Source organism: Anas acuta, chromosome 29 (genome assembly GCF_963932015.1).
Source record: "Anas acuta chromosome 29, bAnaAcu1.1, whole genome shotgun sequence".
Taxonomy (NCBI): domain Eukaryota; kingdom Metazoa; phylum Chordata; class Aves; order Anseriformes; family Anatidae; genus Anas; species Anas acuta.
In genome coordinates this window covers 1,785,409-1,899,801 of record NC_089007.1, presented here as the reverse complement: position 1 = coordinate 1,899,801, position 114,393 = coordinate 1,785,409, and the positions used below count along the sequence as shown (strand labels likewise).

At 55.7% G+C, this 114,393-nt stretch overlaps 5 protein-coding genes and 2 long non-coding RNA genes across 21 annotated transcripts; 3 read left to right on the top strand and 4 right to left on the bottom strand.

Moving 5' to 3' along the window:
• Positions 1-3,349: 3,349 nt before the first annotated feature.
• Positions 3,350-6,879, bottom strand: LOC137845987 (uncharacterized). Of its 3 annotated transcripts, none has more exons than XR_011090356.1 (3): positions 6,195-6,839; positions 4,596-6,043; positions 3,350-4,301 (listed from the first exon to the last, which is right to left on the bottom strand). It is a non-coding gene; the product is annotated as an uncharacterized lncRNA (long non-coding RNA). The 3 variants fall into 3 exon arrangements; XR_011090355.1 differs by having other exon boundaries at positions 3,350-4,739; positions 5,496-6,043; positions 6,195-6,836; XR_011090354.1 differs by having other exon boundaries at positions 3,350-6,043; positions 6,195-6,879.
• A 3,912-nt stretch (positions 6,880-10,791) lies between these two features.
• On the top strand, positions 10,792-13,048 carry LOC137846045 (uncharacterized). Its single transcript, XR_011090363.1, has 3 exons — positions 10,792-11,650; positions 11,756-11,871; positions 12,754-13,048. It is a non-coding gene; the product is annotated as an uncharacterized lncRNA (long non-coding RNA).
• A 4,207-nt stretch (positions 13,049-17,255) lies between these two features.
• Positions 17,256-40,943, bottom strand: GLI1 (GLI family zinc finger 1). Of its 6 annotated transcripts, none has more exons than XM_068663504.1 (12): positions 40,727-40,943; positions 25,011-25,177; positions 24,738-24,833; positions 24,065-24,260; positions 23,644-23,806; positions 23,448-23,549; positions 23,181-23,321; positions 22,405-22,554; positions 21,746-21,910; positions 20,987-21,235; positions 20,527-20,806; positions 17,256-20,260 (listed from the first exon to the last, which is right to left on the bottom strand). In XM_068663504.1, exons 2-12 carry the CDS (start codon positions 25,105-25,107, stop codon positions 17,988-17,990), a joined length of 3,912 nt encoding a protein of 1,303 aa, XP_068519605.1. In that variant the 5' UTR covers positions 25,108-25,177; positions 40,727-40,943; the 3' UTR covers positions 17,256-17,987. The 6 variants fall into 6 exon arrangements, with proteins under 6 accessions (XP_068519605.1, XP_068519604.1, XP_068519606.1 ...); XM_068663503.1 differs by lacking the exon at positions 40,727-40,943 and adding an exon at positions 35,836-35,979; XM_068663505.1 differs by lacking the exon at positions 40,727-40,943 and adding an exon at positions 35,836-35,979 and having other exon boundaries at positions 23,448-23,546.
• Positions 40,944-41,934: 991 nt separating this feature from the next.
• On the bottom strand, positions 41,935-44,561 carry LOC137846005 (inhibin beta E chain-like). Its single transcript, XM_068663576.1, has 2 exons — positions 44,186-44,561; positions 41,935-43,468 (listed from the first exon to the last, which is right to left on the bottom strand). Exons 1-2 carry the CDS (start codon positions 44,472-44,474, stop codon positions 42,708-42,710), a joined length of 1,050 nt encoding a protein of 349 aa, XP_068519677.1. The 5' UTR covers positions 44,475-44,561; the 3' UTR covers positions 41,935-42,707.
• A 6,584-nt stretch (positions 44,562-51,145) lies between these two features.
• LOC137846004 (inhibin beta C chain-like) lies at positions 51,146-54,517 on the bottom strand. The gene is made up of 2 exons (XM_068663575.1): positions 53,908-54,517; positions 51,146-52,493 (listed from the first exon to the last, which is right to left on the bottom strand). Exons 1-2 carry the CDS (start codon positions 54,251-54,253, stop codon positions 51,751-51,753), a joined length of 1,089 nt encoding a protein of 362 aa, XP_068519676.1. The 5' UTR covers positions 54,254-54,517; the 3' UTR covers positions 51,146-51,750.
• Positions 54,518-55,470: 953 nt separating this feature from the next.
• Positions 55,471-107,750, top strand: R3HDM2 (R3H domain containing 2). Of its 5 annotated transcripts, XM_068663529.1 has the most exons (25): positions 55,471-55,640; positions 58,382-58,654; positions 83,832-84,027; positions 85,026-85,067; positions 86,769-86,855; positions 87,417-87,543; positions 88,713-88,791; positions 89,514-89,573; positions 90,630-90,770; positions 91,148-91,256; positions 91,977-92,072; positions 93,276-93,307; positions 95,009-95,241; positions 98,472-98,656; positions 100,441-100,530; positions 101,160-101,402; positions 102,054-102,180; positions 102,614-102,852; positions 103,250-103,404; positions 103,699-103,799; positions 104,545-104,714; positions 104,900-105,044; positions 105,133-105,233; positions 105,579-105,663; positions 107,154-107,750. In XM_068663529.1, the coding sequence occupies exons 3-25, from the start codon at positions 83,863-83,865 to the stop codon at positions 107,495-107,497; spliced, it is 3,156 nt and encodes a 1,051-aa protein (XP_068519630.1). In that variant the 5' UTR covers positions 55,471-55,640; positions 58,382-58,654; positions 83,832-83,862; the 3' UTR covers positions 107,498-107,750. The 5 variants fall into 5 exon arrangements, with proteins under 5 accessions (XP_068519630.1, XP_068519628.1, XP_068519632.1 ...); XM_068663527.1 differs by lacking the exon at positions 58,382-58,654; XM_068663531.1 differs by lacking the exons at positions 55,471-55,640; positions 58,382-58,654 and adding an exon at positions 55,693-55,951.
• Positions 107,751-108,772: 1,022 nt separating this feature from the next.
• On the top strand, positions 108,773-113,443 carry STAC3 (SH3 and cysteine rich domain 3). Of its 4 annotated transcripts, none has more exons than XM_068663539.1 (12): positions 108,773-108,977; positions 109,755-109,821; positions 110,198-110,459; positions 110,606-110,703; positions 110,961-111,036; positions 111,123-111,217; positions 111,331-111,397; positions 111,607-111,656; positions 111,771-111,874; positions 112,369-112,420; positions 112,636-112,773; positions 112,983-113,443. In XM_068663539.1, the coding sequence occupies exons 2-12, from the start codon at positions 109,756-109,758 to the stop codon at positions 113,079-113,081; spliced, it is 1,107 nt and encodes a 368-aa protein (XP_068519640.1). In that variant the 5' UTR covers positions 108,773-108,977; position 109,755; the 3' UTR covers positions 113,082-113,443. The 4 variants fall into 4 exon arrangements, with proteins under 4 accessions (XP_068519640.1, XP_068519642.1, XP_068519643.1 ...); XM_068663541.1 differs by having other exon boundaries at positions 108,775-108,977; positions 110,201-110,459; XM_068663542.1 differs by lacking the exon at positions 108,773-108,977 and adding an exon at positions 109,332-109,673 and having other exon boundaries at positions 110,201-110,459.
• The last annotated feature ends 950 nt before the right edge of the window (positions 113,444-114,393 follow it).

The following is a 114,393-nucleotide window of genomic DNA, read 5'->3' as shown; positions in this document are numbered from 1 at the left end:
AAACAAAGGACCAGGTTGTGAGTCCACCCTACATCTGCTTGGAGGGGGCTTCCCCCCCCCACAAACATGTTGATGTCCCCTCCCTCCTGCCCTCAGCACCTTGTTGATCCTGGCGCTTTCAGCAACAGTCTTTTCCAGCTCTTCACGCCTCCGTTTGCACTGCAAAGCAACCGGGACACATGGCATGGAGTCAGGGGGGGAAAGGGCATCCCGAGCCTACCACCAGGGCTCTGCAAGGCCAGGCCAGAACCAGGGTGGCAAGCGCTAAGGCATTCAGGGGCTCGCAGCACTCCCCAGCAGCTCTGCCATGCCCCTGTTGGATTTCTGCCTTTGGGTTACAGACCTTGAAGAACTCCTCCAGCGCTGTTTCCAGATCGGCCCTTGCCTGAGCGACCTGGGCCAATGCCTCTGCCATGTTCTGGCTGCGGTGCAGAGACCCCTTCGCACCCTCTGCCTCCATGGCTTCTTCACCTGCACGTCACAAGCCAGCACAGCGTGAGGAGCATGGCCACGGGCTCAGCCTGCAGCGCCAGCAGCTCCCTATCCTTCGAGTCCTGCATCTCTTAATCGCGGGCCTACACGTGCTCCAAGACCCTTTCATGAACCCCCGGACCCTGCACCCGCACAGCGTGCACAGGGCTGCTCGACCCGTGAGGCCACCTCCAGTATCAGCATCCCACCCTGTGATGTTACCAGTGCCCACAGCCCCTGGGACCCCTTTCCTTTGCCCCCCTGCCAGCCTCAGCTGCCCCACACGGCCCTCCCTCGTGGCCCCAAGACAGCTGGGGGGGCTCCTGCCCACCCCTCACCGCTTGCAGCCTCACACACAGCCCTGTTCACCCCCTTGCCCACCTGCGGGCTGTGCGGGCTCCGGGGAGGTCACTTTGCCCTCACCCTCTTCTCCCAGTTTGGCGGCCTCACCCTGCGTGGCAGACACGGGATGGCTTGTCAGAAGCACTCCCACAACCCAGACGCAGCAGATAACCTCACCAAGCAGCCCTCCCCTTGGAGGCCGCCTTGTCACAATGACACACCATGGTGACACCGTGGTGACATGGCCACTGCTGCCCACTGGGACACGGCTGGCACTGAGACCATGGGGGACAATGGGACATGGCTGGCACAGGGATCATGGGGGACAGTGCAGGTGCTTTGCACAAGTCCATGAAGATGATGTCTGTTGCTCTTAAGGCTACCAGATTTGTCAGGCACGATCTGCCCCGAGTGAAGCCATGTTGTCTGTCACCATCCACCTCCTGATTTCCTATGGCCCTTAGCAACAACTTCTCGGGTGGTGAAGGCTCTGCACCCCCACAGAGGGAGGAAGGCCATGGGAGGAGCTTTGTTCCCCTTTCCCAGGGAGGAGGACAAGTCCTCCATTTTCACTCGTGTGTGCCCCTGGGATAGATGTTCATCTGATTCGTGTCAGCATGGAACAGTGTTAGGGCCGCGTGGTATGATGGATGTGACCTTCTGTCTTACATACCCTTGTATAAGCACAAGGCTAAGAAAAACAGAATGGTTCATGTGTATAGTTCTTGTACCTTGCAAAGGAATATTTTAACAATTCGTGTCACTAGAGAGCAGTTCTGTCTGTCTCTGGGTCCTGCACTGGCAATTTAATTCTTCCACAGATGTAGTTGCTTCCCTTTCCTCCCAGTGTCCCAGTGTCCCCCTCATTCTAGTCAAATGATCAAATCTTCAGAAATATTCCTCAAATACATCAGCCTATTTGCTTGTGTTATTCCGAACTCTTCTTTCTAACAGTTACAGCCTTTTTTGTCTTCTTTGTGGTTGATATAGCATTGCTCTAGGTGTGACTGTCCCTGGGAATGGCCTGTGAGGAATGTTTTAACTACTCGTGAAGTGTCAATAAGAGAGCTATTTGTGTTTGTATGTTCTTTCTTTGACGTCTCTGATGTCTGGGGGTTTCAGAACAACTGCTAACAACTAGTGACTGATATGGCTTCTGAAGGGGACACTGTGCAAGCCCCTGATATCTGGCAAGGTGGCCAGGAGATTAAGGAGAAGAAAGAAAGAAGCTGAAGGACGGCTACAAGACAAAACTTGCAGGGGACGCTGTGTAAGCTTTTGACATGCTGCCAAGGAGTCCAAAGGGGAAGGACAAGAAAAAAAAAAAAAAAAAAAAACCAACAAAAAAAAACTGAGAGGAAGACTATGAGCCTTCAGCATGAAAGACCCCCAGGGGGACCACCGGAGACTGATACGCATGCTCCAGTAGGAGGGTTTGGATCCCGGAAGTTAATTATAATACCCGTTTTTTTTAGAAGTAGTAATGAATATGGATTAGCCTAGGAGCATAAAAATCAGCTTCTGGATGTAACTGGTGTGCGCCCTGGTGGAGCGGAGACTCCCAGCGCACCCAGCACTGTTTGTTTACCTCTATTCCTTTAATAAATTGTAAACTTTGATTAGAATCCTATTTTGAAGACTGAGCCATTTATAACACCCCCACTCCTATATGACCCCCTTTCCCCTCACCAGTTCAACTCCTGTGTGCCCGCCAGACCCCCATTGTCACTCACGTGTGCCCCCCAATGTGCAGCCCCATGTCCCCCACCCCAAGCTGCTCCCCCCACATCTCCCCCACAGTTTGCAGACTCACAGAGTTGTAGGGGTTGGAAGGGACCTCGAGAGCTCCTCGGGACCAACCCCCCCCTGCCCAAGCAGTTCCCTCCAGCAGGCTGCCCAGGGAGGCCTCCAGACGGGCCTTGAATATCTCCAGAGAAGGAACCCCCCCAGCCCCCCTGGGCAGCCTGTCCCAGCGCTCCGGCACCCTCTCTGTGAAGAATTTCTTTCGCCTGTTGGTGCGGAGCTGCCTGGGCTCCATTTTGTGGCCGTTGCCTCTTGTCCTGTCCCCACAGACCTCTGAAAAGAGCTTGGCCAAATCCCTCTGTCCCCCACCCCTTAGGTATTTACACACATTGATGAGACCCCCCCTCAGTCTTCTTTTCTCCAGGCCGAACAGCCCCAGGTCTCAGCCTCTCCTCCTCGGGAAGATGCTCCAGGCCCCGTCTCACCTTCGTGGTCTCCGCTGGACCCTTTCCAGGAGATCCCGGTCTGTTTTGTACTGGGGAGCCCAGAGCTGGACCCAGAACTCACGAACTGGATTCAGTCCTCAGCACTGGATACAGTACAGTTCTCCCTGACTGTGTGCTCCAGGTGCCCCCAGCCCCATGTGTCCCCTTAGCTCTGTGTTGTTCCCCCCCCAGAACCCCCTACATCATGCCCCCAGCACAGAACCTTCCAGAGTGGCCCTGTATGAGGGACAGTGGCTTAGCAAGTCCACCAGTTCCCTCAGGACCCGTGGATGTACGTTGAAGACATCATCGTGTGGGGCAACACGGGAGAGGATGCTTTTGAGAAAGGGGAGAAAATAATAAAAAAATTGGATGGCTGCTTTTTTTCACATTAAACAGAGTAAGGTGAAAGGATTTGCACTGGAAATGCATTTTTTTAGGAATAAATTGGCAAGATGGAGGTCACCCCTTGTGCTGAGGCTGTCGGGGCATATTTGGGGCCAGCACATGCCATATAAGGGCATATGACATCATCCCTCCTTTATGACGTCACACCCAGGCACAGTATATAAGGCCGCGCTCGCGCCCGCAGAGTTTGCCTCTGCTGCTGTGTGGTGCTGCTGTTTGCTGAGGGCTCAGAGCCTGCTGTCCCTCTCAGGCCCAGGCCGTGCAATTGCTGGTGGCTGTTGCTGGCAGCGTTTGGTGACCATTCACCGATTCGTGTTTTTTTCTGGTTATTATTTGTGGTTATTATTTGTGGTTGTTGAAACCATGACCCGCGGTGGTGTTGGCCAGGAGCCCGTGGTGTCCGCTCACTCCTCATCGCGTCGGGGCCTAACGCGACGCCCCAGCGGCCCTGTGCAGCAGAAGGAGCACGGGCAGGAGCTGGAGGAACTGCGGGCCCAGCTGGAGGCCGAGCGTCTCCAGACCCAGGAGCTGCAGCGCCGCTTTGCTGATGAAGCCCGTGAGATGAAGAAGAGGGCAGAGCAGGAGTGGCAGCTCCTGGCTAAGAAGCTGCGCTCCAAATGGGAGCAGGAGCGGGTGCGGGAGCAGCAGCGGCTCAAGGAGCAGAGCCAGAGGCAGCGGGCGGCGGAGATCCGTCAACTGCTGCGCGAGAAGGACGCCGAGCGGTGCCAGGCGCACGAGCTGCTCCAGCAGCGGTGGGACAATTCCATCCGCCAGGCACGGGAGCTGCAGCGGCAGCTGGCTGAGGAGCTGGTGAGGAGAGGCTGGAGAAGAACCAACGAGGTCCGCGGCAAGCTGCAGGAGGTCCACAGGCAGCTTAGCGGGCGGGCAGATAGCAAGCAGGCCGCCCAGATCCTGAGCCTCCAAAATGAACTGCAACTGCAGAGGAGACTCTTCCTGCAGTACATCCTGGAGCGGGGTAAGGGCGGGTCGCCTGCCTCCCACAAAGGGGACAAGGCCTGGCACCGCCTGCAGACCCTCCTGGGCATAGGAGCCACCGGGTCCTGCATTTCAAAGTGCCCCGGTGCATCTGGTGCTGCTGGTGGAGGAGGGCAGCAGACAACCCCCTCCAGCTTCAAAGACGCTCACCTCCAGGGAGATGGGAAGAGCAGCGGGCGCTCTGTCGCAGACGTGGGTGTGCAGGTCACAGCGCAAGAAGAGGCCTGTCCACCTGGCAGCGGAGACAGCCAGCTCCTGGAGCTGAAAGTTCAGCTGCAGCATGATGTGGAGGACCTGCGGAGGCAATGCAGTGCCCTGCAGCAGGAGACCCGCTGCCTGATAAAGAAAAGCTCTCTGGAAGTGACGGAGGAGGTGGAGTGGCTCCAGAAGAACACCTGTACGCTAGGCCTCCTTACCAAGCTTCTGCAAGAAAAAGCCAGGCAACTGAAAGAGGTTGCAAAGACAGAGCAGGTCGACCAGCAGCAGAGAGGGCAATTGGAAAGCGAGGCTGGGAAAACACTTAGGCCTCACATGAACCTGGAGCAGGAACGCTCAAGACTGCGGAAAAGGTACGAGGACCTGAAAGTGCGTCTAGCAGAGATGACAAATGAAAATGCCAGACGCGCAGAAGAAAATTCTCAGCTCCACGGGCAGAAGGATTGGATAGAGGGGGTCCAATCTGAAAACGCTGCTCTGAAGGCGAAACTCGTGCAAGTGACAGAGCAGCGAAATTCTGCCATTGGAGAGGTCAAACGTCTTCAAACACAACTGAAAGATCTGGGTTGTGAACTGAATGCCATGCGGCAACTGGCAGAAAAAAGGCAACAACAGGAGAAAGACCTCGAGGAAACAAAGCGACTGCTGCACAACAAAGCAGAGCAAGTTGAGCATTTCCAGAGGGCTTGGGCAGAGCAAAGAAGGACACATGAGGAAGACGTGCAAGTGGCTCAGGCACAGCTGAGAGAATTGCAGAAGCAGTATCAGCAGCAAAGTCAACAATGTGAGCTGCTCTCTCAGCAACTTGAGCAAGAAAAAAGAAAAAAATCCAACCGGATCAGCTCTGAACTGCTCCAGGTGACATCTCCTGCCACAGCACAGGCCTCTGCAGAGCAGTCCCATGACCTCTGCAACCATGAAGACTGCTCTGATGCTTCTGAGAAGGCAACCCAAGTGTTGGCATCCCACACAAGTACCTCAACATCGGATGCCACATACAACAGTCCTGGTTGCAGCCTTCTTTCAGACGAGGGCCCTGTGGGTGAGACCGGAGACTCAGGAGTAGAGCATGTGTCCTTCCAACTCCCATCCCTGGGACAAGGATTGCTACAACTTCGAAGATTTATAGCTCGCTTTAGCTACAATCCTTTCGAGGGTCCTAACGAGCACCCCGAAGCAGAGCTTCCCCTGACTGCAGGAGAATACGTTTATGTACTTGGAGACATGGATGAGGACGGCTGGTTCGTGGGAGAGCTGACGGATGGCAAACGAGGATTTATCCCCTCTAATTTTGTCGAAGAAGTTTCAGACGACGAGCCAGTGACAAACATGCCTCCAGAGCTACGTGATCTCCTGCAGGATAGCGACGATGAACTGAGGTTCTGCAGGAGAAGTAGAAGGAAGAAACGAAACAAAAATAAAGAGTCTTAACCAAGGAATCCATGTCTCTTTTGTCTCCCCCCTTTTCCCTCCCCTTCCACAGCTTTTATTGTTGATGTGACGTCGCCGTATGGACTATCCCCCCTCTTTTACCTTTTTATTGCTGAGCTATCTCCTGATAAGTTGCTAACCTAGCGTATCAGCATCCTGCCTTCCTGTCTCACGCTGGGCCAACATGACCAAAGAAACCCTCCCCCTCCCTCCCCTCCCCTGCGGGACCGGGCCCCGGCCGCCTCCTTCGGGGCTTCACCGCGGGGCCCGAGACCCGGGGCGGCGGCGGCGGCAGGGAGGGCGCGGGGGGGCCCCGGGAACCCGAAGGGAGAAACCGGAGGCGCGGTCGAGGGGGCGCTGGAGGGGCCGCGAGGCCTGCGGGGAGCGGGGCGCGGAGCGGCGGCGGCTCCGGGGGCGCTCCCTTGGGTGCGGAGGGAGCCGAGGCGCAGCGGGACGCGCCCGGCCAGAGAGGCCCTGCCGGCGCCGCCGGGCCCAGCCTTGGGCCGCGCTCCCGGTACGGCTCCCGGTGCCGCTCCCGGGCCTCTGAGGATCGCGGCCAGCGCCGCCGGGTCCGCCTGGAACGGGGGCGTCCCGCGGGGCTCCGCGGCCCGGCTCTCGCCGCCGCCGGGGAGGCCGCGAGACGCCATGGGGGCTCCGCGCCCTGCGCCCGGCCCTGCCGGGACCCCCTCTGCGGGCCCCGCTCCGCGCGCCGCCGGTTTACAAACCAACGGCGGCGGGGATTGGTCCCCGCGCAGGGCGGGGCGGGCCAATAGGAGGCTTCGCGACGCAGGCGGCGCGGGCGGGATTGGTCAGCGCCGCTCAAGCACCGCCCCCTCTCAGCTGCCCCGGCAGGGAGGGGCCGACCATAGAGAGGAGGCGGCGGCACAGCGCCCCCCTGCGGACGGGGGGAGAGCGGCGGGCGCGGGAGGGGTCGGGGGGCCCGGGCCCGGGCCCGCAGAATCACAAAATGACAGAATTACAGAATTATAGAATTTCTAGGTTGGAAGAGACCTCGAGATCATCGAGTCCAGCCTCTGACCTAACCCTAATAGTCCCCACTAAACCATATCCCTAAGCTCTCCATCTAAACGTCTTTTAAAGACCTCCAGGGATGGTGACTCCACCACTGCCTTGGGCAGCCCATTCCAGTGCCTCACAACCCTTTCAGTAAAGAAATTCTTCCTAAGATCCAACCTAAACCTCCCCTGGTGCAACTTTAGCCCATTCCCCCTCGTCCTGTCACCAGGCACGTGGGAGAACAGGCCAACCCCCACCTCGCTGCAGCCTCCTTTAATGTACTTATACAGAGCAATAAGGTCACCCCTGAGCCTCCTCTTCTCCAGGCCGAACAAGCCCAGCTCCCTCAGCCGCTCCTCGTAGGCCTTGTTCTCCAGACCCCTCACCAGCTTCGTCGCCCTTCTTTGGACTCGCTCAAGCACCTCCATGTCTTTCTTGTAGCGAGGGGCCCAAAACTGAACACAGTACTCGAGGTGCGGCCTCACCAGAGCCGAGTACAGGGGGACGATCACCTCCCTAGCCCTGCTGGTCACACTGTTTCTGATACAAGCCAGGATGCCCTTGGCCTTCTTGGCCACCTGAGCACACTGCTGGCTCATATTCAGCCGACTGTCCACCATCGCTCCCAGTCATGCTTGCCACCTCCTCAGTAGAGGGACTGCTGTTCCCATTAAAGAAAGGAGACACCAAGCCTCCCAGTGCTGTGGAGAAGCTCTGCCCAAGCAGGCCAGAGGCCCGAGGCCTCGCAAGCTCAGCAAAGTGCTGGTGCCCGGCTCCAAGCCCTGGTAGGGCTGCGAGTAGGCACGCCCCTTCCCCGACAGGGCGGGAGGTGGCCGGGGCTCCCGCCTGTTCCCTCGGGGCTGTGAGGAGAAGCCTTGGGGTCCCCTCAGTGCCGTGAGAGCATGGAGAGCGGAGACGGTGCAGCAAGTATGTACTGCCTGCTGCCCAGAGGGGCGTTAGGCGGCCCCCCGGAGAATGAGGTGGCCCCAGCATGGCCCCAAAGGTGCGCGTGGCGTCCTGCCGTGCCAGGCAGCACCACGTCGGGCCCCGTAACCTCTCCCGTTGCCCTCCCACAGCCGGGGCCGAGGGTGGCTGGTTGGAGGAGTCCCTGCTGGACTGCGCCTTCGCTGCCTGTGACGTGGAGCAGACAGGTAGCGGTGCCGGGACCCTGATTCCACCCCGTGGCCTCCTTCTCCCTCCGTGGTGCCTGTTTCCACCTTCTGGATGGCACGCGGAAGCCGGGGGACGCCGCGGGAACACACGCGGCGGGCTGGAGCCCGATGGGTGGATGCACGGGCAGCCCGATGGATGCGCGCGCTGCCCGACAGACGCAGGGCATGTGGTGAGCTTTGCCTCTGATGGCAGGCGCGGTGCCAGCCTGGCGCATCGTGGAGTACCTGCAGGCCGTGACGGGGCGTAGCGGCGAGGAGCAGCAGCTGCAGGAGCTCAGGCAGATGCTGGAGCTGACAGCAGCAGGGGTAGCCCTGGATCTGCCCACCTTCCGCGCTGTCATGCGTGAGTGGATCGCCCACTGTCAGCAGGACGGGTGAGCGCTTGGGGAAACAGAGGCGAGCGGGGGCAGTGCTTCAAATGGCGACATTACAGCTCCATGCCTGGACACTGGGTGTGCCTGGAGCAGACGGTGGAATTCTGGCTCTGTGCCTTGACACTGGGCATTTCAAGCTAAATGTGGGCATTTCAGCTCTGCGCCTGCAACACCTGTCACAACGTGGGAATTCGGGCTCTGCAGCCCAACATGGGGCGTTTCTGGAGCTAGATAATGGGATTGCATTTCTGTGCCCCAACAGTGGCCTTTCAGGAGCCAAATACTGGAATTATGGCTCCGTGCCCTGACACTGATTGGTTCAGGAGCACCGGTGGGAATTGTGGCAGAGAATCCCCATGCCACATGCCCATCTCACTGATTCCCACCAACGCCTCAACGGTTTTCTTTCCCCAGGGCCTCGCAGCCTGCTGAGGAGCTGGATGTAACAGCCGGTAGGTGTCCACACCGGAAAAAAGATCAGTGCCTGTTCAGCCATGCTGCGCCTGCTGGCAGTACTGCTAATTCAAAGCCCCAGCTGAGCAACACCTCCTTCTTTCCTGTGCATGGGGTGTGGGCTTTGGTGGAAAACGCAGTTGCACACAAAGCACTTGAGCCGCCCCGTGCCCAGCCAGAATGCCGCAGTGTGGGGTGGAAAGGAGAGTAGCAGGGCAGAAACTATGAGACATGGGGCAGCAATTGGAGGTGTGGGTCAGCAATTCAGAGCGGTGGGGCAGATTCACAGACACAGCATCAATGGCACTGTGGTTTTGTTGCTGGGGCTCCATGGATGCAGATTCCCATCTCTCTCTACTCTCCCAGGACCTCGCGTGCTCACAGCCACGTTGGATCTTGAGGGCTATGGTGGCGAAAGAGAGAGCGTGACCTTGTAGGTACCGGCATCATCGGGCTCTCAAAACGCACCTCAGTGGTGCTAATGAGCCTCCTCTCACTGCAGGGACACCAGGAGTGTCCAGGAGGAGCTGGAGCGCTCCAACCAGCACTTGGCCAGCCAGAACGCCACACTGCGCCGTGCCCTGGAGTCAGCCGAGGAGCTGAATGCCCAGCTGGCTGAGGAGGTGGCAAAGCTGACGGAGCAGCTCCACCGTTCAGGGGGCACTCATAGGTGCTGGGAGCAGGGGACAGGGACATGTGGGAAGCTGCAGATGCGTCTCTGCAGCAGTGCTGCCGGGTGACTACCAGCGGCCGTCTGTCTCTTGCAGGGCCCATCAGGCATTGGAGCATGGCTGGGCATCCAGCCAAAAGCTGGAAGACTTGGAGGATGAGGTGAGACAGCTCCAGGAGGAGAAGAGAGGCCTTATAGAACAAAATCAGCGTCTGGTGAGTGCCCCCCAACAGCTGCTCAGCAACTCTGTTGCTCATTTTCCCTTTTTTTCCTCTTAAAACAATGCCAAGGTGATGCGGTGACTCCTGGCTTCTGGTCGCTGGCCTTTGCCCTGCCTTGGGCAGTGGGGCTACATTGGCCTCAGCAGGGCCAGACCTGGTGGTGTGCAGCCTCCAGTTGCATGCCCTCCAACTAGTGGGCTGAACCCCGCAAATTATGGGGCTGCCCCCAGCAACTTAACGGCACAGTTTTTCCCTTCCAGGAAAGGGAGCAGCATGGCCTTCTGGAGGAAGTCACCGGCCTTCAGGAGATGGTGAGGATGGGAACAAAGAACCAGGGGTGCCCTGCAGCACTGTGTCCCCACCCCAATGCACCACCAGCAGCTTTCAGTCCAATCTCACTGGGTATCAACCCACTTTCCTCTGGAGCAGAACTCAGCGCTGCTCGCTGAGGCCAAGGGAAGAAAAGAGAATCTGCAGGCACCAGAGGCACAGAAGGATGCCATCCTGCAGGTAAGAGGCATCCGAGCCTTATCACATGCTAACAAACCAGCTCCCTCAGCTGGGGGGGGACAACACATGAGGCTGGCGGCCCCTGCCCCATTATGCCCATCTGTGGAGGCCAATGTGGCCATGGTCTCCAGCCCTGCTGCGTTGCTGTGGTGTCCTGCCACAATCCGCCTTTGCCAAGGTGAGCAACATGATCCCTCTCCTCAAGTGAAAAGGCTCCCCAGGGCTCCAAAGGGATGGGAGCCACCACCGGCACCCCAAATTTGTTGCTGTTCCCCCCAGTTCTGCAGATGACGTGTGGCATGCAGGACCTGATGGAGGCTTTGCAGCACTACGAGGGCGCTGTGTGGGCATGGCCCCCACAAAGTCCCCAAATCCAGCAAAATGGAGAGGAGAAATGGGAGAAAACTTAACAAAGTCTTTTTCTTCCCCCAAACTCAAGGAGCTACAAATGGAGATCAGCAGCCTCCACAGACTGCTGAGGCAGACACTGGAGGCTTTGGCCACGTAGGTGCTGTGGGTACTTGGGGGGACACAGGGCTCTCACTGGCTGAAAATGCCCCTATAAACTCCCAAATCTGCGTTTTCATCCTTCCTTCTAGCTCAGCCTCAATCGCCATACATATTTGTGAGGCGGAGGTCAGGGCAGACAGCCGCCAGCTGCTTTTTGGGGCTGCATGCTAGAAATCGGGGCGGTCAGAATCTTAAGGAGTAGGAAGGTGGGAGGGAAAAAATGGGTAGAATCGTAATAAAATGTGGGAATGCAAAGACCGTGGACACAAGTGTCACCCCTGCAAACCTGCACTGGCATGGAGTGAGGGCACATGGTGCTTTGGGTCCCCCAAAATTCCCATCTACCCCTTGCCCATACTGCCCATTTCACCCCACCCCCACTTTCCAGCCCTCCCCGCATCCCCCAGGGCCCATCACCGCCCCCCCCCCCCCAATGCCAATCAGTGCCCCAGTTTCCAGCTTCTTAGCACAGAGCCGTGGAGGGAGGGAGGAATCATCAGAATCACATCTTTTCCCCTAGAAAATGTCAAGAAGGGGGCAGAGGAGGAACGGCCATGTCACCGCCCCCTCAATCACCATGTTCCCCACAGCCGTCCCAGTGTGCAGACCAGAAATGCCGGCGTAAATGGTGGTAAGTGGGGGTCCCACCCCACACTGCGCGTCAGGAAAAGCCCTGGAGGTTTGGAGGGGTGCTGCACCCCCCAGATCTCCCCCCAGACCACTGAGTGCCCCGCAGGCTCCTTCCACACCTGCTACTGGTGCTGCTGCTGGCACTGCTCTGCCTCCTGCCCCACATCACTCCATGGCTGGAGCTGAGCTACCTGAGATCCCCCCCACTGTGAGAAGCCCCAGGTAAAGTGACCGGACCCTGCTGTGGGGCACATGGGAGCCCAAGCCCCATAGTGGGTACAGCAGCGCATGGGGAGGTGGGGTAGGGTGAGTGTGGAGCGGGGTTAGGCAGGAAAGGGGAAAGGGGATGGAGGGGGGAATTATGGAGTGGAGTGTGGGGCTGTAGGGCAAAGTGTGGGTGGGCTGTGGGATGGAGCACAGTGCTTGGGGCACAATAAATGCCCCCCTGCCCTATAGTTTCCCTGCAGGGGCCAGGCTGGGAGCCAAGGCACCAGGTCATTTCCCCAGCCCAGCCACCCCATCCTGCAGTGCCAGCCCCCCAGGAAACACCCCTCTGCTTTTTCCCAATGAAGTCCCCCTCCCCCACGGTACCCCACTTCTGGGGGAGGCTCTGTATGTGCCGCCCCCCAAAAAGGAGGAATAAAGCTGTGCCTAGCACTGCCTTGCGTCACACAGGGTGAATGGGGGGCCTTTATGAGAGGGGGTCATTTGGATGGGACTTTGAGTGGGGTAGGGGTGCACGAAGTGTTTTTTGGGGGGGGTCATGAAGGATTGGGGTTGCAGCAGGGCCCACTGTGTCCCAGTATGTCTCAGTGTGCTCCAGGGCCACCCACAGGTGTTCTCAGCCCCATCCCATTGTCATCATCTCAGTGCTCCCACTGTCCTTACCAGTTTCATCCCAGTGCACACATTATCGCCATTCCCAGTGCTCCCAGGACTACATTGGTCCTATCGTGTGATCCCCATTGTGTCCCTTCCAGTGCCTATGTCCTGATCCCATTACTCCCAGAACCCCATTATCCCCATTCCCAGTGCAGCCAGTGTCGCATCTGGGCGCAGGCCCACCTCTTACTGTAAAAGTCAGTCTAAGAAACTCTCTTTCAGGTTCTCCCAATGTTCTTTGATACTGTGATAGTCAACTCTGAGGCATCCACAATAAGCTACTTCATTTACAGGTCCTGGGATAGATGCGTGCCACGAGTTCCTCACCTAATCTTTTCAGAGAACTCCCAGTCCTGGATCATCATTTACAGTTACAAAGTTTTTAAACTTCCTTCTGTCAAACTAAAGGTTGTAAAGCTTTGGCCTATCTGTTCATAAAACATTTCACATTTGGCTGTTGTGGAGTAATTGCTTAAAGTGACTTGGAAAAATAAAACGGATATTCACATTTTAAAGAAAATGTACAGTATTGAAGAAGCTTTCAGGGTTGAGTGTAGCTGCACTACCTAAGCATTCCCTACGCTTCCAACCTTAGATGTTACTGCACTAGGGGAACTTAGTGTGCTGACTCTAAGGAACAGTACGGAGTGTAGAACGGAGTGGAGATACCACAGCTAGGCTCTCTGAGCATCTGGGGACTCGATTGTTCTTGTGCACACCGAGACCGATAAGCTGCACATTTGCTACCCTGACCAACGACCTGTCATGTTTTTGACAAAATGCAGTACTCCAGTGAACTTTTGCTCATTACAATATCATTATAGTACCAGAACACACTTCCATCCCAAAAGCTACCTGCCTCCAAGGTGTGACCACCCCTCACTGAGCACATGCTCTGAATTTCTTGGAGCCTATTACCTTTAAACGAAAGCGAGAAAACTTTTTACCAATCATAACCAAGATACATTTGACTAGAGTCAACTGAATCACAGTTACTGTGATTCAGAGAATCATCTAGAGTTACTGAATCACAGTCAACATAAATCCAACCACTGCAACAGGCCCTACAACCACTTCAACCCCTGTGACAGTCCCTGCAGTCACTCCAAATTCTGCAATACACCCTGCAGCCACTCCAACCCCTGTGACAGGCCCCGTGGCTTGGACAGAGAACCAGCAAGAGCCAGTATCAGCTACCACTATACACAAGATGAAACAACGGATATGCAAAAGACAGCTTGTTTAGTAAGGAAAGAAACTCCTACTCAGGCAAGGAAGGAGGAAGAAGGCAAGCTACTGTGAAGCAGGGCCATCACGAGAAATGGAGGCAGGAGAAAAAGACATCATAAAAGTAGCTGTAACCATCCAATCCTAGTTCAGAGTGCAATGCAAGATATGCAAAAAGATTTCAGCCATTGTCCAGGTGAGCACATTGCCACCTGGCTACTCTGATACTGGGATAACGGGGCCAGTAGCCTTGAATCAGAGGGCAGCAAAGCCAGGCAGCTGAGTTCCCTCACTAGGGAAGGGGACATTGATAAAGCAAAAGGAGCACAAGTCTTCACCCTCTGGAGGTGACTCCTGTCAGGCATGAAGAAAAGGTATCCCTTCAAGGAAGATCGTCTATTTCAGCCAGGCAAGTGGACGACCAGGAAGAGGGGTATGCAGCACCTGAGGGAATTAGCTATGCTGGAGATGATTTATGGCAACCTAGACAATGAACAGATATCCAAAGATCCAAATCAAGTCAAGTGCACATGAGCCATGTGGTGGAAGTTTGTACAGAGCACACCATCATCATATGCCAGCTCATTGGCAGTAATGACCTGGAAAGACCAAGAGGAACCCATGGTGGATGAATTGTCTAGCCAACTCCAGCAGTAGGAAGGAAGTCTCTTTTCTTCCCTATGGGCTTGTGTCTTGACTATGGAGAAACTACCAAGAGGTCCATCAACTTAAAGAGAATATATCTTCCTCCCCACGTGTACAAAGCAGTGTCTCATCTATCAGGAGTTAAGTGTCCATTTGCTCAAGAAAGGGGATATAGTGGGTACACACCACATGCCACCCAGTGGTTTTACCTGTGTGACCTTGGAGACGACATGAGAAAATGGGATGGGGAATCTACCTTGACCCTAGAGGCACAGGTATGTTAGCTGCAAGAAAAAACAATTACAAAAGGAGGTTCTTCTGAGAATTGTTGCTCCGGTTTCCAGCAGGCAGTCCCTCAGACAGAGCAATAACCATTTTTAAGAGCTAGAACTATATGGCCCTATATATAGAACTATATGTTCATTCAGTTGTGACACGTTCATCTGCTGCAGAGACAGCAGCAGCCATTCCTTGGAATTGACCCTGTATCCTGTCAGTAAACCAGACACTGTCTAGATGACGGGTTGAATTCAGGACCTCCTGGACAGGAGGCTCTGCACAGTCAGTGCGCATTACTATAGGTTGTGTGACTTTGGTAACTCCAGTCTGCCCAGGCAAGCCATCTGTGGCTACACAATGATGGATGTACGGTGCCCACAGTGGTCGTAGATGCTGCCTGTAAAGGTGGTGGTTTACTACCAAGAAGAGGCTTGAGAACAGTTGTTGGCGCATGTAAGTTTACACTTCTTCCCTTGATCAATGGTTCAGCTGCTGCTAGCCTGTTGTAAACAGTTAATAGCACCTTCACCAAGTTGCATAACTGTGATGAAAATTCACAGAATCATAGAATGGCTTGGGTTGGAAGGGACCTTAAAGATCGTCTAATCCTAACACCCCTTGCCATGGGCAGGGACACCTTCCACTAGACCAGGTTGCTCCAAGCTCCATCTGACTTGGCCTTAAACACTTCCAGGGATGGGGCATCTACAACTTCTCTGGGCAACCTCTTCCAGTGCCTCACTACACCCTCAGTAAAGAATTTCTTCCTTATATTGAATCTAAATCTACCCTCTTTTAGTTTGAAGCCATTATTCCTTGTCCTATCACTACACTCCTTGACAAACAGTCCCTCTCCAACTTTCCTGTAGGCCATTTTAGGTACCAAAAAGATGCTAAGGTCCCCCCAGAACCTTCTCTAGGCTGAACAACCCCAAGTCTCTCAGCCTGTCTTCATAGGAGAAGTCTTGAGGCCTCCCAGAGACTCCCAAAGTAGTGGCACTGCAATGTCCCCTCGATGTCCCCTCGCAGCCACCGGGAGGCAGCAGTGAACCTCGCTCTGTCCGGCGTCGCAGGAATGCCTTTGGGTCAGCAGGCGGCAGAGGCGAGCTCAGAGCCGCCACCCTCAAAGCTCCGACAAGGACCACCCAAAAATCAAGCTGCGTAGATGAGACCTTTGTGAAAACCGTGCTTAAAGTCCGGCAGGCTTGGTGCTGTGACCGCTTCTCCGGGGAGGCTGCTCTAGTGCTCGACCAGCCACTCTCTCAGTGAAGAACCTTCTCTTAATATCCAATCTGAATAGATTCAAAATTAATTACTTGTTACTTCCTTGCATGACAGCCCCCCGCGCTTCCCTTAGTGAAGCCCCTTTTCACAAAGGGTCTGACCCTGTCATCAGCCGCTTTGGCCCCATGTTCATTGAACTCCTTCCAGGTATACCCATGTCTTGCTTGTACCGTGGAGTCCGGATCTTGACGTGGTATCGCAGGCGTACCCTCACCAGTGCCCAGTAGATGACCCCAGAGGAAGCTCCCACATTCATAAGGAACTGGAGCCCATAGCCCCTGAGGATCCACAATAGCTGTAAAGACCCCATAGCCCCTGGAAACTCACAGCCAGCTCCCATAACTCTGACAGGATGCCTTCAAACTCTGAACGAGCTCCAGTCAATCTAAGAACAGGCCCAGGAAATAAACTCTTGAGCATGGCTTCGAGGTGCCAGAGGCCTGGAAAATTTGTGGCAGACTTGGGATAACTAAGAAAGCTCCAGCACACCTCAAGCAGCTCCAGTAGTTCAAAGACATCCACTCAGAGACCTGGAGAACAACCCAAGTGGTGTGCTAACAACCTTAGAACAGCCCCAGAGACACTAGGATGGCCTAAACCACCCTGTTTATAGGTTTGAAAAGCTCAGCGCTGCCCTGAAGACACTGTGTGTGCTTTACGGGGCCTTAGGAAGAGCCCCCAGGAGCCCAGACAGCTCGCAGAAAAAGCACAGCACTCAGAAATAATGCTGGAAAACACACGGCAGCTTAGAGACATCTAAAGGCCACACAGACGCTACGCATTCAGACAGTCCCAGAGACCCTGTAAAGAGTCCCACAGCTCACAGCAGCACTAGAGGTGTCAAGGTAGCCCCCCAGTATCTATGGAAGAGCCTGGAGATGCCTTCCCCCCCTTCCTTCCCACCCCACCCCCCCATACATTCAAGGATGGTATGAAGGAAAACCCTCAGAGATCCAGGCATAGCCCCAGAAGCACTAAGCCATATCTTGTACCTCCGTGTGTGTGGGTCTTGGTGTGCTTCTGCTGGTGCTTTTGCACGATGCTGACAGGTGTGTAACTGAGAGCAGCACTGCCCTGTCCTCCCCGCAACCCTGCAGTGAGAACTGCTGTGTGGGTGGCCTGTGCAGCACACACTATGGCTGGAACCCCACTCCAAAAGGCTTCTCCAGGCCTTGGTACAAATTGGTTGTGGTCCCAGCAGAGGGAAAGGGGTGCCGGAGAGAGCTGTAAAGCACCCAGCACATGGGTCAAGCTTGGAGCCTGACTGCAGGGATAAAGAGGCACACATCTCACGCTCCCCTGAGAAAGGGTTTAATGGGGACAGAGGGAACTGCTGTTTTTCAAACAAAAGAAAAAATGGGATAATACCCACAGGGGAGACAAAGACATACACATATGCACACTATGTACAGAGTGGCACAGGCAGCACCAGGCATCCTGAGCCCATCCCCTTCCCCCCCACATACACACACATACGCCCCATCCTTATGATGAATTGCCTGCCCCTTCTCCCATCTTTGAGCAAGACGGAAGAAGGGGGGGGACGAGGGGAGGGAGGGGAACTTGCCAAGCAAGAGGGGACGGAGGGGGAGTCACAAAAAGATGGGGATATAAGGGGGCAATGGGAACATATGGAGGGGGGCTGCCTGCAGGGATGGGAAGCATGGAACTCTTTGGTTTCAATGTTAGGACTGCACAGGACCACTTTATCCAGAGGGCCAGCAGACGCAGAGAAAGGTGGAACTGAAATAGAAGGACTCATTAAAAACAGTTCCCCAACTCCAGAGGTGACTGACATGATCAGGGTTGCAGCTGTGTCTGGGACCCAGCAACATCCCCCCCCTGTGCCTTACACCCACAGACCTGACAAGGGAAAGACTGGAGGGGTGTTTCTCCCTACCTCCCCACCCTAACCCCCAGTCATAAACCTGAGGCACTGGACGGATTCCATGCCCTCTACCCAAATGCAGTTTGGGCCCCCTTGTTGCAGACATGCCCACCTGACGATTGGTACCTCCTAGTTAGGACAGGGAGTTGAGGAAATGGCTCTCCCCTGCCAGAGTGCTCAACATAGAGCTCATGTCACCCACAGCCATGTTGGCACCACCAGATGACGGAAGCAGGAGGCCACCAGCAGGGCTTGGGGACCCAGGCAGCAGTGCAGGTGTCTCTGAATCCTCCACAATGGCAGCAAAGTCAAGGTGCGTGTTCTCCAGGTCCAGTGAGTCCAGGCTGTTGGACACCTGCTCCCCTGAATCTAGGTAGTAATATGAGCTACCTTTGAGGCTTTCTGAACTCCCACCGTAATGCCCAGGACCCCCACAGCTTGCTGCTGTTTGATCCAGCAGCTTATGCCCACCTTTGCCCACCTGCAGGTGTGTGTCCTGGCCTGGGTAATATGGCAGGGTATTGTTGGGCCCTTCAGGTGTGGGGCGGACAGGGGGCAAGCGAAGCACTCGCCGGGAGCTGGCTTCCACTCCCTCATAGGAATGATTTGGCTCAGCCAGATTACCTACATAGTTGAGGCTGTTTTGGTGACCTGGTGGTTTAGGGCCACCAGGTGGGTGTGGCACCATCTCAGGGTTGAAGCACTGGGGGTTTATGAGGTGGTGGGTCTCTGCCAGACCCTGCAGGTGATCTGGTTTGGCTTGGTAACCAGAGTATTTGGGGCTGAGGTACAGTGGTGCTTGCATAGCATGGTACTGCCCAGGTTCACTGCCCACCCCCATGCCAGCCTCCCCTCCCTTGGAGGGTAACTGTTCACCCCACATCAGAGCCTGCTGGGCCTGCACATAGCTACGGACCATCACTTCTTTGGCCTGCAAGGTGGGGGTGTGGGCTCTTCTACCCCCTGGGCTCAACATGCCCATGTAGCTGACAGGTGCCCGTTCCTCAGACCGATAACCACTGGATGCTGCATTCATGGCTTGGCCAAATGACACAGGAGGCTGTATGGGCGCAGTAGGCTTGACGTTCTGGCAGGGACCAAGCGGTGGGGCAGGTGATGAGTAACACTGCTCCGATTTGATCTGCAGTCGGTTAAGCCGGTGCCCCTCAGAAAATCCACTGTCCTGACACGAGCTCACAAGTTTGGGTTGCTGCACACAAGAACTGGGTAGTGGGTACTGAGTACTTTGATGGTGACAGTGTGCCCCAGACATGGCAGTAGCAGAGGCACTCACACTTGGCTGCCCGGAACTCATCTCCAGATTGCCTTGGTGAGGTTCCTCCCAAGGAGCTGACACGGTCCCACTGCCAGCACGCATGCTTGGAAAATGCTGGTTCATCTGGCACTGAGGGAGGGAGAACTCAGACTGAAGCAATCCCTCCTCCATAACCCCATGCCCACCTGGGTTCAGTTGCATACCCCCCATGGTCCGCTGAGCACTGCCATACAGGCCTTCACACTGGAGCTCCACACCTGTCCCCTGGCATGGGAAGCTTTCCTCCAGGTAGTTCGAATACTCATCCATTTCTAGCAAGTCAGACTCTGTGCCTGGGCCAGGGCCCTCAATGCTTACACTCTCCAGGAAGACATTTTCACTGATGCTGGGCGGGTGTGGAGAGAAGACATAGCGCTGAAGGTTAGCATCAGAACCACCCAAGGGCTGCAGGACAGCTCTGCCTGCCCCTGACACATTCACGTTACCCATGCTCTTAAAACGATGCACCTTGGGTACAGCATGAGGGTTGGCTGCTGTCCGGGCAGGGTCACTGGCCCGCCGCACACCATTCCCAGGCACCAGGTGAGGGTGAACGCTGCCTGCATAGCCAGGGTAGTCATTGGAACCATGTCTTCTCAGCAAACCATTCACGAGGAAGGGGGGCACCGTTGGCTTGAGGTAGTCCCCAGGTAAGCTGCTGTGGCCACCCATGCCCACCCGCTCCATGCTGGGCAGCGGGGTTGGCGGGGGGGCACCTGTGGCTGCGGCATATTTGGCTTTGAGACGATAGCGCTGGGCTGGCGTGAGGCTGCCCACGCCTGGCAACCCTCCACAGTGACTGGCATCGCTGGAGCGTCGTGACTCATCTGGAGAGATGGGGTCATAGCCATTTGCCAGGCATGCCCCACCAGGCATTGTCCCTGCCTCACCACCCAGACACGGTCCAGCCAGATATGGGGACGCCACAGAAGAGCGCCGGCTGACGGTGTAGGCTGAGCTCACAGTACTGGTGGCACTGCTCCGGCGCTCGTTCAGCGGCATGCCCATCTCTGATGCTGACAGCTCTGTGATGCGGCGGTGCGAGGCAGCTGGTGGTGGCACAGAGATCCCAGGCACCTCCCCAGGCAGGCCTGAAAAGAGAAGAGGAGGAGTTAGAGCAGGGAACCCAGAGGAGGAACAGGCAGCCATCTCCAGTACTAGGATATGGCCTCTTCCATGCTTAGTGCCTGCTAGGACGGGAAGTGGGTTCAAATGGTAGCAGTAAAGAAGGGTAAAGGATGGGGCAGAGCCCCAGATGTGAGGGTCCACCACCTCTCTGGCTGCAAAGCGGACCTCCCTCAACACAGTGCCCGCAGGGCTGGCCCCACATCCAGGTGGGAGAGAACCCCAGTCTCACCGGCTCCTGAGATGACTGGCAAATTCAGGCCCTTGGTAGCTGATGGTTTCCTCATCTGCTTCAGTTTGTCAATGCGAAGATTCTCCAGCTTGTGGAGGGCCATGAGCCCTGAGGTGCCCATGGTCTCACCAGGCACCACATCCTCCAGTGTGGACAGATCCTCGTAGCTTCCGCCTGCATTGCCCGTCATCTCCACCCCACTGTCATTGTTGGTGGTGCTGCCGAGAGGGGAGTGGTCACTGCTGCATGATGACTGCCCACCTGGGCTGGGCTGCGGCTTCTGGGGGGGACCCACAATATTAACCGAGGAAAAAGGGGAGTCAGATATCCACTACAAACTTAATGCAGATTGGAAACCCCCACCCTGCCAGATCTGGAGATGTCTTCCCTACCATGCAAACTGACTCCTCCAACAGTGCTGGCCAGGCCTCCCTCCATCACCACATCCCCAGCTCCTTACCGAGGCCAAGTCAGGCACCAAGAGCTTGCTGTCATCCTTCCGGGCCTCAGTGGGGCCATTTGTGTCTCTCTCCTGCTTCATGTCTGGGGGGCCACTGGGAGCTGGCAGTACACGGCCTGGCACCACATCACCTCGGTGTTTCTTAGTGACATGGGCATCAGGGCCGTGCACCGTCTTCACATGTTTGCGCAGGGAACTGGGGTCTGTGTAGCGCTTGGTGCAGCCCGGGATCTTGCACACATAGGGCTTCTATCAGAGAAGAAAGGTAGGCATGGTGGGGTGAGGGTGTTAACTCAGCTGGACTGGAGCACCTCTGTAGGTCCCTTCCCACTGAACTATTCTGTTCTGTTCTGTTCTGTTCTGTTCTATTCTATTCTAATTCTATATACCAGAGACTCCTCCCAGTCCCTCCAGTAGACCTGAGAGCTGAAGGAAGATAGGGTGGGAATTCGTCAAAGAAGTTGAATCTCCTTGGAGGGGGGCATGTCAGGTGCTACAGGAGAACCTTGGAAGAGGTCATAAGAAGCTCTGAGGAAGGATACAAGGACGGTGCTCCACAGAAGTAGGGCAAGGGTAGAGGGATGCTGGTGGGAGTGCAAGTGAGGTAGGAAGGGAACAGGGGGTGCATACTTTATTAGAGTGGGCAAGGAGGGAGTTGGGGCACAGGGAAAAAAAAAAACAGGGATGCAAGGTACAGGACTAATAGGGTGGCACAAGGGGAGCCCCAAGGGGTGCAAAGAGACACAGATGGCTTTATACCTCGTTGGAGTGGGTGCGGTTTTGATGTTTGGCTCGGTCAGAAGCATTGGAGAAGGCCTTGTTACAACCCTCGTGTTCACACACATAAGGTTTCTCACCCGTGTGTGAGCGCAGATGCGTCTTGAGGTTTTCCAGGCGTGAGTAGGCTTTGTTGCAGCCCTCGAACTGTGCAGGCAAGCAAAGGAAAACATGCCACACACCTTCAACAGACCCAGTACCACGTCACCCCCATACCCCATGCCCACAGCACACCTGCCAGACACTTACCACACCTCCCACACGTAACACACCTGCACTCCTGCAGGTGTATGTCCTGAGGCCACTGCACAGCCCTTTACCCTTCTGGCTATGTCAGGCCACCTCACTATACACCGGCCACTTACCCATGGTGTACCCAACCTGTTAAATACCCCTTTATCTCATTTGTGTCTGTGCCATGCCATTGATCACAGGGGCTCTGGCCTGCCACACATGAAACATATTCTATCATGTCCTACCATGCTCCTGACCACCCTGTCCATCCCACCTCATTTTCCCCACCACATATCCCCCTCAATACCATAGACCAACTCAGGCCAGCCTGCACCCTGCCCTGAGCTTTGCCTGATGCAAGGCACCACAGCTTAGCCCAGGCTTTGCAAAGGCCCGTTCCATCTCACCGTGCACTTGTGAGGTTTCTCGCCTGTGTGACGTCGCATGTGTACCACCAACATGTACTGAGCCTTGAAGGGCCTCTGCTCCCGGGAACATGCTGCCCAGTGGCATACAAACTCTTTCTTCTCTCCATGGATATGCTCGTTGTTGATGTGCTGGGGAGAGAAGGGAATCACTAGGGGTGCTGGGGAGGGCATGAAGGGTCAGGGGGGTACAGATATCTTAAGAGAGTATCACGAGAGAAATGTGATATAGAGGGACTGGGGTGGCTGGTGGAGACTCAAGACACTACAGGAAAACAGAATGGTCAGATGCTGTCTGAAGGAGGTAGGGGATACTGGAGATGGGGGCTATTTTGGGAGGACCAAGACAAGACATAGGGGTCAAGATGGTGAGAAGGGGTGGTCAAGGTGATATAGGAGATTTGGACTGTCTGGAGGAAGACACAGAGAGCAAAGGAGGAAGTCTGGATGCACTAGTAGTTCAGAAGAGCTAACCCAGGGGTGAGGAAGGCCAGACCAGTTGTTTACCCTAGGGTATGGGAGGACCATGAAAAACTTGCCCACAGGGAAGAGGAGGCTGCATCTCCCTCCCTCCCTAGAAGCAACTTCCACCACTCACTTGTGTGGTGAGTTCTTGAGGTGGTGGGGGCTGGGGGGGGGAGGGTTGTCCCAGCATAGGACAGTCTGAGAAGGAGTGATGGGTTGACACAGTGGGACAGCAGCCAGTAGCCTAGGCACAGGTTCTGGGACAGGGGATGCCCAGGCAGGACCTAACTCACATGCACCAGCTGCTCCTGAGTGTCAAATTCTTTGGCACAGCCATCCCAGTAGCAATTGGTTTCATAGACAGTCTCGGACTCAGGTTTCCCATCCTCTTTCTCCAGATCTTCCCGCACGTCAAGCATCCCCAACAAGGGGTCCTGGGGGTACAGAGCCAGGTGAGCACCCACAGACATGACTCTCTGTGTTCCCTGTTACTGGGAGTGGCACGGAGGAAGAGCGTAGACCCCTTGGGAGGTAGGGGGTTCCCAAGGCCTGGGGAGTACCTGGGTGCCTATGGAGGCTGGGCTGGAGATGTCACCTTCGGATCTCTCCTCTGGGTGTTTGGCTGTCAGAGGACTACTCAGGCTCCTCTCCAACTTTAGCTGCTACCATGATGGGGGAAATTGGAAAGCAGTCAGCACTGGGATGCCCACTGGCTACCTTACACAGGATGCATGGCATCCCCTGGGGACCGCTTACCTGGCAGTGTTTGAGGGTCCCACGAGTTGGCACATGGTGCAGGAGCCCTGGGCGGCTGGAGAGGTGTTCGTGGGAGGCACATGGTGGCAGGGGGGGGGTGTGGCTGAACAGATGCCCTTGGCCCTTTGGCTGCCCTGGTGGACTCTGGTACCCCAGTGATGGACTGCAAAAAGCAAGATGATGAGCAGATGACACCAGCAGAGGAGAGAAATTTAGTCCTTTTGAGACAAGGATCCAAGGTGTCTGAGCTCCCAGCCAGTCCTGCACTATCCCACCAGTTCCCCTTGCCCTCCCACTCTGGGCTAACTGTTCCAACCTTCTTTGGCCCTGGTCCCATGGACTCCCCAAACTGGGCATCAGCATTCAGGCTCCCATACTGAGAGGCTGTGTGCATGCCAACAGGGTTAACTCTGGTGCCCACCTGATGGTGCTGATGGAGAGGTGGCCATAGGAGCTGCTGGTGGAGGCACAACGGGAGTTGATGAACGCAACGAGGGAGTTGGGTGAGGTGCGGATTACCGTCTGCAGGTCAACACTAGAGTCTGACAGGGGTGAGATGGACAGTGTCCGCTTCTTGCCCAGCTTGCCTGCACCGCGGGTTGTTGAGAACCATGAGCCTGGGACGGCAGCAGAGAGTGGGGGGCAATCCTCTTAGCATGGGTCCTAGAAGGCTGAAGTCACCCCCAAGGACACAAGCACGGTTCTTTGGAGACTGGAGGAGTCCCCTGAGTGTTGCTGGCTCTAGATTGCGACAAAGCACAAAAGTATCCCCCCTCCCTACCTAGCACATCAATGTTCCTCGGGGGTACCTGAAACCCTTGACACACACCTACTCCCTTCTACAACCAATACCACCCGAAGAAAAGCACCTGATCCCCTTGGCCAACACCTGCCCCTGTACGAGCCATCACAAATTTTCCTGTTCACACAGGTGCCACTGTTCCAGGAAAGGTACGTTAAGCCCCAGCAGCCTCTTCCTCTGTAATCACTGCCCCCAACACTGTCTGACCCTTTCAGCACACACATCTGCACTCCTGGTAAACTCATTGTTAAACCTCTACCTGTCCCATGCCCCCCCTAGATGAGAAACTTACCATCACCACCACCTGGGTGCTCGGTTCCTGGCACCAGCCCATAGCCATGGTGACCACTCATGAGGTTTGACTGGTGGCATAAGGGGAAATCAAGTCCTGGTCGAAAGGAGAAGACACAGGAAGACATATTAGGATGGAGGGCACAAGGGGAAAAGGAAATCCCTGGAGTGTCCCTGAACCCAAAGACTGAAACTGAAGGCAGGTGCCCCTCGTGCTCATGCCAGGCACTGCCCAGGCCCAGCCACTGGCCAGGATGAGGGAGCTGCAACCGACCTTGCGGCCCTGGGGCACCCGTGGCCAGTCCGTGGAGTGGGCGCAGGCAGCAGCGCTCAGCGTAGCCGTTGGTTGGGGAGTTGACAGGGTTGAACATGTCGCAATGGGGCCTGGCCAGGCTCAGGAGCACATCTGGTCCTCACCGAGGGGCTGGCGCCGGTCAGGGCCTGAGGAGGACAACGGTGGGCAGATGGCCCCCTAACCACAAGCCCTGCACCTCCAAGTGCCCCGCAGCCTGCACCCTGGTGGGCTCCGTGTGGCAGCTGGAGCAGACTTGTGCCTGGCAGGGGACGCTGCCGTGCCGCACAGCCGTGGCAGTAGGACCACCAGCCACATCCTGCCGCGGCTGTAGCCTCCCGGGGCCCATGCCCCTGTCTCCCCACAGCCCACGGCCACCTGCAACCTGCCCATGGGCTGAAGTCTCCCTGCCATGGCCCCGCACCCACCTGCCTGGGGCACACAGCGATCACCACTGCTATCCCACCACTTCACCAGGTCCTGACACAGACCTGTGTACCCAGCCCAAGGCAAAAGGATGTCCTGGGGCCTGCGGGTGCTGCTCTTTTAATTTAAAGCCATTACCTCGTCTTATCACTACATTCCACAATAAAGGGGTCCCTCCCCAGCTTTTCTGTACCCCCCTTTATGTACTGGAAGGCCGCTATAAGGCCTCCTCAAAGCCTTCTCTTCTCCAGGCTGAACAACACCAATTCTCTCAGACTGTCTTGACAGAATCAGTGCATTGGCCAGTACAAGGCCACCCTTGACAGCTCGGCACAAGCAGTGATACTGCCACAGGGTGCCCCGTGGCCATCCCACATCACAAGGCTTCCCAGTTACTGAATTAGCAAGGTGGCCTCATGCTTGGTGCTGTACGAAGAGCATCCTGTCCGAGCAAGCATCCTGAGGCCTGCACAGTGCCCATTGCAGGAGGGATGAAATACACGTCTGTGCACCCAGACACCTGCACAAACATCCACAGCCAAACTTGCATACAGATGTAAAAATTGCAAGCCCTAACTGCCAAAACAGGAAACTAAGGCACAGATGGGTAAAGCCATTCTTGGCCAAAGGACCTGAGCTGGCATCCTGCTCTTCCCTGCTCATGGGTCCCTGCCATATCTGCAGGTTACACCCAGCCCTGCCTTGCCAGCGGGTCCACACCCTGCCTGCAGGTCAAAACCCTGCCCTGTCCCACCCACGTATCCCACCCCTGCCTACAGGGCTCAGCCCAGCCCACTATTGCATCCCTCCTTGTGGGTCTCCCTGCCTGGTGCCCAGGTCTCATTTCCACCTGCCTCCCCACCTGGCCCTGCCTGCAGTCAGACCTCCACCCATGGCCTTGGCCTCTACACCCTGATCCCAGCCCAAAGCTCCATCCCTAACCATGGTCCCCGTCCTGCCCCAAGACCCCCGTGGGCTTGCATGAAGGACAGAAGCTCTGGAAGGAAGAGGCACTCGTGGGTGGCACCGGGAACAAGGCTTCCCGCATCCTCAGCCTCCCCCTTTGAGAGACCAAGGGAATTGCCCCAAACAAGGGGTCTGGGGGAGTGGGAGCCCCTCACCCTGCTGGGAAAGTGCTGGGTTGCATTTGGAGCATGCGGGGGGTGAGGGGGGCAGCAATTCTTCCGCATGAGTTGCCCCTTTGAAAGCTTGTCTCGGGGCTTTGTGAGAGTGTCAGCCAGGAAGAATGGAGGGGGGGGGGAGCAGCGGGGCAGGCATAGAGGGCGGGAGTACCCAGGAAGGTGGTGGTGGTGCTGGGGGCAGGAAAGGGAAAGAGATGAGTAGGAAAGGAAGGTGAGGTGGAAAGAGGGAGGGCCTCTCACCTGCCTGCTGGACCCAGGCCTTGCAGCAAAGACTGGGGGATTAGCTCTAGGGGACACCCCCCATGCTGCCCCTACCCCAGCCACAGCATTAAACAAAGGGAGGGCTCACAGGTCCCTCATTAAAATTTGACTCCCAGATGCCCCCAGCACTTTGTGCATGCACGCAGATAGTCACAGGTGCACAAACACACGTTTACATATATCCGTGTATAAGCATACATACTATGTATGCTTACACACATGATACCTGCACACGTGAGTGTGTTCACACATAACTGCAAACACATATGCATATAAATATATACACATACATACACGTGCAGACCTGTGCTACCTTTGTCTCTGGACTTCTGCCTGCATGGAAGAACACTTGGGTCTCATATGGGATACAACTGTCCTGGATCCCTCCTGGCACCTCTGGGAGCTCCTGAGGCTGGGGAGACAAGCTGAAGTGCTGGGCACCACTTTGCCTCCTTCTGGTACAATTTAGAGCAGTGGGGACTCAAGAGACCTCCTGAAGCCAGCCCCTGTGTGGAGCTGGGAGCTGATGTGGGTCTGGTGCCAATATTTCCTGCCTCCACCTCCCAAGAACCATCACCTGGGCTACCCCAAGTTGCCCCAGATCCATAGTCTTACCCCACCAGCTCCTTGCTCTGGATGAGAACAGGCAGGTTGCCACCGTATAGCACAGTAACTCCAGCCCAAAGGGGAGAAGGGCGATGGCTGTCCAGATGGGCACAGCCACCTGCTGCAGCAGCAATGGAATGGTGGGCTCTGCCCTGGGCCATGAGCCTACAGCCCCCTCCCCACTCACCTGGGCTGGGGATGCAGCCTGACGTGACCTATAGTGCTCCTCCCTTCCTGAGTCCCGGCAGGATGGGGCACTATCTGTGGAGCATCTTCCAGGAAAGCAGTTAATTCACCCATAGCCTCTGTGATATGGTATCTACCTTGTGCACTGTCAGCCTCGTCCAGCCTGCTGTACCCTGCTGTGCCAGCCCCTGCCAGGCTCAGCACCCGCATGCACACACGTGCACACACACACACGTATGTACGCACATGTGCAGAGCGACTGCCACACGCACAAACTCCATGCACACAGCATCTGAGCAATACACAGCCCACACATACTTATGCACACACAGACCTAGAGAACACGTGTCCAATGGAACACACACAAAGCTGCATGTGCACACACACAGCACACACAGACAACACACACGTGTGTGCACAGGTTTGCATAAGCATGCGCAGAACGTGTGGGCACACAGAGCACATGCATACAAAGCATACTGCCACACATGGGGAACATGCAGGCAAGCAGCACAAGCCACATTGCTCCCACCCTCTGCTCCATCCCCTCTGCTCCCCTGCAGCACCCACCATGCAGAACTGGGAGCGGCTCGGTGGGGTTCTGGTCCCTATCACCCCCATTCCCTAAGTACAGAAGGAGGCTGATGGTCCTGCCATGCCAAGACAGCCTCTCCTTCCTGAGCCTGGACAACAGGGAGGGCTTTGGAGAGCAGACCCTGCCTGGCAAGGGCTGGGGTCTCCCCACTGGGGGCAACCTAAGGCAGGCGGGTGCCAGGCGGGCACAACGGCAGCGGCACAGCTCTCTCCAATCCCCCCCGTTCACCCTGCTAAGCACCAGCATGGGACAGGGGGAGGTACGCAAGGGAGAAAGTGCTCGGGGCCCGTGGGTCCCAGCTGCAGGATGCTCCCCACAGCCCGTCTGCAGGGGCTCCCTGCGTCCTGGTGGCCCCCAAGCTGGGGAAGCTGGAGGGGGCCGGGGGCGCGGGGAGCCAATAGGCGCCGGTCTGCGGCTCCCCCACCACCGCGCTCGCCTCCCCCGCCTGCCGCACACCGCCACGGCCCACCCAAGTTGCAGCCTATGGGCATAAATTTGAGAGCCAGGCGCAGCCGGGATTGAGGGGAATCTTCCCTCGGTCTCCTCCTGCCAAGAAACTCAAACTGAAACACATTCCTCCTCCTCTCTGCCAAGAAAACAAGGAGCACAGCCAGCAGCAGGAGCAGTTGAAGCAAGGCTGGCTCCAGATGCAGAAACGCCGCGCAGGAGGGGGTCGGACTGGCCACCACCACCCACCCCCCCCTCTTTATTTCCTGCAAACACGTCTGATATCTGTCATCTGGCTCCAGTTTGCTGAGGACACTGGGGAATGGGGGTGGGAAGGAGACAGAGAAGGGGGGAAAAAAGCAAAGAGGGAGGGGAGACGTGGTGAGCTTGCACCGCAGGATGACAGTCGGGATGCCTGTACCGATGGGTGGTGGAGCAGACGCAGACCCGGGGGAAGGAGGGAGAGACACAGGCAGGGCAACCACACACCCTTAGGAAACCTGGCGGCACGAGGAGGGGAGGAAGAGGAGGAGGAGGAGGGTTGTGTGTCCCACCGTAGCCCCACAGCAGGGCAGACCCCCCCTAGCTCTCACCTCGCAGGGCGCCAAGGCTCAGAAGGCGCCCAGCCTGCACCGCTCGCCACAGCGGGGGGCTCCCACCCGACCCCGCACACGAGGGTGGTGGGCATCCCTCTGCGCCCCAGCACCGACCCCAGCATCTCCTGTCCCAGGCCCAGCCCTGGCAGGGTTAACAGCCCCGGAGTCCCACTGTGGAGGAATGTGATGTCAGGGCTGGATTAGCCCATGCAGCCGAGATCCCAGCCGATAGACCAGCAGCAGCGCAGCGCTGAGCTGTGTGTGGCACAATCCATCAACCCTCCCAGCACAGCCCCCAGCGTGGGGGGCCTGGGGGAGGGCTCTGTGTGTGGATGAGTGGGGGCATCTGTGCTCCTGGAAGTGTGGCTGCCTGTATGAACGCACAGGTTCGGCCATCTGCGTTTGCACATGTGGGGAGGGATTTTTGGTTTCTGGGTATGGTTGAGGGAGGTGCTTGTGTGCAAGCACTCGCACACGGATGTGTTTGCACGCACATTTGCACACGTGCTCGTGCATGTCTGTCCACGTGTGTTGGGAGCCACAACGCTACTGAGCTGAGCCACTCAGCTACTGAAGGGAGCCGCCACGTGTTTGCAGGCCCAGTCACCCCAAACTTTCACTGGGTGAGAGAACAAGGGAGGGCCAGAGCAGAGAGAGGCAGACAGAGGGTTCCAGCAGAGCAGCAGGGCCTCAGGCACAGAGATGCCCCAGGAGAGGGGGGAGACGTCCCACCCCGCCGAGGTTGGCTCCAGCCCTGGGACAGGGTGGGCACAGAGCCTTTGCCTGCACGCTGCAGCCCTCCTCTCCGCTGTCTTGTGACCCCAAGGTCAGCCACATGCCCAATTGGTTTAACCCTAGAGGGTTTTATGAAAAACATTGATCTGCCCTAAGATCTGCCCTCCCACGCTGGGGCAGCAGTTCAGACGGAGCCACCACCAGAGCAGTTCTGCAGACACAGAAGGGGAACGCGGCAGAGGGCCAGGCCGAGCTGCGGCACACACAAGCCAGCAGCAAGGCTGGGAGAGAGAGGGCTGCCAGGGAACCAACGCTCCCTCGTGCCAGTGGCAGTCCAGGACCAAGGGGACGTCCCAGATGCCTCCCAGGGCAGCATCTGGCAGGGTTAACACACTCCTCCCCAGCTACTGCGTCTCCTCCACGCCACACAGCCTTTGCATGTGCCACTGTGCTGCTGGGAATGGGCAAATGCCATCGACAGTGGGGCAAAAGGGGCGAAAATCCCTTCTGGAAGCAGCCCCCTTTCCCTGCTCGGGGACTGAACCGGGGCCAGGCTTGTCTGCACTGGGGGAGCTGCATCCCCTGGCCCCACATGCTTTCTCATCTCTGTCTCCAGCAAAACTGACGTGCGGACCTCCCGCTCAGCTGCCTTGCTCTGCATCCGACCCCGCGGTTAGGCCAGGCCTTTAGGGAGAGCCCAGACACCCCTGCAAGGGGCAGCTAATCTGCCCAGGACCGCAGCTGCCACAAAGCACATTGCTTCAGGTTCAGGGGGTCTGAAAGGGGACGATGCAGGGTCACGATCCCATGCTGGTGTGGGCTGCCAAGCTCATTCCAAGGTGGTCCTTTGCCTGGAGAAGATGAGGCAGAGAAGGAACCAGCTCTGGGGAAAGGCCACGCATGTGTGGAGGGAAAGGGGCAGAGACATCTGTGCCAGGACAGACGTGGGACATCCTCTGCTCGTTTCTCCCTCCTTCCCTCTCTAGCCTTCAGAAAACGTAACACATCCCCACTCCCCAGCCCATGCCAAAATTCTTCTCTGCCCTTTGCACCACTTCCAGAAAGGGCCAGAGGTCCCTCCCCAGCCCACCCATCCCTCCAGCAGCACAGCCTTATGCAAGCCTCAGTACACCACCACCCCTACGCCACGTCTCAGCAGGGGGGAGCAGGGGGCAAGGGGGGGGGTGGGGGCAAAAAATCCAGCCCCTCACTCCTACATGCATCCACACCCATTCCTGATCATGCTCCGACGTGCCTCCAGACACATTAACACATGCTAACACATGTGTGCTCTGGGAGGAGAGGCCAGCTGGGGTACAGCCCTGGCTGCCCAGTCTCTGGGTACAGGCAGGCAGCAGAGGAAGGCTGCAGGTGGGAGCTCTGAGCTCTGCATTCCCCTATAACACAGGGGCTACCGGCCCTCAACCACAAGCCGAGCAAGTCAGGAAGCCACAGCAAGCTGGGCAGGAGCAGTGACGCTTGATAGGTGGTCCTGGGGCAGGCAGGCAATTGTCATGGGCTCGTATGTTGTTTGCTTTGGCCCCCAGTGCACACTACCCCTGCAAATTGCTCCCATAAAGCCACTTCCCTGGCCCCTGCCTTCATTGGGCTGGGGTCTGGGTGGGGCCAAGGTTTTGGGGTGAGGGTGAGGAGGGTGCAGACATGGCAGCAGCTGCTGTAAGGAATTTTTATACTTCCCCCTTCCCTTCCCAGTGCTGGAGGGAAACAGCAAAATTGAACATGTGGGACCCATAAAAGCCCAGCTCTGAGTCATAGCTGTAAGAGACCCTGCCAGGCACAACTCCTTCCCATAGCATCAGGGCATCACCCCACAGCCCACAACGCTTGTGCGTTGCACTAAGGGACACACCTAGAAGAGGGGCAGCAGCACAGGAAACCTTTGCCTTCCCAAGGGAGGTGAGGTAGGACAGGGCAGGCACTCAGACACGCTGTCATCTGTCCTCCAGCTGCAGCCAGTGAAGTTCCCATCGAGCTTGTTCCCATCCCAACAGTTCCATCCTGCAGGATTCCTCGGAATGGGGCAGGAGGATGTCCAGGGCATCTTCAGCAGTCATTAAAGCATTAAATACACAACAGTAGTGCCCTTTAAGCTGTAAGCTGCTTGCTGAGCGGTGGAGTAAAGTAAGCTCAGCACTTGGGCATTTAAGAAGCAGAAGTTACTCCTTCTTTGGAGCAGGAGACCCCCCCAGGATCAGGGGCAGGAATTCGAGAAGGGGTGGGAAATGGATGTGTGCTTGCACTACATCTGGAAGCACACACACACACACACCAGCCTCAGACCCGGATGCAGCAAAGCTGAAACCTGACTCTGTGTTTTTGCTGCTTGTTCCCAATCTGTGGCAGCTATTTTATCAGCTGTTCGCCTTGTTATTCTGCAGCTTCTGAAGGGTTCTGATGTGCCATAAGGACAGGGGACAGGAGGGGTACAGTTGCCGTGTTCCTGTAAGGATTTCTGTAGGATGGGGTTTTTCTCAGTCAAGAACCCACCCAGTGCATCCTTGGTAGTTATCACATCACTGGGATTGATAAACACCAGAAGATATCAAGAGAAACTGAGGCATACAGACAAAGAGACTCCAGTCCCAGGGATACAAGAGCCTGACCAGGCAGATAAATGTGCACACATGTCCAGGTATATACATACACAAATAGGCCCCTTGATACATGCACCCGTAGGTGTGCGTGCAGACACAGATTCACACATGCTGCAGGGAACACTCTGGGTGCAGGAACTCTCATTCTCACCAGCTACTGGGCATTAGAGGATTCCCTCTTCCAGTATGGATGTGCAAGGCTGTACACGCTTGTACAGCACACTGAAGTAGTGGGGAGAATCGCATTGGCCAGGGAACACGAGCTGGCCAGCCACCCCAGCCCTGCAGCTGGTGTCCCGAGACGTAGTGTGTCGCTGACAGCATCCCTCCTTTGCACGGGAAGGGTCCTCGTGGCTCCCGCCCACCCACCCACCCACCCACTCTCCGCAGGCTCCAGAAGTGAACTGCAAATCCCCTCCGAGCCTGAGCTCAACACCCACCTCCCAGGCTGCAGCGACGCGACAACGCATGTCACAAGGTGTCCACGCTGACTCACACCCCCAGACAGAAACTTCCCTGCTCCGGGGAGATTTCAGCCAGCTCCAGCACTGCCAAACACAGCTCACTGCCCCCCCTCCAACTCTACCATCCACGGGGGTCTGGTGGCCTTCTGCTCCGAACCTGCTCCCGATTTTCTGCTCACCTTTTTGACAGAAAAGACCCTGGTACGGGGAGGGGAGACACAACCCTCCCTGCAGAGCAACCAGGGAGATGGACACAAGCAAATGCCCCGAGGGCCTCCGGAGCCCACTTGTGAGCATTGCTGGGAGCCCAAGAGCACGGTGCACACAGCGGGAGCAGGGCTGGCACACGCACGAGGGTGTGCAAGGGGTCCTGCTAGGGATGTGGCACCTCTTCAGAGGTGCTAGGATCCTCAGGAGCTCCAGAGCTGGTGGGTCCTGCCAGGCACAGGGAGATCTGGAGTGGATCCTTCCCTGGGTCTGAACCTCCAGCTGACCCCCTTGCCTTGATGAGTGACATTGATGCTATGTGCACTGGAAAAGGCTCAAGGGAGGGCATGGGCCAACCCAGCTAGCGTAATGCAGGGACACACGCATCAATAAACCAGCTTCAGGCACCCACAACAGCACAGAAAGGCCAGTAGGTGCCTTTGCCATCATCCCCTGTCCACCACAGAAGCAGCCCCTGCCTCGGCTGGAGACAGCAGACTGAGCCGTACAGGGAAAAGTTTTCCCAGGTCTGAGTTTCCGAAGGAGAAACTTCCATCTGCTCCCTTCTCCCTTCCCCCCCCCAGTCTGCCCCTGCACCAAAACCCTGTGCTCTCCTCCCTCAGGAAGCTGCATCCATCAGCTCAGGTTTGGGCACACATCCTACAAAGTGGGGCGGGGGATAACTCCGGTGTCTGGGCGTCCGGCTGCTTCTGCGGGGCCCCCACAACCGGGCACAGGATCCTGGCTGTGGCTGGAATATCTTCTAGTTTTCCAGACTCCAAACATGGCATTGCAAACGCCCCAGACATCCAGTCCCACTCAGGCCCAGCCGCCTGCCTCTCCATCCTCGTAGGAGAGGTGCAACCCTCAGACTGTCGCTGTCACGCTGAGTCCCCCCCATTCTGCTTAGGGACCATCTGTGTGTGCAGGGCCTGACCCAGGGCACCACAACACAGTTCTCTGGAGAAACATTTCCTCTGCCTTCAGCATCCCTGAACCCTTGGCTCACCGAGGGCTTGGAGAAACGTGGGCAGCCTTGCAGGGAATTCTGTTTAAACCCCAGAAAGGTGGCCCTATGCCCAAACACGTTCGGTTTGCTCACACTCAGCTGCAGGCTGGGCTGATCAAGTCTCACGATGTCCTGCTCAGGTGCCTCTCACGCAGGCGAGGAGGTTGGTTCCCTCCCACCCCTCTGCACCATGCCCAGCCCTGGGCAGCTTCCTCTGCCAGCCCCGGACTCCTGATCCCAGCCAGGGGTTGACACGGAGCCGACGCCTGAACCCAGTGGTCCCGGAGCCTTTCGCAGGGGGGCGAAAGGGCTGGCAACCAGTGAGGCACCAGAGATGCCTGGAGCCACCCGCCGGAGCTCAGGCCTGTCCTTAGCTGCGGGGGGACTTGGGGCCGAGGTCCCCCACCCAACACACCTGCCCCCAGTCCCATCCCTCTGAGTACCGAAGCCACCAGCGGTCCCTGCGCAGGAGGACTGAGGGACGTTACGAACGTGCACAGACAAGGACCCCAGGTGCTCCACAAGTGATGTGAAAAAGCTGCTCTGCCCTCTCCACAGAACCAGAGGGGCTTCCCTGGGCACAGGACACTTCTTTGGCCACTTCTGTGGGCCACACAGGGAGGGCAAAAGCGATGCTCCAGGGTCTGCGGGACAAGGGTTCCGAAGGCCAAGTGTGCCGGGGCCTGGGTGTTCTGCGGCAAGTTCTGGGAGGCTCCTTCGGTGTCCCCAGGCCTCACCCCGGCAAGATGCTGCCCACACAGCCCGGCAGGCTGCCAGGGGAGCCCCTGCACCCCCTTGGCTCGGCACCAGACGATTCTCCCCTTGGAGCCTTGCCCGAGGCGCCCAGAACACCCCGCACTGCGTGGGCCAGGCCAGCCAACTCCTTCCTTGCCATGCCGGGGCTGCGGAGGCCCAAAAGGTGTCCGGAGGAACCCCCCGCTTACACCACCACACCCGGGGCAAGAAGGCTGTGTCTGGCTGGGAGCTCTCCGCAGCGATGCGGGTGGCCCTGCTCGTGGTTCCTGCGCGTCCTGGAACCTTCCCGCAGCTGCTGCGTCACTCGGGCTGGGGCAGAAACTTCCACCCGGCCGCTGCTCCCAGCCCAAAACCCTCGACCGGGCAGCAGCGGAGCACCCACAGATAAGGCTGCGGGAACCCCGCGTCCCCTCCTCGGGCCACCCAGAGCTTGGGTGGCCGGGCAGAGCGGGCCCTCCCAGCCGGTGCACGAAGCCTGGCGGGGCCGTGAGGGCGTGGGAGCGGGTGCAAGCTCCCCTGGACGTGTTTCGGGAGCCCGGGGAGCCCGGGGAGCTCCGCTGGCCGCACGGTACCGCCCGGCCCGGCTCGGCCCCGGCCGCTTCCCAGCACGGTGCGACCCCCCCGGCTCGCCCCCGGTGTGCCCCGTGCAGGGAGCCCGGCGGGGGTCCCCCCGGGGGATCTCCGGCGCCGTCCGGTCCCGCGGCACCTCCAGCGAACCGAGCCCACGGCCCCAGCACCCCCGACGGCCCCGGCGGCTCCTACCTCCGAGCGGCCCCCGCCGGTCCACGCTCCCCCTTCTCCCGGCTGCGGCTCGGGGCCGGCGAGCAGCGGCACATCCAGGGGGGGTCCCGGGCTCGGGACGGGACGGGGCGGCCCCCCCTACCCCTTTCCTTCCCCAGCACTTCCCCGGCTTCGCTCCCGTTCCTCCCGGGGCTGGCCGGAGCAAGTTGCCGGAGCCCCGCGGGGGCGGCGCGTCCCGGTAAAAGTCGCGGGGCTCCGGGGAGCCGCTCCGCCAAGTCGGGCGGCGGCGGCGCCGAGCCCGCTCGGGACGGAGACCCCGGCCGGGAGTGCCGCCGGTCCCAGCCACTCCGAAAACCCGGGCTGGATCGTGCACACGCGCGCACGCGGGGCACGCGCGCCCGCCACGGGGCTTGCACACGCGCGGGGCCCCGGCGCGCCCCGCAGGAGCACAGCCTCGCGGGGCGGCCCTGCGCGTGCACGGCCGTGCACCCTGTGAAGCCGGGACCCTGCATGCACACGAGTCCGTGCACACACAAATCCATGCACACACAAGTTTGTGCACACGCAAGTTTGTGCACACACAAGTTTGTGCACACGCAAGTTTGTGTGCACATGAGTCTGCGCACACAAGTTGGTGCACACACACAAACACGCACCAGTGCAAACACACAGTTGCAGGCGTGTACACGCGGCGGCGTGCACGTGCAGCAATGCACACGAGTCCATGCACACGCGAGTTCATGCACACACACATGCGCCAATGCAAACGCACAGTTGCAGGTGTGCGTGTGTGGCTGAGCACACGCATGGCTCACACACACGGGGCATGTGCACCCACGTGCCTTCATGTGCGCCTCAAGTTGCACCAGGGGAGGTCCAGGTTGGGAATTAGGAGACATTTCTTCTCAGAAAGAGCAGTCAGGCGTTGGAATGGGTTGCCCGGGGAGGCGGTGGAGTCACTGTCTCTGGGGGTGTTCACGGAAAAGTTGGAGGTGGTGCTTAGGGACATGGTTTAGTGGGTAACATTGGTGGTAGGGGGATGGTTGGACCAGATGATCTTGGAGGGCTTTTCCAACCTTAATTATTCAATGATTCTACACAAGTTCAACCTGCACGCATCTGTGCAGGCACTTTGGTGTGTGCACACTGGGGACAAGCAGAGGGTCACGTGCATGGACACCCTTGTGCACAGAAGCACACCCCCATGCTTTTGCATGTATAAACACACGCTTGCACGCGCAGCACACACCTGCACACAGAGCACATGCACGTGCAGGACGCGGCACCAGCAGCCAACACGCCTAACGCCCAACCTGGCCCTGGCGAGGCGGCGTGCCGGGGTGCCAACACCTATCAGCCCGGCCAGGAGAGGTCAACCCTCCAAGGAAGGGAGCAGACAGAAGGGTGACACCTCAAAGCGACACCTTCCAGCAGGACAGCGAGGGCTCAGCGTTGCACCTCGCCCAGGCACTGCTGGGTGCATGGGTACAGCAGCAGCCACGCGGACGCTGCCACCCCCAGCACCGGAGCTGCAGCCCCACAGGAGCAGCCCCATCCACCCCAGTGGAGCCTCAGCAGGCCAAAAGGCAGCTGTGACTGCAGCAAGCTCCTCTGCTGCCGGGGACGCCCCGAATTGCTTCGTGGTTTTGGGGGGACTGCGCTTGGCAGTCTCCGTGTCCTGTGCAGTCTGGGGGGGCTGCAGCGGTGTGGCAGGGACACCGCAGGGCATGAGGCTGAGCAGGGAAGCAGCACTTGTGACCCTGCGTCCTCTGGGGTCACCGTTGTGGCCGGGGGGGTGGCACGGCTGGGCACCCCCCCGGGCATGCCGAGCACCTGGGGCGGGGGGGGGGGGGCGCGGGGCAGCGACCCCTGGTGGCATTTCCAGAGGTGGCCCTCTCCAGGGAAAGGGGCTGCGTGCCCGGACCATCACGGGGCTGCGGAGGACGGGGGGCTGGGGGCTCCTCTGGCCCCTACCTGGAGGTGCAGGGAGTCCAACGAGGGGGGCAGCGAGGCGGGGGCTCTTTCGGGGGCTCTTTTCGGGGGCTCTTTCTCCAGCCGAGGAGCCTCGTCTGCCTTTGCCCATTTTGTGAGGCTGCAGCTGGGGCGCTCCTGGCCTGCAGAGCCCCCCCGCGTTACCCTTCCCACCAGGGTCCCACTGTGGGGGAGCAGCTGGGCAGAGCTGGAAACCCAGCCTTTCTCCCCAGGGGTTGCAGTGCCCGGTGTCTCTGCCCAAAGACCCAGAGATGCTGGGTGCAGGCTGCGTCCTGGCATCACCTCACCTCCAGCAACGATGCTCCGTGACCTCTTTCATCCCTCCAGCCCTTGCAGTGGGCATTGTTCAGCTGCTTCAGAGAACACACCCCTCATTCCCACCTGGAAATCTGCCTGCCTCCCCATCCTGGGAGCTGCCAAGGTGGCCAGCAATCCCCCCCAGGGCTGCCGTGATGTTTCCCCCCCCTCATCTGGCCACAGCGCCTGGGGCTCACCCCCCAGCCTTCTCCCAGCCCCGAAGCTTCCCTGGCCACCTGGTTGCATGGCCCGTAGCCTGGCTGCCCCATCGCAGCAGTTCAGGCAGAACCAGTGCCTGCAGTTGAGCCTCCCGTTCATCACCCAGAAGTTTTCCCACTACATTGACTGTTCCTGGGGTAGCGGTGGTGGAGGGGTGAGGGTGACATACACCGGTGGGGGCAGAGATCACCTTGATGGCGCCCAGTTGGTGATTTTCATTTGCAGACACCCCCCAGTCACCATCACGGCTGCACATCCTTGCAGGGGCAAAGCCAAGTCTCACGCCACGGAGCAAAAGATGCAAGCAGAGAGTCGGGGCTGCTGCAGCTCGGGGGGCTGCAAAGCATTCTGCCCCCTACCTCAGATGGCTCCCATGTCCCAAAAGAGGTCTGTGCAGCTGGCCCCTTCCCCAGCTCAGCCTCATCCAGCACATGGGGTCTGCACGTAGCCAGGTCCGGATGCACAGCGGTGGTGCCTGCACTGAGGAGGGGATGAGGGTGCTTGAGCAAGAGCTAGAAACAGGACCCAGGGGCTGCTGGGGTTGCAGATGGGTGGGGGCAATGAGACGGAAGTGAATTTCTCACCTGGCAGCTCTGCTTTCCCTTGCTATTTGTTTTTACACCGAAGGTCAGTCCCCACCGTGCCGGCGGGTTGCCACAGTGATTCAACGCTGACCCGAGGTGCAAGAGGCTATTTCAGGGAAAGTGGCCTTTGCCCACCTGCTCCCAGCCAGAACGTGACAGCGTGTGTAAATGCCAGCAGGGCACAGGGGGGGACACAGGTTGATCCCTCCCACCCCCCAGCCACGCTTGTGCCTGGGGTCCCTGCTCCCTCCTGCAGCTCTGCCCCTGCCCCGTTTCCCCTACTCCTGCTGGGAAGGTGCAAAGCTGTGGAGCCCCTGCCTGGAGAGCCCATTCAGGAGCTCCAGGCCCAAGGCATCCTGCAGGGAGGACGGCATGCTCAGAGCACCCGCGTGTACTCATTTTCCTGAAATGAGACCTGGGCATGTCGTCGGGTGGGCACATCCTCCCTCCTACTCTGCGCTGGGTCTCAGCTGTCCCCAGCTGCAGCCAGCTCTGTCCCACTCCCCAGGACAATGCTGCCCATGTCCAGTGCAAGCCTCGAAGGTGACGGGAGCTCTGCCATGCTCCCAGCCTGACCTCAGAGCCTCTTAGCAGGATTACCCCAACTGTGGGCACTCTGCGTTCCTTGGCATTAGCCCGTCCTCCCAGTGCCCCCGCATGTCATCACGCACTGGTATCCAGCAAGTCACAGGAGCAGCTTTCCGGCACAACATGTGGCCACAGCTCTGGAAGATGCTCTCCGCACTGACTGCATGGGACCCCCAGAGCAGAGGAACAACGTGGGGAGGACAGCATGAAAGAGAGACTTCAAGAGACACATCAGTTCCCAGCCATGCTCATAAAAGGACCACTCCTTGCATCAGTTTCCCTCTCCACTGTCCACGCATGGCCCCAAACCTCTTCCTGCCCACTGCCCCCAGCCCAGTGAGGGGGGAGCGGTGGTGGCACTGCTGCCCAGGGAGGTCCCAGCATGAAGGGAAGGTGGCAGTGCCTGGACACCGCTCTTGCCCCCCAGCCCCCCTGCCACCATCTGGGTCTTCGGGTGCCCTTGGACTGCTGTGGAGCGTTGAGTCCCAGAGCAGCAGCCCTGAGATAGGGCCAAGGTGGTGGGTGCAGGTGAGAGGCGTTGCCTGCCTGCCAGTTTTGTAATATGCGTAAGCCGCTCAGCAGCTTTGCTTCTGAGCTGAGTGACCCTGGCTAAGCTGTCAGGAAAGACCTACCCTGGCCTGGGCACCGCGTGGGGCCAGCCCTGCCCGCCCACACTTCCATGGCCCTACACATCCTTCCTCCTCAGGACTTGCCCAAAGCCACCCACCCCTTCCCCAGGGGTGACTCGTGTGGCCACGCAAGCCCAGGTCAGTTTTGCCACCAGCACTGAGCCCCCTTGGTGAAAGGGACGGGTACCTGGATCCCCCCTGCAGCCCTCGGCCACCAGATCTCAACCCTGCCGTGTCCCCCACCCCACAGTTAATCTCGGCCTCCTGCTTAGGAAAGTTAAAGCGGCTCAGAGCAGGGCCAGATGATCAGCAGGATTAAAGCCTTAATGGTACCCCTGCAGCCAGCTCAGCACCTTGCCTCTGGGCTGGCGGGTCAGCGTGTCAGTGTGTCAGTGAGTCAGCATCCACACACCCCCCCCCACAAGGGATGCATGCGTTCAGGGCTGCGAGGAGGGCACCGTGCTGCTGGCAAAGCAAAACCGGACACCTGGCATCCCTGAGGGACAGCGTCCCCCATCAACTGTGCTAGCCAAAGCCACAGCACTGGTACAAGGAGGGAGCAGGGAGACCTCAAAATCTTCACGTGTGTCCCCATGCGCTTACCTGGAGCCCACATCTGCTTCTGCTGGCATCTGTATGGCAGCATGTGCTTTTGGGGAAACACAGACACTACTGGGGGGCACCACCTTGTGAGCAGCAAGCCCACTGGGGCTGGTGGAGAGCCTGCAGGGTTGAAGCATCCCGCAGGGGTTGTCGGCTCTTTCCCACGGGTGAGGATATTTTGAGGAGCGTTGGCCATGGCCATGCTGCCCCACAGCCTGGGGGGCTGCCCACTGCGGCTGGCTGATGAAAGCTGCCCTTTGTCCACTTGCAGGGCACAGCACAGGGCCAACCTGGGAGATCAAGTGGGTTTGTTCCCAGATAAAACAGCCCCAAACTGAGCTTTGAGCAGGTGCTTGCACAACAAGGACCCAGGCTAGCCATGTGAGATCCTGGGGGGATGAGCAGGGGGCGCTGCCTTCCACTCCAGGAGCCCCCCCATCCCAAATTGCACAGGAGACCTCCCATCAGCCAGCAGCTTGTGCATCACCAGCCCCTGTGAGTGGGTGCTATGGGTTGAGAGCAGGGTCACTGGCTAGCATTTAGGGTGGCTACGAGAGGGGAACTGGGCTGGGTGCAATTGCAGGGGGTCAGTGAGAGGTGATTATGGTGGGGGTTTCTGGTATTTGCAGTGGGGGTCACAGGATTTTTGGGGGGAGGCTGTGGCTTGCCATCTGAGGTCATCCTCCAGAGCAGAGCTCCCAGAGCTGTGCTATGTTGAGCTCCTCTCAGGTTTGATCTGGGTGGAAAACAGCATTTTTGGGGGGGGTATGGCCCCTCAACTCTACCTACTCTGCTGGGAAATTGTTCCTCTGATGCTCGTGCTACAGGCCACCCTCCTTTAGTCCCCACAGTGAGATGCTAAATGGTTCCCAGCCCCTGCCCTGCTCCTGGGTCCCCCTGCCACAGGCACTCATGGGGGAAGAGCCCCCTGCACAGCCCTGCTCACAGTCTGTGTCCAACACCCCACAGCACTCCAGGAGCCCCAGAAGCAACAAAGGCCCCCTTGCCTCCCAACACAGTGATGCTGCCCCCAGTTGCAGCATTTTACAGCCCATGCACTGCTCCAGCACCCCCAGCACCCAACATGCTCCCAGCCAGAGCCAGAGCAGGGCTGAGCAAGCCCAGGGCCAGGGGTTGGACCTTCTGGCCAAATAGGACCGTTTCCCTCACCCTGGTGGTGCCAGGAGAAAGCAGTCAGAGCCTGGACATTGTGTTTCCACCCATTTATTTGGGAAAGCTGCACCAAAGTATTGAAATAAATTAAAAGCACAGAGCACGTGGGTGCATTGCATACATGAGCACCAGGAAGACAAAGGCAGAGTAGGATCTTCAATAGAGATGTGGGTAGACAGGACAGAGCACCAGGGAGTCCCAATTGCTGCAGAAACCTCTATGATAAAGTAGTATTAGCTGCAAAACTAGAGGTACAAAAAAAAAAAAAAAAAAATCTGCACCCTTAATACAGCCTTAAAGGCAAAGTCTGACTCAGACCTCCCTGTAAGGAGGCACAGGGCTGGAAGAAACCTGAGTGGTGGGGTGGGCAGCAGGGAAGAAAAGTTCAAAGCCCAGGGGAATGAGGGGGGAAGTGCATGGGACCCGGCCAGGAAGCAAGGCCATCCTTCACAGCTTCACATCCTCCTGGGAGCAGAGGACTGCATCTTTCCGTTGTGGTTTCGGGGTCCTTCACAAAGCCATACCCTTCATCCTCCGCTTTCCGGCCTCTTAATTGTGCCTCACTCCCCTGTCCCCAACAATAGCACAGATTTGATGCGAGATTTGCTATAGTGGGGGAAAAAAAAGCAGGACTGCCTCCTGCCCCCCCAAGTTTCTCTGCTTTGAGGGAACAGACCCATTCCCCATCCCACACCATGCTCCCGATTGCGCAGCAGTCAGCCTGCAGCCCGAGGGAGCTTCTCCCCACGCAGTCCCCACCAGAAAGACAGTCCTGGAGGAGGGGGAACCCAGAAGTGCTCCCCTAGCCCTAGCTACAGCCACAGGCATCAACAATCATGTCAGGAATGTCAGTCTTGACAATGTTGCTGTTGCGATCAAAGTAGAGGACAGAGAGAGGCCGGCGTCGCGTGGGCACGCAGCAGGAGTGCCCCGATGCCTGGATGTTGTTGGCTTTGACGAGGTTGAAGACGGCCGTATGGAAGGAAGATGCCATCCCAGGGCTGCCTGCCACGTGCAGAGGGCACTGACCCACACAGTAGTTTATCTGGTAGCCCTCAGGCTTAATGATCCAGTCGTTCCAACCAATGTCGCGGAAATCCACGTAGTAGTCTTTGCGGCAGCAGAGGTTGGAATTCTGGCTGCAGCGGAGGCTGCGCTTGGCCACCCGGTGTCCCGGCTCCCGCACCTTTGCCTCGGCCACCAAGAAGGGCTGGTGGGAATGGGTGGCATTGACTACGGCCACCACATCACCCCTGTCCCCACGGCTTTCCACTTCCAGCCGCAGGGTCCTGCGTTCTCCCCTAAAAAAACTCCGCAGGGCAGGCATGAGGGAGAAGGTGCGCCAGCCGCTGCCTTTGGCGCTCAGTCGACGCTCGCTCAGCAACACGCGATCTCCCCCCACCGTGTCACCATCCCCACCAGCCAGGAAGATGCTCAGGGTAAGGTTGGCTACCAAATCTCGGGGAACTTGCAGGTAGAGCCAAAGCTGAGCTTGCAGGATGTGAACGTCCTGGTCTTGCGTGTGAGTGAACTGGAACTGCAGCCCCATGCCAGAGGGAGACGTGGGCTCTGAAGGGAGAGAGGAGAGAGAAGGTGAATGCTGAAGGAGGATGCTGGGGCAGGTGAGGCTGCAGCAGTATCATTAGGGCTGATCTTCTGGCTTCTTTTTGGGGAATACCTATAAAACTCCTTCCCTCCACACAGGGGCTGTCCCTCCCTTCCCTGGGGATGCTGCGTGGAAAGGCTGCACATGTGTGTGTGCAAGGAGGGACTGTCCCACCCTGCCTGGCAGAAAGGACACAGAAGGAGGCAACAGGGACCTGCTCTCACCTGGCCCTTCGTTTGCCACATAGGGCCAGGCTGGAGGGTCCCTGCAGCCCCCCCAGTCCCCCTACCTGGGCACCCTGGGCTGCCCCTGGTCGTCAGAAAGGGACCTGAGCAGCCAACGCATCACCAGCAGCTCCGGGAGCCCTCCGGCACACAGCAGGTGCCCGAAGGAACAATCCCCTTCCCATCGGCTCTGGGACCCCCATCTCGCCGCAAGTGTGTGGCCAGCAGCGGCTCCGCAGCCCCCCGAGGGTCGCAGGCTGCGAACCCTCCCGGGGCTCCCCCGGACAGGGACCAGCCCCAGGGCTGGGGACTCCGTGCCCCGGGGGGGGTTGCGCCGACCCGGGGACCTCCCGCGGGCCGCCACCGGGCGCAGCCCAGCCGGGATGCCTGCTCCTCGGTGGTTGGGCTGAACCCCCCGGGGATCGCTACGGTTCCCCGGAGAGCTCTGGCACCCACCTGGCTCGGCGAAGCTGATGATCTCGTAGCCCCGCTCCTCGGCGTCGGGGCCCCGGCGAGCACCGGCCGCTTGCAGGCGCCGCACGGCGCGGGCAACGGCGGCTCGGGGCACGGCGTGGGAGAGCCTCGGCCGTTCCCGGAGCCGCAGCTTCTCCAGGAGCTGCCGCTTGGCCGCCTCCTCCAGCAGCCGCCGCTCCGCACCGGCACCGCACGACGGGCACCGGGGCTCCGCCGCCGCGCACAGCACCGCCGCCAGCAGCAGCCACGGACCCGCGCCCCGCGTCGCCATCGGCACCGATGGGACCGGGACCGGGACCGGGATGGGACGGGACGGGACCACGAGTGGTGCGGAGCCGCCCGCCCGCTTTGGGCACCTGCAGCCGGGGGCGGGCCCGGTGTCCCCCCGCCATTGGCCGGCTCACCTGCCCGTCCCGTCGGGCTGTGGCCGGGGCGGGGGATTACCGGGATTAGCCCCCCCCCCGCGGAAGGGGTAAGGGGGGGGGACGATGCCTTGTGGTGCAAGGGAAGGGGCTTCGAGAGCACCGGGACGCCCCCGTCCCGTCCCGTCCCGTCCCGTCCCGTCGAGAGGGGTCCCCGGGTCGGCCTCGGGGCTCCCGGGGGGGCGGCTCCAGCCCCCGACCCACGGAGGGCACCGCGGGGGCCAGACACGAGCGGCTGCATGCAGGGGGGGGTGTGCACGGGGGTCTTGAGTGTGCACATGGGGGTTGCACACCCTGTAGGAACTTGGGGTCTGCACGCCTGCAGCTCACCCTACTGTCTGCCCGGGGTGCCAAGGGATCCGGCCAGCCCCCCCCCCCCCCCCCACCAGGGGTCCAGGGTGCTGAGCTCCTCTGCATGGCCCAAAATCTGCAAGTGAGGGCTGGGGTGAATCCTGCCCAGGTGGAGGAGTGGTGTTTCTGCAGGACTGATCCCAGCGCCACCTGCCTGCTCCCAGAGCCCACAGACCTGTCCCCACGCCCTGGGCATTGTTCCCCACACACCCTGCAGCCCCCCCAGCAGGGCCAGGGTGGTTCATTGCTGACCAAGCACCCTGCAGGGTGCCCAGAACAACTCCTGCAGCTCCTGGGCACTGCTCACATCTCTGGGCTTTTGCATCCTCACCATGTCGTGAGGATGCAAAAGCCCAGGGGGGTCGGGGTCGGGGGGGTCTCAGCCTTTTCACAGAATGCCTGAGGTTGGAAGGGACCTCTGAAGATCATCTAGTCTACTGCAAGACACAACCCCTTCTTTTCTTCAGACTCACCCCAGGACAGAGTGGGCAGAGCCAGCCGCAGGGCAGGGCAGGTGCATGATGTGCACCCCCCCTCCCCACAAATCTAAATGGATGTCTGCATGTACTGCAGCTAAACGAGGTGGCAGAGAGTGTCACAGCAACTTGACAGTGGTCTTCAGATTCCCAGCCCCAGGTGCTGTGCTCAGAGCAGGGCGCACAGCCTGAGTGCAGGGCACAGTCTTGTAGAAACCACTCAAAACTGGTTCAAGGTGAGATGTTGCGGGGGCAGCAAGAGAGCTCAGCACCCTTCTGCCAGAGCAGGGAACCCACAGGGTGCACTGGGAACCTGAAACCCAGCCAGGCCTTCAGCCATGTCCTGCACCCACTGTGCCATGCAGCACTGACTCCAAGGTCTTGACCACACAGAGCCCCTGCCTCTGGCCAAGCACAGAGGTGACGTGTAAACAGAGTGGGCTGTCTGGGAAAAAGCACCCACCGGAGATGATGCAACCACAGTGCAAGGGGCAAAGTTCTCAGCTGGCTGAGCCTGCTGGCAGCTCCCAGAATAGCCCAGGAATGTCAACAAGGAGGAAAGAGTGGGCACAGCGTGGCCTGGGAGCACGGCTCCCACAGGGGCTGTGAGCCATGGCCACAGGCAGCAGGCAGCCAGCACTGCCTGGGTACCAGAAGGGCTGTGTGTGTGCTGCTTCCATCCAGGCTCTGACACGGGTGCAATGGTGAAGCACAGATACATGTGATGCTGTCACTCCTGCTTGCACACAAAGCACACACCAGCAAGTTCCCCTGTCTGCACACATGCATATGCCCACAACCATGCCTGCTTTGTTGCACGCACTCGCTTACACAGGTTGCTCTGCAGTACACAACCAGCTGCATGCTGCCTTGCACACATGCGCTCAGTCTGCCTCCCACATGCTAGGGCGCACGCTCAGTTCATGGACATGCTCTCACGTGCTCCTCGTGTACCTTGCTGGAAGTGGAGCATTTCCTTTGGGGCTGTCAGGACAGGTTTAATTCCCTGCAGGGTCGGGCTGCTGCTGCCTTCAGCTCATGGTGGGATCTGGGTCCCTGTGGCTGACAGTCCCCACATGCAGACATCCCCACTGTCCCACTGGCAGACGCTGGCTCAGGTACTAGGCAGGTGGCCACAGACCAGGGGATCATTGAAGCCTCTGTGTCACCACCACCTTCCAGCCACCACACCACTTCTTCACACACACAGGAAAGGGAAACCGAGGCACAATGCCTTCCTGAATTCCTCCTTCCCTGCCAGATCCACAGAGCCACAGTCAGGGCTGTGGCACAGCATGGAACAGGGGAGGCAAAGAGTTGGGCAAAGAGAGTGAATTGCTTTCTAACCCACCTTCCTTTCCATGCTGAGGAGCAAGATGTCCCCAAAGGGATGAACCCCTTCGAACCTACTAGGATCCTGCAGGACTAGCCGACACCATGCAGCTGCCGCCATAAGCACCCATTTCCCTCTAGTTTAGCAAGAGCATCCAATCTGCCCCGATCCCTCGCACTGCAGCCACGTGCCCCCTCCCACACTCTGCACGGCCAGATCTAGGCCAGGGGTCAGCACAGAGCTGTGAGCGGTTCTTGCACCCATTGCGTAAGTGTGTTGTTGATTAAGCAGTTCCCAGAAAGCAAAGACAAGGGACCAGCCTGACCAAAATACCTGCCCAGGTCCCCCCGGGCCCAGCACTCGCTGCACACATGGCTTCTGGGCCTCTGACCTCGTGTCCGGTGGGGCAAGGGTGGCACCTGCCAACCTGACCTACAGGTGCCAAATGGTTGCGGTGAGCAGGGACACCCCAGGAGCTCACGCTCAGGTGCCTGATCATGGCTCCTGCGGTTGTGCCTGTTTCTGCACAGCTCTGCCCACTGATCCCAGCCGAGGAATTGCCAAATCGAGCCAGGATCGTGGGTCTGGGACCGTGGCTCCATCACGGAGAAGCTTTCTCCCCACAGGCTGCAAGTCAGCGCCCAGGCTGGGGGCTCGGGGCAGCACCAGCAGGGCTGGTGGCTCAAGGCATCGCAGCGAGTCTTGAAAGGGGTTCCCAAGGCATCTGCTGGAACAGGGCGGGGGGACAGCCTCAACTTGCGCCAAGGGAGGTTTAGGTTAGGAATTAGGAGACATTTCTTCTCAGAAAGAGCAGTCGCGCTTTGGAACAGGCTGCCCGGGGAGGTGGTGGTGTCACCATCCCTGGGAGTGTTTAATGAAAAGTTGGAGCCGGTGCTTGGGGACATGGTTAGTGGGTGGTATCGGTGGTAGGGGGACAGTTGGACCAGATGATCTGGGAGGCCTTTTCCAACCTTAATGACCTTAATGATTGTATGGCAGTGCCCCGGGCTTGAGGGCCTGCACCAGACTGGCACCTCGGGGCTGCGGCCCTGCCAGCGGGGCCGGGAAGAGCCGGGCCCAGCAACACCAGGGCCCGGGGCCGGGGGTCGGCGGCCCCCGTTCCCTCACTGCCGGGTCCCCCCCGGGCCGAGGGGCGAGCGGGAGGGACCGGACCCGGACCCCCGGTAGCGGCTTCGCCTCTCGCGGCCCGCGGGCGCCTCCCGGCGGCGGCCGGGGTCCGATCGCTGGGGAAGGGGCTCCGGGGGGCTCCCGGGGGCTCGGCGCGGGCCCCAACAGCACCCGAGAGGCCCCGGCGAGGCTCGAGGCTCCCCCGGTGCCTCCGAGCCAGCGCCGCGGGCTGGCAAGTGCCCGTGTGAGACGGCAAATTAAAGATTAAACCTTTTCAAGGCAACGCCGGAGGCTTTCAGGAATTCCCACCCCTCCCCTGCCAGCCGGGCGCTGCCAAGAGACACCCAGCTGGCGTGGCGCGCCCGGCCCTTTGCTTCAGGGTCTGTTGATACTGGCAAAGGCTCCTTGCAGGAGCCACCGGCCGCAGCCACGCATCCCCTCAGCAGAGCGGAGACCCGGGGGGGGGGACAGCAGCTCTGCACAGGGCTTGGCACAGCCCAAGGGCACAGCGCCCGTGCTGGGTTGAAGCCGGCTGCACGGCCTTTCCGATGCTGGGCCAGCCTTGGGGGGGCTGCAGGGAAGGGGCTCCTGCTGGGTTTGTGCCCCCAGGAAGCAGCAGGACGGGCACAGCAGTGCCTCGAGGCACCTGGGCTTTGCCTGCTGAAGATACCTCCTCCAGAGACCGGGGAGCCCTGGCAGGAGCTCAGTGTCAGAGCATGGGGCGAGGGGCCCCGGTGTGAGCGTCCCCCTCGTGCCCCTCGTCTCTCCTAGCAGCCTGGGAAGCTGCCCCCTGCTGCGCTTGGGGTTTCTGTTCTGCTCCCTGCCTGGACGCTACTCTGCGACCATGCTCACACCAAGGTTTCTTTCGCAGAGGAGGAATAGACTTGCAAAATGTCGGGGCTGTGGTGAGGCCCAGTCAGTGCTGCCAGGACCACCGGCCTCAGGGGTGGGTGGGGGGATCCTCGTGTACACTGGGGCCTAGCTGCAGAGAGAGACAGGGATGGGGACTTCTGTCCTCTGCCACCCCCCAGCTGCTGGGAGAGCTCACCCCATGGTGCTGCCACTGGGGGATCCCCCAGCCTTGGTCACCCTCAAATCGGGACCGGGCTGTGGGCTGCACCTGGGCATCCTGTGTGCCCAGAGAGGGGGGCAGCCTGCATGCGTGGAAAGGAGAGCATGGGGTGCAGGCCCCAAGCCCTGCTCAGCTGGGGAATCTCCGACTAGAAGAGGTTGGGGAAAATGCGGTCAGGTGGCTGGCAAACCCCTAGGACAATGCATTCTGCCCTGGGCTCAAACTGTCAGGGGCAGGGAAGGGCCTTGGGGGCCAGGGACCCTCTCAGGGGAGCTGCCAGGGGTTACCCAGGCCCCCCCCAACCAGCAGAACCCCACTGTCACCATGGGGCACCACACCCCAGCAGCAGGAGTTGGCACGGGGACAACTTTTGGAGCCAGGGGGTAGGCAGCAGTCCCACAGGGCTGGCAGGCAGACCCCACCGTGTGTCCTGCCGTGTCCAAAGCACACGTGCAGCCCAGCAAAGGGCAGAGCTGGGGAACAGGAGCTGAGCTGGAGAGGGGGCTACTACATGGCAATGCATGCCAGCCCTCTCTGCTCTGAGCCCCATGGGGAGTATGCTGCTGGGTCAAGGAGGGGAACCAAGGGCACCCCAATCCCACAAGAGGCTCGTGGTACCTCAGAGCTTGGCCGAGGGTCTTTGGCTCATGCATCTCTGAGCCCAGGCAGCTGCAGGGCCACAGGGCTGCAGCCAACATCTCCTCCTGCCCTGCAGCTCAGCCCCTTTCTGCCCCAGCTTGCTGCAGCCTGGAGAGCTCAGCACTGGCCCCAGGAAAGCTGTTTGTTAAATAAATACAGGCAGTGAAAAGAGGCATTGAAAAAGGAGGGAAAAAAAAATCAGAAAACAAAAAAACAAACATCAAATCCTCTTTGGGTTTGCGCAACTGGCCTTGGGTCCCAGACAGTATTGATCCCCGAGTCTTCCACCCTGCCCGTGCGGCAGCTGGGTCAGCAAGAACCCTTCAGGGCTGAACCCCGGAGACTCTGGGGCCTGAGAACCCTGCCCTCAGCACCGTGCTCCTGCGACCTGATGGGGAGATGCGGGTCCCTGCCCCAGCAGCTCAGTGAGAGGACGTGAGTCCCACAGGCAAGCACCGTTTCCTGCTCGTGTGTGTTCCATCTCTGCTTGCAGCACCACAGGTGCTCTCCAACAGCCTGCAGCCCAACTCTGGCTCCAGACAGGGCCACTCACAGCCCTGACCACCTCAGCCTGGTCTCCCCTCCCTCCACTGCTCCTCTTCCCCCTTGGTTCGGTTGTCTCCAGCTGCTGGGGTGGTGGGGTCCGTGCCTGCATGGCTGATCACAGGGCTGCGGTGGCTCTGCTCTGTCCCAGCTGGCTGCGCACACCTCCCCGGGGTCTGCCCCCACGAGCTGCCCTCTCCCACCACAGCACCCTCTCCCTGTCCTCTCGGCCCTCGCACATGGGGGACACGTGTGGAGCAGTGGAGAAACCCGAACGCAAGATTACGTAACGGGGCCAATGTGTCAAAGCCGCCCTTTGCCCCCGGCTCTCACGGCACCAACGTGTCCCACGGCGCTGCCAGCCAGGTTGGCACGGGGCAGGGCGGGCAGCCACGAGGCCAGAGGCCAGAGATGTGCCAAGAGGCTGCTCCCAGGATGGGAACTGGTGTGGGGCTGCAGGCAAGGCTGGGCTTCATGGGCATCATGGCTCTGGCCATCTCCATGCACTTTAAGAGAGAAGTGTTGCTCCGTTTCATCCTGAATTGGGACAATAATGGCCAAATGCAGATGGTTTTGGCGGAATGGGACATTCGGCCAAATGGTGCCTTCCCTGGTGGGAATCACAAACACCCCATAGCTGGGGTCCCACCCCATGCTCTGGATCTGGTTGAGATAGGACAGGGATTCTGCACCCCCCAGGAAAGGCAGCCAAGGGAGCCTGAGAGCTGTGGGGGCTGGCACGATTACAGCCTCTGGGCATGGCGAGTCCCAGCAGCAGGTGCCCAGCCCCATTGCCTGGTTTTTATGGCCGGGCAGGTGTTCAGAAGGGGACTGTGCATGGCAGCATGGGTCGGTTTTGTGCCATCGTGGGTCTGTCTGCACTAGGGCATATCCATCACCTTGCAGCCTGGGGGCAGAGGGAAGATGAGCTGGCTGATGGCAGGGCACAGGGACGTGCACCCACGGACATGCACACGCTATGGCTGGGAGTCATTTATTGACACTTTCCTCCCAATAGCACCAGTTCCCCCTCCCTCACCCCTAACGACCTCACGTTCAGCTGCTGCGTGGGGCTCTGCAGCATCTCTCTCCTCTCTCTCCTCGCCGGCTCCCAGCTTATTCTCAGCTCCTCAGCTCCCCCAGTAGCAGGAGGTGGCCTGGCTGATGCCCATGACCAGAGGACCGCACGTTCAAGTTGCAGCACCACAACATGGCCTGGGTTGGGGGAGCAGCGGTGGGGAGGCTGGGCTGCCCTGAGCCACCCCAGATCAGGGTGCTCGGCAAGGGAGTTGGGCAGGAAGGTCTGGATTCCAGCAGGAGCAGGGCTGAGAGGCCATGGCACAGGGGTTGAGAGGAATCCATGGGCAGATCTGAAAGGGGAAAGAGGTGTGCAGGAGGCCAGGGCAGAGAGGACTTGCAGATTCAGCACCGCCCTGATGCTTCAGCCTCGGGAGGAGAAAATGCCTTGGCAGGGCTCACGCCTGGCAGCAGCTCTCCAGCTCTTGCGCTGCCAAGGAGGAGCTGGGAGGAGGAGGAGTCCCGCACAGCACCCATCTTGCCCCCAGGCCTCCTCCGGTGGCAGGTTAGGTACAGCCGCAGGCATCAACGATCATGTCGGGGATGTCGGTCTTGACGATGTTGCTGTCCCGGTCATAATAGAGCAGAGAGAGGGGGCGACGCTGTGTGGGCACGCAGCAGGAGTCCACGGCTGCATCCGCGTTGTTGGCTTTGATGAGGTTGAGGACAGCTGTGTGGAAGGAGGCAGCAAGGCCAGGGATCCCAGCCATGTGCAAGGGGCAGAGCCCTGCGCAGTAGTTCATGTGATATCCCTCTGGCTGGATGATCCAGTCCTCCCAGCCGATCTCCTTGAAGTCCACGAAGAATTCCTTGCGGCAGCACATCCGCGAGTCCCCGCTGCAGTCAATGCCGCGCCGCTGGACCCGATGGGGCGTCCTGTCCCGGGCCTGGGCTGCCACAAACGGCCAGTGGGAATCGCTGTGGCCAGCCAGAAGGGGAGGCCCGGAGTCCTCAGCCATTTCCAGCTCCACCGTCAGCCTCCTGCTCCCTTGGCTGAAGAGGCTCTGGACAGCTTGGCCCACATCCAGCGTGGCCCAGCCAGCCCTCTGCACCTCCAGCAACGTCTTGCTGACCACGGTCATGTTCAGCCCCGTCAGGTCTGGCTGCAAAAGCTTCACCGTGACCTGGTGCGTCCCAGGGCCAGGGGATGCCCAGAACAGGTAGAGGTTGGCTTGCAGGATCTCGGTGCCCTCACCCAGCTCCTGGGCGAAGTGGAAATGCAGGAGGGTTCTGCGGGAAGTGGAGGACCCTGCGCACAGGACCAAAAGCAGAGTCAGGAGGTGGCGGGGAGGAGGGTCTCCCAGCCCGGGAGCACCAAAGCAGAGCAGATGGGAAGCACGTCTAAACCAGGGAGTGGGAAGCAGGACACGGGGGGTGTCAAGGGGCCCCCCCTTTCCAGCACTGCTCTGCTTCTCCTTCTGCCGCTGCTCTGAAGCAGCAGCACCTGGGCCTGGTGCTTAATGCAGCAACCTGGCCTGGCTCCACCTTCTCTGCCCCGAAATCCCCCTTGTCAGGGAAGCTGCTGAGAATTTTGGAGGTTATCTGGCTGTGTAAACCAGCCCTGGATTTAAGGCGGTCACACCAACTCGCACCGCCGGCACCACCTCTACTTTCCATGGCTGGAACCACCGCCTGCTCCTGCACGTCCCACTCAGCAGCAGCAGCATTTTGGGGTTGCGAAGCTTCCTCACCAAGGAGGGGGAGCGACGAATGCCCTCCTCTGCGGTGTGGCACAGCACAGCAGGGCAAGAGGTTGGACCCGTGGCTCACACCTGCTCCTTCGTTTCCAGGAGCTGGGAGACATCTCCACATTGCCCTCATGTGCAGGAACACCATGTGCCATGGAGGAGCGTTGTTCCCAGAGGTATTCAAGGACAAAGCAAGCCCCCGATATCCCACAGCAGCCATGCAAAACACACAAAGGGTGCGTGTTCCCCCCAGCACCTTGCTGAGCAGCAGCTTGGTCTGGGCACTGACAGCTCGGGAGGGTGGTCTGCAGGGTGCGGGGCCTATTCTGCCTCTTTCCAAAGGCTGCATTTGCCTGGGAGTGGGGGCACGGAACCCTGCTTTTTTCCAGGGATGCCCGTAAAGGACCCCTGAGCACGTTTTGTGGAGCTCTCTCTACCCAGGAAGGCCGATTCCGGAGCGCCACGTGGCAGCCCACCACTTCGGTTAGGAAAAACACTGCGGGGAGCAGATGGGCTTTGGAATTGACTCCACGGATGATGAACTTCTGGGGAACCGGGGCCTGAAATCACGCTTTGATTAACCTGGCCACCTGACCCACCCACCTCTAGCACAAGCGGGGAAGGTCCAAGAGAAACGGACAACTTAACGAGACCCCGCAGCCTGTCCTTGCTCCCACCTGTCCCCTTGCCCCCACAAATCACTGAGAGGGGCCCCGGGGTCTCCACGGTGCTTCCCCTCCCCGTGGTGAGGGGTGGCTGCTCGAGGCAAGCTTGGGACATGGGTGCAAAGGTTCTGGCCATGGAGCGTCCCGGTGCCAGCCCCTTCGTGCAGGCGCTCAGTGCCCCTATGCGGGGCTCTCAAGGTACCTGTGCCCAGGAGGAAACCTCTCAGCACCTTCCCCGCATCCCACCATGCCCCCCACCCGTGGGGTCCCATCCCACCACACCCACAGGGTCCGGGGGTTCTGCACACACCTGACTCAGCAAAGCTCAGGATCTCGTAGTGCTGCACGCCCGGCACAGGGGGTGGCTGAGGGACGCTGCCAGCACGGAGCACCCCCGGGGCGCCGGGCGCGTCGGTGCTCTGCACCCGCATCCTGCGCAGGGCGGTCAGCAGAGCCCCCCGGGACGTGGGCTGGGTGATGTTGGGCCTGTCCGGCAAGCGGAGCTTGGAGAGGATGCTCTGCTTCGCCAGCGCGATGAGGATGTCCCGCTGTGTGGCGGGGGCCAGGGCCGCCAGCCCGCAGGCCGGGCACCACACTCCCTTGGCGGCTGCCACCCTCAGAAGGCTCAGGAGCAGGAAAGCCACCGCGGCCGTCATCCCCGGTGCCGGCAGCTGACAATTCGGGGGTCCCAACGCACCAGGTTCCTCGAACCGTCCCGATAAACCCGAGTCAAAGTGGGACGGCGGAGCTGGTGCCGGGAGAGCGGCGGTAGGGGCAGTGGTGCTGGAGCCGGCAGGAAGGGTTTGTTTTCCCGATGTGACCACAAATATTGGCTGATCCCGGGCGAGATAAACGCCCCTCTGATCCCACAGGAGCCTTTCCTGGGCACGGGGCAGCCGCGGGTGCTGCTGATCCCCGGGGTTAAGGTGGACCCGAGCAGTGGGGGCTCGCCCATGCACCCGGGGCGCCAGCGCCCGCTCGGAGCTGGGGTTTGGGGCTGGGAATGGGGGGCACCATTCACACCCTGGGGGACTGCTGGGGGGGTCCCCAAGTGAGTGGGGGTCTCCACGTGTGCTGAGGGGAGATGGGGGGGTCCTCGTGGTGTGGGGCTGCTGGGCAGCTGGGGGGGGGGGGGGGCGTCTCTGGGCAAACAGGGGGGGGCCCTCGCTAGGCAGCGGGGGGGTGCTCATGGAATCTGGGGGAGATCCTGGGCAGCCAGGGGGCATCCCTGGATGGGGGGGGGGGTGGCTCAGGGCAGATGTGGGGGGGCTCGAGGGCAGCTGGGGGGGGTCTGGGCAGCCGGGGGGGGGTCGTGGGCAGCCGGGGGGGGACCCTGAGCAATGGGGGGGGCTCCTGGGAAGCCGGGGGGAGCCCTCGCTGGGCAGCCAGGGGGGGCTGTGGGCAGAGGAGGGGGACTCCTGGGCAGCTGAAGGGGGGGTCCTGGGCAGCCGGGGGGGCTCTGGGCAGCGCGGAGACCCCCGGGTACACCGGGGGGGGGGGGGGGGGATGGGGGGGGTCTGCCCTCGCGTGGGGCCCGCCCCCAGCCCGGAGTGGGGCGGGGCCTCCGGGCGTGAGGGGGCGGAGCCCGGCAGCGCAGCCCCGCCCCCCGCGCTCAGAGCCCCGCCCCCTCCTCCTCTGGGGCCCCGCCCCCTTCGGGCCTCCCCCGCACCAGGGGGCGCCTCCAGCCCCCGGTTGCCATGACAACGGCGGGCGCGCCGCGGTGACGCAATACGCACGGAGCGGTGACGCAGCGCGCCGGGGGCCCGCCCCCTTTCCCTTCCCTTCCCTTCCCTGCCCTGCCCCTCCCCTCCCTCCTCCCCTCCCCTCCTCCCGCCCCTCCCCCTCCCTTCCCGTTCCGGTCCCTCCCCGCCTCCCCCGCGCCGCTCTCCCCGCGCCCCCCCTCCCGCTCCGCCGCCCCGCCCGGGCGGCCCGCGCTGGCCCAGGCCCGGCCCCGGGGTGGCGGCGGCGGCGGCGGCGGCAGCAGCCCCGGCCCCGGCCCCGGCCCCGGCCCCGGCCCGGCGGCGCAGGGCCCGGCCCGGCCCGGTGAGTGCGGAGGGGAACGGGGGGGGGGAGGCGGGAGGCCGGGAACGGAACCGGGAGCGAGACCGGGGCAGGGGCTGGGAGCGGAGCGAGGCAGGGAGCGGGGCCGGGACCGACAGCGGCACCGCCACCGGGCTGGGAGCCGTTGGGGCAGCCGGGCCGCTTCCCCGCACGCTGCTCCCCCCCCGGGACCGGCCCGGCCGCGGGTCTCCGGCCTCCGGGGCGAGCCCCGGCCGCGCCCTCCCGGTCCCCGCCACCGGGAGCAGCCGGCGGAGCACCCGGCCCCGCGCCCCGGTGAGGCGGAGCAGCAACAGGTGAGCGGGGCCCGGTGCCGCCATGGGAGCCCCGGGAGCTCGGGGAGGGGACCCGGGCCCGCAGCGGCGGAGCCTTCGCCTCCACACGCGGCCCTGGAACCCCCCCCCCCCCCCCCCACCGCCGCCAGGGCCGGGCCACGGGGAGCTGGGGGGGGGCTCCGGGGGTGCTCGGGGCGGGGGGGGGGTTCTGTGGCCCCCTGTTCTCCGTCAATCCTCGCCGTGCTTTTTGGCTGGGAAGCGCTGGAGCTCGGTGCTTGGGGCCGGGCGCTGCTCTGGCACCGAGGCTCCCAGGTAAGTTGCTGTTGTTCCCGGGGGGGGCCCTTCAGCTGTTTGGAGCTGGCTCTCGGCGGGGTCCCCCCCCCCCCCGAGCTCCTCGTGTGCTGTGGAAATGGTTGTGATGGGGGGGGGGGGGGGGGGGTTGCTACCTCTCTTCTGTCCCCCATTTTGTGAGCGGCTTTTTCATCCCTTTCCTCCCATCCTTTAGTTCCTCACATTCTGTGTTATATCTTCAGCTGATGGCAACCTTTTTCCAGTTATTGTTCTTTCCGGCCTCTCTCTTCTTGTTTTAAGAAGCTGAGCCTGGGTCTACGCTGCTGCACTGGTCTCTGGTTTTATAAGGGGCTTGATAACGTCTCTTTCAGAAGCCCCAGGAGGGGTGCGTGCCTTTCAGAAGAGAATCCAACCTGTGCCAACACCTTGTCGATAGGCAAGGCTCTAGCCAGTTGATGACTGGTTTATTGAGGGAGGTCTGCGAGCCCTAATGGGTTTCTGCTTCACTTTTATTATGGATCGCTCTGTTACTGACCAGCTGTTAGGCTGCGGAGAGTCTGAACTGGCCTGAGCTCAACTGCTTCTGCCCTGCCTGCTCTCTGTATACTTTTCTGTCTTTTGTGAGGCTTCAGTGCTGTCAAAAGAGGTCTGGGGGGGAAAAAAAAACACATTTCTAATCATTTATGCTGATATCTTAAATAGACGTGCCTTAGTAGTAGGGTTTGTAAGGGAATGAGCTCCAGTGTCAGGAACACGGAGCCAGCCTCTGGCAGAAGCTGCTCAAGTGCAGAGCCTCCAACTGTCCAGGATAAGGCTTTATTTTCCCTAGAGCTCAAGGATGCGGCTGGAATTGTGAATAGAAAGAAACCTTGAGTTTATTATTGCTTCTGCTGCTTTTGCAGCCTCTGTTTGTTCAAAGTGATCCATTAGAATCTGAACCACAGCTGAAGAGGATTCAGATGTGACGGGAGCTGGAAACACAAAGCTAGCCTTAATCCTGCACGTGTTGCTGAGTAGATGCAGATTCCTGTCTGTCTTCAGTTTTGGAGTAAAGTCAAAGTTTAAAAAGCGGGAGAAGAGTACTGAAAAGAAGTGTTGGTAAAGGAAGATAACGTGCTTGGGGAGCTGGAAACATTGCCAAGCTTTGGTGTCTGTTTATCACCAAACAAAGGATAGGCTGAAGAATTATATCCTAACGGTAGCAAAAGGGAGGGAAACCCTTTGGCAGAGTTCTGTGGCCGCTGCTTCAATACCTGGGGAATACCAGCAGCAGAGCTGCCCTTACCTGCCAGCTGTGCTGGGGACACTGGCTGGTGTTACAACGAAAATACTTGAGAGGAGAGCAGGACATAGTCCACAGATATCCCGTGCCATTGCCCTGTACAAGAATTATTTTCTTCCATCTGCATGAGGAGCAATGGGAGTGTGTTGCAGGACCTCATCTGCTCGTCAAAAGCAAATGCCTGCCCGTGTACAGATCAAAATGCTCTGTGCCCTTGCTGATTCCAAGTCTCTGTCTCGGTGTTCCTTTTCCCGCTGACAGCATGCAAAGAAATTCCATGTGTGGCTGGTCTCAGTTTGGTTTTCTCTCACTGGTACTTGCTGAGGATCTCACCTCATCTCTTGCTTCGACCTGTTCTCCATCTCCCTTTGAGACCTGGGGGTCTGGTTCCCTGTAGTAGCTTCAGGTAGTTCCGATTCCTTACGCTCCGTTCTTCTGTCCTGTTTGATTCCCGTAGGCTGTTAAGGCTGACTGGCATAACCTCTGTGTCCTTCTCCTTGAATTCAAGCTAGAAATTCTCCATTAAATCGTACCAAGGATACCTGTAGTAATCTTCCTGCCTTACTGAATGACAATTCAGTAGCTTGCAGTTGGCTTGCTGAATTTTTTTCCCCAGCAGATGTTCTCTTAGGGTCTGGCTTCTCCCATCCACAGCTCTTTGTATTTTCAGTGCGCTATTAAACATTTATTTCTCAAGACTTCCCCCTGTTCATTCCTGTTTCTTTGGAATATAAGGATGGATTCTATGTACACAGAAACTTCGGAAGCTTATTCCAGTGTGTGTGTATGTGTATATTTACAAATATGAGGGTATTTTTTGACAGTCTGGATGATGAGGAAAGACATCAGACTGATTATTTTTTTCTCTGTCCACCAAGCTGGCACAGTGTGATGTTTGATGGCAGCTTCACTGGATAGTAAACCATTACTTCAGACTCCAGGGATTGCACAAGTGAGGATGGATCTCAACAGGTTGCTTGCAGTGATGATGCTTTGCTGGAGACAGCCACCTGGCTTTTGAGGAGCTGGATTAAGACTCCCAACTCAACTCATGCCAGTTGTGAAGGAGAAACATCACTTGGATATGGTCCGTTCTCTGATCTCTCCCCCTGCTCAGGAGTGGGGACTGACTGGGGACTGGTGCCCTGGAGGTGAGTAGGATCTGGAGCCGACTGACCCCCTAGCCATCAGGCTTTGCAGTTTTGCCCCAGTGGTTCCTGAGGGCCAGTTCGAGCACGAGCGTGATGAAACCTGGAGTGATTTAACAATATCAGACTTTGGTTTGTGACACCATCTTCCTCTTTGGTGGATCTTAATGGCCTTGATTGCTCACACCTTCCTCAGACCAAAACTGAGAAGCTGTATTCTGTGGTGTAGCTGTAACTGGGCTTCTCTCCATCCAGAGATGGAGTCAGTCGAGTGCTGCATTGAGATTCGTCTGCCTGACCTGTGAGCGTCAGGTCTCTAGGTTGGTAGGATGTTCGGTGGAGTGGAATTAAAGGAACTAATTTCCTTTGATTTCTCACTAGGCATCTTCATCGTGGCTTGCTGTTTGGGGACAAGATCTGCAGTCCCCGAGGGTACTAGATGTTGAGCTAGAAGAAGCAGGTGCTGCTTGCCAGGACGTAATACATCTTGCAGCACCCTGTGTCCTCTCACATCTGTGAGCTGCAGCTGTAGAATTACATACCTGCGGATCGTCTCTTGATGAGGTGGCAGAGGAAGCCAGTCTGTCCATGCCCTCATTTGGAGGGGTCTCTTGGGGTCTCAGCCACAATCTGACTTACCCAGGCGTGGTGCTTGCATTAAGTGAGCTCAGATTTTCTGGGCCCAGCATTACCTAGGGGCTTTTTCAGCAGCCTGCTCTGTGGCGTGCAGGGCTATATGCTATGCTGACAATTAAAGTTAATCCATTCTTGGTGCAAATACTGCATTTCTCGAACAGTTGCTCCAGGTTCCTGCAGACTCACTGCTAGGTGAGTGCTTTACAGTTGTTTACATTGGGCTTAAGTTTTCGAGGTCGTCTTGTGGCCAAGAGCAGTCCCAGGGTATTTTGACTGCATTGTGCCGCACCGAACTAGAAATGTGATGCAGCTGGTTTGAACAGCGCGGTGTTTTGTGTGGTTTTGGGGCTTGTGTGACGAGGAGGGGCTAAACCCAGCAAACGAGGCTTGGAGGGGGGCACTGCACGTGTCCGAAACTGCGCTGATGTGGCTAACGTCAGGTGTTCTGTCACCTGTTGAGTTAAACTCGCGTGACTTTGCATGTCTTTGTTTTAGTTGAGTAAAAGCTGAGGGCTGGGAGTAAACGAACACTTCCTAATGTGGATTTATACAGAAAGCGAGCGAAGTCCCAGAGAACTTACAAAATGACGTGCAGTCACTTCCTCTGTGGCTGGGAAACGCTTGCATAAGGACCTGGGATTCTGCCACTGCTTGGAGGAGGCAGTGCCAGGAGAAGGGGCAGCAGCATCGCTCGGTCTCATAGCAGCTGAAGGAGTACTCATCGCTTCTGCCTGTCCCAGTTGTAGTCGTCTCAGGTTGTCTGCAACAAGCCTGGAATAAAGCCTGGAGAGAATAGAGGGGTCAGCTGAATTAGAGGGGAAGGAGAACTGCCAGGAGTTGGTCAGGGGACGGGCAGGCTCACTTGTTGAGGGATGCCTGAGGAGCAGAGCAGGGCGGCGTGCCCACACCAGAGCCCTAAACCCCTTCCTCCAGGCATTCTGCAGCGCCTCTTGTTCTGCCCCTGATATCCTATCCTCTTGTCGGAGTGCAGATGCATCAAGTTCCCCTTATAGTAGTGATGCCATTTGTGTTGCTAAATTTAAGATTGTGTCAGTGTTTCTATTCTAAAGCTCTGTTTTCAGGGGGAAGGTGTATAAATCACCCGCTTAATGAAATAGTAATAATAACCTGAAGGATTGGTTCCAGACTTACCTTCCGTTCAGTGCTTAAACATTTTTCTGTTGTCTTCAGCTACACTACCCTGCTCTCCAGTTATTTGTAAAGGCGATGTATGAGCCAAAGCTTTCTCTGATTAAAGTGGAGCTTGGATTTCACCTGCTGTGTTCCAGCATTCCCATCTATCTACTTTAAATTTTATTTCTTGTCTTTCTTTCTGTGGTAGATGGTGACAGATAAAGAAAGGAGTTAGTGTGCTGGAGAAATGTTAACTCCAAGTCATCTTGTCATGGCGTAATTCCCGTGTAGAATCAGGTGGGGGAACAGAGAATGCTTTCATGCCTAAATGGGTTGTTTGAGAAGTGTGAATCTGTCATGCAAAGAGTTGTGTGAAAAGTGTGAAGAATGCATCAAGGTAATCCCAGCGCAGATGTTTGCTGGTATCTATATGCACATACACAGTGTATTTCACCTCGTTATGTATCACTTCATGGTAAGCTTCAACTATATCAATGCTAATTGAAGAACTTGATTTATTTTTTTCTTTTTTGAGAAGAGGCAGCTGCAGGGTCAGAACTTACAACTTGTTTTTCAGCCCCTAAACCTAATAAAAGGCAGAAGGCATCTGTGGCTCTTTGCTGTTGACATAGCCCTGGCAGGGAAGTGTAATCCTGGGAGGAAGTAAGTGCTGTAACCCAAATGACTCTTACCTTTGGTCTGGATCTTTTTCGTTTTCGTTTTTTTTCTTTAATTATGTGTTTTGGTAGTGTATCTTAAAGGGTAGCATATCTTAAAGACTTGGAGAGGTCAGAGAAATAAGTGGCAGTGATGATTGATGCTCCTGGGTCCATGGCGAGTGAGAGGGGTGCTTCAGCTGATGCTGTGCTTGCGGCTTGCTAACTGAGGCTGAAGTTTCGATTAGGTAGAATGGTTAGTTTGGGGTTTGGATTCTGTTTCCAGCTTATGTCGATACCAATCTAATAATAACATGCTGTCCTTCTCCTGGTTTCTTTCGCCTGAGGATTCCAGTTCCTTAGGAACAGCAGTTGCCCTGGGAGATGAGGTGAGTGAGTGGTGCAGCCGTACTGTTCAGGAGCTCGTAGCACGGCACTGAAGCGACTGTACTTGAGAAGAGCCCAGAGTCCTGCTCTTCGATCACCACCTGTGCCTGAGTGAGCTGTTATCACGGCTTCCTCTTCCTGGGGCCAGATATGACCCAACGGCTGCATTTGCTGGTAGCTTTTCCACGTGCCCGTTGCAGTTTTTTGGAAGTGTACATTTCTGGAAGTTCATGTGAGTGAAATAGGTTCTTTTAGAGCGCTACGCTTATTTTGACGCTCTGTATTTTTGGTAGCATACCATAGTTTCTTTCTTGCAGAGGTGCTGACAGCCCTGGATATCTGGGTGCCCTGTGTTAGGTGCCACTGGTTTCGATGGACCTCACGGGTGGGTGCAGCACCTCCAGCTGGCAGAGCCGTGTCTGCACTGTTGCTGGAGGTCGGGCTGTAGGAGGACGTTTAGAGCTGCTGTAATTTGTAGGTTCCCTTCCTCTCTGCAATGGAGTACAAAGAGTTGGTGTTTGGATAGTCTCTGTCCCCAGCAAGCAGCTGGTTTTGCCTGGTTTACAACAGTGTAGATGTTCATTTGAGCTGATCCTTTCTAGTACTTCAGATAAGGTAGAAAGGGTGTTTGCAATGCTTTTTTTTTTTTTTTTTCCAACAACTAAAGGCTAGCTCTCTGGCTTACCTGTGGGTTGTGAATTAGAGGTAACTAATGCCACTCTGTACCTTCTGGTAGCAAAGAAGTTTTGCTTTGTATCTCTGTTGAGGTACTCCAGCTCTGAGGACCAAGCACGGTGACTATGGACAACAAGCAGCAGAGACTTACTACCACTCTTACGTTCAGCAGTCATAAGGCATTCAAAATACTTTTTGACTTGTTTAACAAGCAAAAGTGCTGGCAAAAGAGATGTTGCTGCTCAGCGTTGTTCCATAACATAGCAATGGATTATTACAACATCCAAACACTGTTGTGTTCCATGCCTGCTTTGGCACCATTGTAGAGACTTGGCCAATTCAAGCTCCTGGCGGTCCTGTAATGTGGATCATCAGCTCCTAGATCCACTGATAGCCCAGTGCGTGTCCTGATGTTTACTGGGATGTCCTTTCTTTCCGGATACTTTGGGGTCATGCAGGGACGAGCTGCCTGGCAGCATTAAAGTGCAGATACCTAAATCAATTGCGTACCTCCCGACGACTTCCATTATTCCGCTAAATTTAGCCCAAGTAGAGCTGTGGCAAAACAGATCTCTGGGGACTTCAGCGAGTATCCAGGTAGACAATATGCAGTCTCCCCAAGCAGTAGAGGAGGGAGGTAACCTCATAGAAGCTCTAGTCTGCTGCCCAACTGGTTTTATTAAATCGAAATTCAACACACAAGCAGAACAATGTACATGCCTATTCCTAGTGCCAGCTGCCCAACAGCTTGGTTTTAGGCGAGAGGTTGTGCTGATGACTCGGACTCGATGTCATGTCTTCCTTCTGAATCATATCAAGGAATTTTGCAGCTCGGACCCTCCTGTCCGAAAAGCAGGTGTGGAGCCATGCTGCTGTCAGACCTGGGCTGCTAGCGTGCAAGGCTCTCCGTGTGTTTTGACTTGGGCACTTCAGCTTTTTGTCTGTCTTCTTACTGTCTGGATTATCATTGTCCCTTTGTAAAAAGGGGAACTATGGCTGCTGTTTAGAAAGGAAGCAGGAGGCAGAGTACCAGGGCTTGTTGGCTGTGTGGGTACAGCTGCGCATGGCCTCCTGGTGGAATGAGCAGTGGCTGCAACACAACACTTCTCTAGGGGAAATCTAGGGGCAATCCTGGACACGTGGATAGACTGGGTGAAGAACTCAGTAAGAGCAGCCCTGCAGAGAAGGACTTGGGGGTTCTGATGGATGAAAAGCTCCGTATGAGCTGGCCGTGCATGCTTGCAGCCCAGAAGGCCAACTGCATCCTGGGCTGCATCAAGAGAGGGGTGGCCAGCAGGGGAAGGAGTTGATTGTCCCCCTCTACTCTGCTCTTGGAGGCCTCATTTGGAGTGCTGTACCCAGGTCTGGAGCCCCCAGCACAAGAAGGATGTGGGGCTATTAGAGTGGGTCCAGAGGAGGGCCACAAAGATGATCTGGGGGTGGAGAACCTCTCCTGTAAAGAAAGGCTGAGAGAGCTGGGGGAGTTCAGCTTCCAGAAGAGGCTCTGGGGGACCTCATTGCAACCTTTCAGTACCTAAAGGAGGCTCATCAAAGCGATGGAGAGCAACTCTTTGCTCAGTCAGATATTGACAGGACAAGGGGGAATGGTTTTGAACTAAATGAGGGGAGATTTAGATCAGAGGTACCAAGGAAATTCTTCACTCAGAGGTGGTGAGGTTCTGGAACAGGTTGCCCAGAGAGGTTGTGGGTGCCCCATCCCTGGAGCTGTTTAAGGACAGCTTAGATGAGGCCCTGGGCAACCTGATCTAGAGGATGGCATCTCTGCCCATGGCAGGGGGGCTGGAATAAGATAATCTTTGAGGTCCTTTCTAACACAAGCCATTTTGTGATTCTATGAAATCCATCTCCTAGTGTGGGAGGAGGTGGAGGAAAGCTTTGAGATCATCTATTAGGACAGCAGCAAGAGGAAGGGCTGATAATTCCAAGCCCATGTCTGTCAGTGCTGGGATTCCCTTGCATGTGTGTTGTCAATGGGGCGCATGCAGATTTATGGTCGTCTATAAAGCCCAGTTTCATTATGTATTGCGAGCACAAGCTGTCTTTGTGTAGTGCAGACTGAGTCACTGCTGCCTCCCAGTGAATTTCTGTGATGATTATTGAGTGTGGGCAGATGCAGCCTACTCTTTATGCCAGCTCTCTTATATTTTTTTTTAATGAAGTTATAAAATTCTTATATTGCTTTGACATCCTTTTCTTTGAGAAACTAATTTCTTCTGAGCTGAGTTTAGACACAAGAGCTGCTTTATTATGGAAGGTGTTCCCTGTATCGCAGAGACTGACCTCTTTGGGGAAGCTTCAGGTATGCTGCCTATTAGAAAATAGGATTCTGCCCTGTCTCTTTCCCCACGGCCAAACCAAGACAAGCAGGTGCTTCGGAGCCCACTCCTCCTGTCGTGGCTTCTCACTAGGAAGGAAAAGAAGGAAGCAGAATGAAGATCGAGAACATGGGGAAAATGCAGAGGGGTGGTCTAGATCCTGTGCCTGCAGCTGGGTGAGGTTGTTCAAACCTTAAAGCTTCTTTCCACCTTTAAAGTTACAGAAGCCCAAAAGCTGAGCGTCTGCTCTGTGCTGTGTTGTTCCCTCATGTCAGGTTTGGACCCGGGACTGAGATGGTTTGGGCTCCTTTGAGCAGGGGCACGGGGCTGACAGTAGCAGGCTCTCTGGGCGTACGTGAAGCCCTGGGCACTGGGCACCTTTTGGAGGTAGCCTCCCCAGCACATAGCTCCCTGAATCTGGGAAAGTGGCAGATATTTCAGCTTTCAGCCGCAATATTTGTGCGGGCTTTTAGCAGCCCGAGCAGTCTGGCTTTGCTCTGCTGGTAGAGTGAAAGCAACTCTGCTCTGATGCTGTGCTCATATTGGTACAAATGGGCTTCATCTGATACAGCTGCTGCTTGTGGTAGGAGCTCTTCTTAGAGCTGCTCCGAAAATGAAACCTCTGACCTATCGCTGACTCTGTGTTCGGGGTTGTGCCAACATAATTGTAAGAACAAATGAACTGTTTGGTCGGCAGCAGAACTGGTCAGCCTGGCTCCTTAACGATCGGTGTTCTGCGGAGGGATTCTGTGCTGGGGATTGATCTCATGAGTCTGTCTGGCCACTAGTGGGAGCATTAATAGGCTCCCTCTAGCTGGTCAACTATCAGAAGGCTTTTTTTTTGAGGTTTTAACTGTTCTGTCAGAGTACCTTCACTGGATCCAGTGTGTTCAAACGTGAGTCGGACAAATAAGATATGAACGCAAATACTGTTGGCATAATTGTGTAAGCTTTAAGTACCCTCCCTCCCTCAAAAGCATTCTGATAACAGCAAGTTATGATCGAGTTGATCTTGGCAAGCCTTATGGCTCGTGGCTGGGAGGTGTTGCAAAGCCTTTCGGCTTGGCCCAGCAAAGAACAACATCTCACAACCCTGCTAGTTGTGGACAGAGAGCTTCAACCTGGGAATCTTTACGATTCATCCTGTTGGAACTGCAGGGCACAGCGAGCAGGGTACCTGCTGAAGGTGAAAATGCTGTTCTGCTGTTTTGCTGTTTGTTTGTTTGTTTGTGTTTTTTTTTGGTGCATTTGTGTGTGTGTGGTTTGTTTTTTTTTAATTGACTGAGCTTATTTTTCTTGGCTCCAGTTTCATGTGCTTTTGAGGACATGGCTTTTGAGTTTTGTGGCTGCCTGGGAAATGCCCATTGCTGCTATTGATGTGATACAATACTTGCTTCATTACTTATGGAGAAAAATAGGATAACATGAGGCTTCTTCTGAACTCATTTTGAAGAATGATTACTGCCTGCTTTTATTTTCTTTTCTCCATCAAACACATCCTTAATTTAAAATATAACCTCAAAGTTACATGTGAGATTCACACTTTAACGACAGGCACAAAGCTGTAGACTGGACAGTTACCAAATTCTAAATATATTTTTGGGGAGCGGTTCGGGAGGAGAAGCTCTGCTAGAAAAGCATCTCCTCCATCTGCCTGCTTTAGGAAGCCGTGGTCATCCTCACAGGGAAGGGCTATGAGAAGGGATTTGCAGCTTCCACTCTCGAGTTGTGTGCTTGTGTCCCCTCAGGTTGGTTTCCTGCTTAGAAGAGGAGCCTTTGCTCTAGGCCTGGCATCTGCCAGAGTTACAAATTTCCCAGAATTTAAACCTATTTAAGCTCCCATGCCCTTGGTAGGCCACGGTCTGTTGCTTCCTCCTCGAGGAATTGTGTGGTGGTGTGCTGCAGAAAGAAACCCCACAGCAGTGTCGGTGGCTAAAAATAACCCAGGAAAATGATGGAAATAGGGTTATGAAAGCCTCCTCTCTGACTGAGGTGGGGCAGGGAGTTTGGTTTGATGTCAGACCCCACATGCCAGCAGTGAATGCGGGTCCTTGGCTGGGGCCTGCTGGAAGTGGCGGCGCGTGGTTTTGTCAAGAGTGGGGGTGCTTCAGTGGCCTGCTGAAGGAGATCCCAGCTCTTAGGGGTCTTATAAAAAGGATTAAGAAGGACTCTACTCATGTAGATCCTGATGGGATAAGGGGGAAGGGTTTTGGGTTAAAAGAGGGGAGTTTAGATTAGGGGTTAGGAGGAAATTCGTCATTCAGAGGTGGTGAGGTGCTGGAAGAAATGGCGGATGCCCCATCCCTGGAGGTGTTCAAGGCCAGGTTAGATGAGGCCTTGGGCAACCTGATGTCACCTGTGGGTGACATCCCTGTCCATAGCAGGGGGGGTGGAACCGTGTGGTGCATGAGGCCCCTTCCAACCCGAGCCATTCTGTGAGGGCACTGGGGTTGTTTAGTCTGGAGAAGAGGAGGCTCAGGGGAGACCTCGTTGCTCTCTACCGCTACCCAAAAGGAAGGTGTGGGGAGCTGCGGTTCAGCCTCTTCTCACAGGTAAACATCAATAGGATGTGAGGGAATGGCCTTGAGTTGTGCCAGGGGAGGTTTAGGTTAGAAATCAGGAGATGTTTCTGCTCGGAAAGAGCAGTCAGGAGTTGGAACAGGCCGCCCAGGGAGGCGGTGGTGTCACCGTCCCTGGGGGTGTTCACGGAAAAGTCGGAGGTGGTGCTTGGGGACGTGGTTTAGTGGGTGATGTTGGTAGCAGCAGGGTTAGGGTTGGACCAGATGATCTTAAAGATGATCTTGATTTCCAGCCTTAATGATTCAATAATTCTTCAGCTGCGATGAGCTCGTGGCTGTTTCCCTCCCCTTAAAGCTCCTTTCCAGCTTTATGGCTCAAGCAAAATGCGATTGTGGAACTTGTGGTAAGGTGAAGGGGCCGGGAAGGCAGCGTGCTTAGTTTTAGGCAGGATTTCCATGAATATTGCATTTCAGAGAAGCAGGTGAACTCTGCTTTGCTCCATTGATTAAGGCTGAGCAATATGGCTTTGTTCACTTCAGCTCAAATTCAGGGCAAAATACATTTTGGGAGATCTTTGCTTGAACCTAAGGGGCCGTTTGTTTATGACTTCCTGTTTAAGACTGAGGTTTTTTTACAAGTAGTCTTCTGGATCTGTCTTTTGAACTTCCTCTCAGTGGCCTTTTAACTTTTTTTTCACTCATTTTTTATGCTTTCAGTTTTTTGGATATTCGGGGGGGGGGAAGAACTGAAATATTTACAGTAAGCTGCTTCTGCCTACAGATTTATTAGGTTTTGAATTAGCTGTACATGATAGCATATTATTTTTTCCCTATAAAAATCTGCTTTTTCTTGTTAATGGCAGCTTCCTGCTTTATAAATACTTGGGAAACCGATGATGTTCGCCTTCGCGAGGAGGCAGGGAGAGATGGGTGTCTTTTTGGTGTTATTTTTTGAAACTCTGAGGAGAGAAAAAAGCAGCCATCTGTCAGAGTATTTCACAGGTTCTGCAGAGCCTGGAGTGGCCCCTCTTTTCTGGAGAGCCGCCTGTGGCAAAGCGGGATAAAGGGACCCTGTCTGTGACCAAGGCTTCTTCATAGCTGACAGTAAATGGGAAACGTGTTTGGGTCTGCAGCTGGAAGGGGAAATTCTTTAATCTGATAATGATGTTTCTGGTATGACTTAAATCGCTTCTGTTGTGAAAAAAGGAAAATGCAGGTGGCACCTAAATTGCAGATGTGCTGGGACAGGTGAATGCGCTAAGTCAGAGCAAAGGGAGGTTTTACTGCACAGTTACCAGTGCGGGAAGGACGGTGGAGTTTGGGGGCAAGGTAGGGGCTTCTTGAGCTCTTTCACCCTAAAAGGGTGGCGGTGGTGGTGGTGATGCTGCGCAGTGTGTCACAAAAAAGTGCGTCAAACACGGGACAGTTGGCTCGTGATGGATGGTACGTAGGATGAGTGGAAGCATCTGAACGCAAGGCGGCTGAATTTAGGAGACTGGCTGCTTGGAGAAAAGCCTCCAGCATCTGCCTGCACCCCGCAGAGAGCGCCGGACCCCATAAAGCTGAGCATCGCTGGTGTCCGCCAGGCACGCCTCAGCCCTGTCCTCGCCGCGGGCTTTCCAGCGTGAAGGCTTTTTTCTCTTTTTCTTGGGTACGTGCATCGCTGCAGGGCTGCGATCCAGAAGGGGTAGCCCTGCTTGCTGTTGCCATGTGAATAATAGTTTGGGATTCCTAATTGAAAGGGTGAGCAAATAAACATCTGCTGGGATCAGCGTATTGAGCTAGGGGGCTGCAGCGCCCGCCAGCCCCCGGCTTGTTGCCACGCAGGCTTTAGTTCATGCCACCTCTCTGCTTTTCTCTCCCTCCGTTCCTCTGGCATCAGCACATGGTCTATTTTTAAACCGTGCTCTGCTCTGTATTGCGGCATTTCTCTTCCTGAATTATTTATCAGTGTTTGGAGCTGAATGGAGTGCGCTACGTCTTTTCCACTGCTCATGATTGCCCACGTGTCTGTCTTTGGGCCATTGACAGATCTGGTTCATGTCAAATCACGCTGGCCTCGGCTTGGAGGGGCTGCGCGGGGTATTTGGGCTTGGCTGCAGTCCGTGTGCTAGCGCAGGATCGTTCAGAGCTGTGTGCTTAATGCTCTCCTCGCTGGGGTAGACAGGGAGGGGATGGTTGCCATGATAACACATCCTCAGCTGAGCCGGATTTGAATGGAAGGTCCTTCTTTTAAAAACATAAAAAAATAAAATCATATAACAGTTTTCCTTTTTAATGCCTGGAGACCGGCTTCAGCCTGGGAAGAAAACTCCTCTGGGCACACAAGGGCAGAGGAAAAAACAGCATCAGAGACTGGGCATGGCTGAGGCTGGCTTAAAGCTGCTTGGTGGTAGGGTGTTTTTTTTTATTATTTTTCTTTCTTAGGGAAAATCGTGGTTTTTGTTTTTTAATTTAAGACTTTTGTTTTCTCTGCCATGCATGGTACAGGGACCGTTTTCCAGCAGAGATGGCAGTACCGGCTTTAAGAGGAGCTGGAGGGCAGGATGTTCCATCTCAGAAGGATTTTTCCAGCTACTCACTAAACTGAACTCTTCCTCTGACTTTCCTTGAGGGTCTCTCAGCAGTGGTATTTTCTCCTGCTATCATTTTTCTCCCCCTTCCTCCATCTCTGATACCCCTTTGACTTTTTGTCTGTCAGAGCCCATGGGTTTAGCTGCTTTCCATACCTGCTGCTTCTGAACTTTCTTCCAAACGGAGCTGGGGAGGAGGAGGAGGATGCCCTCCTTGAAGTCAGGCACCTGGAGGGAAGTGGATTTCCAGCAGTGGGGTGAGCTGAGGATAGGGGAGGCCTTGCCTCTTGGATCCTTATTCTTTGGCCCTAATTTGGATTTGTTTCCCATCTGGTACAGAAGCCATTCGAAGTTTTTAAAAGCCTGAGTTTCCCCGCCCCTCTCAGAAGTGTCAACTGCTCATGATTCTGACTTGAGGGGAATTTGGAGGGTGGCCTCTCCTCTGCTCTGCAGGGACTTGTTTATTTTTTTTCTACTCTACCACTCGCTCCCTTATTGTGGTCTCTTCTGCAGAAACCTTGGGCCCTATAAGAAATATGTGCTGGTTGTCGGACTTCAGTTAGGAATTCTGGCTGTTCTCTTTCCTTTCTGTTCATGAGCCCCCTGAAAAAGGCTAAGAGCATCCTTCAGTCCCAGCTGCAGGCATTCTGCTGGCCTCCACTTTCAATTTTTCTGTGGCTCTGCTTCTGGCTGCCCATGGAGCTGTTTTCTTGGGGCGTGTTAGAGGAGGTGACTGCTATCAGCAGTGCGCTGCAGTTCTCATCCTTCCCACTTCCTGGCTCCAAACACCAAGAAATCTTTTTTTGCTGCATGCACGCTCCTGCATTTAAAAAAAAAAAAAAAAGAAAAGAAAAAGGCAAGCCCGTGGCCTGGAGGACTCATGGAAGATTTTTTTCCTTGTCACGTGCAGTTGTTGGTGTTGTCTGCCTGCTCGAGCTGGTCCCCTAGCTCAGATGCTTGGTGTGTACCCGGCAGCACTTGGTTCGTGTTAGGCACCCAGGTCTGGAAACCTCTCCTCTTGCAGCCTGCTGCAGCGACCGAGCTGGGTTCTGACCCGAAAAGCAGTCGGTGATGCAGCCCTCCAGCCTCCCAAGCACTGCCTGCCTCCCCCACCGCCACGCAGCGCTGCTCCCCCTCCCCGGGAAGGTTCTGCTCCAGGTGGGTGCACGATGAGCCCAGGCCATCGGTGATGCTCTTCTCCCCTTGCAGCTGCTGTCAGTTCCCGATGCTGCCTGGAGCATCTCTGTCACAGGGGGGAGCCCTGTCCAGGGCCGCCGCTGTGGATTTGCAGCGATGCCATCCCACCGGTTCCGTGTCACAAGTCTGGAGGTGTTTTTTTCCCCCCCCTCCCTACCTCGTGATGAGATGATATCCGCTACCTAATTGACGAGTCTTCTCTCAGCAGAAGCTGGCCTGGGAAAAGTGGAGCGTAGGCTCACTTGGTACATGTCTGCCAGAGAGGGAGGTAACGCGTCGAGCCGTTGTTCTGCGCTCGTGTTGCTGCCGTTTGCTCCGCGACGTTACCGCGTTCGGCATCAGCAGCTTCCCTGCAAGCTGCGAGCGCAGGCAACACCCAGAGCTGCGGCATCTTTTCTGTGCCCCGCTTTCCCTGACCTACTTTCGCTGCATGCACACGCGGTACCTGAGCAAACGACTCTCAGGTGCGGAAGGCAGAAGGCAGCAAAGTCTCAGTAGGGCTTTATCCAGTCTGCGGCAGCCGAGGCTGCTGGTGGGGCTGACTCACACTTCCTTCTCCTCATCCTCCCACCCAGGATATGCTGTCTCCCCATCTGAGGAGAAAAGATACAGCTTAGGAAATCCTCTCACATGCTTGCTTCTTGAAGGCAAAATGCTGCCAACCCACATTAATAACGGGCTGTGATTTCTGGAAGGGCTGGCTGAGCCCCCAGGAGGCTGTGTCTGCTGTCTGGGGCAGGTGCTTGTGTCCTAGAGCTGGAAGGCTTTTCTTTTTTCTTGCTCTGGAATCTGTTCTTGCTTAGCCATCTGCCAGGCCTCTAAGTGCTAGAGACCAGGTTTTCAGACTCAGATTATAGAGCTTCTTTTCATGCTGCTTTAACAGCGCTGTTAAGAGCTGACAACAGGGTTGAAGCAGGAGGCTGGGGTATTTGGAAAATAGGAAGAGCTGGTAGGAGGGAAGAACAGCATCGGGAGACCTGATAGGGAAGAACAGCATCTAAAGCTGCCTCCTTTTACAGCGCTGATCTTGCGACTGCAGACTTCCAGAGCAGAGGGCATCTGCCTGTCCTTAACAACCCTGAGTCAGTATGCATCAGACCAGAGACATGCCTTAGCAAAAATAGAGCTTTTGGTTTGCTTTCACGAGGTTCAGTGGAGATTTTAAGGTTCTCTCTGTGGAGCCAAGATCCTTGGCCTGAGCAAGGCATGCTGGAGCACTGCTTGCAGACCTGAGCTCCTCTGTTGCTTCTTCATTTGCAGAGTAGCTGCTGGAGCTTTTTTAGGGCTATGGACTTCAGGTCTGAAACTGCAGGGGACTGGTTGAGTGCTGGGAGACAGGAAGAAACAACCCCAAAATAGACAAGTTAAACGTGGGGAAAATCCCCTGATGTCAAGTTGCTCATCTGATCTCCAAGTCTTACAGCTTTGCTGGGTTCAGGTGCTGCAGAGTCCCTCCAAGCACAGGCTTTCTGCCAGGGAGATGGGAACATCCAGCCTGGCTTCTGCTGAGCAGTCGTGGAGCGGGTGCAGAGACGGCCACGCGCTACCTCTCGGTGCTGGCTGTGCAGGAGTTGCACTCCTAGCAGAGCCCATGAGCTCAGCTGAAGGCCCTCCTGCAAGCTTGCACAGCTCAGACAGCAGTGGGTATTTCCCAAAGAGCTTGGGAGATCATGGTTCAGTTTCCTTGGATGGATGCCTTCATTTTAAAAGATCAGAGCTGGGAGAAAAGAAATCTTGAAGTGGCCAGGAGCAAAAGGCATCAATTTCAGTTCTTTGTTTCACACCTGATAGGGAGATCTCATAATATCCGTGAAGCCTTTGTGTTTCCCCAGTGCAGGGACAGGGTAATTGTGGCTGTTCTCTTGCAAACAGAGCATCACAAGTGACTGTTGTCTCATTACCTCCTCTTTGTCTTGCCTCTCTGTCATTGCGCAGGCAGCATCACAGCTTCAGCACGAAGAAGGCGTCTGCTCTGTGCCCAGGCATGGCAGCCTTGGCTCAAGAGGCTTTGAAACGGCGAAGACAATCTCATCTGTACACCGAAATTTAGGTGCTGTGCAGGCTAGAAACTTAGTTTACCATGGAGCTGCAATGTGTTGGGTTTCTGCTGTCTGTTACTGTTCTTTTTTAAAAAGCATTGGACTGTTTTGAGTTTTTTTGCCTGTGGCGGGGCATCATTTAGAAGAAACTGTATGAACTTAGGAAAAAGCGGTAGAGACAAGTCCTGAGGACACCACTGATGTGAAGGAGGAGAGCTTGAGGCTGACAGCTGCTGCTAGACCGGTGTTTAGAGCTGTAGTCAGGTCTCCATAACCCAAGAGGTGACTCGGCAGCCTGGTGAGGGTCAGGGTGTTGCAGGGACTGTCCCCGTCCCCGCCGGGCTGCCCCGGGTGCTTGCGAGCAAGCTGTGAGCCGTGGCGAGGGGACCTGACTGCAGCCTGCGTGTCTGCGCGGACTTCGGGTCTGGGATGGAAAACCCCTTTCTGGGGAAAGTTTAAGCAAGTCGTTTACAACCTCTCTCGGGTCATTTGCATTTCCCATTTCCTGTCTTATTAGCGATTAAATACTGACTAAACGAGCAAGAGAGAATAACTGCGTTGAAATGGAAGCATTAAAAAAGCTGACCCCTTGGAAATGTTCCTGGCACCAACGGTAGCAGTGAAGCAAGGCCGCCTGTAACCTACCTCGGTACGTGTCAGGGGATCCCCAAAGTGTCCTCGGTGCACTTGAATCCTGCTGGAAGACGGTTAGGCTTCCTGTGCTATCCCTTCTCTGCTCCTGCACGTACATTTGTGTTGCTCCGGTGCCTGGCAGAACAAGGCTGCTGTGTCTTTAAAGCCTTCTCAGGGCTTTGCGGAGGCAGTTCCATTGAAGTATTTGAATGAGAGCAGGAGGGGGGTGTGCATGTGGCTATTGGCAGAGCTCTCTATGACATCCCTCTGAACAGCTGGGCTCTGCTTTGCTTCAGAGCTGCTTGTCAGAGCAATTAGCTTGCTGTAGCAGCAGCAAAGATTGCTAGCATTTCATTCAGGGGTGAGAGCTGGCGGGGTCTTCTAAGAAGCAAAATTACCTTGGCAAAATTCCTCTCGAATGGGTTGTGGCAATGAAGTCTCCGTCGAGATTAGGAAATAGATGACCTGCTGAGAGTACAGAACCACCAGGGTGAGTTTATTTTTGGAATTAAGGTCTCCAATTATTTTGGGCTTGAGAAAGATTGACCAGAGACTTTTCTTTTCCTCCCCCCCTCACCCCCACCGTGCAAAATACAGCATAGGTATAAATGCAAGCGTTTCAGGGATGGGGACCTGACATCATTCATCTCTGGTAAGTGACTGCATTTCTGCTGCTTGATGGGGTTAATTTAAAAAGATGCCGTACTAAAATGAGTATGTGGCTCTCTGAGCCATTCAGGACTTGCTAACGTACGCTGAGCTTTCTCCTTCCTCTTTTTGTGATGCTGAGAAGGCACCTCCAGGAGCTGGGGGAATCCCTGATAAGCACACTGTACTCTTCCATGTCATTAAGGAGTTCCCCGTGACGGTCTCATGGGTACTCCCTGAGTCTCGGCTTGGTGGTTATGCAGCTTGCTCCTGGGTAGTTTCTGGTCATTTTACACAGACAAAATACTCCCTGCTGTTCTGCCAGGTTATATTTTAAAGGCTTTACTTGCTTGAAGCTGGCTAGTTGATAACACAAGTGGACTACTTGTTAATTGGCTATGTGCCACATGAAATTTTTAGCTTAGTTCATGCAATTTAGTGTTCTGTGGGACTACATATGCTGTATCTATATTCATGTGTAGATATTAACCCCATCTTTTATTTGAAAACCTCTCAATAAATTGGATTTGGCTTTAGTGGAATCAGGAATTTGGATTCCCTTTCCCTCCTTCTCACACATGCTCATCATGCAGTCTTGCTTAAAAAACAAAAGACTAGAAATAATATGTCCTTTGTCTGATATTTAGTGCTAGGAACTGGTTTTCTTGGTTGTGGTGTGTTAGCCAGTTACAGTACTGCAAGATCTTTATTTTGGTGCATTGGACCTGTTTCTTTTCCCTTCGTCTCTTGCAAATGCTTTTTTTTTTAATAATTGGAAGCATCACCTGTAGCTTGAGGACCTGCAAGCAGCAGCAACACTTGAGTTCCTTTTGCTGAAGGCTTGGGCTGTAGGTAAGTGGGAAGGTGAATACCTCACCTGCCCTTCAGGCTCCTGCTTCGCTGTCAAGTCCAACTCTCACAGCTGGCAGCCAAAACACGGTGTCGACTTGTAACATCATTCCCCGCCCTTGACTGATGATCATATCAATTTGGATCTAACATGGAAAGCAGCCACAGCGTCTGTATTTGCTCCATACCTGTTGGCTGTTTAGTGTCTCAGATGCCTCAGGATCCTCTCCCTGCATGCTAATAACCAGGAGCATCAGCCTTGAAAACAGAGAGTGAGAGAAACCCTCCTTGCAAGGAGGTTTGCGAGGAGCTGGAATGATTGAGGTCTGGTTGGAAAGTTCCAGGATCTGCTTTTTCAGCCCAGGTCAGCTCGAGGATGGCAAGCTGCACGGGGGAATACCTTGCTCTCAGCCAGCTTCCTAATGTTTAGGCTTCTGCTTCTGATTGGCACGGGCAAGGCACGTGAGAAGTGTGCAGGCAAGAGGGTGAGGGGTTTTTTTCTCACGTCACACATCTCTCCTGAGCCTGGGTGCCACCTCCTGCAGCTGCAGCTGATAGCTCACCGCGAGCGTGTGTTTGGCAGGAATTCCATCAGGGGCTCTCCAAAAGATTTGTGACGTGTGGCAGTGGGAACTGAGCCAGAGTCCTGCTTCTGTGCCCCGGCAGGGTTAACAGAAATTCCTGTTCTCTGCTGTCCTGTTGCATCTTGATGCTGTAGAAAGTAGGTGGATAATTCCTTGCTAGCTTTTCAGGAAACCCCTGTGGTGGACAGCCCTCATTAATTGTTGCTGGGAAACTGCTTTGACGTCATGGGAGCAGTTCCCTGGTCTTTGGATGAATACAGGAATAGCTCGTGATGGGGAAGGGAAGACCGGTGTGAAATGGAGAAGGGAACTCTCTGACAGGGGATTCTCGTCTCAGATTTCCTGTCTTTTTCTCACCATCCTGCCTAGGGACCCTCAGCGAGCCCACAAACATTTCCAGCACTGTAAATGTACATTTGGATTGAATTTGATCCCTGCCTTCTCAAGAGATGTTTATACTGATGGCTTCTGTGATCCTTTCACTCTTTTAACTATCAGCTTTTTTTTTTTCTCCCCCAGATTTTATAAACAAAGGGGTGAGAGGGTTCTCACATGGCTTCACTGCAGCTCCCAAAATAAACTGAAAAGGAAAAGAAGAACAGCATCACTGTTGTTTTCTTTTTTTGTTTGTTTGTTTCTTTTTTACTCATTAAATAAACAGTATTTCCTTAGACTAACAGAGGGGAGAGCAGAAAGATTGAAGGTGGCTGCCATTGCTGTCAACTTTAGGCTAAGACAACTTTTAAGCCTCTGAGACTGTTTAAACCCCCCACTTTCTTCAGTATCAGTTGAATTCATTTCTTTGCAAACTCTCCCAAGGTGTTTGTGCAATAGGTTCCTTTCTCCTCTGTCCAACCTGTCATGGGATGATGCCCCCTAGGGATACGGGCAGCTAAGAACTGCAGCAGGAATTCTCTGCGTCGCCTCTTCCACACCTGTAAATGAGGTGTAAGCAAATTTTACCCATTGAGTTCAAGTGCTTAAGAAATTTTTGCACCCCAAAGTGCTGTAGAGCAGCCAGGAATGTACCGGTTTGGTGATGGATGGAGTCTGGCATTTTCATCTAGGGCTCTTGAGGGTCTGAAAACTTGTCTCGATTGCCTGGTTGCGTCTTCATGAGATCCCTCCCCAACACCACCATTTTTTGGTGCACGTTTCCTTCTTAAAGCAAAAAAGTTGAGCAGTAAGCACAGGGTAGGGGGAGGCTTTGGGAGTGATCTGGGGATCTTTACAGCCTCTGGCTTCAGCTCTGAACTGAATTATCTTCCCCAGGATGTCTGCATGAATCCATTGATTGCCATCTTTGTGTCATCAGCTTTTTACAGCAAAAATTAGGGGGGAGATCTGATCTTGTGTAGCAGATAGGCTGCTTTGGGAGTGAAAAGAAAGGGCCTGAATATTGCAGGTAATCGAGCTGGATTCTCTGAATGCATCCCTCAGCTCGACGTTGGAGTTACCCATCAAGCGCGTGACAACTCTTCCTGCTGCTCCTGCACCCCGTCAGCAGTTTTTGTGTTTGGGGGAGGTTTGGGGGTGGAGGAGAATCCTTCCCTGCTGCTTTTCTTTGGCTGTGAGCCCCCTCAGCTGACTGGGTGGGGCAGTAGGCATTGCCACCTTCGTATTCCTGGCAAACGAAGAGAATCTGTTAATGAACTGATATTTTTCTCCCCTCCGTGCTGGTTCATGTGGTCTGGGTGTTTCCAAGCCTTGCACCTGGTGTGGCCGGACACGCTGGGTCCCTCTTCTCCCCTCCTGAAGGAGCTCAAAGCTACAAATGGTATTTACCATTTACCAAAAGCAGATTGTTCTGCCTTTAATTCTTCTTTCCTGAGACAAGCGCAAAGTGTTCAACCGTGAGTTTTTCGTTCCACGAGGAGCCGGATCTCAACGTGTGGCAGGTGCCAGATGAAAAACCGCAGAGTCCCCTGTGGAGTGCGGGGAGGCACTGGGTAGGTGGCTGGGCTTATTCATGTTTCAGAACACAGCTCAATAGCATCTTCTGTTTCCTTCCCTCACGGGGAAGAGAAAACCTCTCTTCCGCTCCCAGGGCTCTGCCTTCCTTCCGTGTGCTGCCTGCCCAGGGCACTGCGCTGCTCCCCTTAAATGATCCGATGAACTTTCAGTCTCAGCCCCTGGTGCCGTTCTTCCTGTGGAGGTTGTGAGATGAAAAGCAGCCGGGCCTTCTGTCAAACTGGCTTTTTTTTTCCCCTAATTGTTGGTAGCGGCAGAAGTTGCGTGGTGGAGCCCTCTTCCTGCCTGGAGCTCAGCTGCATGGCAGGCAATTGCCTTCGCTGCTGCTGGCCTGCCTTGTGCTTTCATTTAAGTGGTGGGTTTTGTTCAGTCTTTTGCTGAAATACTCCTTTTCAGTGAAAACTACTCCATCTATAGGAAGGAAGCATTTCAGTAGCAGCTTCTGAGTGCAGTGGGGTAGGTGTCCGCCCTGCCCAGGGTGGCGCAGTCCCAAGGGCTGCAGCACTCAGGTGCCAGAGGGGCTTAAGTGGACTCTGGGGTCTTCCCAGGGCTCTGGTCCATGGGACAGCCTTGACCACCATGGACCTGCAGAGGTGCGGGCACAGGTCCCCACGGGACAATTCTCCTCCGGCAGCTGGGTTCTCCTGCCACCAGGAGGGCCCACGGTGCATTAAGCTGCTGCAGGCGTTTGCTCAGCAGCCAAGTTTTCTCCTGGTCTGGGGTTGAAGTCCCCTCAGCTGGCATCTTCTAACCCACCTTGGAGTTAGGTGGGACGTGCTGGTATCCTGCAGAATAACCCCGAGGGTTTTGTCTCACCTGCATTTCCTGCCTCCTGGTTCACATGAGGCTATTTCCCCCCCCCCCCCCCACTTTCCACCTGAAGTCCAAACCTTCCATCTGCATCACAGTTTCACCTCTTTGATGTAATGTGGGGGTGGAGATTAAGACTTGAAGCGGTGACTAAGCACAGGGAGCCTGTGCGCTGTGCAGCCAAATACAGCTGGCCCTCCTGCATTTCGGTGTGTGCATCTTGCTTTGTTTTAGGGGGAGCTGTAAGGGGGGTGAAGGCTGAAGCCCCACGTCGCAGCCAGTGGAGAAAGCTCTGGAGCGGCTGCTCCCTTGGCTGAGGCGGTCACAGCTTCTGCTTGTTCCTGGTTAAGGCTTTGGGACCTTCTCCCGAAGCAAGTCTCCTTCTGGGGGGAGTGGGGGGTGGAAGCCCCTTCTCCATTTTGCTTTTGAACTGAGGCTCCTGCCTCTTGGGGGGCTGCTGCGCATCCCCCTTCACCGATAAAAAGAAAAAGCTGGGGGCTTTGGTTTGGCCAAGCAGCCCTCACAGGTGATGTTTCAGCAGCTGCACAGCCTTTGCAGGTCCTGCTAGCAAAGCCTTTTTTTTTTTCCTTTTTCTTTTTTTTTTTTTCTTTTTTTTCTTTTTCCTAACAGCCTCCTGCCGCAGCTAGGGGCACACCTCGATGCTACGGAAACTTCCCTGGCTGCCTGGGGAAGGAGGAGGAGGAAGGAGGAGGACGGAGGCCTCCCTGCAGAGGCTTGGGGGGGGGTGGGATTCAACGCCCTGAAGGCGCAGCCCCCTCCTAGGGCAGCCGCTGAGCTGGGGGGGCCCTGGTTCCCCCCCCCAGCGCTGGCTGGTTGCTCTTGGTGACAGCGCTGGTTGCCACGGAGCCGCGCTTCTCATCGGGTGACCTGGAGCCAATGAACGAACCCAGCAGGAGAGCGGCCTCAGTTTACCCTGCGGGGGTGGGTGCTGGGGAGGGTCCTTGCTCCCCCCCCCCTTCCCCCAAGTTCTCTGCCTTCGGTTTCCAGCAGCACCTTGGCCAGCCCTTCATAGCCAGCTCCCCGGGGCTGAGAATGACTCGGGCCATCCATCCGCGCTGGCGGGGACTGTCATGCCCACCAGTGAGTCACCAGCCTCGGGGTGTTTATTTCGGAGTCCTCGGAGTGCTTCAGCTCCGCTCAGCGTTGCTGATTGGATCCGGTTTGTTTCTAAGCGTGCCGCCTTCGTGTTTAGAACCAGCACAACGATGCCGAGAGCTGAGCCTCTGGGGGCTGCGGCGGGGTTTCTTGCCGGCAGCGAGAAACCTTCCTTCCCCAGCGTGGGAGCTCCGTGTCGCCTTCATATGGCCCGTGGAGATGGCTTGGGCTGGACCTATTCCCTGAGGCTCCCTATTCCCTATGGGATGAGCCTCAGAAAACAAAGATGAACCCCCCCCCCCAGGGAAATGGTGGGGGGATATGAGTCAAACCTCTCATCTCTGAAGCACGTGGCGAAGCCTGTAAGCGTGCAGGCTTGACCCTGCGCCCGTGGGTTGGACAGGAACTGAGAGAGTGGGGCTCACTTTTGCTTATTTTCCTTTTCTCCAAGACCAGAGGTAGCTTAACCCTCTCGGGGGGCGGGAGAAGCTCCCTTGGGTGCCTCTGTCCTGCAGTGCCGGCCTGCAGTCAAGCACCCGTGTGCCGCCTTCACGCTCTCATTTAGCTCGCAGCAACGTCTGTGCTCAGAGAAGCAAGGCCAGGAAGGGGGTTAGCTGGCCGTAGGCTTTCTGCCCTTCACAGCTCTGCTTCTGGACCCATTCCACCATCAATGCCGAAGTCTCTTGCTTCCATTCCTGCCTAACCAGGACCAGCTGCTGCTTTTGTTGTCGTGGCTTGGCAGCTGCAGCCTGCGCGTAGCCAGGAGGCAGTGGAGGTAGAGTTCAGCGTTTTCCCCTTTCGGGGTGGAGGTGAGGATGGAAATCCCTCGTGGCTGCCCTCGGGCTGGCCTTGGCACGTGGTGCTCGGCACCGCAGCTCACCTGCTGGCTCTGCCAGCCGCCAGACCCCAAGCAAAACCCAGCGGCAGCTCCCTCGCTTTCTGTGGCTCTCTTGGTCTCTGCTCTGACCCAGATTTTGTGGCTTCCCTGATGCTGCATCTACGTCATCTTTTCATCTCCCTGGCGAAGCTCGGCTCCGTCCCGCCCACCCCACCGAGCCCTCTGAACTTCCCCTTCCCCTGCAAGCTGCTGTCTGTCACTGCAGCTCGTGTCTGCCGCCCCCTCGCTGCATCCCACGGCTGTCCTGGGGGAGCAGGGCTGATTCATTCACACAGAAAGGAAACCTCTTCTTGCAGGCATTGCAATTGAGAAGCACTAGCAGCACACAACACCTCTTCCCTTGAATTTTTGGAGCGCTGCTGTCAGGGACAGAAGGTTTCTCGGGAGGGGGCAGTGTACAAATATCTATTCAGTGTCTCCGAGTCTTCTTTTGGGGTGAGGAAAAATGATGATTTTTTTTCCCTTGTGATGCTGAAGTTGCATTGCAGTATGATGAGAAAAGATCCCGTTGCCCTGCTTGAATTCTGAGCGCCTTCTGAGGTGCCTGATGTGGGGGTAGAAATTACGGAATCACAGAATTGTAGGGATTGGAAGGGACTTCAAGAAGTCATCGGGACCAACCCCCCTGCCAAAGCAGGTTCCCTACTGCCCAGGTAGGCATCCAGATTGAGGGGAACTCCAGGATCCAGGAGTCCTGGGAGGAAGTCTTTGAAGCAAAGACCAAAGGAAACAAGGCATTCGGTATCTCCACCTTTTCAGCGTCCCCCATTAACCGGACACCCCCCTCATTCAGCAGGGGACCCACATTATCCCTAAGTCTTCCTTTTACTGTTTACATACTTCAAAAAAAAATCTTTGTATCATCCTTTCTCTCTTTTGCAAGCTTCATCTCTAGGTGGGCTTTAGCCTTCCTTGTCGCATCCCTGCGGGTCCTGACAACATTCCTATACTCCTCCCAAGAGGACAGGCCCTTTTTCCACATTTAATAGACTTTCCTTTTCCTTTTGATCTTGTCGATGAGCTCCTTGTTCATCCACGCAGGTTTCCTGCCCCCCTTCCCCGATTTCCTACAGTCTTAGGGATGCACCGATCCTGAGCATGGAAGAAGTGCCCATGAGATACCCCCAAGTAGGTCCTGGAAGAGGTCGAAGTTGGCTCTCCGAAAGTCCAGGGTAGCAATCCTCCTTTTTGCCCTGCACGAGGAGCCTGGCATGCCCATCAAGCAAGCACTCCTTTTCCTCTTCTGCCCCAATTTTTTGTCAGAGGCATGGCAGCAGAGAGCAGTGCCCTCAGGCACAGAGTGACTCCAGAGGGAAGCCTTTTCCTGAAGGGTTGCTCCAGGAACATCTAACGGGATCGGCGGTGGTGCCATGCCGTGTGCCACGGGGCCGTGCCAGGAAGGAGCAGGGAGCAACAAATGATCCAAGCAGCACAAGAACCTGCAGTGGGGCCCGTGCCAGGCTAAAATCAGCAGCCTGTCGCTGCAGTTTCTTCTCTGCACCAGCCATGGGTGGCTGCTGGTTTCTGTCAGGAGGCTTCAGCTTGAATTGGGCACTCCAGGCAGCGATGCGACACGGGGCTGAAGCAGCCGGGCTCAGCGCCGCAGCGGGCACAGGGGGGTCTCACCCAGTTATTTGTGCTTCCTCGTGTCACGCAGGTGAAGAGGGAGCTGTCTGGCTGCTGGTGTCCTCAGCACTTTGAGATGTTCGATGTGGAAAGTTGTTTGTGGAATTAACGGTGTGCTTCTCGTCAGCTTTCTGCTCTGAAATGGGTGCACGTGAATTTCCAGGCTAGTGAGAAGTAGCTCGTTTTATTAGAGTGTTCATTTTATTACAGGGTGGGGATGTGTCCCCTTGCTGTAATCGTGCCCGTGGTCTCCCCAGTCAGCCTCCTGCAGTTCGGTGTCTGCCTTGAAATGCACGAGCCCTGTCCATAAAGCAGACAGTGCGACCTCGTCAGCTTCAGCCCTGCGGCGTTCCTTGCTTTCTCTGCACCCTTTTCCATCCATCTTTTGGGGTCACCAGGGTTTCCTCCCACACACCCTGAAGGTGCTGCCGACTCATCACAGCCTTGGGTTAAGTAACTTTTTCCTTTCCCCGTTCTCCCACCTGCGACTCCGAGCTGACAGCAGCGACTCTTACTGCTGGAGCAGCTCTGAGCCTTTAGCTCATCGTAAGCCTGACATCGGAGATGGTAGGTGTGAAAGAAGGCTCAGGCACCTACAGCTTCCTCCATTTCTCCGTGTCCTGTCCCATCTCCTCGCTTAGATCGAGCACAGGATCCAGGGCCGAGGATTCCCAGGCGCTCTCGCTGGATGATGCTGTGGTTTCTGCTTGCACTCCAGCTTTCAGGGGCTGGAACTGGAAATTATTCCAGTAGCTGCACTAAAAGTAAAACACATTTTATGTTCAGCATTCCCACAAATTAAAAGGGAGCGAGGTTGAATTAGTTAATGAATATTAGCAGTTCCCGTGCGGAGCCAGGAGTTAATAAATCTTTGTGAAATCTGATGCTCTTTCAGCCTTGTTCTGCCAAAGCAATTAATAAAACAAGTTGATAAACATCAGCCGTATTCTCCAGTGCTCAGGCCTTTTGTTCGAGCCTCTCTGAAATTCAGGCTTCTACTTTCCTTTCTGGAGTCCTGTCTCGGGGGGCCTGCCTTCATCTTTCCCTTTCCCAGCCCCTTCATCTGTCACCCCACGGTGTCACCATCTCCACAAGCGTGGTTCTCGGTGCTGGAGTTGATGTGAGGAGCGGGGATGTGTCGTGTCCGTCCCTCCTGATAACGCTGCCATCAGGCAGGGGCACCTGCCTCATCTGCTTCTGCTCACTCCTTGCAGGGGCTGGCTGTGTTCCTGCTAATCAAAGGGATGCAATTAACCATAACTTCGTAAGGAAGCATTGTGTTTTCCTCGTAACGTTGGCTCCCACTTGGACTGAAGTAGCTAACCGTAGGCAGAAGACATCAGGTGGCACTTTGTTCCCCAAGAAGAACCAGAGTTGGTACAAGTCTTTGGTACAAGGCTGTTTTCTCACTGAAGATGGGACCAATTGCAAGACGGACTGGGCTGGGATTTGGAAAAAAAAATGCCGATTTGTTGTTGATGTTGTTTGTCCCAGGACAGAGCACCCATCCTCCTGTTGCTTGAGTTTATTTCGCCTTCTGGATTCTCTGCTTCTGTGTGTTTGTTAGCAGGAGCTCTACCCTTAGCCTCTCCCTCACATCAAAGAACGTAAAGGGCAGGGTAGTGACCTCTGCATGTCTCAGGGTCTTTGCTCAGCCCTGCTGATGTCCTCAGAGTCTTGGGAAATAGAGTGGAGCTCCTGCAAGGTCTCCTCGAAGCAGGGGCTGCCTCCCAGAGGATGGGGAGGGGGGGACTGTCATTAGGATGCTCGGTTTGGAGTACAGCAGATGGGTTACAAGAAAGTTACAAGCTCTATGTGCAGGAGTTAGTGCTCTGATGGAAACCTCTCCACCACCTGACCCCCTTCTACCCCTTCTGTCACCTCTTCTGGCAGGTGCCCACTGCTCCGTTGTAGGGCTCTGAAGATGTCAAATAGCAACACAACGCAGGAGTCTCTGGAAATAATGAAGGAGTCTGAAAAAAAAGTGGTCGAGGAATCTGTGAACAAAACCAAATGTGTATCCAGGTCACTGAGCAAGGAGGAGGTGGAAAAGGATGGGGAGGAGATCAGCGTGCGTCAGGAATCTCAGGTAAGCATGCAGACCGGGGGCGATCTCTGACAGCTTGGGGAGCTGCGACCCCTTTAGTGGCAAACACGAGCCAGTTTCCATGGAATGGAATAATCTAAATATTCGTGGAGCCAGGGAGAAAATGAGACCGGTCTGCTCCTGAGGGCACTGTACTCGGTCCCCAGATTCCAGCCCCTTGTCTATAACCTCCTTTCTTTGACCTAAAGATGATTTAATGACTTAACGTGAAGTGGAGGCATCCCAGTGAGAGCTCAGTTTCAGGAATGCTGCTTGGCCATTGCTTTGCTGCTGCTAAAAAATGCCCAAAAAGGAAATGAATGTTTTGGGGTTTCATTTCAGCAAGGGGGAAAAAAAAAAAATGTGCAAGCATTATTTGGAGAGTGCTGGCACTCTTCCCTGCTGCTTTGCTGTCCTGTCACATGTTCTTTCAGCTTAGTGTGGAGCTTGAAGAAATGCCCAACCTGCTGAATGCTTCTGCATTTAAAGGTGGTGGCTGCTGCCGGGTTTGGTGCACCAGTGAGGCTCAGAAAGAGCCGACTTCGGTCGCTTTGTGGTAGTGGGGAAAGGTTCCTTAGGAGGCAGCAATAACCAATGACTCCATCTGAATCAGAGCAGCAGCATCTCCATCATGATCCACCATGCTAAGGTCTCCTTCCCGTCTCAGGACTGGTAGAAGACTCCTAATTTTTCCGCTTAGAATTGCGTTGTGCACCTTCACACGCCTGTCCTGTGATCATTCTGTTGTGCTGGTTCTTCCAGAAACAGATCCACGTGGGGCTGATCCACGTGAGGTTTCTTAAGCAGGTTTTGCTCACCTGGAGGCTGACGGGACAGCTCAGCTCTCCAGGTCTTCCCGTTTGCACAACCTTTCACTGCTGCTGGGTCGAGATTTTCTTCAGTCATTTTACACGCTCAGTGTTGTGCTGCCTCAAACAACAAATACCTTTTCTGTCTACATTCATATTAAGCTTCTTGCCTTCTCTGTTCTTTCTCTACAGAGGCGGACATCAAGTCATGGACATGCCAGAAAAAGAGCCAAGGTATGGGATACGCTGCCATCCCTTTCTCGCTCTGTCCATTCTGAGCCAAGCCACGATCCCAGCCCTAAAACAGTTCTCTCAAGTCTTCTCTGTTTCCGTAATCAACACACAGCATGTCTATTTTAATCAGCATGGTTCAGGATGGTGCCTTTCCACCCACTGGAGCATGAATGTTCCTATTTAACACACACTTGCCCTTGGAGGAACTATTTGCTGCTCCCAACGACCACACTGGTGCCCTCCTCAGACTCTGAAATGCCAGAAAGGAAATCCGGAGATTTCATCGGAGGGACAGGGCAGCACACTTTCCTGTTACACCCTCCTGTTAAAAAAAGAGTTAAAGTGTAACTGTCTGGTTTCACCTAGAGCCCTGTTTCTTCAGGGAATACTGCATTTGCTCTTACAATGATGCCATATGCAAGTTAGCATATCTGAAATTTTTGCTAGTAACAAGCACCAGGACACCATTGTTCTAGAATGGTTTTTTAAGGCAAAATCTGAGGGTAAAATGCAGCCATTGGGTTCTTTATATTCTTTAACTTTCCTAGTGTTAACCTCAGTTTTTATTTGCAAAATTTGAATTCAACAATAACTACTGAGCCAGGTTACCAAAAGTGGCTGTGAGTTTTCCAGAACTGGCAATTATAAAACACAGCATAATTCAGGCATCCATCTAGTCCAGCTAGGATTCATTTAGGGCAACCTCCAAGACAAAACAGGGTCAGCTATGAGGTTGTTCAGGGCTTGATTTTAAAACTGTGATTGGGAGGGTGAAGATCTCTCTTTTTCCTCTTTCTCCTTTTTTTTCCCCCTCTTTCCCAAAATTCAAACCCAAATGAAGACATGTTATGCACTGAGGCATGGGAGAGAGGGGAGACCGGTTAAATTTGTAGTAATGCATATGTCTGGTTTTAATTAAGGTAATGTATGAAAACAATGTGCTGCTTTTATGACCTACAGGGTGTGCAGAAAAAGTATTCTAGTGGTTCTGTTTGCTCTTAGAAGCCAGGACTGTGTGCAGCACACAAACAGGCTGCGATTCCAATTCCTGCCCTTTCCATGCAGAAGGCAGAATGTGTCTGTGCACCTCAGGCACCCCATATTGCCAATCCTGCCTGGGTTCCCATGTGACTGAACGAGAATGTTTTTTTCCCGTTTGTCACCCAAGTGAGTCAGCTTGCCAACAGTCCAGCAAGTGCAGGTTTAATTTTAAACTTTTTCTCAAAGCACTACTATATTACCCAAAATAACCGAAGGCAGCAGGTCAGACAGGCAAGATGTAAATGGGATGACAGCCTTGTAATTAAGAACAGTAACAATTCTCACTTCACATCTTAGGAAAGAAGATAGTTGGTTTCAGCTGTATCCTTTCTGAATGGTTTTGATTCTTACCTGGCAAGGAGGGGAGGAGCTAGGGTTGCTCTGGCTGAAGAGGCCAATGAATGCATGAATTAAGGCTTTTCCACCTATAAGTTGCTTGGTTCAAATCCTAATCACAGACCAAAGGAACAAAATAACTGGTTCACTCTAGGGCTCCAAGCATGTGCACGTTCCTGTTTGTTGCAAGGACCTGGTTTAGTACTCCTCCTTTTCAGCAGTTTAATCAACACTGACTGCAGGAGTGGCTTTGTAATGCAGCAGCATGAACTTTTAAGTGTGCTTTCTGACTTAGATGTCTTAACTGCACTCTTTCTTTTCCAGTCTAATTCAAAGCTTAAGCTGGTCAGAAGTTTGGCTGTATGTGAAGAATCATCGAGCCCCTTTGTAGATGGCCTGCTGGAGTCCCAGGTAGGCCTAAAATCAGACAAACTGGATTGTAGAAGACGAGAAAATCCCCTTCGTGCTGGAGGTGATGTCTTACACTGTGCTTGTACCTCTGAGAGCCAATAAGTTCCACGAGTTCCCAGGTTTTGAAGGAAGCGGTCGTGCTCATGAGCACTGCTTGTATGCATACAGTCACAATCCTTGTCTGACAAGGAATCACTTGTAATGGTGCAAGACCTAACTCACCTCGGGTAATCAAAGTGTAATAGAGTTTTATCAGCCTCGAGCAGAGAAGCAGGTGACTTAGATCCTGAGCTGACCCAGGCAAGTCAGGTTTTCAGCAGTGGGAAATGCTGTTGAGTCCCATCAGATCCTGCTGAAAGCTTCTTGTTGGGAGGAGGATGGGGAGAGAGAGGCTACTTTGTCTGCTCTCAGAACTGGGATAATTATGAAATACCTTGGATCTGCTACCTGAAACTCCTGCCTTTCCCTAATGCCTTTCCCAGCTGCCAACATCTCTAACCATGGCAGTGATTCCAGGGAGGGTCCAAGTGACTCAGACCAGCCTGGTTTGTTTTGTTCCAGGACATCATTCAGTTGCACGTTAGCTGCCCTTCTGACAAGGAAGAGGAAAAGTCCACGAAAGATGGGGCTGAGAAAGAAGAAAAAGACAAGAATAAAGACAAGGCACCAAGGAAAATGCTGTCTCGAGGTCAGGTGCTCTTATGGACAGAGCGAGTCTGGTCTTACCCACTTTGGGGATTCTGCTGGCCAGGGGTGCGGTTGCTGGAAGCAGAGGGGTTATCTCTGCTGATGACTGTACAGGAATGTGTTATCTTTATCACATCCTTTCTGGAGCAAAGCATGGTGAGGGAGGGCAAGGGTTTCTCTAGATTGTCATGTGCCCCAACAGACTTGCAGGCTTCCTGTGCCTTTAGAGTGGTGTGGTGGCTTTTTAGATGTGCAGGTGCAAAACTAGGAGGAGCCACTGCATAGGCTCCTGGTTTCAGTTTAGTTTTGATTCTCTGAAAACCTGCCACCGGTGCCAAGATGTGAGGTTGCAAGGAGGTGAGCTCAGTTCGTGCTGTATGATCCTGTGTGTTTGATTTTGGGGCACAGAAATGGCTAAAAGATGCACATTTGATCTGTTGAGCAAATTGCACCTTAAATCTTTGCACGGAGGGCGTGCCTGCACCAGTGCAGATACAGTTACTGATTTACTGTTTTTTTCTGCAGTTACTTCTAAAATTAAAAAGGGTGTGAGGAAGGGGGAAGAACCGAGCCAGCGGGGCTCTCCAGTTAAGTAGCTTGAAGAATCAAAGGTGCAGAAGTCGCTTATTTCTACAAAAGCACGATACATTACACTTGCAGGGGCCTCCTGTAACTGTCTGGACTATCCCTCAATGTGCTCTGAGTGGTTGGAATGTGCTCTGAACAGGCTTCAGGGGCAAGGTTTCCCTTTGTGAACTGTGTTCTCCATCTCTTTGGCATCCTCCTTATGGGGTCTTGTGCTCGTAGTGCCCTGTACATAGCTTTCTGGTCCTCCTGCTGCCCACAGAGGCAAGGAATGCAGTCCCCATTTCTCAGATCAAGAGACTTGACCTCAAGGTCGCGTTCAGATTCTGTGCTAGAAGCTGGACTTTAGCCAAGGTGATGCAGGTCCCAACCCAATCAGTGCGGTAACAGGATGGGCCTTTCTTCCTCACTGCCTGCTGTGAATGGTCAGTGCTGGTAATGAGGCTGAATTTCCTGCAGCAGCCGTGTGGGGACATCATCCTCATGCATGTAGTGAGTCATTGCTGAGACACGTACCTCTTCCCTTCAACCTATTCTTCTATTGCAGTGTTTTGTTAATTTGTTCTGCTGCTATTGTTGTTTCAGATTCCAGCCAGGAATATACAGACTCCACTGGAATAGATTTACATGAATTTTTAGTAAATACACTGAAAAAAAACCCGAGGTAGGTCCCTAGTCAGTAAAAGAACTTGCTGATGGAATGAAGGGAGGGAGTACCTGGTGACCAGTGCTTCTCTAATTGACCCTAAACTCATGGTGTTTGTGTGTATGTCTGCATGTATCTTGGGAGGAGAGGGAAGCAGCAACTATGGAAAGTACCTGAAAGTGTGTTTTACTTTTTGGAATTCAGAGAGTCTTGCTGGAGCAGTGTGGAAACAAAAAACACAACTGCAACTTCATGCACTGCAGTCAATCAAAACGTGCCCATATATTATGGAGACAGAGAAAGAGGAAGAGGAATTTGTTTGAATGCAAGCAGGAAGTAATCTGGATTGCCTTAAAACCCTTTACAAAAATGACTGCCAAATATTAGCCTGCAAAGGAACTGCTCCCATGTCAGTAATAAACATCATGAAGCTGAATGCTGGCATAAGAATAGCAAAGCTGGAGTCTCTACCACTGGAGCTTCCAGCAGAGCAGAGATTCGGTATTACCAAAAGCCAAGCACAAAAAAAATATTATGAAAACAAGAACTCTAAACTGGAAAAAAAAAATCTGGCAATTAATTTACTATATAGGCAAAAATACAGAGCTTTTTAGTTCATTGCTGTGGAGGATGTGTGAAGCTCAGTTAATACTGTTGATTGCTCCTGGCGGGTACCACGCAGAGGAAGCTGTGCTTCACTATCTCTAAAGGTGACTTTTTGCTTTTTCTTTTTTTGACAGGGATAGAATGATGCTGCTAAAGTTAGAACAGGAGATTCTGGAATTTATTAGTGATAACAAGTAAGTGATCTTCAAGTTTGTGTTAAGCAAAAGAGGTTTGTAACTTGCAGTTTAGGAGCTTGGTCACCCAGGAGAGAAGAGTCTGTCTTTTGGACACGCTGTTCTCTCAGACATCTTCCACCTTCCCTTGCCCATGAAAGTGGAATGGAATAGAATCATGGAGTCATCTAAGTTGCAAAAGATCTTTGAGATACCAAGTCCAACCATCAGACAGACCTGTCGAGTCCCATCACTAATCATGTCCCTTACTGCCCTATCCACACACCTCTTAAATGCCCCCAAGAAGGAAGTCTCCACCACTTCCCTGGACAGCCCATTGCAATGCTTGATGACCCTCTCCATGAAGAAATTCTTCTCAATATCCAATCTGAACCTTCCCTGGTGCAACTCAAGACTGTTTCCTCGCATCCTATCACTTGTCACCTTAGAAAAGAGACCAATACCCTCCTCGCTGCAACCTCCTTTCAGGTGGTTGTAGAGAGCAATAAGGTCTTCTCTCAGCCTCCTCTTCTCCAGACTAAACACCTTCAGTTCCCTCAGTCAGTCCTTGTAAATCTTATTTTCTAGTCCCTGCACCAGCTTCATTGTTGTTCTGTGCACATACTTGAGTAACTCAGTATTTTTCTTTTGCTGAGGGGTCCAAAACTGAACATAATATTCAAGCTACAATAGAATAGGTGTCTGCAGCAGGGCTTGCAGAATTCTTTGTCTAATAGGATCAGAAAAGTCACTGTACATACTAATTCTGGCTCCTGTTTCTGCTTAGAAATAAGCATGTGCATTTTTGCAAAAGTTGATCTGGTTTCAGAAATGGCCTGTTCAGCTTGAGACCTTGAATCAGCCCAGTTCTGTCTGGCAGAGAGCTGTAAGCCCACGTTGATGCTCAGTGTAAGAAGCAGTGCTCGAGTGCTGACTGCTTCAAATGGGTGGTGTGCTCTGATCTGGGATCTGCTCAAGGCCTCCGTGGCCTCTCCTTTGCCTCTCTGTTTTGGTGTCTGATTATCATTGTCTGTTTCAAAGCCTTCTAAATTGTAATGCTTTCTTCCCTGTTCTCAGCAATCAGTTTAAGAAGTTTCCTCAGATGACCTCGTACCACAGGATGCTGCTGCACCGGGTAGCTGCCTACTTCGGCATGGACCATAACGTTGACCAAACCGGGAAGGCGGTCATTATCAACAAGACGAGTAACACACGCATGTAAGGGGGAGGGAGAGAGGACAAGTGGGCTAGCACTCCTTGCCCTTGCCCTTGCCCTTCCATTCGCTACAAGAGCCCTGGCATGGTCCAGAGCAGAATGAATTTTGCACCACATTTAATGCCTCCATAAGAAGGGCTTGTTCCTTCTCTGGAAGGGCCCAAAGAATCCTGCACTTCCAGTCCCCAGTGTTTGTATCTGCAAGCCCTTTCCAGCTCTCTTTAGTTCCCAGAGAAGGGTTAGGGGCTCTCATTGCTGTTAGACAGAGGAGATTTAACACAACAAACGTCTGTTCCCTGCTCCCTACAAGGCAGTGGTTTTATGGAGACAGTTCTACACCCATTTTCACCCTTCTAATAAGAGCTGGTTCTTCCTGCAGCCCTGAGCAGAGGTTCTCTGAGCACATCAAAGATGAGAAGAATGCAGAGTTCCCGCAGAGGTTTATCCTAAAACGAGATGATACCAGCATGGACCGAGATGATAATCAGGTAAGAGATGGCAATGAGTTACCCGCACACTTGTGAAAGTCAGATTAGACTTTTCTAAGATGAGGATGACTGTAAACTCCTCTTGGGTGTCCTGCAGAAACCTTTGATAGAAGCTTCCCTACCCAAACAGCAGCAGAAGCCTACACAAACAACAGCATCTAGATATATTCTGAAAACTTGACAAAATACTGTAGAAAACCAGAAAGAATTTGTGGGGTTTCTATGTGGGGTACCTTTCTATATCCTGAATATTGACTGGTGGCTGGGCCAGACTTTAAGGTGAAAGCCTTTACTAAGGTTTCCTTGGAAAAGTCCCAGAGCTGAGCATTGCCAAGTGTCTTTCCCATCTCTCACTGGGGCTTGCAGCAAGTCAAGCTGTGAAGTCATCAGGACCTCGCAGTGCTGCTGGAAGGAAACCATCAGCAAAGTGAAACGTTCTAGTTTTTGCACTCAGCAGCACTGCCAGTCCTCTGCATCAGGAGGAAGGTTGTTGTGATACAGGAGGTGGAGTGCACTGAGTCTTCCAGGACGTTCATCCCTAGACGTAGGTGTCCAGGAGGTATGTTCAAAGGCAAGGGCTGTGTCATTGCATCCAGGCGTCACGCACGTACTCCACAATCCACATCCACTTACACTGCTATGTAGAAGTATCAGCAGCTGACTACACCCTCTGCTGCCATTGGCAACTGCTGACCCGCTGAGCTGTGTTTGTCCCTTCAGATCAGACTCCCCTTGCAGGATGGGAGAAGGAGCAAATCTATAGAAGAGCGAGAGGAAGAGTATCAGCGGGTCAGGGAGCGGATATTTGCACGAGAGGTAAGCATGGGTGACTCACTTGCCAGGTACCTTCCTGGAACTTTGTATCAGAAGGTGTCCTTGAATATTCTAAGAGGTCAGATCTCAGCGTTGCCTTTTCTACAAATTTCACACTGTTCCTGGTACCTACCAGTGAATTCCAGCTCCTAACAAAGATACCTAGGACACAATTTTCTTCTTACAAAATGTCCAGCTTGGTTATTGTTTGCTTGAGAAGTCTGGTCCCTATGTCGAATTCCTCTAAGGCAGAGCTGTGTTCCTCACTCACATCTGGCTCAGAGAAGCTGCTGTGCTCCACCTGCTATGCTGAGTGCTGTCTGCCAGCTGGAGGCAGTTCTCTGTGCTGTGTGCCAAGTGGCAAATGCATGGACATGGGACAATTCCAAGTACTGATCTGCCGTGGGTCAAGTTTAAAGTCCAGCTCCTTGCCTGCTGCTCTGAGTTTCTGGGGGACGATTCTTTCCTTTGTCCTAAAGGGAATTGCCATGTGCCAGGCCAAGGAGGATGTTCAAGCAGCCACTGTGCTGAGTCCCTCCTCAAGTCATCAGGTTTCAGCTATACTCTCGAGCCGATGGTAGTCACAGAGTTGTCTTGCAGATGGACTCAAAGCCATCCAGACACGCTAGTAAGCAGCTCTGCTGATAGTCCTGGAGTAGAGCAGGTGCTGTCCCATATTGACACGACACTGGGTGGGTATATACCTACCTTTTCTCCATGTTCATGGGCAGAGCCAGAGTTTTGCATCTGACTCGCAGAGGCAGGGCTGGCTCTCACGTTGTGGACTGGGCTGAGTCCTCTGACTGTTTTTCATGGCTCTGATAACTCTGCAAGTAAGCACCCTTGTATGTCTGGCCTTCCTTGATTGTTCCACTGACAAAGTAACCATCGGCACTGCCTTTGAGCAATGAGGTAGAGATTTGAGGACTCAGATTTGGATATTCCTGAGGGATCTCGGGGTCACAGATATTGGGAAAGGCTCCTAGTGGGCCTGGATGGAGAGCCAGATGGGGTCTGAAGTGCAGAAGGCTCAGCAAGACTCCTGGGTGACCATGCAACTAGTGCCCAACCCCAATTGTGTCTGAGTCCCATACCGTTAGTGCTTTGCTCCTCTTTGCTTTGAAATTGCCTGGGTTTGTTGCTTTCAAAGTTATTAAGTCTCCCTTTTCTTTCCTTCCCATCTCCATGTCTTTTCCGTGCTTCCAGACTGGCCAGAATGGATATCTCACTGACAGCAGGTTAGTACTATTTAACAGACACCTTCTGTATCTCTGGCTTTCTCTGTGGAGGACTGCATGACTCTATAATGATGCTTTTTTCTGATGTTAACCGACAGAATCTCCAAAGAAGGCTTTTCTTCTAGTTCTCACAAACGGAGGCAGATTTTTAGGTATCTCTGTGATTTATTTTGTACATTGTCCTGCTGAGTAAGTTTGCCCCATGCACGGCTGCTTGAGAAGTTACTGAAGTTGTATTTTTTGCAACATCAATTTCCAAATCCTTTTTTGCCAACTGATCAATTAAAATGGAGCAGTGCAAGGTGGGAATGGCAGGCAGGAAGGGAAAGCCGGAGGACTTCAATAGTTTTCAAACCATTCGGCCTCTTCTTTCCCAGAGGTGTAGGAGAGCTCCTGCCCTTATAGTGACAGGGTCAGCAACCAGATATGGTGGAGTTGTCCCCAGTCCCCTGATCGTAACAGCTGGATGACTTAATGGTGGCAGTGAAGCATCTCAGGCATCCATTTCAACTAGAGTATGTTGCAGAGGGCAATGGGAACACGTTTGAGCAGCATTTCCCTATTAAGTAGTTTTTCTGTGGCTGAGAAGGCTGGAAGGATGGAATTAGCCTGAAGAGCCACCTTGCACAGCCCTCTGCCTGGCAGTGGAGGCTGTCAGTGCTACATGGATAAAAGAATAGAATGAAAATGGAGAGATCCTTGTGCCCGCTGCCCTCTTGTTTAATAGTCAGAGCTCTGGAGATGAAGCATCTCCGTGAACAGGACAGAAGGATATAATCAAGGAACAGCTTTGCTTCTCTCAGCCTTCCTGTGGCTCCGGCTGCCTTTGGAGGAATGCTGCAGTGGAAAATGAAGTGTCCTCAGCACAGTTACAGGGATGCTGTGCTGGAGCCTGCTGGTGGCGGTAGTGCTGAAGGCAGGACACTGTTTTCAGATCAGACATGGGGCTGTAGAAGAAGGCACCCAGCAAGTGGCAGGACGACAATTGCTAATGTGATTGCAGCTGGAGGAGAAGCCAAGGTGCAGGGCCAAGTCAGGGATCTGCTAAGAACTGGGTTTCAAAAGTCAGCCCTGACATGCCCCTTCTCCCCCCAAACCTCTCTGAACATCCTCAGAAGCAGCCTTCAGGGTTTAAGTTGAAGAGAGCCCAAGCTCAAGTGTGATGCTTGTTAGGTCACCTGTGATTGGGGCTGTGAAGCTGCATAGTCCAATTCCTTCACCTGTTTAGTGATAATAAACATTGCACTGGTTGCTTTTCCAGGCCAGGTATTCTCTTTTGTTCTCACACATTCCCAGCAGCCTTACAAGGACTGGTGCAGAAATGCAGAAAGTGGTCTTGCAAGGTCATCCTTGTCTCTAAAGCTCTGTGTTCTGAGACAAGGAGGGCTTTAGCAAGGGATCATGCTCTGACCCTTGCTGGCATCTCTTCCAGGCTGGCATCTGGTTAGGAAAAAGAGGCAGCAGCCAGCTCTCAGCACACACCAAGGAAGATCAGCAGTGTCTGGGTCCTCACGGTGCATGCCCAAGACGGGCTGTTTGTTTGCTGTCAGATTTCTGTACGCGGTGTCCGTGTGCTGTCTCACAGAGCCAGCTGCTGCCTGGGGTCACCGCCCTGGTGTGAGAGCTCGGATGCAGCACCGGTGGGTCCTGCTCCTGCCCCTTTCCCCTGGAGGTGTTGTCTAACTCTGCTGGTCTCTGCAGGGGCAACCGGGACAGTTTGAACCGGGCCTCGGGCAGCCGCCAGAGCAGCACAGAGAGCGAGATAAAGTCGCTGGAGCCTCGGCCGTGGAGCAGCACAGACTCAGATGGTTCCATCCGCAACCTGCGACCGCCCGTCACCAAAGCCAGCAGCTTCAGTGGCATCTCCATCCTGACGCGGGGGGACAGCATCGGGAGTACCAAAGGCAGCACTGCCAGCAGAACATCCCGGGCAGGTACTGGGTTGGTTTCCCCGTCTGCCTGCTGCAGACATGGGTTGGATGGATGGGGCTCATGATGCTATTGTGGTCAGTGACTGGTTAAAATGGGACATGGTTGACATCATCTGAACATGTTTGGTACCCAGAATATCCCAATTGGCTCACCGTCTGCTTTTTCAATACTCACCGTTAGATTACTGACTTCCCTTTAGCAGAGTTATCCAAGGCAGAAGTTGTGCAGTCCCACACCCTGGGACTCAAGCTACCAATCTTCTGTTATTTTCTCTCCCCTGCTGAGCTGCAAGTTATGTTCCCATTTCTTTCTCCTCCCCACAATCCCTCACAGCCCTAAGACTTACTCAGGATGAACCATCTGGCACTTTTCCTTGCTTTCCAGCAAAGGAGGTCCAGGGAATGGCATTACCAATTAGCTTGTCTCATCAGACACACAGTCTCATCACGTAAAGGCTGTGTTCGGTGGTATCTGCCTACAATGTTCCCCCCAAATGATTCACCCTGCTCCTGAGAGCAAACATAACAGCAGGGTGCTGGGTCTGCAGCTCTTGAAGAGCTCTTGAATACAGCTCAAGGGTTCAGGAACACCAAAGGGAGTTAGGGTCAGACGTCTCTTTGCCTGCTTCAGATCAGTTCTTTTCCATCCAGATAGCACAAAGCACAGCCCGTGTGGGGAATGGTGTGGTGGGACTTCACCAGTAACCTGCAACTGGCAACAGCTCCTTGAGAGGATGTGCGGTGCTCTTGGCACTGACAGTGGGGAGCAGAGTCCTTTATTTACAACTGACTGCTTGTGAAGGTCACTTGTGGCAGAGGCCTCAGAGGTCTTTGCTCTCATTTGGATGATCTGGTGATAAGCAAGGTAGCTGGTTGCACTTGCTGTGCAGTATCAGTGAGCAGAACCCAGTTCTCACTGGTAGGCAACGGGTCCCCAAACGCTCGAGAGCTGTCCAGCATTTTCTGGGGAGAGGAAGCAAATTGGTGCTTGTGGGTGATGAGACTGTTTCATAAGGATCTGTCCAAATAAAGGGGTGGATCTAAAAGGCAGCCAGGCTGCTCTTCTAGCACCCAGGCTGGCTTTGAAAACCAGACATTCATCTTGCAGTTTGAAGGTAGCTGCATCATCTCCTGGGACTCTGTTTCCATTGTGCTCAGGGCTGCGCTTACTCTGATTATTGCAACCACCTCCAAGACTGATTCATCAGCTGACGGGAGCAGTTATTTGAAGATTTGTCCCAGCCACGTGCAAAGCAAAGCAGAAAAAAGATCTGGGTTTTCACTCTTTCTATATTTTTCTTCCAGGTCTCCCTTGAGAACAGAAGCCAATTGCTCTTCAGGCTTAATATAATGGCGAGTGATTAGAAATGCCCGGGGAGGGGGGAGCTGAATTTTCACTAGAAAGATAAAAAAAAAACACCATATCCTCTGTGTTTGTTCTGTGCAGGAGGAAGTGCCTCAGGCTCTGGGGCTCTTTTCCCATGTCAGCATTCAGCCCCTGGGCAACTGTGAGCAAAATGTTTCCTTCTTCGCCCCATGTGGCTGATGATACCGGCTTCCTTAGCAGAATGCCTGAAGATCAGCTGTTGCAATGCAGTAGATCAGAGGCAGAATTAGTTAAATAACAGCTACGGGGCTTGGAGCAGTAGTTTCAAAGACCTTTTATTTCTGGAAGTAACACTGAAACAGTGAGGAGAGCACTTCCCAGCTGGGTGCCTTGCAGCGTGTGTCACGATCCTTCCTAACAATTTTTCCTACCAAGGGAAGGAATTGCTTTCAAACGCCGCCGCCACCCCCCTTTCCTTTGCTCAAAGGGTGTGCACGTGCTAGGTCTGTATCACCATTTAATGGATTCCTTCGATCCCCTCTGCACTGGGTGAACACTTGGACAAATCTCAACAGCACATCAGCATCCAAGCAGGGGCCTTGCCTGGCTGCAGAACTGAGCTGTGACTGAGAACAGCTCTCCAGCTTCTTTCCACAGACTGGTCTATGCCATTGAGTTGAAATGAGTATTGTCCAGCAGCTCCCTCATTTAGTAACCTCTCATCTCTACCAGCCAGGTTTCTCTTCCCAGCAGAAGTCCCATGGCATTTCTAGAGTCTGTCTTCTTCACAGACAAAACAGGACACCCTTCTGGACAAAGTGTCCAGCATACAACTAGATAAATATATTTAATATATAATAATAATAATATATATATATATATATATATATATATATATATTATATAAACTATATAATAATTAAATATATTATGTAAATATAATATAATACGATGGGTGTACAGTTGGCTGACGGATCAGGCTCAAAGAGTATCAGCAAATGGAATTATGTCAGGCTGGCAGACAGTCACTAGTGGGGTTCCCCAGGGCTCCATTTTAGGGCCAGTTCTCTTTAATGTTTTCTAAAATTAATTGAATGCAGGACTTGAAGGTATACAAAGTAAGTATGCATGTGACACTAAATTGGGAGGAGCTGTTGACTTCCTCAGGGGTAGAGAGAGGACTTGCAGAGAGATCTTGACAAATTAGAGGACTGGACAGTTACCAACTGCATGAGTTTTAACAAGAACCAGTGCCAGATTCTGCACCTGGGACAGGGCAACCCTGGCTGTGTGTACAGACTGGGGGACAAGAGGCTGTAGGGCAGCCCTGCAGAAAGGGATCTGGGGGTTCTGGTAGACATCCAGTTGAAGACAAGTCAACAGTGTGCCCAGGCAGCCAAAAGGGCAACCCATACCCTGGGGTGCCTCAAGCTGGCCAAAGGAGGGGATTGTCCCACTCTGCTCTGCACTGATGCAGCCTTATCTTGAGTACTGTCTGCAGTTTCATATAAAAAAAGACTGAAAACTCTTAAAGAGTGTTCAAAGAAGGGTTATGAAGATAGTGAAGGGTCTAGAGGGGAAGATCTGTGAGGAGTGGGGTCACAGGCTGTTCCTGTGCAGTGAGGGTGCTAGGTTGGGGTCAGGGAAGAGGACACCTGAGGATCCCCCAAGGTTCAAAACACCTTGGTTTGCTGTGAGGCAAACTAGTGACTTAGCCTGCAGCCCGTTTACCCCGTTCTTTTTGGAAGGAAGCTCCCTTTTGCACAGCAGCCAACACAATCTGGATGCAGTACAGGAGGGAGTGCCAGGATCCATCCCCCCCGCCACTTCCTACCCCTACCCCAGGCAATGAATCGTGACCTCTCTCTCATAGGTACCAACCCTGCTTTGCCTTTCTCTCTTCAAGGTCTGGTACTAGGTGCCCCTGAAGCATGCAGCCAACCCCCTTCTTCACAGCCCAGCCGTGGCCTCCTTCCCTGCACATCCCAGCAGTCTCAACCGCCACCACCCCAACAGCCACCACCGCAGCCACAAGGACTACCACCAGCACCCCAGCAGCAGCCAGCCATGAGCAACCACATGATATCGCAGGTGAGTTGCTGCACCATACCCAGGTGCTCAGTGGACTCCTTAGGCACGCCAGTACCAGCAGAGCCGATACATATCCAGGATGCTCTGGACTCATATTTGCCCAGCGGGGTTTTTGGGAGCACTCACACTTGCTCCCTGTTAGGGAGCGACAGCCCCCCTGAGCTGGAGGCAGAGTAGGGGAAGTTCAGGGAGCCTTGCTGTGTCTGAAAATGATGCATGACATCTCAACGTGACAACAGCCCTCCTAGCAAGGCATCTGTAGCCCTTTGGTGAGCGGCAGAGTTGCACTCCGGGACTGGCTGCTCTCCTAGTAGGGAATGGCACAAACTGCAGCTGGGTTTGAGCTCCCCAGTGCTGAGACCCCATGGCTAGCCACCTGATGTCCTGCAGAGAGTCAGACCTGGGACTGGGCCTGGGTGTATTCTCCAGACCCTCCCCAGGTTAAACCCAAGTGATGTTCCAGTGCCTTGTGGGGCTATTTATGAAGATGGAGCCCTAGAGAAAGCAGTTGTGGCTGTCGTCCTTACACACTTAGTTACAAAGGCTGTAAGAAACCACAGCACAAGAGCTGGCACATTGGGATAGCAAAGCTGCCTTGTGCTGAATAGGTGCAGAGCTGGGTAATATGTGTGGGAAGTGTCCTCAGTGCCCTCAGCTGAGGTGCTGGACCTCAACCTGCCTGTGAGTTTTATAAATGATGCCCCAGAAAGGATCCCTCATGCTTAGAGTGGTGCGTACGGTAAAGTACAAATGTTTTCGGTGGGATTTGGTGTGAGGAAGCAAGCCTCTTCAAGTACCTTTAACTGAAGATGATGCTAACAGATCTGTTTTTCTCCATGTCCTTTGCTGTCATTTGCCAACTGAGTGAGGATGGAGGGAGGCTGTAGTTCTTCGGATACTGAGACTCAAAGGCAACATCTCTGTTCTATAGATAAGGTGACTCCCTGAGGTGTAGCCAGAGTCCAGTGCTAAAGCTAGCAGAGCACAGCGCCCTGAGAGGGTGATTTGAACACACAGTGGTTTTCTGGGACTTGTGCAGGACCACTCCATCTTGCTTGGGCATTATTTTCTGTCTTCTGCTGTTTGGCTGTTCTCCTAATTGTTTAGCTCCTGGAAACACAGTTTTTTTGTGTATTTGACTGTTGGTGAAAAGCGTGCAGATGCACTGCTCCCCATGTGCACGCACCTTCTGTTTCACCAAAGGGCAAATCAGATGCTCAAAAAGCAGCCCAGTGCTGACCATCACAAGTCCATTGCCCAAAGCACATCGTGAACAGGCATCAGCAGGTCCTCCCAGCAATAAGGTGAGAGGGGCCCCTGCAGAAGGCAAGAGTGAAGCACAGGGGTCCTGGTAGGGGAGGCCAAGAAGCACGGCAGAGAAAGCTGGCAGGCAGTGCCATACATAAGTGGGCAGTGGAGTGGGAGAGGCACAAAGGTTGTGCTGGGGGGAAATGACTCTCCTGCTGCTGTTGGCCGTAGCTGACCTTTGTAAACTCGTGTCATGTTCATGCCAGGCAAGACCTGCTTTGTGAACACAGTCGGCTGTCACGGCTTCCACAAAGCAACTGGCCAGGCTGTGTGTCCTCACAGAGAGATGAATGCTCTCCCATTCTGCTCTCCGTGCTTTCCAACCCTCTGCAATGCCCACTTCTGTGCGTTGGCAATTGGCTCAGTTGACTAACCTTGTTGTTCCTTCTTTCTCTCCTTCCTCCTATCCTTCCTTCCCCCCCCCACCTTCTCCAACCCAAATCTCTCTCCTCTGCTCCCTTCTCTGCTGGTCTCAGCCGGTCCCAGCGCTGCAGCCTGTTCAGTATTCTCCAAGCTCCTGCCCCCAAGTCCTCTTGCCAGTCTCTCCACCCCAGCAGTACAACCTGGTATAAATCCCATTTCCTCTTCTGCACTGCCTCTGTTGTACTCGTGTGCTGTGTTTGTGTTGTATGAGCTTTTGCTAATCAGGTATGTCACAGACACTGCACCCAGTGGGTTTGGGATTCAGGGAGGCCCTGCGCTGCAGTGGGATGCCTGAGGCTGTGGGACCCACCAGTGCCGGGCACTGCTGGAGTGTCTGGTCTTAGAAAGAGGCTGGGGAAGAGCAAGTGCCAAGCCCAGAGTTCCACTGGGAAGAGCTGCTTGTGCCCAGCACTGGGGTCCGGGGGCCGCAGCTGCCCTGCAGTTCATGGTCAGCCCCTGTGTTGTCTTGTTGGGAATGACGTGTTCTGTGTGGCATGGTGTGCCCTGCAGGACACAGCATCCTGCCTGTGTGGGGCCATGTATGGCACCAGTGTCTGCTGAGCTGCTGGGCTCCCCAGCAGCCCACGTAACCCTGTCCCCGTCCTGCTGTACGCTCGTGGTCTGTGGCTCAGTTCTGGGGATTTTTCCTGGGAGAGTCCCTGCACACAGAGTTGGGAGAAGGCATCTGCCACCTACTTGGTAGAGCCATGTCCTACTTGCTGTCGTCCTACATGCTGTCCTCCTCCATCCTTCCCGCTTATCCCCAATGCAGGCTGACGAACTCAGCAACCCCTTCGGGCAGATCAGCCTCAGCCGGCAGGGCTCTACAGAAGCACCGGATCCTTCCTCCGCTATGTTCCAGTCATCCCTCATCTCCCAGCACCCGCAGCAGACTGGGTTCATCATGGCGACTCCTGGGCAGCCCATTCCCACCTCCAACTACTCCGCCTCAGGGCACACGGCCCCCACGCAGCAGGTGCTGCAGCCCCAGGGCTACATGCAGCCTCCCCAGCAAGTAAGGAGACGTGCGAACCCGGAGGGGACGTGCCCCTCAGCCCAAATCCATCAGACAAGGGGCTGCTGGGGAGCAGGCAAGAGAATAAATAGTTTCTTGGGAGCAGGCCCCCTCTTTTTCTGCTGCTTCTTTGTGTTGGATCAATACAGAGAGGTCAAAGCACTTGGCCACATGCTCCCTTGCTAGGCACAGTATGATTTCTGCCCCCTTGGCACTCTGAGCTCACAAGGCACTTGCCTGGGGAGCCCTCTGTCCGTTCCTGCCTCAGACTGGGGGAGGGACAGTGACCAGATTCAGGACTGACGCCTCTAAGCTCTCTTTGGGGTCTCGCAGGCTCTAGGATTATGGCTCTAGGATTGTTCCCCTGAGCTATGGTGAGAATTGTGCCTACTGTGCTCTTGCACTGCTGGGAAAAGCTTGGAAGTGCAGGCTTGGGAGGAGCGGGCAGGGGCTGCAGTTCCCTGAGGAGCCATCATCTGGCCAGAGCCAAAGCCCTGGTTGGTATTTTTTTCAGCAGAAGTCAGGCCAGGTGAGAGGGAAAACTGGTCCTGAGGGTCCAGCTTTCTTGATCCCACTTCTTATGTTCTCATCACCATGTTTTTTTTTTGTTTGTTTGTTTGTTTTTGTTTGTTGGTGTTTTTTTTTTTATAGATTCAGGTTTCTTACTACCCTCCTGGGCAGTACCCAAACTCCAGCCAGCAATACCGATCTCTCAGTCACCCAGTGGCCTACAGCTCCCAGCGCACGCAGCAGCTCCCCCAGCAAACCCAGCAACCTGGTAAGGAATGGGGGTGGAAGGGGGGAGGGAGCAGCACGTTTCCCTTCCCTGGCACTCCCTTGGCTCTTAAGGATCTCCCTTGCACTGTCTGGATTCTGGTACTCTTCCTTGTCCTAAGGTGCTCTTCTGCCACTCTTTGCTGGATTTGCTGGCTAGAGAGTGCCTCTTGACAGTGCAAAGCAAAGCTGAAACTTGGCCTGGCTGCAGGGGCTTTATTTTCTCTCCCTCTCAGCATGTAGCCTACACTGAGGTGCTGCAGGGTGCTGCCAGGAGCTTCCTTCAGCTCTTTTAACATCTTCCAGGAGGGAAGCCCTTTTCTCACTGTTTAGTAAGAGAAGGGGCCGAAGCAGGATTTCACCTCTCATACGCCAAGTCACAGGCTGCCTACCTTGGCCAGCTGCAAAACTGTTCCATTTAAATGTTCTTCTGACAGGTTTACAGCCAATGATGTCCAACCAGCAGCAAACGTACCAAGGTGTAATGGGAGTGCAGCAGGCACAGCCCCCCGGGGGGCTCCTCAACAGCCAGAGGAACAGTATGGGGGGCCAGATGCAGAATATGATGGGAGTGCAGCAGGCACAGCCCCCGAGCCTCCTCAGCAGCCAGAGGAACAGTATGGGGAGCCAGATGCAAGGTCTGATGGTCCAGTACACTCCACTGCCTTCATACCAGGTAGGCATGGGTTGCTTTTCAGTGAGGGGCTGCTGGGGAGGGGACCTCAGCTCTGCAGGCCTTGCAGCGCCCTGTTCCTGTGCATGAGGGACGGAGCCAAAGTCAGGCATGTTCGTCTTGAGAAGATCATGCATGTTTGCCAGCTAGGGTGGGGGACACGTTCACATTTGAACCAGTGTAGGGCAGCTCTTGAGAAGGACTGCATGCCGCTGCTCCCTTAGCCACTGTGTTCCACGAAGAGCTGAGAGGGGCTGCCCTTTCCTGGGCAAGATTGCTCCGGACAGCAGTAGACAACTGCCTGGTATCTCTTGTACCTTGTATGGACCTCACTGGCGTCTCTTTGGGGTCAATTCTCCCTGCTACATTCCAGACAGCTGCTTCTCTCCTCCCTGCACAGGTTCCCGTGGCCAACGAGTCCCAGAGTGTGGTCCAGCAGCCCTTCCAGCAGCCAGTGCTCGTACCGGCCAGCCAGTCCGTTCAGGGGGGGCTTCAGGCTGGGGGTGTACCCATCTACTACAGCGTCATCCCGACTGCCCAGCAGAATGGCACCAGGTAGAGCTTCTGTATCTCTGGCCTGCCGTGGGGAGGGAGACCCTGCTGCCAAAAGGGTCTCTTGTCCTACTCCTGCAGCTAGGGGAGGTGGTAGGGCACCATAAATGTCTCTTCAGCTTGCCCTGTCCTAAATCCCCTAGCCAGTGGTTCCTGGGCACAGCTGCCCTGCAGGATGCAGTGCTGCTCCCCCGGAGGCAGCTGTCTTTCCATGTACTGAGGGGGCTGCTTCCACATACAGTCCTGCTGGCTCTTCCCCATCCCCTGCAGTTTCTCAGAGCACTTTCTGCTTCACAGCCCTTCGGTGGGGTTCCTTCAGCCGCCCGGCTCTGAACAGTACCAGATGCCACAGTCCCCCTCACCCTGCAGCCCCCCACAGATGCAGCAGCAGTATTCAGGTAAGAGGGGTCCCCAGTCAGGGCTGGCATCAATTCTACCTGGGTTGGATCAGGTTTCAGGGGCAAAAGGGGTATAGGGTATAGGGGCTGCCGATTCATAGACCGGTCTCTCTTACTGCTCCCCATCCCATGGCTCACTGTGAGTCCTCAGGATGTGGCAAAGTGATTTGGCTTCACAGGCTGATGCTGGCCTGTGCCTGGTGTCCCCAAACCTTGGCAGGTGGGGTAGGAGCCACAGCGAGTTGCTGTGGGCTGCAGACTCCCTCTGCTGGCAGCAGGGCTTAGTGTGTCACCGGGGCAGCTCCTGGGGTGAGAGAGCTGGATCCCTGCGTCCTGTCCCAGCTGCAGGGGTGTGGGGTGGGGACCTGGTGAATTACTCCAAGAACTGGAGCTGGAACCAGAATACTTGGGCTCTGCGCCCAGCTCTGGGGTCAGATCCTTTGCCTGGGGTTGTGTTGTGATGCTCAGAGAGGTCACACAAGTTGTCTTCGGCTCGTCCCCTCTTCTTGCATTTTTCCTGGATAAAAAGTCATCACTCTGATGTAAGGCATGATATCAGGGATCTTGGCAGGGTTTTAGTAGGGCCCCTCTTCACCCACCTGGACAGGCAGGAATGGTGAAGGACAGAGTAAGGTGGAGGTGTTCTTGGGAAGAGTGCAAGGCTGCAGTTGCTGCCTCTTCTTCCACAGCGAGCAGCAGCAGTGTGCAGAGCCTGGGCAATACTGCTGCTGTCCTCTCTCCCCAGGGGTGTCTCCATCAGGCCCTGGCGTGGTTGTGATGCAGCTGAATGTACCCAATGGCCCCCAGCCCCCCCAGAACGCCCCTGTGGTGCAGTGGAGCCACTGTAAGTACTACAGCCTGGACCAGCGGGGGCAGAAGCCAGGAGACCTGTACAACCCAGACACCAGTGCTCAGGTATTGAGAGGACTGGGAGGAAGGCAGCTCATCTTTTGGGAGCAGCCTGGTGGGAGAAAAGAGGACGCCGGCATCCATGCTGTGTGCGTGGGCTGGGAGAAGGGGGTGGGCTCATCCCACGGTGGTGAGACAGGATCGGGACTGGTCCCAAGCACTGGGAGTGTCTGACCCTCTGCCTCCTGCAGGCCAGCACCCAGCTGAACAGCCCCATCACGTCGCCCACGCAGTCCCCGACGCCGTCTCCTGTCACCAACCTCAACAGCGTCTGCACGGGGCTGAGCTCCCTCCCGGTCCTCACACAGTTCCCCCGCCCCATGGGCCCAGCACAAGGTAAGGGAAAAGAGTGGGAACAGCACAGGGGTGGGTCCTTCCTGTGATTTCTTTAGACACCTACCGATATTTGCTTCAAATTTTGTAGGCGATGGGCGTTACTCGTTGCTGGGCCAGCCGCTGCAGTATAATTTGTCTATCTGTCCCCCACCACTGCTCCACAACCAGCCCAACTACAACACACACCAGGTAAAACGGGGGCTGACCCCCATCCATCCTTCTCACTGCTGTGGGAGCAGAGCAAGACCCCCCCCCCACAGACCACACTGGGCTTAGAATTTCACCTTGTCCCTGGCTTTGCCTAGAAGCATTGTCAGCCCCAGGGCCTTGGGAGTGTCCTGGAACCAAGGCTGTGTCCTGGGCTCCTCTAACCTCAGAAGCACGGTGCCACTAAAAGGTGCCAGGGGTGCAGGTTTCACCCAGGTGTCTCCATTCCCCCTAATCACATTCGGGCTTGCCCACCCGCTGCCCCGGGATGCACTGGGAGGCCACCATTTCTCCTCGGGTGACGTGCTGCTGTTTTTATTCTTTAAGGGACAGACTGGAATGAAACACGGAAACCGGAGCAAGAGGCACGCCCTCAAGTCAGCATCCACTGACCTTGGGACAAGTGATGTAGGCAAGTGACCTTCCTCGAGCAATTCCCCCTTTGCCCTCTGCCTGGTCCCTCCTGCACGGGTGTAGGTGGCATTGGCAGAGATCCCGGATGCTCCCTCTGTCCACACAAGCATCCCACAGACCAGTTCCTGCCCCCACCACCTCCCCACACACACCCCACAGCCCATGTGAGGCCTGACTGGGGCGTGTGGGGATGCTCGGTCCCTCTCAGCTGTGTGCAGAGGGAGGTGAGGGGACAGGGGCTGCTCAGGTTGCAGTGAACGCTGCCTACACCGATCAAAGCTTTTGCAGAAGGGAGGTGAAAAACTATTTGAAAGGCAGGGATGGGCACCAGGTCACCTGGGCCCTATTGATGTCCCCCATGAGGGTTGAAATGATGGAGCAGGTGTGGCTGGCAGGCAGAACTCAGGGTTTTTTCCTCTGTCAGCAGACAGCGACTGCCCAGACCTCTGATACCTTGTTCCCACCGTTATCCTCCCAAGCACCCCTTCCCTCTAACGTGCCAGTTTCCCAGTGGGGCCAGGAGCTGCAAAGCCCTCATCTCTGTGAAGAGTTTTGGGATCTTCCAGGAGTGGCTGCCAAGGATCGTTTCCCTGCTGTTTCCCTCCCAGGAGTCCCCAATTGCTTGTGTCAGGCCAGAAGGAGTCTGGCTTCTCCCCCCAGTTGTGCAAGCCTTGCTGGCTGGGCGTGAGCCTGGCCTGTAGGGCGGGCAGTTTGCATGGGCTCTCTGGAGGCTCCGGATGTGTCCCCCACGTCCCCTCCTCGTCACCAGCAAGCACAGCGGGTCACAGGGGGCCCTTTAAGAGCAGCTTGCCTGGGGAGCTGTCCCCCCTCCCTGCAGCTGGCATGTTCATTCCATGCCATGTTAATATTAGCAAAGAATCCATTCAGCCAGCCCTCCTCTAAGCCCAAAAGCCGGGGCTGGAGCCAGGAGGCAGCAGAAGTGTTTGGGTACCACAGGACAGAGGCAGAGAGTTTGGCACGACGCTGGCCTGGGCACACGAGGGGATCCTGCTCCCTGTGGGGGGAGCACAGCGGGCAAAGTCACATTCAGGGTCTGCGTATGTCAAGGTGCAACAGCCGTCTGTCTGTGGGTCCTCCCTGCCAGGGCAGAGGGTGGGAAGGTGGGGCAGGACACCTGGGAAAGCCCAAACTGAAAAGCCAAGCCCAGACAAAGGAAACGAGGAGGACTCGGTGCTGCTGGAGCCCTGCGAAGCAGCAGTCCCCTCTTGGAGCTGACTCCGGGGGACCAGCAAGGGTCAGGATGGGGCACTGCAGGGACCAGGCTGGTAGGGGCGGCTTGAGGGGGAAGAAGTGTCTGGCTTCAAAAAATACATTCCTATTGTGGGGGCAGCTTAGCAAAGCTCTGCTTTCATGGGCGAGGTAGAGACTGACCACTCCAACCCCAGAGCCGGGGAGGCAGCAGATCCCTCCAAGCTGTCGCCACCCTAGAACCGCAGCTGCTGACATGTGCTTGTCTTCCCATCGCAGTGCTGGGCCGAGTGCTGGAGGTGACGGACCTGCCTGAGGGCATCACACGGACAGAGGCTGACAAGCTCTTTACCCAGCTTGCGATGGCTGGTGCCAAAATCCAGTGGCTCAAAGAGACTCAGGGGCGTCGCGGAGATGGGGTTGGCGGGGACAGCAACGGGACTCCAGAGAACAGCAGACACACTGACCTTGCTGCCTTATACACCATCGTGGCCGTGTTCCCCAGCCCGCTGGCTGCCCAGAATGCCTCCCTCCGCCTCAACAACTCCCTCAGCCGCTTCAAGCTGCGTGTGGCCAAAAAGAACTACGACTTGCGAGTGCTGGAACGTGCCAGCTCACAGTAGGGCTCATGCATGGGCACAGAGCACACTGGACTGCAGGCACTTCCCTCTGCCTTCTCTCCTCCTTTCTGCCCTCCCTTCTTCTCGCCCTCCTTCCTGGATATATTTATATGGACTTAATTAAGAGACAAGAAATTGATTTTTTTTTTTTTTTTTGGAGTGACGCCCATGCCCACCCACCTTACCCTGTGTATATTGTTTTGTTAAGCACTGTGTTGAACTGCACATACAGGTGTTGATTGGTATGTTCACTGCACATTTTATTTAATCTGGTTATTATTTTGGGGGGGTATTTTTGTTTTTGTTTGGGGGGAGGTTGTTTTTAAATATAAAAAGAAAACTTGTCCATCACTTTAATGCTGCTTTACCATTCTCTGTCAGTACCAGAGCTAGGGGTTTTCTGTTTGCTTCTTTGAGGTAAGATGACAGCCAGAGAGCCGAATGAGCTCCCTGGCTTTCAGGAGGGTGTGCTCCTGCCCCGGTCCTGCCCCATGCTTGATGTGTGCAAGGGCTCGTGGCCTTGCCAAGGCTGAGAGCTGAGACTGGGAGAGGAGCACTGCACCCTTTGACCTGGGTCTGGGTCCCCCTTTCAGATGTTCATAGCCTCTTTTCCCAGCAGCTGGGCCCCACGCAGCTGTGTGGGATGGGATTTGGGGTGTATTCCCCGGCTGTATTCCCTGCCAGGGGGCACCAGGATTAAATGGGAGCAGCCCTTGAGCTGCTAGATGCAACCCTCCTGCCCTGCAGGTACAGGAGTTGGGCTGGTACCAACCTCACCGTGGCACTGCACGCAGCAGCTGGAGCCTCTTGCCACACTTGGACGCTACCTTCACAAGCAGGTGGAGAGGTAAAAGCTACCTGGAAGGGCTGGGCTCCAACCCCTGCTCCAGGGCCACCTACAGCCTCTCGGGGACAGAGGTCCAGGACCTCTGGCACTGGGGTTCAGCTCCAGGACCACAGCACCCAGCACAGGCAGCAGTGGGTTCCCTGTGCACGTTTCTGTCCCAGCAGACCAGCAGGGTTTTCTGCCCGGGACAGCCACCAGAGCCTGGTACCCGCTGCTGCCCCCGCTTTCCTTTCCCTCTCCCAGCTGCGGGGGCATTGAATGCAGCAACAAATGAGGCAGTGGGGCTGGTGGAGTACTTGACGTGCCCTGGCTCTGTGGCTGCCCCGTGCCAGGGGGTGGGTGGGCCGCTGTGACGCCCAGCAACCCACCAACGCAAATAGCCAACGGCTCCTCCACCCCGCTCCCCTCCCGGCTCGCGCATGGGCTCCAATTTCTCGGCGTCAGCCTCCGCCAGCGCTCAGCTGTCGGCTCCCCTCTGGCCTGTCACTCCCGCTCTCCACGGGACTGGGGCGGCTGCCCCCCTCCCTGCACACCCAGCGCATTGGGCTGGGGGCTCCACAGCCAGCAAAGGCTCTGACACCGGCCACCCACCCCTTGCAGGGTTTTTCGCCGCGGGACGTGAGCTCCAGACACGGCGTAAGTTCACAGCTCCCCTTCCTCATGGCCACTGACCCCCCCCCCGAGCCCTCCCCCACCCCACACACGTCACTGCAAGGCCCCGGGGCCCCTTAGCTCCTGCAGCACCCCTTGCCCCAGGACTCCCCAGCCCCCATCGCTGTCTCCTGGGGCAAGGAGTCATCCTGGGGGGTTTCCGTGGGGGTATGTGGGAGCCTGGGGTTAGGTAGCACCAAACATGGTGATGTCTGGGTGGAGGGGCTGTGCAGATGGTGGGCTGGCTGGCAGAGCTGGAATTGGGAATGTTTTGGGGGATGCAGGAGAGATCCCATCCCCTTGGTAGCGCTGGGCTTCTGGGGAGGAGAAAGCGGGGCTGTGCCGTGATGTCGGACAGTGAAACATGCACGCCTGTCACAGGGGGCCAAGAGCGGCACCGTTTGCAGTTTAATTGTGAGATGGAGATGTCTGGGCAGAGGTGACGCATGCAGGTAGCCCAGGGTCTGGCTCACAGCACTTGGCACCGTGTGTCTGAGCCTGCGAGCAGCAGTGCTGCGTGTGCTGGGCTGGGAGCAGCGCCCGCTGCTCTCCAGTCTCTGCAGCAGGGCCCCCGGAGGTGCTGGGCCCTGGGACTTGTCCCCAGCAAAGGTGGCCCCTTCCTGGGGCAGGCAGGGTGGCAGGAGACGACACCGCCTCGGGGGATGCTCCCCATCCAGCAAGGTCTGGGTGTTCCTGCTCCCTCCAGGGACCTGCAGTGGGGCCAGCCCCAGCCAACACCGTGTCTCTGTTTTCCCCCGGTAGTATGACAGAGAAGGAAGTGCCAGAGCCGCCAGCTTCACCCGCTTCAGGTGGGAAACCCAAGAGCCGGGTAAGTGGGTACCTGCAGGACAGCTTGGGCAGGTGGGGGAAGCACAGTCCCTGCAGCAGCTGCAGGAGCCTTTGTGGGATCGGGAAGGCCTACCAGGCCCCAAGGCAAGTGGGGCTCTAGATGGCCGTTTGCCAGTTTGCAGCGCTGCATCCCCACGGACTCACAGCTGCTCCTTTTGTGGGGACCTCACTGGGCTGGGAGAAGGACCCCATCCTCCCAGCATTTCTGCCCCAGGGTGCTTGGGATCTACCCCCACCTAGGGGGGAAGAAGGGGTCTCTAGGTCAGAGCGTGGAGCAGAGAGCCGGGCACCAGGTTTTCTGCCTGCCTTCCTCACCGCTGCACCCGCAGTGCACGATGCATCCTCTCCTGTCCCAGCAGCTACAGAAGCTGAAGCAACTTTTCCAGCGAAAACCCAAGGAGGAGGTGGCGCCAGAGCCGCAGCCCAACGGGGAGCTTGTCAGCCCCTCAGGGGGACCCATCTACTACATCTACGAGGAGGAGGAAGAGGAGGAAGAGGAGGAGGAGCCTGAGCCCCCTCCTGAGCCCCAGAAACTTGTCAATGACAAACCCCACAAGTTCAAGGATCATTACTTCAAAAAGCCCAAGTTCTGTGACGTTTGTGCCCGCATGATCGTCCGTGAGTCCCGCGGGTGCGAGGGCTGGGGGCCGCGGGCAGGGCGAGGGCTGGGGGCCAAGGCTGGCGAGGGCCCGAGCCCAGCCGTTCCCACAGCTGCAGTGTCACGTTGCCTCTCCTTTCCCCCCCGCCACCCCCCCCACGGCCAGTCAACAACAAGTTCGGCCTGAGGTGCAAGAACTGCAAAACCAACATCCACCACCACTGCCAGTCCTACGTGGAGATGCAACGCTGCTTCGGTAAAATCGTGAGTGCTCCCCCCCAGCCCTGGGCTCACGGCGCCTCCCCAGCAGGGAAAACCCCGGCACCGCAGCGGGGAGCGAGCGGCTGGGTCCCTGCGGCCGTAGCCCCGGTGCCGTCACCCCGTCACCCCCCTGCCCTCCTGGTTCTGAGGGGTTGCCCAGCACCCTGAGCTACCTCCAGGCACCACATCCACCACCGAGCCCCCATGGGTCTGGGTCTGGGTGGTGGCGATGCTCTGACCCCCCCCCCATCCACTCCTAGCCCCCAGGGTTTCGCCGGGCGTACAGCTCGCCCCTGTACAGTGACCAGCAGTACGCCTGCGTCAAGGAGCTGCTCTGTAAGTAGCGTCCCCGTGCCGGGGCTGCCCCCCCTCTCCTCACATCCCGTGGCCAAACCCCTCTCACGGTGTCCGTGCCCCAGCAGCAGCCAACAGGAGCGACCCCGTGTTCGAGACCCTCCGGACAGGCGTCATTATGGCCAACAAGGAGCGCAAGAAAGGGCAGGATGACAAGAAAAATGTGAGTGCGGGGCTGAGCTGTCACCCCAAAGGCACGAGGGTCCTGGCCCTGCAGCCTGTGCCCCGGTGCCACCCCCGGAGCTCCCTGCCCGCTGACTGCTCTCTGCTTTGCAGCCTTTGGCTGCGATGATGGATGAGGAACCCGAGGCCACAAAGCCAGAAGGGGGCAAAACGGAGGGCGGTGAGTTCATGGGACAGGGAAGGAGCTGCGGGGAGGACTGTACAGAAGGGCCCCCCCCCCAGGGTGGGATCTGCCCTGCAGACAGGGGGTCTCCAGTTCAGGTCTTGGATCTCCTGAGCATAAGAGGTCCCAGAGATGAGGCTGGTGCCATGGGTGGGGTGGCAGCAGCAGGAGAGATGTCACCACCACCACTCCCCTCCCATTTCCAGGCACTTCTGAAGGGGACAAGAAGGCTGAGAAGAGCACGACAGATGATAAGGTATGCATCATCCTCACCCTACACCCCAAAGGCTCTGAGCCCTCCCTGCTGAGCTCCCTGGGGCTGTGCCCAGTCTCCCTGTAGCCCTGAACCCCCCCTTTCTTGCTCTCCAAGAACAAGAAGCCCCAGCCGGGGATGCGTGGTGGCTATCTGCAGTCTCACTATTTCGTGGCGCTTTATCGCTTCAAAGCCTTGGAGAAAGACGACCTGGATTTCCCGTGAGTTTGCAGCCACACAGTGGGCATGGGGGTAATGGGGGGGAAGGAATTGGGGTGTCCAGCGGGGATGGGGAGATGTCGTCACCTCAACAGTGAGGTTCTTGGAGCCCGGAGGGTTCAGCCACTTAATGAGGGCAGAATTTAGAGCCATGCTGGCTCTGGGGTAGGTTTTGTGGATTTTCTGCCCCTATGGGTAAAGCATCGAGGGGGAGCCCTGGCTCTCACTGAGCCAGCTCTCCCAGCTCCCAGGTTTTGGGCACAAGCCTCATTTCTAAGGTTGCTGGTGTTTGTCTTTTATGGTTCCGCTGATTTATTGCACCCCAGACTTGAGGCTGAGCTGCTCACGTACAGGACCTGTCCATGAGTCCGTGAGCTGTATGCATCCTCCACATGGAGCCCTAAGAGTCTGTGCCACGGGAAGAGCAATTTTCCTTTTCTCCCATAGCAGGGTGGTCCCAGCCCCCCTCACACCAAGCCCTTCCTTCCCTTTGCAGGCCAGGGGAGAAGATCACGGTGGTTGATGACTCCAATGAGGAGTGGTGGCGGGTAAGGCTGATATCCTGCAGACACAGAGGGAAGACATGCAGGGCTTAAAGAAAAGGGAGAGCTCGACTGGAGGTGCAAATTGCACTCCAAGGGAGGCACAGCCCCCTAAATTTGCTGTGTTTTAATCAACGCACAATCTGCAGGCTGAGGGTATCTGGGGGTCTTATAGATTGACTCCAACCCCTGCCTGACATCCATCCATGGACTTCTTTCAGGGGAAGATTGGTGAAAAAATTGGCTACTTCCCCCCGAACTTCATCATCCGGGTGCGGGCTGGGGAGCGGGTGCACAAGGTGACTCGCTCCTTCGTGGGCAACCGGGAAATTGGGCAGATCACGCTCAAGAAGGATCAGGTGAGGCAGGACCATGTGGTCACAACCAGTGCTTTTTGAGCCCCCCCATCTCTGCCCCAGCCCCCTTTCATTAACTGCCCCCCTCCCCCTATGTCTATCTCCCCCAGCCCCCTGTCCTGGACCCTCTCTGTTGTCCCCCTCTTCCTGGGGGTCACCCCCTTCCCCTGCTGACCGGGGCACCTCACCCACACCCCTTTCCCCACCCCCAGATCGTGGTGCAGAAAGGTGAGGAGGTGAACGGTTACGTGAAAGTCTACACCGGCCGCAAAGTGGGGCTCTTCCCCGTGGACTTCCTGCAGGAGATCTGAGCAGGGCAGCATCCCGGGGCCCCCCAGCAGGGGGGACGGATGGACCCTGGCTGCAGGGAGCTGCGGAGCCAGGCAGGGATGGCTGGCACCCTGTCCCTGATGCCTGTGGTGATGGGGCCTTCAGTGGGGACCGTCTCCACCAGGACCGGGCAGGCCAGGGGCACGGGAGGTGCCTCTCTGGGGCTGTTCCCCTCTGGGGCTTTTGGTGCCCGCAGAGACCCTGGGTGTGAGGAGGGGGCTGCTTGGATGCCACCCAGCTCCTGCGCCTTGGGTGGTGGATGACTCGGGGGTGTCAGTGGGGTCCTGTCCCAGTGCTCTGGGCTGTGTAATTCTGTGTTTTGGCAATACATGTCTGCTCCTGAGCCCTCCCCGCTTTGAACGTCCTTGAGAGGGGGGGGGGTCACCACAGTGCTGCTGCGGAAGGGGCTGCAGTGATGCTTTCCTGCGTGGCCCACGGTGTGACACCCTGTGCGGCACGTTCCTGCCTCGCGTGTGTGCCTGGAGCTTCGGCCCAGCCTCCCCCAGGCCTCGCCCACACAGGCCCCCTCTGCCCCCAGCTCCTCTGGTGGAGCCCTGGCACCCAAGGGTGCTCCACGCGTGCACCGAGCTGGCCCAGCCTCGGCAGGGGCCCCATTTTCCCCCGGCCTGCACAGGGCTGGGGCCGAGTGCTGGCAGTGGGCCCAGCAGGGCCCGAATAGGGGCTGTGGGTGACAGGTGACAGTGCCAGGGACGGGTCAAGTCCTTGGAACCATGGGGCGAGCACCGAGCCAGGAACAGGTGCCCGCCCAGGACGGCGGACAGGGGGGCTCCGTCCAGGCCCCCGCAGCCTCGGCCCCTTGCAGGGGCAGCACTCGGGGGTCCACAGCGAGGACTGGGGCAGGGCCCACCGAGGTCATAGTACCCATGGGGACAGGGATGGGGACAGGGCCACTGGGGCCCCTTGGCAGGGCTCCCAGTACCAGCCTCAGCAGGCCCCATGCAGCTGCCCCGGCCTTGCCTCTGGGCTGAGGGGGGGCGCTGCTGCTGCACGACGTTCCTCCATGCATATGAATGCAAATTTATGCAAATCTATGCAAAAAAAGCTCAGCTGCAGTGGTGCCGCCTCGTGGTGTCTCGTGAAGTAGCCCCAGCCCAGTGCTGCCCCCCAAGGGGCTCCCCAAGACCCCACCGCTGCCCCCCACTCCTATGTCTGCAGGGGTCCCGGGTCACACAGCAAGGCCCTCGCTGCCTTCAGCTGCACCACCACTGCTGGAAGCAGCCCCAAAACAAGGCACCACCACCCCTCAATTCCTGCACCTCAGTGCTCAGTGTC

Bases quoted from the DNA above. Each gene is read 5' to 3' on its own strand.
- LOC137846005 (XM_068663576.1), bottom strand. From the start codon at position 44,474: ATGGCGACGCGGGGCGCGGGTCCGTGGCTGCTGCTGGCGGCGGTGCTG. The intron at 43,469-44,185 runs GTGGGTGCCAGA...CTCTCCCTTCAG, and splicing joins CATCAGCTTCGCCGAGCCAG to AGCCCACGTCTCCCTCTGGC.
- STAC3 (XM_068663539.1), top strand. From the start codon at position 109,756: ATGACAGAGAAGGAAGTGCCAGAGCCGCCAGCTTCACCCGCTTCAGGT. The intron at 111,037-111,122 runs GTAAGTAGCGTC...GTGCCCCAGCAG, and splicing joins CTGCGTCAAGGAGCTGCTCT to CAGCCAACAGGAGCGACCCC. The intron at 111,875-112,368 runs GTGAGTTTGCAG...TTCCCTTTGCAG, and splicing joins AAAGACGACCTGGATTTCCC to GCCAGGGGAGAAGATCACGG.
- GLI1 (XM_068663504.1), bottom strand. From the start codon at position 25,107: ATGTTCAACCCTGTCAACTCCCCAACCAACGGCTACGCTGAGCGCTGC. The intron at 24,261-24,737 runs GTAAGTTTCTCA...CTGCCGTCCCAG, and splicing joins GCACCCAGGTGGTGGTGATG to GCTCATGGTTCTCAACAACC. The intron at 21,236-21,745 runs GTATAAAGCCAT...CTTCTCTGATAG, and splicing joins ACCGCACCCACTCCAACGAG to AAGCCCTATGTGTGCAAGAT.
- LOC137846004 (XM_068663575.1), bottom strand. From the start codon at position 54,253: ATGACGGCCGCGGTGGCTTTCCTGCTCCTGAGCCTTCTGAGGGTGGCA. The intron at 52,494-53,907 runs GTGTGTGCAGAA...TCCTGTGCGCAG, and splicing joins CCTGAGCTTTGCTGAGTCAG to GGTCCTCCACTTCCCGCAGA.
- R3HDM2 (XM_068663528.1), top strand. From the start codon at position 74,045: ATGCAAGCGTTTCAGGGATGGGGACCTGACATCATTCATCTCTG. The intron at 88,792-89,513 runs GTAGGTCCCTAG...TTTTTTTGACAG, and splicing joins ACACTGAAAAAAAACCCGAG to GGATAGAATGATGCTGCTAA. The intron at 101,403-102,053 runs GTAAGGAGACGT...TTTTTTTTATAG, and splicing joins ACATGCAGCCTCCCCAGCAA to ATTCAGGTTTCTTACTACCC.